Here is a 144179-nt window from a genome sequence, read left to right as displayed (position 1 = left end):
ATCATTATTTTATTTAGTGTAAGGTGCTACCTACCGTGAGATACATCATAATTCAGTATACAAATTCCAAAGAAAATATACTGGTAACTAAACTATGTAAAACCATTAATTATAAGATACAGACAAATTTCAAGGAAGCTAAGTAATAAAAAAATGCTCATCTTAAAATGTATGCATCATGTAACGTCATTCCCTTTATCAACATGATATAGATTTTATAATTATAAAAAAAATTTAAAACAATCAATATCCATAGTTCCATAACCTGATAAGTGACAACATATATTTACTTTCCATATTATTTTATACAGAGTTTGATATTTTTATATGATTGATGTAACTCCTTTATATGCTTTCTTTTGAAACACAAACTTTCACTTAAACTTGTTTTATAGCATTATATAAAATTTCTAACTTCTTTTTGATGGTTTTTAAGTGTGTATGACATTGTTTAATCCCCTTCAGTTTGGCATTTATATTGTTTACAATTCGTTAGTATAATGATGCTGTTAAAAGCATATTTTGCATTTTATTTTGTAGAATTTAGGATTATTTTCTTAGAATACATACATTGAAATGAAATTACCTAGCCAGAGGATAATATTTAAGACCCTTGAAATATACTGCCAAATTATTTTACAAACATACTAATATCCATTGTAATATAAGTGTATCATTTCATATCAATATAAAATGATAGTGGACAGGTGGGGGTACTCACCACTATACAGATGAGGAATAAAATCATAGTCATTTTAAAGTCGGAGGTCAACCAAATATTTCCTTTGTACTTTCTATGTACAGAAATAAGAATACTTTCTATGTACAGTAACAAGAATACTTTCTCTGTACAGTAATAAATAATCTGAAAGCTAGAGAACTACATGACACTTATTCTTGATTAAGGGTTTGCAATATCATGAATTGCTAAAAAGCCATATAGTATATACTGTGTGTGCTTTGAAGGGCAGTGTATCATCCAGATGTTTCTTATAGTATTCTTGACGCCATGGTACTTTATGTAATTCATGGCAGTGTACTTCAAGTGCCAAATCAATGGTGGAGCCAAATCCTATGGGGATTCACAACAGTGAACAGGCATGCTGATTTGACTTTGTTTTGTATTTGTAAAGACTTATGGTAGAAAAGAAGATTAATTTGGTTATTAATTTGGAATATTTTGCAGAAAGCATAAGGAGACTATCCAGGGAGAGAGAACATTGCATATCAAACCACAGCTGTAAAACAAAGCTAAGATTTGGGGACAGGTGGATAAATTAAAGCAGCTTTTCAAAGAATATAATTCACATAAAAAGGAGAAGGGGATAGCTTAATCCAGCCCCCATTGGATTTACTCCAAATTAAAACCCTCCTCAATTTGAGCCCGTAAGTATGCGTGAATACCCTGTTTTTTCTCTTGGAGACATGCTAGGAAAGCCCTTTTTGAAGTTGACTGGGGGTGTAAGATTTGTTTTGCACAATTTAATGTATGAGGCAATGATTTATACCACTTGTGAACAGAAGATCTGTGAATCAGAGTGCAATCCTCCTTAATTTTGTTCTTTGCCTTGCCAGGTGAAACCTCATGCAGCCCATGTTTCTGAGTGACTACTCATATTAGTTTGTAGGTTTGCCATAATAATTACCAAAGACTGGGCAGCTTAAACAACAAAAACATATTTTTTTTCTCACAGTTTTGGAGACTAAAAGTCTCACATCAAGGTGTTGGCAAAGTTGTTATATCTAACACTTCTCTGCTTGGCTTGTATATGGCTGTCTTCTCCACGTGATCTTCTTTTTGCATCTGTGTCCTAATCTTTTCTTTTTATAAGGACTACAGGCATATTGGATTAAGGCCAAGCTATGTGATCTCATTTTACCTAAATTACTTCTCTAAAGGCCCTATCTCCAATTACAGTCCCAGTTTGAGGTATTAAATACAAATATATAAATTTATATTTACATATTTATATTTATATATTGATATATATCAATATATAAAATAAATATATATTAATATATAAATATAAATTTGGTGGAATGCAATTCCACCTATCACACTACCGTTAGGTGTACTCATTGTTGACCCACCACAGACAAGTAAACAAAACTTTAACACTTTTTTTGTACACATTGAATAAGACTTGGATGTTTTACTTACTGCAGAATAATCTAGGGAATACTGAACGATAAATTTCACTCAATAATAGTATTTTATAGGTCAATCTGTGCTAAGAACAGTGAGCAAAAAAACCATAATATTTCTGCTCTAGTAGACTTACTTAAAATTTTAGTGTGTAGGCGTAACAACTGCTAACCAGAAAAAGTTTACCTCTGAAAAAACAGAAAAATCTACTTCTGATTGGTTAGATGGTGGGTTAAAAGCTTTTGTTGCTATTCCAATTTGTTAAGAAATTTGGAATTATGAACTTTTTTGAAAATTGATTTATGTATCCATATTAATTATATAATAAAACAATTTATATAAAAGTAATTGAAAACTATAAAACACTTTAAAGAGGTATTTAAATTGTTTCCCTCTGTTACATGAATCATGTATTTTATACAACTAGGGCTTTATCTATGGTGAATCTGAGGGCCAGAGAGTTTTAATAAAATTATTTAACTTCACACCGCTAGATGGGAGAAAAATATTAGGCCCATGAAAATGTGTGCTTCCAGACCTGGCATGTTTTTCTAGTTCACCATTGCTTTTTTTTTCACTTGAGTTTTCTGATTCGTTTCAATTTGAAGGCAATAAGTCCTTGCTTTAAAGTCCTGAAGGAGAGATGAACTCTTCTGCCCATGGAGAATATAATTCTCCTTCTGTCCTGCATAATTAAGCACATAACTGGGTTTCTATTTTGTATTTTGGTGTAAGCTAGAGAACCCAGTGCATCTAATCTGTACATTATTCTGACATATAGATATTAACTCTTTAAGCTGAATTTCTAAAATATCTCAATTGATAATAATCCACTTTTTACATCCTGAGAAGTTAAAGCACTGATAGACTTCAGCATTTTATAATTATAACTAACTTGATTACTTTATAAATATAAAATTAAACCAGATATTGGCCGTTTTCTTTTTGTGTCTATGGAATTGGCTGGTTATTTTTTGCCTTTATGGAAAGATACAATTATGAGATTATTAAAATCCTATTAATATATGTGGACACTCTTTATAAGATTAAGTTTCTCTCTCCATAGTAGTCAGTTATATGTTTTCCGAAGATTTTGCCTTTACCTGTGAGCAACATCTTGTATATTATACATGCCAACTGACGGTGTAATAGCATGACAGAATCCTGATTCAAAGATGGTAGTACAATAATAAAAAGCAGTCAAAAATATTCAATAAAAGATATAAAAGTAGATGAAAAATATTTGTTTCCTGTATATTTGAGCTTGCATTAGGAATTCTATAAATAATTTTGTATGACTACAGAGGTCAAGAACAGAACTCATTAATAAACATACAGAAATTCCAAATAACTAGGCTTGAGATGCCTCCCCCCATCCAAACAAAAAAAGAGAAAAGAATATTTAATTAAGACAAATTGGTATTTCCTGTGATTGAAAATTAAATGTAAGGTTGAAGAGATACAGAACTTAATAAAGACTGTACTATTTTGATTCTGGAAACAATTCATAAATTAAAGTGAAATTCCTCCTGTTTAATACATTAACTTTTACTGTTCTGAAGTAAGTTTATTCTCCTCTCCAAATTTTGTTTATGGTGAAAGAAACAAAGATATATTCATCATTACATTATCGTATTTTCTATTTTCAAGTTCTTCTAGGAAGTTTTCAGAGAAGCTTGTGGACCTCTTTAGGTATACCCAGAATTTCCTAATAAAGAAAGCATCACTAAACTTCTGAGGTCCATGAATAGTATGCTAGCTTATAGGTTGTATAGCTACATCTGAAGGCTGATTAATGAGTTCTATTATTTTTTCCATCATTTTCTTCAGCATTAAAGATCACATTTTTCATATGAGTAATTTTCCAGAAATTGGCACAATATTTTAATTTGGTAAATATTAATATTGTTCCTTAAATTAATTGAGATAGACTGAATCATCTAAAAACCAACTGATTTTGATATGTAGGTACAACATACATACATACGATTAGTTTTGTTGATGTGGGCACTTTATTTTCCCCCCAAAAATTTAGACTACAGAGAGATTCTTGAGATTTATACTATCAGATGTTCTGCAATCGTCTTGGGCCTCCCATAGTCTTAGATAAGTGGTCCTAGTAACACTGTTTAAACCTCTTTGAGATTTAGTTCCCTCGTTTTTAAAATAGAAATGGTAAATCTTATTACCTAGATACAGACAATTTATTTCATAGAATTATCTTGTGATTTTTCATCCCTTTTATCCTTTCCTAAATTAAACTAGTTTAGTTTGTGGATCCAGTTATGCATTATGGAGTCTCCAGAGCCTTTCAAAAGAGTTATATCTAACTCATGTACCTCCTTTGCGTTACTTGAACTTATCATATTCCCTTACTAATCTCTATAGCTGATCTTACCTTCCTTGTGAATCTTTATCCCATCGAGTAGATGAGAGTGTTAATTTCCCCAATCAAAGGTATCCTATTCTCTTGTAGTTTATCTAATCTCTTTTAAGTTTACATATTCAGCCTATTGAAAGTTTTCTCTCTCACACAATTATGGTAAATAGGCTTGAATGGATGATTCAGTGTATTTAGATAAATTAGTAATCTCTGAGTTCTGTTATCTCCTTTTAGTCCCCTTCATGGTATCTGAACACATGAATATATAAGAACTTAGCATACCTTGCAGTTTTGGAGAAAACAAGCTTTTATAAGGATTCAGTTTTTCTTGATTTTCACTGTTCTCTATTGCATATTGAGTAATCTGGTGTCATCCACTGGATTATTTAGTCCAAGGAATGTCTCATGATTGCTAAGCCACATCCTGGCCTACTGGACCATAATATGAGCCTCTTTCAGCAAATTCATCAAAGATGCAGGACCCTGTGGTGCACAGTATTCCACACGTAGCTGAGGAAAAGCCAGGGACAAGGCATCAGTTTCGTTTATACAAACATTTCACACTTACAGCACTGCACCTAGGCTTCTCAACCCTATTAGAAGTAGTAATTTGTACAGTTTCTCTTAAGGCTTGGGTACCTTGGTCTGCAAAGATTTCAGACATCCCATAGTCACTTGAATCTCTCTCTCTTCCTTCCCATCACCCCAAGAAAAAGGGAGGACATGTCTGCTCTTACGTGCCAGTCCCTTTCCGCTTCCTCGGATCTCTGATTTAGCAGGGGGCAGATTCTCACATACTCCACGTTTTCGCCAGGATTTTGTCTTGCCTGGTAGGTGTAAACTCCAAGACGTAATATGGCCTGATATGAATCCCATTAATTAGATTTTAAATTTAGTATTTCTTATCTTACACTTTCACGTTGACTTAAAACAAAACAAAAAAAACCACTACCAACTATCAAAAGCCGCCAACTAAGTCAATGGAGCAGTAACCTCGTTTCCTCAGGGACCCTACCTTCTCCTTCTCTTTCCTGGAGTGATAGTGTAACAGTGCGTCCAGAATTGGTGGGTTCTTGGTCTTGCTGACTTCAAGAATGAAGCCCCGGACCCTTGAGGTGAGTGTTACAGTTCTTGAAGATGGTGTGTACAGAGTCTGTTCCTTAGATGTTCAGATGTGTTCAGAGTTTCTTCCTTCTGGTGGGTTTGTGGTGTCACTGGCTTCAGGAGTGAAGCTGCAGACCTTCGTGGCGAGTGTTACAGCTCTTAAGGCGGTGTGTCTGGAGTTGTTTGTTCCTCCCGTCTGGAGTTGTTGATTCCTACCAGTGGCTTCATGGTCTCGCAGATCTCAGGACTGAAGCTGCAGACCTTCGTGGTGAGTGTCACAGCTCATAAGGGTGGTGTGGACCCAAAGAGCGAACAGCAGCAAGATTTATTGCAGAGCAAAAGAACAAAGCCTCCAGAGTGTGGAAGAAGACTCTCTAGCGGGTTGCCACTGGCTGGCTGCTGGCAACCTGCTTTTATTCCCTTATCTGACCCCACCTACATCCTGCTGATTGGTCCATTTTACAGAAAGCTGATTGGTCCACTTTGACAGAGTGCTGACTGGTGTGTTTACAATCCCTGAGCTAGACACAGAGTGCTGTTTGGTGCCTTTACAATCCTTTAGCTAGACACAGAGTGCTAGACAGAAAAGTTCTCCAAGTCCCCACTAGGTTAGCTAGATACAGAGTACTGATTGGTGTATTTACAAACCTTGAGCTAGACACAGGGTGCTGATTGGTGTATTTACAATCCCTTAGCTAGACATAAAGGTTCTCCAAGTCCCTACTAGACTCAGGAGCCCAGCTGGCTTCACCTAGTGGATTGACCATGGTGGGCTGCAGGTCCCAAGCCCAGCCCGGCAGGGAGGTGGCTGAGGCCCAGCGAGAATTTGAGCTCAAGGTTGGCGGGCGGGCACTGCTGGGGGACCCTGCACACCCTCTGCAGCTGCTGGCCCGGGTGGTAAGCCCCTTACTGCCCAGGGCTGGCTGCGCCCACTGGCCGCTCAGAGTGTGGGTCGTGGAGTTCATGCCCACCCAGACCTCACGCTGACCGGTGAGCACGGCCCAGCCCCGGTTCTGCCCACACCTCTCCCTCCACACCTCCCAGCAAGCAGAGGGAGCCGGCTCCGGCCTCAGCCAGCCCAGAGAGGGGCTCCCACAGTGCTGTGGTGGGCTGAAGGGCTCCTCAAGCGCTTCCAGAGTGGACACCAAGGTTGAGGAGGCGCAGAGAGCCAGGGCTGCTAGCACATTGTCACCTCTCAATAGTTCAGCTTTAGGAGCATAAGGTTCTGAGAAAACCGATTCAATTGTGAAATAAAGGGAGTAAACAATCTGTAGATTCGCACTGGTATTTTCATGATACTAAACAATTTTGCACATGTAAAATAATCTTGAATAATTCACATGGGTTGTTATAGAATATAATTAAATGGAGAGTAAAAAAGAGCTTGAAATTATTATACCTAATAATTATATACATTTGCATGATTTATATGATAGCATAATTTAATGGGAGAAAACTAAGAGTCATGTGATCTGCTTTCTGGGTTTGTTTCTGCTTTGCAGTTATCTTTAAAGGCAAAACTGCTAATTTAATAGTTGATAATTCTAAAACAGTGCTTTAAAAAGTTTTAACATGTGCTTATGAGAATAAACTTACTTCTCCCATTTATCAGTGAGTCTTGTCTCACTAATTCCAGGCTTGTACCAATTTTGTTGTATGTAGCATTACCTACTTGTGTCAACAAATGGGCAGCTCTGACTTGTTTATTACATGGCCATACACACACTGGAAAATGTTATTATATATTCAAAAATCAACTTGAACTTGGTATCTGTTAGCAGATGTCTTGGAAGGTCAGGTTGGAAATGAACTAAATGATGAATTCTGACTAGTTGTAATGCAGGAAGCAGAGTAATGCATGCAGATTGTATGCTGCATAGTGAGTCAGCAATTTTGTTTATTCCTACTCGTGTTCTCTGAACTTTTTTCATAAAATGATTGAACACTAGAGATATATACTTAACCAGTATGAAAGCAGATGTTAAAAAAAGTCAAAGAACATTCTGCCTACAATTGATCATTACCTAGAAAGACAGCACAGTATCTTAGCAGATTGCTGTAAGTGATTAAATTGGTATCCTTATCAATCAGCACTCCACTATCTCTGGAACAGATTTTCAGTTTCATTGGTACATGTCACATAAGAAGGACAAACACATTTCTGTGACCTCAAACTGCAGGGCATCTTTGCCTAATATAGGTGGCACCATTTCAGTATGTCAAAGCATTATATATTTATGGAACATTATTTGTCAAAAACTGTTAAAACTTAAGCAAATCACTTGATCTTGAGCTTCTGTTTTTTTGTTTTTGTTTTTGTTTTGTTTTGGTTTTTGGCCAGCACTCTTTTCCTTGAGTTCTTACTCTGTGCCAGTCACCATTACGTTTCACATGGATTATTTTCACAAGAACCCTAAACTACAGGTATGTAGTATTTTCCCGTTTTATGAAAAAGATAATGGAACTTAAAGAAAACATGTCTATTGGCTAAGAACTTAGAGTAAATAGATAAACTCAGTACAATTCTAGGGAGTCTGACTGTAGAATTTGTTTTTACTACCATTATATTAGGCTCAAAGATTTCTCCTTGTTTCAATATTTGGTTAGACCATGGATAACAATATTTTGTTTAGATATCTTGCAGTAACACCAGAACTACTCGGGTACATAGGGGAAGACTTATGTCTCAGGAAGCTAGCAAAGTTTAGACTCCGGGCCTAAATCTGGCCCACTACTATTGGAAATAAAGTTTTATTAAAGTATAGCCATGCTCTTTTGTTTACATATTATCTAGGGCTGCTTTTGTGTTACAGTCACAGAACCATGTAGTTGTAATAGAGATTGGACTACAAAATAAAATATTTACTATCTGGATTTTTGTAGAAATGTAATAACCCTTATGGACTTTACTGCTGGCTTTTGAATCACTTGAAGTATAAATCTCTTATACTTTAGGATGAAAAATCTTTCTCATTATAGCTTTCAAATGTAGTGAAAGATTTTTAGACCTAGGTGGGGTAGTGGGTTATTAGAAGTATCCAGCAGGTGATATACATAGCATAGTGATTTTGGAGATATCAGGTAGAACACCAGGGCTAGAGGGAGAAGAAACTGGGAATCAGTGAAGTTGCATTCATTTGTACATTACAACAAATTTTTAAGGAATGCCTGATTTTTGACAAGGTTGGCAGTGGGTATTTAAGGTAGCATGGTGAAGAAGACAAGAACGTTTCTTGACTTCCTGTGGCTTAGGGGAGATCACTGAAAGTGAGGGATTACCTTTTCATTATAATTCATGTGGCTGACCATTTAAAACTACTTCTATCTTTAGTTTTCCAGCTTGTGGAAGCAATGCTGTGTCCTTTATTCTCTTCTCTACACTTCACATTCCTTCATTAGTGTTGTTTTCCTTTACAGATACTGTGAATTCACCCTGTATCCCCTAGTTGCTCACCCTAATGACTCTGCTATTCTTGCCTGCTCCTATTCTTGCCAGCATTTTAGATGCTCTCTCTGTATAAACAATTATGTCCTCCATTATGACACTTTATCCCAAGTCAACTCTGTGGGCCAGATCTTTCCTTTCTTCTGAAAATCCCTGCATTTTGTTCTAGTCTCTCCTACTACTAATTCCTAGGCTCACCACTACCCTGCTGTTCTGAGCCTAGGAATTTCACAGGGAGTTGAAGTGAAGTTGGAGGAGAAAGAACATCATGACAGTCAAACTCACTGAGAATTATAGGATTAGTGCCTGAGAGTGTGCAGTGGACACTACATATCTGGAATAAAGCAAATAATTTAAGGAAGTGTATCACGAAGCTTCACATATAAAATTACTTCAAATTACTTGGGAAAAGAACACTGCCAAACTGAGAATTGGCAGGGGCCTGAGAGGCAGAAACAAAGAACTTTAGTCTGAACTGTGTGGGGCTCACAAATATCTGAACTTCTGTAAATTGATGGAGGATGGGATTCTGACATTTTTAGTAGTGATTTATGGAAGAGAATGTGTTATATTTATTGCATATCAACATTTCAAAGACTAGGTTGTCTCTACCAATTTCTCTCTAGCTCTGGTCCTTCCCTATTAAAAAAAATAAAGAAAATCAATTATTTTCATGTGGACCAATTCTGAAACCATTGAAGCTCATGGGAATCATAGATAATATTAGATCAAATCCAGGATGTAAATAAAGTTGTTTTTCTCTTTTCTCTCTGCACCCCCACTGTAGGTACTTTCTCCTGACAGATGTTCCACATTCTAATTATAATGTTTTGCTTCTACAGGTTTCTAAAACCACTTTCCTCCTCCAAATCATCCCATTGCATTATCCTTTATTCTGTATCTGCTTTTTAGGCTTTATAGACTTGATTGTCTAAACAAATTCATTATTAGCATCTCCTTCTCACCAACTGCCCACACCTGATCATTCACTTATGACCCACTTTAAATTCATCACTATTTCCAATGCTGTTACTCCTGTCCATCTTCACTGACTCTGCTGGAAGGAAAAAGCACATAATTACTTGAATAAAGGGAAAAGATTCATCTAGCAAAGATCTCAGTGTTCCAGAGAGTTTGTTCAAAAACCAATGACTGGGCCGCAGAGTTTCTGATTCAGGCTTTCTGGGATGAAAAACAAAAATGAGAATTTGAACTTCTCATTTCTCAGTCGAGTTTCCAGGTTATGCTGATACTGCTGGTCTGGGGACCACAGTTGGAGAGGTGCTGCTGTAGGCTTTCAGGCTGTGTTTGCTGCCTTCTCCCACATTCCCTTTGACTTTGCTGTCAGAAATAACTTTTAAATTCTGATAACATCAGCCCCTGATCATATTCCTAAGGCAGAATTCAGAACAGACTGCTTCCCAGGTAGGATCTCTAATAATAAATCCCAGCATTTTGTTCTAGTCTCTCCTACTACTAATAATGCCCTTGGACCCCATCTGTCATATACTGTAAATTAACACCAAACTAATTTCAAATCTCTAGAGACTCCTTGCTTGGTCTTTCTGTTGTCTCTGCACATGCTGATTTCTTTTATCTGCATGACAAACTGGCTCTCAGGCATTGGTGTACACAGACAATGTCACCGTTCCTGTAAAGCATTCACACTAACCCTGAAAATATTAGTTACCTCATTCTCTACAGTTCTTGTATTTACATATGTTAGCACAATTATGCCATTGTGTTGCAATCATTTTCTGGATATCTTTCTCTAGGAAGGGATTGCATATTCCTTTAATGTGCCAATAATGATGGTTTAATTGTCAATCTAAGTCTACATAGCCTTTTACCTGACACATTTTTAGATGCTCTCTCTGTATAAACAATTATGTCCTCCATTATGACACTTTATCCCAGGTCAGCTCTGTGGGCCAGATCTTTCCTTTCTTCTAAATGTTTCTTCTATAAATCTTAAAACTAACCGATCCATTATACTAGCACTAGGTATAGCGGGCAGAGGGCATTTTGTAGCCTTCAAAACCCCGTTAGAAGGGTCTTGGCTACACACCATGTAGAATCAACCTTAGAATAATGATATGATAATACTTTATAATAATAGCATATTTACTATTATTTCATTGAGAACTTTTTATGTGTTTGGAGATATCACAATTTATAGCTCACAAATCTTCAAAATAATGTTATCATATGAGTACTGTTGTTAATTCCATATTATAGATGGAGGAATGGAAAAACTAAGGTTTCTAGTAACATTCAGAGTGTAAAAGGCAGTGGGTGATACTGGTTGAACTGGTCTAATTTTAGTACCCTAGATGAAAGGACCGCTATCTCTCTAGACGTGTTTACATTTCACCCTTGCAGATTAACTTGTTTCAATATTTGCAAGGTTCCCAGGACAATTATGTCTCGTTGAATTTAAAGTAGATTCCCCTCAAGAAGTACTTTTTCCTACATTCTGCATACTAGGGATGCCTTGTCCCAACTGCACATTGTAAGGCTTCTCAGTCGAGTGGCAGTCCAGTGTAACACACCTGTGAGGCAAGACTATGTCCATGACCCTTGGTTCTTGAGCAGAATTTCTAGTTTGGTTGAAGCACTGAGAGAACGCAATTCCTTTTCTAGTGCCAGAACCCAAAAATAGATGATGGAGCTTCTAGAAGACCTAAAGTAGATTTTATGATTTAGAGGATCCTACAAGTCATGTAGTAGATGAAGTGAGTGCAAAGGAACATGGAATAGAATGAGAGAGTGCTAGAATACAGGATATTCAACTGAGGATGTTCTGCTGGAATGATGATCTTGATTAGACAAAGGAACTCAATTTATCTAACAGATTGTATTATTTCACAACAAAATTAGAGGTGGACCTCATTTTGTCTTTGTGATCACTGCACTGCATTATTGTATATTTATTTGTATTCTTCTCTGACACTATTTAACAAAAGGTTTGATTTTCTCATCTCACTATCAGTATTCAAAAAGCAGCAACATTAGCCTCTTTTAATTATGTAATCAAAATTATCTTTAAAATAATGTTCGCCTGTTCAGTTAAGTGTCTTCCTATAAATATCTATAGGGTGAGTACTGTGGGTATGTCCATGGACCGGGTATGTATCACAGATATGTGGATCAATAAGCCTCAGTCTTACTCTTAAAGAGCTTAAAATTGAACAAAGGAGACTTTAGAGGATTTGACGTACTAAAAAAAAGTTTCAATTCAAGACAGTCAGTTGCCACAGGCCACAGTCAAAATCACTTCTTTACCTTCCTTAGTACTTGGCAATGATCCTTGAGAAAGGGGACTGCCATGAGTGGACACACCTATCAGGAAGATTAGTCAGGAGATCAGTGTTTAAGAAAATATAGCCTAGGAGGTGTGACCTGGGAATAGATGGTATGAAGTAGAGTTCAAAAACTCAGACTTGTCTTATTTCACATCCTAACATACTTTCTTGCTGTGTAATATGGAGCAATTTGTGAAACTTTTCTGAGTTTTATTTCCTTTACTGGTAAGATGAAGATACCATCACCCTCCCTCGCAGTGTTGCTATGATGATTCATATGAATTAAAGTGATTGGCAATTACCAAGTATTCAATAGTTGCTTACTATTAATACAACAGCACTGTTATTATTTCATTGATTAGTGTTGAGGGAAGAAAGATACACATATTAGAGACATTGTATATGTAGAACAAAAAAATACACTTGCTGGGATGTGAAGAGAAGTGGAAGAAGGAGGTGTCAATGTGACTTTAAAATATTGTTTCTGGGTGAAGGGGAAAACACAGCATCATTAATAAATATAAGGACCACAATGATTCCTGCTCCTTAAGCCGTCTCCTGGCAATATAACTAACACTAATAAAATGCAAAGAAGGTGATTTGGAGTCAGCCTTTTATTAACGATTTTCAGGCCCTCCTATCCCCAAACAGGGAGCTCAGAACTCACTGACTCAGGAAGAGAGCATGACAACAGACCAACAAAATTATGCCGAGTGACCCTGTTTTAGAGTCAAAGCCACAGCCACTACAGAAGCCAAAAGCCATTTGTAATTTTTTTTTTTTTTTGCAAATTACTTGTATCCATGTTTTTACTTTTCTTATTATTCATTTCTAACCTGTTAAATTCCTAGAGTTTGCACATCCAATTCCAAAATATTCCTCCTCAAAGATGTTTTGTTGATAAATATGTCCTAAAGAATTCAAATATTATGGACTTCTGACTGTAATTTATTTTAAGTATATAGTAATTTAGACAACACTTTAAAAAATAAATGACAATGTAACACTTCATAGTCTTGAGGGGGAAAATATGAAATCTATGTTTCAGTAACTTTATGACTAATTAAAAATCAAGTGATTCTTAGCCACTTGATTAGTAGCCAAATACACTTGATTAGTTTGTACTTCCCTGGGCCTAAGGAAGGGAATCAGTGTCAGCCAAAATTATAATTGAGACCTGTTAAACCCACAGGAAGACTTAATGGCAAAGCTTAAGCTTCCTCCTATATGAGATTATACGGGGTTGATTGTAAAAGGTACAAATTAACAGATGAAGCTACAATTACTCTCATTGCACAGAGAAAAATATACTTTATAATAACACATATGTAAAGAAAATGGGTTAATAAAAATGGTGAGAAAAAAGGTCTGTGTAAAGTAGCACAAAGAGAATATAAATTCTTGCCTTGACCTAGAATCCATCTGCTTCTGTCTAATGAACACCCAAGCACCTGCAGGGTACCCTTCCACTCTAGGAACCAACAGTGATAATTAGCCCACATAGTGATCATATTTGATTAGAAAACTCTACTAGGCGGCTGAGTTGAACGTGTCAAAAAATGTATCCTGGACGTCCCTCCTGCGCATCTCTCGCTGAAGCCAGATCTTATCACCTGCTCTTTTTATATCTGCGTCTCTTAGAAACGTAGGATCTTCTGTCTGTTTCTTCCCATTCTGTAACCTAGCACTGTGGAGATGCTTGTCTATATAAAGCTAAATGACTATGTGCTGTTCTCTCGCCTTGTCTTTTCTAGTTCTTTGCTATGGATTGAGCTCCATGTTCATTATATTGTGCTTTCTTTTCAAGGAATTTTCTTGGATTGGATCTTGATATTCCCATCAACTTGGCATTTTCTTTCTTTTTTTTTTTTTTTTTTTTTTTGAGACGGAGTCCTGTTCTGTCGCCCAGGCTAGAGTGCAGTGGCCGGATCTCAGCTCACTGCAAGCTCCGCCTCCCGGGTTCACGCCATTCTCCTGCCTCAGCCTCCCAAGTAGCTGGGACTACAGGCGCCTGCCACCTCACCCGGCTAATTTTTTGTTGTTGTTGTTGTTTGTATTTTTTAGTAGAAACGGGGTTTCACAGTGTTAGCCAGCATGGTCTCGATCTCCTGACCTTGTGATCCGCCCATCTCGGCCTCCCAAAGTGCTGGGATTACAGGCTTGGGCCACCGCGCCCGGCCCCAACTTGGCATTTTCAAAGCTGTATTGTCCCTTGCCCTTAGATTGCAACGGCCATCTTTGGCTTGCTCTTTTTATTTGGCTTTTTTTTTTTTTTGGTTGGGGGGGGGGGGCTAGGTTCAAGTTGTCTAGGTTCATATTTGGACATGGCATAATGTTTAAGTATTTGAGAGCTATTTTACTCAGCCCCTAACAGTCCCCACCTACCTCCCAAGTTCACATTAGCTCCCCCTCCTGTTCAATTTGATCCCTATCACTCTTAGGATGTTCTTCTGAGGCCCATTAAGCAAAAGCTTATCCTCAGCATTTAACACTGGAAATTAGAGTCAGATGAAGAAGAATCAAAACTGTTTCACATAAATGAACATTTTTCTATACCACTGCTCTGAATTTTCTGGAAACAAAATCACATTAAATGGCAAGTCACCATGGAGTCAAAGGAATCAAATGACCCTAAATAAAGCTTTCCAGAAACATCAATATTTGAAAACAAATAATAAATCATCAATTCAGGTATAGTATGGATTCTGACATGATTCAAGTTTTTCTAGTTAACAGATCTAGATAAATGGTATGTATTGAATCTAAAGGATCCCTGAAATTTAGAAATTTAAACAGACAGTTTTGGCCCAGTTGTTATTTTTAATTCTATGGTAATTATACATTAGATATGAAGAACAGAATGCCTGTGAGAATGAAAGTGGTATGTACATGTGTGTTAGGGACCGAGTGCATAAGCATGACCTCATAAGGACAGATACAATTTCATTGTGGTTAAATTTGTTAAACATTAAAACCACATACCCATTATTAAAATGACCTAGGGTTTACTTGTGGGCTTTTGGGTTCTAATACCTCCAACTTCAATGAACAATGCCAGAAAGTTTAACATTACATTATCCTACATTCATGTGGTACTTACATCTTGGTTAAAATGCATACATTTTTAAGAAATTATTCATATATTTAATTCCAGATTATTTTATGAGCATGAGATTTACTGAAAGTAGAAGAAAAGTGAGAACAGAGCTGAGTAAAATTTTTTTTTTTTTTTTTTTTTTTTTTTGAGATGGATTTTTGCTCTGTCGCCCAGTCTAGAGTGCACTGGTGCCATCTCGGCTCACTGCAACCTCCGTCTCCCAGGTTCAAGCAATTCTCCTGCCTCAGCCTCCTGAATAGCTGAAACTACAGGTGCCCGCCACCACTCCCGGCTAATTTTTGTATTTTCAGTAGAGACAGGGTTTCACCATATTGGCCATGCTGCTCTCAAACACTTGACCTTGTGATCTGCCCGCCTGGGCCTCTCAAGGTGCTGGGATCACAAGCGTGAGCCACCGCGCCCAGCCACTGGCTATTTTAATAGTTTGGAGAAAGAAGATGGGGAGAAGACGTGCAGAAAATGGAGTTCACAGTACTATACATTATTATAAACAAGACCTAATCCTCCTACCTCTTGACCTCACCAAAAGACAAGCTCCTTCTTTGAAAATAAAATTACCAAATATTTTTTCTTCAGTTGTTTTCCATTCATCATTTTGCTCTTCTCCTTTCCAGACCCTAAGGCTAAGATTCCAGAATCAGCTTGACTTTTATTACAGACTCGTTGTCTTTTGAGTCAGTCCATATTACTGTTGAACTACTCTAGCTTTGGAATATTATTTCTTAAATTAAACTAAAATTTGACTCTTCTCTCTACTCTTTTCCTCTGAGGCAATTCAGAACAAGTCAGATCCTCATACTTGAGAGTTTTTCAAATAATTGATGGAACTGCCATGTTTTCCTATAAGTCTTACCCTCTAGATATTTATTATTAATATTTTCCTGGGTTTCATATGACACTAAAACCCATGTTGGCAGGCTCTTCACCAATATTAATCAAATCAATCTATTATTTTGGCATCATGCAGATATAACCCTATTAGTTTTTGAGATCAGTATGTTTTCTTCTTCAGAACTCCTGCCTAGAAGGAAATATCACAGGCTGAGAAGGCTTTTAAACTTTGAGTGCAATCTTGAGGTTATCAAGGGAAGTGGTAAAGTCAGTTTTTCAAAGATTTTGAAGTTTGTGGAGTCAGAAGAACATAATATAGGAACAGATAGTCGAAAGTTATAAGTTTAGTTATTGACCACTGAAAAGCTAATTTCAAAGATAAAAATAAAAACTTTTTAACTTCCTTAAATTGACTTCTCAAATTATTTGAATATATTTTGTGAGAAAATCTGGCCCAAGTGATCTCATTGTTCAATTCCCACCTATGAATGAGAACATGCAGTGTTTGGGTTTCTGTACTTGTGATAGTTTGCTGAGAATGATGGTTTCCAGCTTCATCTATGTCCCTGCAGGGGACATAAACCCATCCTTTTTTATGGCTGCATAGTATTCCATGGTGTATATGTGCCACATTTTCTTAATCTAAGTCTATAATTGATGGACATTTGGGTTGGTTCCAAGTCTTTGCTAGTGTGAATAGAGACACAATAAACATACATGTGCATGTGTCTTTATAGTAGCATGATTTATAACCTTTGGGTATATACCCAGTAATGGGATTTCTGGGTCAAATGGTATTTCTAGTTCTAGATCCTTGAGGAATTGCCACACTGTCTTCCACAATGGTTGAATTAATTTACACTCCCACCAATGGTGTAGAAGCATTCCTATTTCTCCACATCCTCTACAGCATCTGTTGTTTCCTGATTTTTTAATGATTGCCATTCTAATTGGCATGAGATGATATCTCATTGTGGTTTTGATTTGCATTTCTCTGATGACCAGTGATGAAGAGCATTTTTTCATGTGTCTGTTGGCTGCATAGATGACTTCTTTTGAGAAGTGTGTGTTCATATCCCTCACCCACTGTTTGATGGGTTTTTTTTTTTTTTTTTCTTGTAAATTTGTTTGAGTTCTTTGTGGATTCTGGATATTAGCCCTTTGTCTGATGAGTAGATTGCAAAGATTTTCTCCCGTTCTGTAGGTTGCCTGTTCACTCTGATGGTAGTTTATTTTGCTGTGCAGAAGCTCTTTAGTTTAATTAGATCCCATTTGTCTATTTTGGCTTTTGTTTCCATTGCTTTTGGTGTTATAGTTATGAAGTCCTTGACCATGCCTATGTCCTGAATGGCATTGCCTAGGTTTTCTTCTAGGGTTTTTATGGTTTTAGGTCTAACATTTAAGTCTTTAGTCCACCTTGAATTAATTTTTGTATAAGGTTTAAGGAAGGGATCCAGTTTCAGCTTTCTACATATGGCTAGCCAGTTTTCACAGCACCATTTATTAAATAGGGAATCCTTTCCCCATTTCTTGTTTTTTGTCAGGTGTGTCAAAGATCAGATAGTTATAGAAGTGTGGTGTTATTTCTGAGGGCTCTGTTCTGTTCCATTGGTCTATATCTCTGTTTCAGTACCAGTACCATGCTGTTTTGGTTACTGTAGCCTTGTAGTATAGTTTGAAGTCAGGTAGCATGATGCCTCCAGCTTTGTTCTTTTGGCTTAGGCTTGTCTTGGCAATGTGGGCTCTTTTTTGGTTCCTTATGAACTTTAAAGTAGTTTTTTTCCAATTCTGTGAAGAAAGTTATTGGTAGCTTGATGGGGATGGCATTGAATCTATAAATTACCTTGGGCAGTATGGCCATTTTCATGATATTGATTCTTTCTATCCGTGAGCATGGAATGTTCTTCCATTTATTTGTGTCCTCTTTTATTTCGTTGAACAGCTGTTTGTAGATCTCCAAGAAGAGACCACTTCACAGTAGCCTTAGCTCTTAGTCCAAGGTCTCTCCCACTTTTGGGGTCATATGCATATCTTTCCCCATTGTTATTATTTGATTTTCCTCCTTTAATTTTGAGGAGGAAGGGAAGTTATCACGGGTGATACAGCAAAACCAGATAGAAACATTTTAATAAATTAAGACATTGAAGTTATAGAAAAATAAATAATCAATATTATCTAAAAGACCAGAGTTGGTTGGTTGTTGTTTTGTTTTGTTTAAAAAAGAAAAAAAAAGAAACAACGAACATAAAACTTTATACAAGTTTTTCACTTGCCTCCAGAGTAAAGCAAGGAGTGCAGAGGGGTAGAGGTTCCAGAGGAGGTGGGCAAAGAAAGGCGGAAGATGAAGAAAGGATTCCCAAACACTATTTGCACTGACAGAAAAGAATCTCAGGGAAATAAGACACATTTTGTGTCATTTTATGGTTGGCTACTAACTTAATTGTTTCCTTTTTGTAATGGTTTATACCAGCATTTTTATGTATAAAAAATTATGAAAGAACTAAAAATCAAAGTTTTTGCTAGCCTGGAGATGCCTATCTTCAGAATCACTGTTAAGGCATCAATGAGAAAGGAAAAGTTACTGGAAGTGGCTGAAGCCATCATAAAGTCATGGTGGACAGAATGGAATGCAAATCATCTAACTTCAAGCCCAGAGCTCCTTCTCATATATTTTATCTGTATTTCTAAAAGTGATAATATATTCCATGGCATTTTGTAAACTATAAAATACTAAACAAATCCACTGAATTAGTTTGTTGATATATCAGCTCTCCAAAAATAATCCCTTAGCTCCAAACACTGCATTATGCATTCAATTTGGTCACTTGGTGGGCTATATATCAAATTCCAATTTATAATTGAATGTTTCATTTAGAAAAACACAAAAATAGTGGTAAACTGGAAAATTGTCTTGCAAAATATGTAGCCTGACTTAGTCATGTTTAATGAAATTGTACCATGCTTATCTGACAAATATTCCCCAACAGAAAACACTTAGGAAAATAGATTTATAGCTCAACTATCCTTGATCCAGCTTGTTGAAGGCAACTTTAAGCCTTCAGGGAGTAGAGTCAGATGTAGCCAAACTTTGAAAATACTCATCAGTCTCCTTATAACCTGTCACAATCCCCCTTAAACCCTGGCTGCCAAGACTGCACAACTAAATTTATGTTCAATTACAGTAACTCTATTACCCAAAGCATTTGGCATATTTACATCCCATTCCCTCTATATAATATTTGAACTTAACATTTACATTTAAGTGGTCTTATTCTAAATTTCCCTTATTGTAAGCAAGCTCAAAATCTTTTAAAGGAGATATAAATTAAAACTTCAATAAACAAAAATTAAATGAGTAAATACAGTTTTCAGGAGAGAGACAAGACCTGTCTTTATTACAGTCATATACAGTGGTAGTTAGAAAAGGTCCTCGCCTAAGAAGGTACTCAAAGAGTAGTTGTGAAAGGGAAGGAAGGGAAGAAAGAAGAAATAATAAAAACAGATGTTTTACTAAAATACAAGTATAGCTTCATACGCCCTGAACTTTTATTGAGTTTGAGGAGCTATTCCAATTGTCTCATATATTTTTATGTTATTTAATCCTCACACTAACATACCAGTAGTCATTACTTGCAATTTGTTCATAGTAACGATGATGAAATTGTGAAGTAAAGGTCCTGTTTCAGAGTCATGTATCCAGCAAATGGCAGAGTCAGGATTGACTATGGTGTTGTTTGACTGCAAAGCCCTTTTAAAATAATTGATTTCATTCATATATATATGAAGACCATTATAGGTCAGGGTACTTTGGGATGGTTTCCTGGAGAAAATGACCCAAATTGTGAGGGCAGACAGGATGTTTTAGACAGGAAAGCAGCGTGATTAAGAGAGGCAAGAGTGTGGCATGCAGGTCTGTGCAACAACAAAACAGTAGTCCCAATTTTTTGTCAGATTTGATTATATTGGTGCATGAATTAAAATATGACGAATATTTTCTGTAACTGACACTTTTTTGTACTTGAATAATTTATAAACACTGTAGCATATCCACAAACAGAAACATGTTTTAATAGTAGGAAGCTATAAAATAAACTGAAAGCAGAGCAAGGTTTTGAATTCTACCAAGGTATTAATGCCTGCCAGCCTAAGATTCTGAGTCTGGAGTTTACTATTCCTTTTAACAGAAAATAATTATGATAGCATTAATGGGTAATAGAATTTGAGAATTTATCATATGAGAGTGACTGTTTTTTGAGTGATTTATGCCTGTATAAGGCCACATTTGATCATAACAACTGCTTGAGGTTTATTATCCCTTCTTTAAGAATAAAGAAACTGTAAAATATGTAATGAGCAATATTCACAAGCAATAATGGCTTGTTTCCTCCTGGGATAACTGTTCCTTATCCTCCAAGCATAGAGCAAGTTTTGCACCTGCTGAGTCAGGTTTTATTCCTTTGTGATATGACTACAAACTTTTCTTGTTTCTATCATATCCTTAACAATTCAGCCTTATCATACAAAAAACAATAACCACAGAACAAGGCAGCCAAGTAAATGGTACAAATATGAATTGTTACAAAACTTTGGAGCAGCAGAAATTTAAATCAATATGGTGTCCGGGAAACTTCACCAAGGAGCCACTTAAACTAAGCATTGAGGAATGGACATGGGATGTAGCAGAGAGGATACACCTGACTGCATTGATGACATGACCAAATGCCCAACAGTGGAGAAAAGTAATGTCAAAAACTCCCTTTTCCTAGTTTATTTTCTTGATTAACATTCCCAAAGCACTTTTTAAAAGTCTTTTAAAGTTTTTTTTAAAACTTCACACATTAGAAAGCAGATCAAAGCAGAAGAAAAGACAAAACAATATGCATGAGTCATCTGGGCACTTGTGTTGCTAAGGCAACAGTTTCATACACAGAGGGAGGGAAGAAAATGTTACTTAGCAGCAAATTATTGAATCATATCTACCTCTAATAAAAATGTGTTAGCTTGAGCTGTTTAAACCAATAAGTGCCTACAGTGCTGTGAATGTCTTCGCAATTGTTTTGTGGATTCACCTTTCTCTAACAAAGCACAACTGATTTTATGCTAGCAACCAACAATTTGGTTTTCTTAATATACTCATATTGGCAATGAATTCTAACAGCAGCACCTTTCATTTTCTTCACTAGATAGATCTAGGCATGCATACAGGGGCATGAATATTCTAGACAGATCTATTCTTCTAACACCTGTTGAAACTGAAAGAAGGAGCATGCTTTCAAAGAGTTTTCCCAGGCCTGGACAGTCACATATCTAACCATGGTGATTAAACCCACATTCAGTACTTTCCCCAAAGGTCTGTAAATGTCGGTATAAGTTCCATAAACTGAAATACATTGCTGTAAGGTTAAGAGAATATCATTGTTAATAATGCCCCTTAGTGCACTTACAATTTCCTTTTAAGAGTTATTGGCTGAGGGACATTCCCAAGCCATATGGACATATATTCTCTAGTCATTATGGAAATTCCAATGTGAGCACTGGTATTCTCAAATCTTACGATGGGCTGCGTGAGGGACATACAATATCCTCAGTTTGCCTTTTTTTTTAAAAAAAATAATCTTCAGAGAGGACCAATGTAGCATACAAAATGAACTTCTTTTAATGCCAAAATTTCTTGGGAATGATTCTGTACTACGTTTACGTTTATTTTCCATTTAGGCTGGATCATTAGGTCTTTTAAGTTGCCGTCATTCAAGACATTTTTATAACTTGGTGCCAGGTGGCTGCTCCTAGAAAACTCTTGGTCCCACTTTACACCTTAATATGCAAATTCCAATCATCAAGATCTTCAAGCAGTAAGAAGAATCAGCTCATGAATTTGGAAAAGGAAGATACTCCAGGGGGTTTTATCACAGAACAAGTCACTTGTACTCTAATGGAACAGGTTGGAGTAGTCCAAAAACTGTTCCGGATTTCTTTTTAAGAATCCCATGAAACAAATCCTACTCATTGCTGCTCAAGTTCTGCAATGCCTGTGAACCGGCCCATGAGAATATCTATTCCACAGCACAATCTTTCTTATCTGAGCAGCTCCTAAATTTATGTTCAGTGTGCTTGAGTCTAACCGTATCTATTTCATGTTGGAAATAACCGAATCAATTTCTTTAAAGGAAAATCCATGTGTTTCTTTGGCATGCCGAACACTAAAATCCAATCCTAAAGAAACTTTTAAGAATGTAAGCATTCTGTAGGCAATTTGACAACTAGTAAATGATATATAATTGTGTGTGTGCTTGTACATCTCTTCTCCCCCTCAAATATAATTGCAAGAGAAATTTGGGTGAATTTTCAAGTTTACAGGACCAGAACTCGGCAAAGATGAGGCTTGAAGGCAGATAAATTATTTATAACTTCAGAGGGAGAAACCTAATAGTCATCTCATTAACTTTTGGAAAACCCTTGCATAACTCTGATATAAAATTGTGACAATATTTTGATACTTTACTTTGACTCCCATCTGCAACCAGTTGCCAATTTCTGTTAAATAAAGGGATTATAGTCACCATTTACTGAAGGTCTAGGTGACGGGCATTGTAATATGGATATTATATCGGTTATCATATTTGATAATTTAAAGCAGGCTTCTGATGTAGGTACTATTATTCTCATTTTGCAGCTGAGAATCTGAGGCTTGGAAGAGTTGAGATTTCTTCCTGTGTTCATATTGCCATTAAGCCAAGGATCAGAGGAATCACCTGACGTCTGTCTATCTCTAAACCCTGAGCTTATCCCACTTTGCCACACTGCCTTGAATTCTCATCTTTTCACTACCCTATTCTTTCCATCCTCCTCTCATTTTCTCAAGCATTTGTCTCCTACCATTTCTGGATGGTTATCATTACACCTTGCAGGACTCCACCTATCCAGTGATTCATTATTCCAAAGCTCACCATTGTCTGGGCAATTTCTCTAAAGCACAGCTCAGCTTCATTGCCCATTTTCCTAATAAGATTTTAAGTGGTTGGTTCACTGATATTTGGTGAATACAATCTAAAATGTTTACCTTGATATTAAAGACCAATCCTAATGTTAATTCTGGATGCAGTTTTCTACAACACCATTTCAGCTCCAAATTCCATTCAAACGATAGGGCATACCAGGTATACAACTTGTGTGTTATACTGTACATCTCCTGCCCCTTCTGATATCACATCTTCCATCTGCTTTCTTCCAAATATGCTTAATGACAAATCAATCATGCTTAAAATATCAATTTCAATCCCTCCTCACTCATTTCACTGCAACTGGCAATTTTCTACCCTCTAACTCCCCATAATACTTGTTTCATTTTTCAGTTATGAAATGTGTTATCATTTACTTTGCAACTCTTTGCACATGCATTATTCAATCCATTAGCCTCGCAGATTGTTGTATAACTGAGAACTTTGACTCTCCTGCCTACACTTATATTTCTGAATCTAGCTCATCTTACCACCTGACTTGTCTACCTTCCATCTCTAAGTTAGCATACTCACCACTTGACTTTGCTTGCCTCATCCAGTTAGGCCATTCTGAGTATTGATTGCTTAGACTATGAACTTCTAGTTCACTGTGTAGTGACAAACTATCTTGGCTTTCCTGGGACTGTACAACTTTCCTGGGATTGTCCTTGTTTTAACCCTATGTGATTATGTCTGGGATAACTTTGTTAGTCTCGGGTAAACTAGGATGGTTTGCTGCTTACTTTTATCCACTAGTTATGCCCTTTTCCCAATGTAGCTTTTAGTCAGCTGAGTGCTTACCAAATTCTACTTGATTCATAACTTCTATCTTACTTTTCTAGACTAATCATAGTATTGTATTCTGTACTCCAAACTCTGCCAATATGAACTGCTGAAATTTCCCAGAGCCTGGTCCTTTCTTTCATTTCCACAGTAATAACCTAGCTTCATATCTTTTCTGTATTTCTAGGGGTGATACTTTGATTTTTGCGTGTGTGTGTGTGTGTGTGTTGTTGGAGCTTTGTTGATTTTTTTTTCAATTCTATATAACTCCAATCAGGATATTATTTCTGACATTATGCTGATCATAAAAATCTTTCAACTATAGGCATGGTAATCTGTAGACTAATTTATATTTATTTCCAGAGTTCAGAGTCCCAACTTTAATTCATCTTATCTCTTTCATGTTCTTTTCTCTTGAGAAAGGCTGCCATATTTGAAACTTAATTCTAAGAACAGGATTTCAACAGATTGGCTAATGTCTCTCAGTTTCAGATTCATCATCTGTAGCATGTTAATAAAAACTTTCTATTCGCTCCTTAAGAAGAATTAAAACTGGTGGAGGAATAAAAATACATATTCCAATGTCCAGCATGCTATATGTACTCAATGAATCATAATTTATCATTAGAAAAGCATTAATAACAGAGGCGTCACTAACAAAAAGAGAAATGCCTAGTTTTCCAGTGATGCTGACTGCATGCCAAATACCTTGAAGAGGCCTTTGAGCACTGGACCACACAGGCCACAAGGGAGCCACGTCTATGATAATGAAATTGGAGGGAGAGCCATCAAGAAATCCCATCTCCTTGGTTGGAGTAATCTCATGCCCCCTCTGCTGCTGATTCTTTTTCACATCAATTTTCTTTTTTGTTTGACATAATACATTATGATGAAGCTCACCCTGAATTCTATTGTAAGGTGACACAAAAACAAAATTGCTCAATCAACATCTAAAAATACCTCCTACAGACCCGGGACTAGGGTAAGACAAGTAAGATACTTGCCTCAGCCACATGATTTAAAAAGGTACCCCCAAAATCAGTAATTAAATAATATTTAACACAATTTAAAAAATCAAAATTATTGGAAAAATTACAATGAACAATAAATTAAATTTTTAAATGTAGACATGGTTAGTATAATTGACTTTTTTCTTTTGCAGTTTCCAAAGTCTTCTCACATCCTTAATTCCAATGCAAATACAGAAAACGTAAGAAAATCTAGATTCATAAAGATATAATTAGAAGTTATTGCTGGGCACGGTGGCTCACGCCTGTAATTCCAGCACTTTGGGAGACCGAGGCGGGTGGATCACGAGGTCAGGAGATTGAGACCATCTGGCTAACATGGTGAAACCCTGTCTCTACTAAAAAAAATACAAAAAATTAGCCGGGCATGGTGGTGGGTGCCTGTAGTCCCAGCTTCTTGGGAGGCTGAGGAGGGAGAATGGTGTGAACCCGGGAACCAGAGCTTGCAGTGAGCCGAAATTGCACCACAGCACTCCAGCCTGGGCAACAGAGCAACACTCCGTCTCAAAAAAAAAAAAAAAAAAAAAAAAAAAGAAAAGAAGTTGTTGTATTAGGTACAAGGATGAGAAATATTCCCAGGATGACCTCAGCTCACAATTCTATATATTTGGTTTCTAGGAGATAAATGGATAGGAATCTTTTGGTAGGCTGTGTGGTGATTGTTGCCTCAGAATTAAATAACAATAGCAACCCCTCTAAATTAAGAGGGACTTAGGCAGGATTCTAACATTTCCCTGGGATCTGTTGCAGACACAGAGTTCTACATGTATCATCTTATTTGATCCTCATTACAACGTATCACTATTTTAAACACTAGAAAACTGAAATTCATGAAGGTGAAACAACTTTCTCAAATGGTAAGTGGCACAGACTTATCAAGATCTAACTTCCAACCAAGTGAAGTTTTCTGTACCACCTTTAATTGAGATTATTCATGTTTTCTAGTAGTTGGAATAGAAGATGTCTAAGTAGACTAGAAGTCTCTCATTTTCCCACCCTCTCCCCCTCATACTCTCATTAGCCTAGTGGGATTATAGGCCTTGGCAAATGTCATTGTCTCTCCGAGTATGTCTTCCGCTCTGTCTCCCATCTTATAACTTGATTCTTCCAAATACCCCATTAAGCAGATATTCAAAAATTCTGGACCATATATCCTCACTGATGCATACTTATTTTCATAGAAATTATTTTTTATTTCTTTCTAAATATTCCTCCAAATATCTCAATTAATTCTGACAAGCAATCTTATTATTAATTCATTAACCTTTTCCTTTTATAACAAATGCAGTGCTATGCCACATTATAAGTTTAGTTTGGAGCATAAATGATTTAATGAATCAATTATTCATTCAATATTTTTATGATATTCTATGGTAATTTATTTGGATATTGAACAAAATTGTTTTTTTCCTTACAGAACTTTGCAGAGAATATTTGACTATTTTAATAAATTCTACTTAATGGGACATGATATCTTTATTTTGCCAAATGAAGATTTACTTCATCACTGGAATGAATCTCACCAGGGCTAGGAATTGTGAACACACTTGCCAATGACTTCAACTAGCTAAAATGGCCTACCCTTGGCCTTCTGCCACAGTGCAATGATGACATAACCATTTCAGAGAAATGACTTATCATGTGAAAGAATCAAAGATTTTAGGTTACCAGGATGTCATTTTGCAAATTACATTCTTGAATGCTACACCTATGTGCTATAAAGTTCTGAGAGAGTTGAGTTGTCTTTGGAGAATGACAGATTGATGCCTTAGGACAATTTACTCAACAGTGATAACACTAAAACTGAGAGGGTGGACAAGCTGGAAAATAAATGATCATTGAATAAATGGCAATGATGGGAACATTGGCCTGTCTTTTGTAGGAGACATTAAGAGTCATCCCAAAGAGTTTGAATATTCCAGAAAGAGACTAGTCAGTCTCTACCAAACAAATGACAAAGAACCATACACCTTTTTTTTTTTTTTTTTTTTTGAGGCAGAGTTTCACTCTTGTTGCCCAGACTGGAATGCAATGGCACCATCTCAGCTCACTGAAACCTCCGCCTCCCAGGTTCAAGTTATTCTCCTGCCTCAGCCTGTAGAGTAGCTGGGATTACAGGCACCCGCCACTCCACCCAGCTAATTTTTATAATTTATTTTTAGTAGAACAATTCTAGACTTCAAATGTGGATCTGTGGATTTTCTGATGTAATGTACTTTGCCCATTCCTCCTAGGTTTTTGGCTTATTAGTAAGACTGGATGACTAGCTTTCTAGTATAGATCTGAAAGCAAAAATGCATCCTTACCATTATGTTTTGGGGAAAAAAAATGTAATAGATTAAGCTTGTGGTGATGACTGTAAGGGTAAAAAAAAGAAGTACAAAATCTAAAAAAAGATTAGGAGATTTATTCAGCAGTTGCTATCTTGTATTGAGAGAGCAATTGGTCGTGATGTATCTGGATCATGAGTCTTATCTACATATAAGCAAGAGAACAAACTTGATTTGGGAGCAATATAGTATGCAGAACTTAATTCCAGGGCATCAGAAGACTTCATATCTAATCTTCGGCAAAGGGTACTCAATAATTAAATGATGCTATAAAAGTTCATTTATTCATTTATTCTTTCAAGAAATATTTATTTGATTGTTTACTATGTACCAGGCTCCCAACAAACAGGATACCTAACTGAGTTCTAAATTCTATGCAATGAGAGGCTGAGGAGGCTGTATTACACTTCTTGTCTCTGTCAAGGCTGATTTCTACACAAACTTGTAGGTAAAGGTCACTAATGGACTTGGAAGAAGAGGTAAAGATGCCAACAGAGAAAGTGAATAGGGATGGGGTATGTAGGTATAGCAGGAAATAGTCCATTAGATATTCTAGCAATTACTGAGGTAAACTTCCCTTCAGTATTCTTGAAATCTCTGTTCATAATTTTCTAGAGAAGGATACATGGAATACAAATGTAATATTGCACTACTATTTTACCCTATTTTAACTTTCTAGCTGTTTCTCTTTTAAACATTGTGAGTGTATACACGTATGTATTTGTTTTTCTCTCATTATCAATAAACCTTAACATTGATTTGTCTGGAATCTGCACATTAAGTTTCCAGATTTCTTGCTTTTCATCTTTTTGTATTTCAGAAATAGATCACTTTCTACATGTTGTATTATTTAGAGCAATTATAAACTGATTTCATGTTATCTGTAAACACTTCCAGTATGAAATGAAATACTTAATATTACTCTACATAGCAAAATGAACATCAGCTCTTAAATTTCATGACACTTTGAGATTAGCTTTGTCAATATCAGGCATAAACAATCTCCTGTGGTGGTAATAATACCATGTATATCTTGAGACCAAAGGTCTCTACGCTTTAAGCAAAATCTGTTTTACAAACTTTAACATAATACCCCAGTTTGCAAGAAATAATTAGCTATTAAATAATCCTGTCAGAGTTATGAAAAAAAATCACTCACCTGGATTAGTGACTAATGTATTTTACATTTGAAATACATGAAAATATGTTTTTATGTAAAATTAATAAAATCATGCTGTATTGCTTCTCTTTTAAGTCCCTTCATGGCCTAATTATAATACAAAGAAAAACTACTCTAATTTTAAGCATTGAAGAGCTAGGTTAAATCTACTAAAGTCCTCTGAAGTGCAAAGCGAGGGCATCGATTATTCTCTGAAACATGTTTAATAATGGACATTAGACATCTCTGCCCTAATGCTCTACTAATCACAACAGTTCATTCTCATCTTACATGCGGCCATTTGTTCTTCCTTATTTTCCCCTGTCCGTTTTCCATCTATCACCATTACTAAACTATCTTCTGGATATATTGTTTCCCAATTTTCTCTTATGTAAATCCCTTAGGCAACAAACAAATGAGGTGGAGAGACTGGAAAGGGGGTCCTTCAGCGAGTATTTTGTTTTCACAATAGGGTAATCGCCTGTGGCTTTCCCACCAATAGTACATACCCTACTACAAATGTCCACCCCCGACTCCCCCACACACCACACTCCATTCCATGACAGGACATGAGGAGTAACCACCACAAATGTGATCTTTTATAGTGGTTTCTCAAAACGTGGAAGCTAAACCATACCACTGCTAACTAGACTCAAGATTATTTACAATATAAAATAGTAACCAAAACATTAATAATTCCAAATTATCAAATAACCTGTGAGATAAACAGAGAAAATACATTCATCTACTTTCTCTATTTCTCTATATGGAATCTAGTTATACAATTTGAGGCACAATTTACTAGATCCAGCGACCTGTGGCATGGATTCTATAGCTTTCTGAAAAACCCAGACCTCTTAATGCCTTCAATCTATTGTCTACACAGGATATAAACCTGTGGACTAGACTGTCTACCATCAATGCCTAAAAGCATAGCTTCCCTCCCATACCATTCACTTCATGATTCCATTCACACCACTCTGGGTTCCTTAATCCAATGCATTCTTCAAATCAATCTCCCTTAGTCTGGACAGGGAGCCAGAGACCCAATGTCATTATCTTGCCTTGTACCAGAATTAACTTTTCCTATGAGTGATTCCATGTGGACTTTTTTACCTAGGTACATGTATTTCAGCCTTTGTATTCAATGTGTGATCCACATAGCAATGGCTTCTGCATCAACTGGGAGCTTATGAGAACTCCAGATTCTCAGAACTCTCTGCACCCACCTACTGAATCAGAATCTGCATTTTAATAAGATCCCTTGGGTTTCAAATGTACATTAAAGATTGAGAAGCACTAGTCTAGGAGTCTTAGTGGTAGATAATGATTTCAGGTATAAACTTCCAAGGATGAAAATACCTACACTGGCCAGGGAGTAAAAGTAAATGTGAGAAGAAAGTTGGATATGAAACCAACCAGGAATAGTGGTGACTAACAAATATATTCTTAAAAGTGTCCTATCCAAAATTGCACAGAAGCCACATATTTCTAGTTGATTACTGTCATTCAGCAAAGTAAATTCTAGATGTGCCAGATCTTCTGAAATTCTAGAGAGAAAATAATTATTTTTTATGTGAAGTCTTCAGTTATTTACATAGTTGGCAACTACTTTTTTTTTTTTTTTAACACTGTGTAAGCTGCCCAATAAATACGTATACACAGTACATTTGGACTGTGGACCACTAATTAATAACCACTGTTCTGAAGGCTATTTATACATTAAAGCAGATGTATTTAAACAACAACAACAACAACAACAACAAAAAACTCAGACTCAAGTGGATACTTTTATCATATTTTAGATAATTTAGTAAATTTATAAGGAATCAACACCCTAGTTGTAACTGAAAAACCTGTAAGTCTAAACTAGAGGATATCATTGTGACCCTTTTTAGCATAAAGAACCACGAATGACTTTCTTAAGAAAGTAAAATGATAGCTGAGTTCTGATGAATGAGAAAAAATATATATTAAATATTTAAGCTAAGGAAAGTGATAGTAGGCAAGAAGATGAGAACTTTCCAGAACAAAGAACAGTGAGCAAAGGCCCAAGGCCAGGAAGGTGTTAGGAACAATGGAGAAATTTTAAAAAGACTACAATGACTTCAACATGGCTTGTGATAGTGGCAAACAATGAAACTTACATTCCTAGCATTTGCCTCTATTTTCTGTCTTTACTATGTTATATAGGGGGGACGGATCCATGGCATACTGCATGATTAATTACAAGATTTACATCTGTAAATACATCTTAAATGACAATATTCTATTGCTCAGCAAACTCTACTCTTCCCATTTAAAAGAACATTTAAGGAACTCAGAATAGGGATATGGAATGTTACAGTCCTAACAGGTTGATTCTAAATGTGGCCTAGCTCTGAAGTTTAAAACATGTTCCTTTTTGGGCCAGACATGGTGACTGGTAATCTCAGCACTTTGGGAGGCCGAGGCAGGTGGATCACAAGGTCAGGAGTTCAAGACCAGCCTGAACAACATGGTGAAACCCCATCTCTACTGGAAATACAAAAATTAGGCAGGCGTGGTGGCATATGCCTGTAATCCCAGCTGCTCAGGAGGCTGAGGCAGGAGAATCACTTGAATCCAGGAGGTGGAGGTTGCAGAGAGCCAAGATTGCACCATTGCACTCCAGCCTGGGCGACAGAGCAAGACTCTGTTTCGGGAAAAAAAAAAATTAAACAAATGTTTCTCTTTCCCAGATTCTCAGTTGACCTTTCATCTGCAGTGCATGCTCTGAGCAGAAACTGGTTATTGTGGACACTTGAGTATGGCATAAAAATGATGTGAGTCAAAGGGACCAGTAAGATGCTCCTGATAGATATCCCTCAGTTGCCTTTTCTGTTAGAATATTAATGACTGAGTCTCCAACTTCTTCACCATTAAAATAAGTAAACCTTCATAGGGTTGTGTATATTATGTAGGAAATAGAGTGTGTTTATGGTCACTAGTAGACTATGTTATCTATCAATATTAATTCTCCTTCTCTTTGAATAAACTGAAGGTGAATAAATATTTAAATAGATTTGCAATTACTTTTTTTGTTTGTTTTGAGGCAGAATCTTGCTCTGTGACCCAGGTTGGAGTGAAGTCGTGGGATCTTTACAGCCTCTGCCTCCCAGGTTCAAGCAATTCTCATGTCTCAGTCACCTAAGTAGCTGAGATTACAGGTGTGTGCCACCATGCCCAGCTAATTTTTGTATTTTTAGTACAGACAGAATTTGTTCATGTTGGCCAGGCTGGTCTTGTACTCCTAGCCTCAAGTGATCCACCCACCTTGGCCTCCCAAAGTGCTGTAATCACAAGCGTGAGCCACCATGCCTGGCCTTACTTTTTTTTTTTTTTAATTTTGAGAAATGATTTGATGATCTGGGCTTTGGCTGTATTTCTCACTTCTTTACTAGATTCCTGAGAAGGAAATTCATTTTCTAAAGCCTTATTACTCAATATGTAGTTCAAGGGTGTTGGCTTAAGACATTGTTAGTTATTTAGAATTTCAGGTCCTACTGACAAATAATGAATCAGAATATCCATTTTACTAAGATCTTCGAGAGATTTAACATGCACATTAAAGTTTGAGATGCACCTATTTTAAAAAGTCTTTCAACTGTTTACCTTCCTGAAGGCAACTTTAAAGCAGAAACGAAGAATGTACCCAACTCAAACCCAGAATTGTTGAGATCAAAGATCAAGTTCAATCTCATTTCCTAACACTTCTTCATGATGCCTTCCAAGAGCAGTTCTTGTGAGCTCTTTATTTTCTATTCCTATTTAGTTTATGTCCTTGTCTGACATTCAAGGCTCTGCACTGGTCTCCATTGTCTGAATAAGGTTATTTCTCACAAATATATTACAGGCATTGTTATCCCACAGGCAGGCCTGCATTCCACACTGTTTGAATGCTTCCACCTCTGGCCCTTCCGCATATTGATTAACCGCCCTGGATTCATTCTATTCCTTACCCTCCATAAGATATCTATCTTTTTATTTTGTGAGAATCAAAGAATATTTTTTAAAATGGGGTTGGGAAGACAAGTTTTTAAAGAGTCCCCCAAAATCATACTTAAACAGTGTGAAATAATGGTTTAATACAAGAGATGTGATCTGGCAAAAAATAAAATTTACATGATGTGTATTTTCTTCTGTCCATATTTTCAATGTGTATATGTAACTATAATGGAAGAGCATACCAAAATTTGAGGATACTTGTGCCATACAAATTTTCCCTTCCTGTTAGACTTTGTTATTGATTATGAAATTATCTTATATTTCAGGCAGTTAAACCAACTTATCTGTGAAATACACTATAGCATACGTATATGCAGACACATAAAACACATGCAAGCTGTAATAATTGAAAGAAATTTATCTTTACAAATAACCACCCCCTTTTTTTTTGCATTTTTTTTCTAAATGGAATTCTACCCCATAATTGTTTTTTTTAAAAAGCATTCTGCATACAGAGTATTCCCTATGGGGATGAATTCTAATATCCTGAAGTGTACTGAAAGGTCAGATTGATTATAACTTCCGTTTACCTCTTGGATCAGTAAATAAGTGATAAATTGCTCTCATTTGGCCTCCACAAGGCTGCAATGCTGGCTGCTGCATATTTACCCTGGAGGGCACTGCTGAGCCTAAGATTATTTACAATTGTTGGAAAGTTAGGCACCTCGTTTCAAAGAAGGAGCTTTTAAAAATCTTAATAATATGTATACAACATAGTTTGTAACAGCAATTTCCTCCTTTTTAATTTTCTCTTTTTCACACACTCTTTTTGAGTTCTACCCTGGCAAGCACAGAACTAAAGTGTAGATTTTTCAGTATGACTCTGCTTCTAATAACATTTAAATGACAACCCATTCCCTGATGAATAAAGCCTGAATATCAGTTACTTGACCTATTCGCTTATCTCTAATACTTTCAAAAACTACATCTGACCATGTCACCTTTATGCTCCTACTTTATGTTTAAAATTTTCCATGAAGAGATGAATGAATAAGCAATAGTAAGTAAAAACTAATGCTGTGACTTGATGAATACCTAAAGACTATTGGCATGTATTAGCTTAGCAAATTCTACTGGCATTGAGTTTCCTATATTTTTGGAAGCAGAGATGGAAAACTTGTTAGAAAAAACAGGATGTATATACAATAGCCTTATAGTGTATTTTTAGCAAAATTCATCTTAGTAGACATTTCAAACATACCTGCTTTGTTTTGCAAGTAGAATCATACTTGTCTCAAAGTGTTTCTCAGTGGGGTGCCTACATGACAGAACTAAATTTCTATACTGCTTTAACTATGCTTATCTTTAAAAAACAGGATCTCTCCTGCAAAAAGTTGTCTTGATAATCAAACAAACTGATACTGGTTACAATCATGATAGTCTGTTTCTTGTAGGGAACAGATCATTGGGTCTTGTTTTTTCAACCATTCAAACACTCTGTCTTTTGATAGAAGAGTTTTAATCTATTTACATTAAATGTTATTATTGATAAGCAGGGACTTCTGTCATTTTATTATTTGTTTTCTGATTGTTTTGTGGTCTTCTCTTCTTTCCTGTGTTTCTTTTAGTGAAGGTGATTTTTTTCTGGTGGTATGCTTCAATTTCTTGCTTTTTAGTTTTTGTGTATCTGTTATATATTTTTTTGAGGTTACACGAAGCATGCAAATACTATCTTATAACCCATTTTTTAAGCTGATGGCAACTTAACACTGATTGCATAAACAAACATGCAACAAGAAACTAATGAAAACTCTACAGTTAAACTTGGTACCCTGCTTTTTAGCATTTTGTTGTTTCTCTTTATGTATTACTGTACTATCTGTGTCTTGAAAAATTGTTGTCATTATTACTTTTGGTTGGTTCATCATTTAGTCTATTTAAGATTAGTTTACACATAACACTCACAGTGTAATATAATTCTGTGTGCTTACTATTACCAGTGAGTTTTGTACCTTCAGATTGTTTTTTATTGCTCATTAACATCCCTTTCTTTCAGATTGAAGAACTGCTTTTAGCATTTCTTGAAGAACATGACTGGAATTGATGAAATCCCTTTTTCATCAATCTTTTGCTTGTCTGAAAAGGCCTTTAATTCTCTTTCATGCTTAAAGGATATTTTCACTGGATATACTATTCTAGGGTAGAGGTTTTTCCTTCAGCACTTTAAATATGTCATGCCACTCCCTCCTGGCCTATAAGATTTCCTCTGAAAAGTCTGCTGCCACATGTATTGGAGCTCTATTGAATGTTATTTGTTTCTTCCCTCTTGCTGCTTTCTTTCTTTATCCTTAATTTGTGGAGTTTAATTATTAAATGCCTTGAGGTAGTGTTCTTTGGGTTAAATCTGCTTGGTGTTCTCTAACCTTCTCGTACTAAAATATTGATATCTTCCTCTAGGTTTGGGAAATTCTGATATTATCTCTTTGAATAAACTTTCTACCCCTATCTCTTTCTCTAACCAATCTTTAAAGCTAATAACTTAGATTTGCCCTTTTGAAGCTATTTTCTTGGTCTTATAGGAGGGGTGCTTTATTGTTTTTGTTTTGTTTTGTTTTGTTTTTTCTTTTGTCTCTTCTGACTGTATATTTTCAAATAGCCTGTCTTCAGGCTCACTAATTCCACTTGACCAATTCTGCTATTAAAAGACTGATGCATTCTTCAGCATGTCAATTTCATTTTTCAACTTTAGAATTTCTGCTTAGTTCTTTTTAATTATTTTAATATCTTTGTTAAATTTATCTGACAGAATTCTGATTTCCTCTCTGTTATCTTGAATTTCTTGAGTTTCCTCCAAACAGTTTATCTGAAAGGTCATGTATCTCTGTTTCTCCAGGATTGGTTCCTGGTATCTCATTTAGTTCATCTGGTGAGGTCATATTTTCCTGGATGGTGGTGATGTAGATATTTATTGGCGTCTGAGCATTAGGAGTTAGGTATTTATTGTACTCTCCACAGTATGGACTTTTTTGTGCCTGTCCTTTTGGGGAATCCTTTCTAGGTAATCAAAGGGACTGAGATTCCAAGCCTGATAACACTGTGGTTTTTGCAGACTCATAGAGATATAAACTTGGTGGTCTTAGGTAAGATACAGAACAGTTCTCTAGATTATCAGACAGAGACCTTTGTTCTTTTCCCTTACTTTATCTCAAAGAAGTACATTCTCTGTCTCTGCACTTAGCCACCTGGAACTCGAGGTGTGGTGATGTAAGCACCCTTGTAGCCACCACCACTGGGACTGTGCTGGGTCAGACCTAAAGCCAGCATAGCACTAAGGCTTGCTCAAGGCCCTTGCCTTCAGAGCAGTGAGTTCTTCCAGGACCCAAGAGTTTTCAGGGATGCTATCTGGGAACCAGGGATTAGGAAGAAAACTTTAGCAATTTGCCTGATGTTCCATTGTACTCCAGCTAAGCTGGCACTCAAACCACATTACAAAATTCTTTCTGCTCTTCCTTCCTCTTTCCATGGGAACAGGAGCTTCTTCCTGTGACCACCAACACCACCACCAGTCCATGGGAGGTTCTGCCAGGCCATTGTGGATGTTTGCTTACAGCCCAAGTCCTCTTCCATCAGCTTGTGGTGAATGCTGCCAAGCCAGAGATCACCCATCAGGAGAGTGGGCTCCCTATGATAGGTCCAGAAATGATGTCCAGGAGCCTAGGCCTGGACATAGGGACCCCAAGAGCCTGCCTGTTGCTCTACCCCACTGTATACAAACTGGCATCTAAGGGGCAAGACAAAGTCTTTTTTTTTTTTAAGAAAAATCACTTTTTCTGCTGATTTTCTCAAATGGAAGGAGTCTCTTACTGCAGTCACCACAGCTGGGAGTGTGCTGAGTCACCCCTGGTGCCAACATGTCTCAGAGCCCAAGATTCATGGCATATTCCCTGAGTATCACTGCTGGTTATACAGAGCCCAAGGGCTCTAGTCAGCAAGTGGTGAATCCTGCCAAGAGTGGGTCCTTCCCTTCAAGGCAGCAGGTTTCCTTTAGGCCCAGGGTATGTCTAGAAATCTCATCTAGGAGCTAGGGCTTGGAACGGGGGCTTCACAATTCTGCCTAGTGCACTGCCCTATGGTGGCTAAGCTATTAAAGATGCAAAACATAGTCTTTACTTTTTGTTCTCCTCAAGCAGAAGAAAAGATTCATTGTTGCCAGCTGTGCTGCCTGAGGTTGCTGGTGAGGTGGTGCAAGCACTTCTTTAGCCGCACCAGCTGGTGTCTCCCTAGGTCACGTGTCACCCAAGTCCAGTGGCTCTAAGTCCAGTCTAGCACTAGGAGTTGTCTAGGAATTGCAGTTCTTGTGTCCTAAACTGACTTTCAAGTTTATCTAGCATCACAGAGCCCTTTAGCCAGTGATGATGAGGCTTGCCTAGAAATTCAAGTTCCAGCCACTGGGAGATCCCCCTCTGGCTAGGGCTAGTCCAAATGTTTCCACCATGCATGGACACTGACAGAGCCCAGTAGAGCTTTATTCTCCACTGTGATAGGGCAGCACGAATTTTAATGTAAAGTCCTCAAGTTGCTGTGCTCTTCTTCCCCAAAGTGTCCAGATTCCCTCTCCATGCTGCATGGCCACAGCTGTGGGATGAAGGAGAGGTGGTGTTCAGGATTTCAGACTGTCTCTCCTGCCTTCCTCAATGCCTCTTTCAGCAATATAAAGTTAAAATCTGGTATTGTGATTGCTCACCCGATTTTTTGGTTCTTGTGATGGTGCTTTTCTGTGTGCCGATAGTTAAAATTTGGTGTTCCTGCAGAGCTGGAGTACAGTGTAGGTTTCTCTTCCACCATCTTGCTCTGCCCCTCTCTTGTATACTTTCTTATCCAATTCACATATACTCTATCCCTAACGTCCCCCTTTAAAAAAAAAAAAAAAGATTACATTATGTGGTATATGTTTTACAGTTGTTGTTACAATTAGTGGACCAACATTAATACATTGTTTTTCAGTAAAGATTGTATTTTTTATTTTACATAATGCCTTTTTGTTATTTTGTTCCAAGGTCTCAACTAGGATACCACATTCCATTTAATTGCCGCTTATCCTTAGGATCCTCTTGGCTGTGACAGTTTCTCAGATTTTGGTTTTGATGAGTTTGGAATGGGACTGATCAGGTAGTTTGTAGAATTACCCTCTGTTGGAATTTGGTGTTTTTCTCATGGTTTGATAGGAGATACGGGATTTGGGAGGAAGAACAAAGAAGCAAAGTGCCATTTTATCACATTATATATATTCAAGGCTATGTACTATCAATATGATTTGTCACTGTTAATGTTGTCCTTGACCAGCTGGCTGCGGGAGTATCAGGTTTTCCCACAGGTTTTCTTTTTTCCTCCCTTTTTCTATCGTACTTGTTAGAAGGAAGTCACTACACACAGCCCATGCTAAAGTGTGGGAAATTATGATCTCCCTTATTGAGAGTATCTATTTAAGTTATTTGGAATAACTTCTGCACAGGATATTTGCCTCCTCTCCACTTATTTATTTGATCATGTATTTATATCAGTATAAATTTATGGCTATTTTGTACCCTGGGGTTTAATCTAATACTATTTATTTTTTGCAGAAATCATTTTAGTTTTGGCTATTGGGAGCACTTTCAATTGGCTGTTGTATCCCTTTGATATACCCCATCAACACTGAGTTTCTGGGATTTTTTGTTTTTGTTTTTGAGCACTTCCTTACTTTCTAGTACTACAAATGCTCCAGGTCCACCTTGTGTATGCCCTGTCTTAATCTAGAATAAGACCTTTCTCCAAGGGTCATAGTTACACTTTCACTGGAAAATGTTATTAAAAACCCAAATCTGAGCGCTAGGGTGCTCATTACTACTGGGGTGTTTTAGTTCGTAGGCCTTATATCTGGTGATATAAGGTGACACAGTAAGAAAACATTTGATGTATGTATATTAATCTATGTTGGTACAAACATGTACAAATATTTCCATATGTAACCAACTATATTAAACTAAACATGAGTATATACTATTTCCAATTCTAATCCATCACCATATGGATCATTCCAGTCTCCTTTCATTGTTTGCTTATCTGTAAAATTCTACTTCAAAGAGTGAGAAACCTGGCTCCCACCATTTGCCATTCATTTAATTTTCCAGTTCCAGTAGGCATGCATAATGGTTACAGAATTGTTACCCCATATCCCCATGGAAAATAATTTTATCAACTAAACTACATTGTTCACATATCATTCCATCTACTTTAATCTTACAGACTTCATCTATCTCTATAGTTACTTAGATGAGTCTTTTATTCCTATCACCCTTTGGTGTAGTTTTTCCTTTCATTTGTAACGTATTTGGATTCTTTAACTGCATTATACATTATGTTGTATGGTCATCCAGTCTCTTACATATTTTTTAAGAATTGTGTATGTTAAGTTTTACTCTGTGCCATAAAGTTCTACAAGTTTTGACAAATGTTTAATATGTTGTATTTACCACTGTGTTATAATACAACAGAGTTTCATGATTATACAAAATATTTTTGTGCTTTGTTATTTAACTCTCTAACTCCTACCTCCACTGAACCTCTGGCAACTATTGATGGGTTTACTAGGTATGAGATTTATGCACACTTTTTATAGGTTGCTGGGGTTTTTTTAATTGCAGAATAATAATTTATTCAATGAATGTACCACAGTGTGCCCACTCACCTACTAAGTTACATTTTGGTTTGCTTCTAGTATTTTAATTATAAATACCTTGTGAATTTAAATAAATATAATTTAATATATAATTATGAATAAAGGTGTCATAAACATTCATGTGAAATTTTTCGTGTGTGTGGATATGAGTTTTGAAATCAGATAAAATATAGTATGATTGCTAGATCATATTAAGACAAGGCATAATTCTGTTAAAACACATACCAAGTTCTGGCCTACAATGGCTGCATTATTTAGCAATTCCTACCAAAAGATAATGAGAGATCAATGAGGTAGTATATTCTGGCAGAAGTTGATATTGTCAGTTTTTGGATTTGAATATTATAGTAGATGTGTAGTGATGTGTCATACAGTCTCTTTTCATAAGCTTAATTGCTACCTGTAAATCTTCTTTACTGAGATGTCTGTAAAGAAGATCTTTTACTTATTCCTTTTTAAATTTGGTTGGTTGTTGCTGAGGTTTGAGCATTTTTTGTATGTTTTGCATGCAATACATTTTAAATATGTGTTTTGCAAACATTTTCTCCCAGCCTGTGGCCTATATTTTTATTCTCTTAACAGTATCTTTTGCAAAGAGGAAGTTTTTACTTCTAATAATTGTTAACACACTTTTTTTTCAAGGATTGTTCATTTGGCATTATATTTTAAAACTCATTTCAAAAGCAAAAAAAAACAACCAAAAAACAAAAAACAACAACAAAAAAAACCATACATTTTTCTCCCTTTACTAGAGGTTTTATAGTTTTCAGTTTTAGGTGTATGATACATTTTAGTTAATTTTTATGATAAGTGCTCTCTGTTCTTTTCCATTGATCTATGTGTCTATTCTTTCACCAATTTCATTCTGTATTGATTATGGGGCATTAGAGTAAGTCTTGAAGTAAGATAGTGTTTTTTTTCGAAGTATTTTTTTCTTCCTTTTTTATTGTGTGGCCTATTCTGGGCCTTTTGCCTTTCTATGTAAACTAGACAATCAGTTTGTCAATATATACAAAATAGTTTGCTGTGATTTTAATTGGGGCTATGTTGAATCTACAAATCAGTTTGGACAAAACTGTCTCAAATTTTGAGACTTCCAGTCTGTGAATATGGAAAATCTCTCCATTTACTACATTATCTTTGATTTATCTCATCTGTTTTATAGTTTTTTTGATATACATCCTGTACAGGCTTTGTATTTAAGATACAGTTTTGGTGTAAATGGTAATATATGATTTTTTTAAATATAATTGTATTTATTGTTGGTATATAGAAAAGCATTTAATTTTTATATGTTAACTTTTTATCCTGATAATTCATTATAGTCATTTACAAATTCCAGGAGGCTATCTTATTATTGTTACTTTTTACATAGACAATCATGTCTTCCACAAAGACAACTGTATTTTTTTTCTTCACAAGACTTATAGCTTTTATTTTTTTTTCTTATCTCATTGCAATAGCTAGTATTTCCTATATGAACTTAAATTGAGTTGGTAAAAAAAGATAGCCTTGCCTTTTCTGCAATCTCGGGGAAAGACCCCAGTTTCTCGGCATTTAGTGTGATGCTAATTGTAGGTATTTTAGATGTCCCTTATGAAGTTGAAGAAGTTCTCCTCTATTTCTAGGTTGATGATTTTTATCATGAAAGGTGTTGAATTTTATCAAATGATTTTTCTGTATCAATTGGTATAATAACATGATTTTTCTTCTTTAACCTGATAATGGGATAGATTATATTAATTGATTGACTCCCAAAACTAAAACCATTCTTGTATAACCCTCTTGGTTGTGACATATAATTTTTAAAATTATTTTAATTTTTAAAAAATTTGAGACAAGCTGGTCTCTAAGCCCTGGGTTCAAGCAATCCTCCCACCTCTGCCTCCTCAGTAGCTGGCATTGCAGGACTACACCAGTGCATTACAGGAATATACAACTGCATCCAGCCTATAATTCTTTTTACACATACTTGGATTTGATTTGCTAACCCCATGTTAGAATATTTGGTTTGTATCCATGGACGATATTGGCCTGTAGTTTTTATTTCTTCTAATGTATTTATCTGGTTTAAATGTTAGAGTAGTGTTGGCCTTATTTAAGATATTTAAACGTATTTTCCTTCTATTATCTTGAGGTAATTGTAAAAAAAAAAAAAAAAGGATTTAATATCTTCCTTTAATGTTTATCTCAATTTACCAGTATAACTATCTAGACCTACTGCTTTCTGATTTGGAAGATTATTAACTATTGAATCAATTTTTTAATAGATATGGGAAAATATTTATATTGTCTGTTTCTCCTTGTATGACTTGAGTTTATTGTGTACAGTTCATATATGTTATAAAATTTGTGCACAAAAGTACTTCATGATATTTTTTATTCATTCTTTCTTCGTAAGGTCAGTAGAGATGAACCCTCCTTAATGTATAATATTAATAAGTTGTGTTCTCTATTTTTTGAGGAATATGTAAAGAGGTTTATTAACTTAGTTAATATATTTGAAAAAACAGCTTTTAGTTTTGTTGATTTCCTCTACTGTTTTTCCTTTCATTGATTTCTGTTCTAGTTTGTATTATTTTTTCCTGCTGCTTGATTATGTTTAAATTTCTCTTTAGTTTACAAAGTTGAATCCTTAGAATATTGTGTTTTTATCTATCCTATTTTCCAACATAGGCATTTGATGTTGTAAATTTCCCTTCAAGCACTAAATTTGCTGTTTCTTACAAATTTTGATATGTTCCCATTTTATATTCACACAGTTTTAAATTTCTGTTGTGACTCCCTATTTGACTTTATTATTCAGAAATATGCTGTTCAATCATGAAAAGTTTTGAATTTTTCTAGTTATTTTCATATTATCGTGTCTAACTTAATTCCATTGTGGTCTGAAAATATACTTTTTATAATTTCTATTGTTTTAAATCTATTAAATTATGTTTTATGGTGTAGAAGGTTGTTTATCTTACTGAATGTTTCATGTAAGTTTGAGAATATACATTTTTATATTGTTGGATGAAGGACTCTATAAATGTCAATTAGAATAGGTTGATTAATAGTGTTATTCAAGTCAACTATATTTATATTAATTTTTTTCTGCCTTACTGATCTACCAGTTATTGAAAGACAAGTCTTAAAGTTTCTAACCATAATAGTTGACTTGTATAATTTTACTTGCAGCACTATCAGTTTTTCATCTCATGTATTTTGACATTGTGTTTTTAGGTACAAATATGTTAAATATTGGTATTTTTAAAAAGAACTTACTCTTTTATTATTATTGATTTCTCTCTATGGTAATTTTCCTTGTTTTGAATCATACTTTGTTTTTAGTATAGCAACTCAATCTCTCTTTTGATTATTGTTAGCATGTTATCTATTTTGCCATCTTTTTACATTAATCTATTTATATTTATGGACTGTTTCTTGTAAATATAATATCGTGGCATCTATTTTAAAAATTCACACAAATTCTTTTTATTGATACATTTAGATAATTCACATGAAAAGTGATTATTCATATATTTGGACCATATCTACCATGTTTGCAACCGTTTTTCCCTTTCTTAGGAAGAAACATTCCTTTTTTTCTCCTTTCCCTCTTTTATTTCTGCCTTCCCTATTTTTAGTTAAGAATTTTATTTTATTTTCTCTCATATATCAGCATATCAATTATATTTCTTTCTTTAGTTGTGTGATTGCCCTGAACTTTGCAACACACATTTACAACTAACCTAAATCTACAGTCAAATAACACTTCCACTTTAAAGGCAGTGCCTGCATGCATTTTGGGGGCCTAATAAGCAGGTACTGCCGAAGGCAAAGACAGATATCCAAAATTAAGGGTGCCGTTTTATACTGAATTGTGGATCCTCAACGAGAGGGAGATAGATTGAAAGAACACAGGGTAGTGCTTCACCCATGCATTACATTGCAAGGCAACCCAAAAACAATTGGCTTCTTTTGTAATCAGCCCATCCCCTATGGGAGTCTCATCTCTTTCAATGGGGGGTGGGTGGTGGGGGGGATTTTTCTATATCTTTCAGGTGACTGAGAGCATGCTTCTCTGATTTAAATGCACAAAGAGTTAATTATCACTCATAACTACTATTAGCCACCCCTTAAAGTCTATTTCCTACCCTAGTTATTACACGACAAAGCACTCTCATAATGTGAAATAATTTGATACCCACAAAACTCACAATGCAAAACAGAGCAGACCCTTTGATTTTGAGAGGGAACTATTGCCTTTTAATCCCTGGGGTTTCATGAGGAAAACAGAGTTTTTTTGTTGGTTTGTTTGTTTTTCCCCTCTCCTAAACAAGGTCTGTGGCATCTCCTCTGTTTTTCTCAAGGATACCCAGGTTACCAGAAGTTACCTTAGGGCCTCTCATGTGTGCATTAAGAGTGGCAGGATAAAACAATGAAGAGAAATCATTCAGTTTACTGAAAAGAAAAAAAACAGTTTTCCAGAAAACAAGCTGCAAGAAGAGAAAATCATAGAGGCCTTTTAAATATACCTATAACTTGGATATTCACTTTTAATTAAGCTGCACTCTCTTTAAGAAAATCCCTTTAAGTCCCTTTTTACTCAACCTTAGTCACTCCAGGATTTTCAGCTTTTGAATGCCACAAAAAGTAACCTCACAGGTAAGATCAACAAGTTTTAATTAGGTTATGACTTAACCACAAGTATATGAGGTATTTTCAAAGAGATGATTAGCAGCTTTTGAAATCATCACTGCAAAACTGTGACTGTGATAATCACTAAACCGACCCCATTTAGATCTGACTAAACCGACCCCATTTTGTTTCCAGCCCTCAAGCTATCCTTGCCCATCCTTCGCTATAGGACAAACCAACTTTGGGAGGAACCTGGTTTACAGTTTATAGTCCAAAACAAATATGATAACAGCGCCTTCCTAAGATATACTTCCCTCTTGCCTGGGGATCAGACCAAGAAACTAGTCACAAGATTAGAAAACGTGGCTTAGTAGTTCTCAGCTGGATGCCACAAGATTTTGACCCTCTTTAAACTACTCTCAAGATTAGTGATTAAGATATTTTGTAAACACTGCCCTTGATGGATCAGCTGGCACCACCCAGATTAATAAACTGATTTATCTGATTTTGTCATCCTCACCCAGGAACTGACAGCACAAGAAGACAGCCATCATTGTAAAATGGTAGAGACTAAAAAAAGTATTGCTATGTGGTTATAGGTCATGTTCCCAATGACATGAAACAAGATGAACACCTGTAGCCAAGTTTGTTACTGACCATTTTGTTGGGCTAGCTTAAACAGCAGGCTTGTGTGGTCCTGAGTCTGCCTCCTAACTTAACGTACCTTTTCTTTTGACAGAACCATACAGAAAGACACAAAAGCACACCAGATTGGTTACAACTTAAAACCAACCTTGCAAATGCTTTTTCATTAATTAAAACTTTACAGAGAATAAAAACAATGATTCTTATTAACCCTTTTACCAGTTTGTACAGGGGGAGAGAGAGGCCAAAAGCCTGACTGGTAAAAATTGTTTACCCTTTTGCTGGCATGTCAAACTTCTTCCTAGATCAACTCTATGCCAAGCATTTTAAGATTTGGAAAATTAACTTTTCCCAGGTTGGAAGAACATTATGAAAGAAGGTAAGAGCCACTTTACACCATGAAAGAAGGAACAATACCATAGAAAAGTCTGGGCTTTCCAATTAGAGTTGTCAAGAAGTACTGCTTCCCTTCTTATTGACAGTGGTGTTTCTCCTATTTCTTCATCTTCCCTATTTTCTGTTTTCCCTTTTTCTCTATTATAGGAGACATATTGTTCATCTCCAAATATCTCTACTGCCTACAGAACTGCCTGTTTTTCACCTGCAGTTACAGTTTGGCTTAGAAGCAGCAAACATCCCTTCATGAAGTCAAACACCTGAGTTAAATTTTAGAAAGCTTCTATATTCCTTCCAGTGTCATTAGAAAATTGGCCTAAGTCTCCCTTTAATTACCCTAAGGTTCTGTAATAAGAAAGGAACACAGGGGGCCGTGAATATGGCAGATCCTCAGATTGTTCCCCTGGAAGTTGCTTTTCTAACTTTGAAGAATCATTCTCTATAGGCCTACCTGATATGACTACTAAAAGCACTGGGTTGATTTTGTAACACCTACAAAGGTCTAATAAGAAGGCCAGGCCCTTGTGCAGAAGAAAATGAGCCACTTTGTGTTTTAAATCCTTAGGGTCAAGGGAGTCTGTGCCTCAGAATGCACTCCAGAGGACTGCAAGCTGAAGATGATCTGTTACACATCTAGAAAGACAAGTGAGAAAAAGACATCCCTTTTGTCTCCTTCCTTTGGGTGTGACCCAGGGTGAAGAGGAAGACAGTGAGTGTATCTCCCCTGCTGTTTTCCTTCTGTGGTTCCTGGGTCCTGGCACCTTGCTGAACACGCTGCCCATGGTTGCAGTGTGAACCCCAGACATGGAACCAGAAGAACTAAGTGATTGGGAGTAGTCACACTCACCCACACAGCTACAGTCCTCTGTTTTTGATTCCCCTTTGATTCCAATAACTGTGGAATACTTTTAGTAAGAAAAATGCAAGTGTAACTGAAATATTAGAAGAAAGACTAAAATAGAAGCAATATTTGAAGTAATAATGATCAAGAATTTTCTAATTAATGAAAAAAAAAAAAAAAACCATAAATCTTTGAAGCACTGAGAACACCAAACGGGGTAAACATACACAAAAAGTTAACCTTATTTAGTTCACACTCAGACTGCATGATACCAAAGGCAAAGAACTAGTCTTTAAAGAAGCTGAGAAAGTGGGTAACCTTACCTAGAGATAAACAAGGGTAAGAATTAGAGCTCCTGCTCGGCAGAAACCATCCAAGCAAAAAGAACAGGGTAAAATATTTAAAGTGTTGAAAGAAAAAAGAAGCCAACCAACATAGAATTCTATATTCAATGAAATGATTATTCAATAATGAAGAATAAATTATATTTGTCAGATGAATCAAAATGGAAAGTATTTTTTGGCAGAAAACCTATCCTGTAAGAAATGTTTAAAGTTATTTAGAAAGAAAAGGGAATCAGAATAATTAAATAACCATGATTTTTAAAAAATTTCTTATTCTAAATTGACTGAATGAATAATAATTCACAGTGTAAGAAATAATGTATTAGGTTGACTGTAGCATATGGGTAAATGAAATGAATGGCAGTGACGATGTTCAGGGCATGCTGATACAAGAGTTAAGAAGAAATTACTTAGGCAGATAGTGAGGGTATGAAAGTCCTTAGCAAGGTTTTTCTTTTAATGAAAGGTAGCCCCAAATCATTTTTCTAACAAAGAGTAGCCTGTAAAATCAAGCTGCATACATAGATGCCAGCAGTTGCACCAATCATGTTCAAAATGGCACCTCCATCTTCCCTTCTTTGCCAACTGTGTGTATAGTAAGGACTAGACAAGATGGGCTGGCCAAGGGAAAAGTTTATTTGCATAATAAGATTAGGGTGGGGTGGCCAGCCTTCCCCTCATGCTATGTAAACATCATACCTGATCAAAGCAATCTGTGAGCCCTGTGTAAATCAGACACACACCTCCTCAAGCCTGACTATAAAATCAGGTGTCTTTGCCAGTGGCCAGTCTTTTCCTTTCAGAAGCCCCTCTTTCAACCTGTCTCATTCATTCTCAGGGAAATGCCAAGGAGAAAGACAATGAAGGTATAATACACCCAAAGACATATAAAATGAAACAAAAAATGTGTTGGTAAGGATATGAAATGACTAGAACTTCTATAAATTTTCATAGTATATCTTAGTGTAACCCATTTTGAAAATTATTTGGCAATATATACTAAAATCATAGTTATATACTTCTTATGGTCTAGCATTTCAACTTCTAGGTAAATACCAAATAGGATGGTGTATTTATGTACACTAATAGAAAATTTACAAGAGTGTTCAAAACTCAAACAATGTGAATTTCCAACAGAAATACAGTGCTACATTGTAATATACTCATCCAATAAAACGCCATATAGCAATGAAAATCAGTGAGATGCTGCAAGTCAAAACATTAATAAATCTCAAAAACTAATACTGAGCAAAAGAATCTAGACACAAAAGATTACCCATTGTAAAATGTGATTTATAAAATTCAAAAACAGGTCAGTTTGTGGAGGCAGACACGAGTCAAGTTTTTCCTTTGGGAATGAGGAAAAACCTTAGTTTAGTTACTAGTTTAGTGAGTGTATGTATGTGACTTTTGAATCTATTTCTGATCTCAGTAGTGATTACAGCCATAGTTTTACTTTATGATCATTCATCAAGCTATACAATGTATTTGTGTATTTCCTAATTATATAATATCTAATTATGTCCTTCAATTTCAAGTTATTTAAAATATTAAATTTAAAATATTATTAAAAATTAATATTTTATATTTATAACATATATTTGTAATTTATATATAAATTTATAATTTATATATTTAAATTAAATTTAAAATATTCAGTAAAACCTATGGGTATAATTACTGAATATATTCAGTAAAACCTTCATGATGCATATAAAGATCCCAACTTATAAGTGTTTGTATTATAACTTACAAATATACGTATTTATAATATAAAGATTCATAATTTGGAATCATATTATATATGCAAAATTTTGTTCCTTAATTTTTCTATTAACATTACAATCTAAATATTTTTGTTATAAATAGACAAAATAGACTTATTCAATGTTTAGACAATGTTCCATTCGTTTACCTACAGCTAATTTATTAACTCATCCTCTATGCAATTTCAAATTTTAATTATTTAATTATGGTTGAAAATATTTATGATTTTGGGGGAGTAGCTTTATGAAGTATGATTATAAAGTAGAAAATTTCTCAGCATTTTAAATAATTCTGATATGTATAATTATTTTGCATCTCAGAGAAGTTATTTTAGTTTACATTCTCTCCATCAATTTATATGTGAACATGACTCACTGTGTGCTACTAACATTGAGTAATGGCCTTTTAAAATCCGTGCTAATCTGAGAGGTAAAAATGATAGTATTTTTACTATGATTTACATTTTTTCGTTAGTGATAGAGAAAAATCAATTTTTTTCAGACTTTTTTTTTAGTTAATGTTGACTATCTTGACTGTGCCAGATATGACTGTAGACCCTGGGGAGTTGAAGATGAATAAAAGATACCTCTGTTGGCAGGAACTCAGAGCCTACTTGGGAAGACAACAGACAATCTCAAAGCAATTTTAGTATGCATGACAGAGGAAGCATGTAGGCAGAATAGTAGTCCTCCAAAGAAGATTACTATTTGTCCATGTGCTAATTCTTTGAACCTGCCAATATTTTACATCCTTTGGGAAAAGCAATTTTGTAAATGTGATTAAAAATTCAGAAAAGGAGAGGTTGTCCTGGATTATTCTGGTGGGCTCAATGTAATCACAACTGTCCTTATAAGTGAAAAAGGAAAGCAGGAATGTGAGAGAATGAGATTTGAAGATGTGACTATTAACTCTGTAGATCAATGAAGAGAGCCCCAAGTCAAAGAATGAAGATGGGCTCTAGAATCTGGAATAGACCAGGAAATGGATTATCCCCTAGAGTCTTTCAAATAATTGCAACCCCACTGACACCTTGATTTTAGCCCAGCAAGTTTCATTTTGGAATTCTGACATACAAAACTGTAAGATAATAAATTTGTGTTGCTTATGTCTCAGAATTTTTGGTAATTTATTACAGCAGCAATAGAGAACTAATATTGCAAAGGAGAGAATACAAAGAATTTACCAGAAGACATCTGAGAATATTTGGAGTTGACAGGATGAAAGCTCCCTAGAAGCTTGAAACAGGAGTGGAGTGTTGCTGCTAAGGGTATCCAGGCAAGATTGGAAGCCTCCAAAGCCCAGATGGTTCATTTCCAGGGGAGAAATCTGTCTTAATTCCTGCATCTCTAATATGGGGATACAGGAATTTTCTCAAAGAGTAGAAATAGGGATTACAGAAATGTTACATTTAAATTGCTTAGCCCCTTTGCTTAGAGTTCCAAAAAAAAAAAAAATGTTGCTACTTTTGAAAATGCTTAATGGAGGAGGTGGCAATAGATCTCAGTAATCTTGCTTACTCCTTCACCAGCACTGTCAAACACAGAGACGTTTATGCTACAATTCCCTTTCCTTCCTCTAGTACAACCTACTTTTGTTTCCACACTTCTTTTTGAATTTTAATCTTTGGGCTACTTGAATTTCTAGTCTTCTCTTTCAGAATATAAAGGAAGTCTTGTGGTTCCAGTAAAAGAATTTTGAGTATCAGTAATGAAGTCTCTTGGCAAGTAATTAATCTGATTAATTACTATGTTAGTTTGTTCTCATGCTGCTGTGAAGAAATACCTGAGACTGCGTAATTTATAAAGGAAAGACGTTTAATTGACGCACAGTTCTACAGGGCTGGGGAAGTGTGATGGTTAATACTGAGTGTGGAATTGATTGGAATGAAAGATGCAATATTAATCCTGGGTATGTCTGTGAGGGTGTTGCCAAAGGAGATGAACATTTGAGTCAGTTGGCTGGGGAAGGCAGACCCACCCTTAATTGTGTGGGTACCATCTAATCAGCCACCAGTGAATATAAATGTGAAGAAGCAAGACAGGCCTAGCCTCCCAGCCTACATCTTTCTCCTGTGCTGGATGCTTCCTGCCTTCAAACATCGGACTCCAAGTTCTTTAGTTTTGGTGCTTGGACTGGCTCTCTTTGCTCCTCAGCTTGCAGACAGCCTATTGCAGGACCTTGTGCTAGTGTAAGTTAATACTTAATAAACTCCCCTTTCTAGATATCCTATTAGTTCTGTCTTTCTAAGAGAACCCTGACTAATAAAGATTTCGGTACCAGGAGTGTTTCTAGAGTAATAGAATATTAAGTATGGAGTTCTTTCATTGATTTTGGGGTTTCTGGAGTTGGCTGCTTAATATGATTAGGCCCCAGAATGCAAAGGACTCTACTTCTAATAGTATGGAGAACACTGGTAGTCCTTGGCATGAACTGTTTAGAGTGTTATGCAAAATAAATGCATTTGATAGTCCTGATTCACCACTTGTGAGAAGCAAGGAGATTAGTGACTCTATACATAATACCTTTGACCATATATGGAGAAACAAGGAACATCATGAAGCTGGTTGTTTGCTCCTAAGTTCAGCAGACAAATTGATGTAAGAAAATGATGAACTCAGGGATTCTGTCTCCTGATTTCAGAGCAGATACTCAGCCTCAAATCTGCTAAGATTGCCCTGAGTGAGAGTCTTATCTCCTGTTGAGAAAGAGTTGAAATTGTGGAAAAACAGACACAAGCTCTTATTATGCGAGTGGCTGACCTGCAATGAAAGATGCATGCGCAGCCTCACCAGGTGTCTACTGTTAAAGTGAGGACATTGTTTGGAAAAGAATAGGAATCTGCAACTTGAAATGGGGATGTGTGGGAGGACCCTGATAAAGCTGGGGACACTGAGTTTGTAAACTCCGATGAAACTTTTTTGCCAGAAAGAACAGCTTCCTCATCTCCAGTAGTGGCACCATCCCCTCCCCGACTCATGCTGCCATCAGTCTTTCCACCTTTGTCTGAGGAGATAAACCCTGTGCTGCCTGAGGCAACAGTGATGGCCTCCCTTAAGGCAGTTGCCAGGGAAAAGAATGTTAATTCTCCTCAGAAGCTACTCCCAAAACCTCTATTTGCTTCTAGACCTATAACTAGACTAAAGTCACAGGGGGTCCCTAGAGGTGAGGTTGAGCATGTGATGCATGAGGAGGTGCACAACACTCAAAAAGAAATGTCTGAGTTCTCTAATTTATATAAACACCAATCTGAAGAACAGGCACGGGAATAGATATTAAGGGTGTGGAATAATGGCAGAAGGAACAGAGTTGGATTAGGCTGAATTTATTGATTTAGGTTCACTAAGTAGGGACTCTGCATTTAATGTTGCAACGTGGGAGTTAAAAAAGGTTCTAATAGTTTATTTGCTTGGTTAGCTGAAATATGGATTAAAATGGCCCACTGTGAGCAAGCTGGAAATGCCTGATTTCCCTTGGTTTGATGTAGAGGAAGGGAACCAAAGCCTTAGGGAGAATGGGATGGTGGAGTGGATTAGTCACTTTAGACCTATTCATCCCAGCTGGGAGGGTCCAGAAGATATACCCTTGACCAATGCCTTGTGAAATATATTTGTGATGCCAGCACCTGCATCTTTGAAGAGCCCTGTAATTGCTCCTCTCTGTATGTCAGATCTAACTGTGGGAACCACAGTCACTCACCTACAAAATTTAAATACAATGGTTATAAGTGGATCCCGAGGTGGCAGGGGCCAAGTGACAGCACTCAGCCATCAAAGCCAAAGTGGTCATAGCTACCGTAATGGACAGCAGAAGCAAAGTAGCAATCAGAATAGTCTGACTCATGTAGATATCTGGCACGGGCTAATTAATTATGGTGTTCTAGAAGTGAAATAGGAAGTCTACTGTATTCATACTTAAAATAGAAAACCTCCACGTTAAATGAACCAAAGACCAATTTGAATTACAAAAACAGAGAATCACAGCCCCTCAATCAACTTCCAGAGTTGAGCCAGTTTACAGACCCAGAACCCCTTGAATAAAGAGGGGGCTGAGTCCCTTTGAGGAAAGAGCCCACTACATTACTGACAATTTATGCAGTAAATCTTTCCCCTGTCCTTCCCCAGGGAGATCTCCAGCCTTCTACCAGGGTAACTGTGCACTGGGGAAAGGGAAATTATCAGACATATTGGGGACTACTGGACACTGGCTCTGAGCTGACCTTGATTCCAGGGGACCGAAAATATCATTGTGGTCCTCCAGTTAAAGAAGGGGCTTATGGAGGTCAGGTAATTAATGGAGTTTTAGATCAGGTCCGACTTATACTGAGTCCGGTGGGTCACTGGACTCATCCTGTGGTCATTTCTCCAGTCCCAGAATGCATAATTGACATAGACATACTTAGCAGCTGGAAGACACCCCACATTGGCTCCCTGACTGGTAGGGTGAGGGCTATTATGGTGGAAAAGGCCAAATGGAAGCCATTAGAGCTGCCTCTACCTAGAAAAATAGTGTATCAAAAACAATATCTCATCCCTGGAGGGACTGAGATTAGCGCCACCATCAAGGACTTGAAAGATGCAAGGGTGACGATTCCCACTGTATCCCCAATCAACTCCCCATTTGACTGGTGCAGAAGACAGATGGATCTTGGAGAATGACAGTGGATTATTGTAAGCTTAACCAAGTGGTGATTCCAGTTGCAGCTACTGTACCAGATTTGGGTTCATTGCTTGAGGAAATTAACACATCTCCTGGTACCTAGTATGCAGCCATTGACTTGGCAATTTCTCCATTCCTGTACATAAAGCCCACCAGAAGCAATTTGCCTTCAGCTGGAAAGGCCAGCAATATACCTTTACTGTCTTACCTCAGGGATATATCAACTCTCTGGCTTTGGGTCATAATCTTATTCAGACAGACCTTGATCGTTTTTTGCTTCTGCAAGATATTACACTGGTCCATTCCATTTATGATATTATGCTGATTGGATTTGGTGGGCAAGAAGTAGCAAACACATTGGACTTATTGGTGAGACATTTGTGTGCCAGAGGATGAGAAATAAATCTGATTAAAATTCAAGGACCTTCTACTTCAGTAAAATTTCTAGGTGTCTAGTGCTGTGGGGCCTGTCAAGATATTGCTTCCAAGGTGAAGGATAAGTTGTTGCATTTGGCGCCTCCTGCAACCAAGAAAGAGGCACAAGGCCTAGTGGGCCTATTTGGAATTTGGAGGCAACACATTCCTCATTTGGGTGTTTTATTCAGGCCCATTTATCAAGTGACCTGAAAGGCTGCCAGTTTTGACTGGGCTCTGGAACAGGAGAAGGCTCTGCAACAGATCCAGGTTGCTGTGCAAGCTGCTCCGACACTTGGGCCATATGACCCAGCCGAGCCAATGGTGCTTGAGGTGCCAGTGGCCTATAGGGATGCTATTTGGAGCCTTCGGAAGGCCCTCATAGTTGAATCACAGCAGAGGCCTCTAGGATTTTGGAGCAAGGTCCTGCCATCTTCTGCAGATAACTACTCTCCTTTTGAGAGATAACTCTTGACCTGTCACTGGACTTTCATGAAAACTGAACGTTTGACTATGGGTCATCAAGTCACCATGTGACCTGAACTGCCTATCATGAACTGGGTGCTTTCTGATCCATATAGCCATAAAGTAGGTCATGCACAGCAGTGTTTCAGCATCAAATGGAAGGGGTATATGTCATCAGGCTCCAGCAGTTCCTGAAGGCGCAAGTAAGTTACATAAGGAAGTGGCTCAAATGTCCATGGTCTCTCACTTCTGCCACCCTGCCTTCTCTCACTCAGCCTGCACTGATGGCCTCATGGGGAGTTCCTTATGATCAGTTGACAGTGGAAGAGAAAACTAGGGCCTGGTTCACAGACAGTTCTGCACTATATGCAGACACCACCCGAAAGTGGAGAGCTGCAGCACAACAGCCCCTTTCTAGGACATCCCTGAAGCATAGTAGTGAAGGGAAATCTTCCTATTGGGGAGAATTTCAAGGGGTGCACCTGGTTGTGCACTTTGCATGAAAGGAGAAATGACCAGATGTGTGATTACATAATGATTCATGAGCTGTAGCCAATGATTTGCCTGGATGGTCAGGGAGTTGGAATAAGTGTGATTGGAAAATTGGTGACAGAAATTTGGGGAAGAGGTATGTGGATGGACCTCTCTGAGAGGTCAAAAACTGTGAAGATATTTGTATACTCTGTGAGTGTTCACCAACATGTGACTTCAGTAGAGGAGGATTTTAATAATCAAGTGGATAGGATGACCCGTTCTGTGGACACCACTCAGCATCTTTCCCCAGCCACCCCTGTCATTGCCCAATGGGCCCATAAACAAAGTGGCTATGGTGGCAGGGATGGAGGTTAAGCATGGGTTCAGCAATGTAGACTTCCACTCACCAAGGCTGACCTAGCTATGGCCACTGCTGAGTGCCCAGCTTCCTAGCAGCAGAGACCAACACTGAGCCCTCAATATGGCACCATTCCTCGGGATGATGAGCCAGCTACCTGGTGGCAGGTTGATTACATCGGACCTCTTACATCATGGAAAGGGCAGAGTTTTGTCCTCACTGGAATAGAAACTTACTCCAAATAGGGGTTTGCCTATACTTCATGCAATGCTTCTGCCAAGAACACCATCCATGGACTCACGGAATGCCGTATCTACCATCATGGTATTCCACACAGCATTGCCTCTGACCAAAGCACTCACTTTGCAGCTGAAGAAGTGCAGCAGTGGGCTCATGCTCATGGAATTCACTGTTACCATGTTTCCCATCATCCTGAACTAGATTGATAGAATGGTGGAATGGCCTTTTGAAGTCACAATTACAATGCCAACTAAGTGACAATACTTTACAAGCCTGGGGCAAAGTTCTCCAGAAGGCCATGCATGCTTTGAATCAGCATTCAGTATATGGTACTCTTTCTCCCATACCCAGGATTCACCAGTCCAGGAATCAAGGGGCGGAAATTGAAGTGGCACCACTCACCATCACATCTAGTGATCCACTAGCAAACTTTTTGCTTCCTGTTCCCATGATATTATGTTCTGCTGGCCTAGAGGTCTTAGTTCCAGAGGGAGGAATGCTGCCCCCAAGAGACACAACAAGAATTCCATAAAACTGGAGGTTAAGATTGCTACCTGGAGACTTTGGGCTCCTCCTACCTTTAAGTCAATAAGCTGAAAAGGGAGTTACAGAGTTGGTTGGGGTGATTGATCTGGACTATCAAGATGAAATAAGCCTACTACTCTACAATGGAGGTACAGAAGAGTATGCATGGAATACAGGAGATCTACTAGGGCTTCTCTTAGTATTACCATGCCCTGTGATTAAAGTCAATGGGAAACTACAACAGCCCAATCCAGGTAGGATGACCAATGGTCCAGACCCCTCAGGAATGAAGGTTTGGGTCACTCCACAAGGGGAAAAAAAAAAAGCAAAACAAAAAAACACACATACAACCTGCTCAAGTGCTTGCTGAAAGCAAAGGGAATACAGAATGGGTAGTAGAAGGTAGTCATCAATACCACATGAATCGACGCAGAAATGACCATAACCGTCATTAGTATTCCCTCCTTCTTTTGTTAAAAACATGTTTGTGAACGTGCATACTTGTACAAAGACAGTATCTTCATTTTATTTCCTTGTTATCAGGTGACATATGATTTATTGCCTTCATATCAGCATTTAAGTATTAACTTTATGTAATAGTATTTGTGTTAGGGATTGGTGCATTTCTGTTTGTACAAAAGATAGTTGTATTATGTTAGGCATAATTATGAACTTATTGTCGATTATGTATGATCTCAGGAGATATGTACGGGTTCAACTTGACAAAGGTGGACTTGTGATGGTTAATACTGAGTTTCAAGTTGATTAGATTGAAGGATGAAATATTGATCCTGGATGAGGGTATTGCCAAAGATTAACATTTGAGTCAGTGGGCTGGGGAAGGCAGACCCTCTCTTAATCGGGTGGGCACCATCTAATCAGCCACCAGCAAATATAAAGCAGGCAGAAAAATGTGAAGAAGCAAGACGGGCCTAGCCTCCCAGCCTACATCTTTCTCCTGTGTTGGTTGCTTCCTGTCTTCGAACATCGGACTCCAAGTTCTTCAGTTTTTGGACTTAGACTGGCTCTCCTTGCTGCCCAGCAAGTAGATAGCCTATTGTGAAACTTTGTGATCATGTAAGTTAATACTTAATAAAGTCTCCTTTGCATATATATGTTGCATATATATATATATGTAGTGCATATATATATTGCACATATATATATATATATATATATATATATCTCCTATTGATTCTGTCCCTCTAAGAGAACTCTTATAATACAGGAGGCCTCAGGAAACTAACAATCATGGCAGAGGGGAAGCAAACACATCCTTCTTCACATGGTGGCAGTAAGAAGTACAGAGCAAAGGGGTGGAGGAAGCCCCTTAGAAAACCATCAGATCTCGTGAGAACTCACTCACTATCACAAGAATAGCATGGAGGTAACTGCTCCCATGTTTCAATTACCTTGCACAGGGTCCCTCCCATGACACGTGGGAATTATGGGAACTACAACTCAAGATGAGATTTGGGTGGGGACACAGCCAAACTGTATCAATCGCAAAGGTAAAGATGAGATTTAGGAGACTGTTTTTGCTGGGATAAATGACTGCAATAGTTAAAAAGCCTGTGAAAGGTTTTCAAGTGTTTTGAATGCAAAAATATTTACTGAAAAAAACTCTTTTTAGGAGCCCACTATATACATAGTGCCCTGTTGCTTACGATTTGTAGAATGCCTACTTTTTGTCCCAAATCCCGACTGGCTTTTAAGTATTCTCATTGGTTTCTCCAAATCCAAATATAACTATTGTAAAAACAGCATATATCTATAATGTCTTAACTAATTTCAAATAGGATACTTATACTTTTGATATCTAATGTTGCCACCTGCCTGTCTAGTGTTACCTTCCAGGGCAGTGTCCACATACTCTATTTTGTTTTTATAGTGAGTCTGAGTTTGCTTTCTATGTTTCAATATCTGGATTGTCAAGTGGGGCTAACTCAGTAGTGCTCACCATGGTTTTTTGTTTGTTTGTTTGTTTGTTTGTTTTTCAAATCAACTGATCAGGCAGCTAAAGGCACTCTAAGTGAATGGAATATTAGGTCCATCAGTTTTTAGTAAAACAAAAGCAAAAGCAAGAAAACAAGCACAACACACCAGGTGAGAATTGAGACACCATACAAGAAATGTACATCTACACTGGGGAATAAAATTGACTAACTCTAAGCAACCACTGAACTGTGTATCTTGGATTTGTGAAAACAGACATTAAAATTGAATAAGAAAAAAACTGTGCCCCTAAAAACTCACAAAGTATATTTTTTTGTAATACTATATAACAATAATGTTAATTATAGAGAGACATGTAAATGTATCTTTGTTCTACCTGCATATCTTCTCTTAAGAACCAATGCATTCTTAGATTATATAGTGCTTTATAGATTACTAAATATATTTATTTCTAATAAAACCTTGCAGTAATAAGTCTTATTGTTACTACATGATGGATGCGGAAATCAAAATTAGAGAAATAAATTTGGTAACTAAACCACAAAATTGATAAATAGTCAATCTGGGAACTAGACTGTAAACTTTAATTGTACAGACCTTTTCAGAATTATTTTGATTCTTGGAAGAAACAGAGGGTAACATCAAAGGAGAAAGAGCAGGAAGGCTTTGAAATATAGAACCCATATTTTTAATCATAAATTTACATGCCAACCATCATAATAAACACATTTGCAAGAGATAGAAACATAAAGGTCAATATTTTTACTAATAGAGTATTTAAAATCAACTAGAAAAGCAAGCAAAAACACGCACAGGAGGTAAATTCACCTATTTTTCCCACAATATCTACAGGTGATAAATACAGCTATGTGCTTGTTTCTTTTCTTTTTAACAGGAAACCAAATAGATGCTGATGGAGATTTTTAAAAACTCTCAAGATCTGTCAGTGGGCAAGTGGTGGAACCAGTCTAATTCTAAGCATTGAACTTCCAAAAGCTATGCTGTGATATCTCTGCTGTAATACAATTCCTCTCTACTTAGTTCCCTGAATGGTAAAATGAGGGATAATATGGGTGAAGGTTTTTGTATAATGTGTGACTGGGGCATGCCACTGACATTTATTTCACAGAGGCCAGAGAAATGCTGACCCCAATGACTTCAAAGGTCCCTTCTTGACTCTAGCTTTCTATGAGTGAATTGATTTTTAATATAATATGTATAAATGGTAGACATTCAAAATGCATTTGCAAAATGGAAAGTGTAAAGTTCAGTGAATTATCTTGTTTACTAATATATTTGAATCCATATTTGACAAAATTTCTTAGATTTTAATTTTTAAGGGGGTTTTAGTAGGTTTCTGATTTTTATTTAAATTATTCTCTACTATAGACATATTAGCATTGCTTATTGTCTCACCAAGCCTCATTACACTATCATTTAAAAAGCTAATAACAGTTTTTTCTTTTTCTTTTTTCCTTTTAACCAGCTGGTCATCTGTGAAAAAGGCCCTTGTGAATCCAGAGATTGCAACCCTCCTCAAGCTTTCTAGAAGTTAACAGGAGGTTTACAAATGACCCTTAGCTTCCTTCAACTAGGCTAGCAGATGACACAGCAGCTAATGTCTCCCACTCCGCTTCCTGTGATTGGATCCTTGTTTACATCTAACAGGATAATTGGCCTCCCGAGTTTGAAAGGGTCAAGGAAGTCTGAGAAATTCTGAATGTGTAAAACTGCCAAAAGGTAGGAATTGTCTCCTTAACCTCTTCAAGTAACTGGTACTGAGCATCATATAGCATTTCCCAAAAGACTTTGAAGTGATTCCCAGGGAATTTTCTTCTGTTTTACAGGTAACCAGATGATGTCCTTTATATCTAGTAAACCCATTTTCACACTACATTAGGAATGTATCAAAGCAAGCCAAATAGCTTCTCAAGCCAAATGAAGGAATCTAGGGAAGATTTCATGGCTGTACCTTGCTTTCTGTCTCACATAATGATTTATAATAACATGTCAGTATTTGTCAGAGCTCCTGTTGAGTTTATGCTATTTTTTTGCTCATTTTCTATTCCAGAAAATAACAAAATCCTTTCATCTCCACAAAGCAATAACTACCACCTAGCTGGGTTAGCACTGAATCAAATTTTATCACTAAATTGTGGAATTTTCAGTGTTGGGTACCCAACTCCAGAGAAAAGTATTGAAAATGCCAAACTGTCACAGAAGTACATGGAATATTATATGGAGTAGTATGTTTTCTGCTAAAGAAATCTCATCTCCATTTCAGAGAAAAATTAACATAATTTCAGTTATCAATCAACTCTATTGCAAAGTTTCTCATTTACTTATGTCAGTGTCTTTACAAATGGCATCAATTTAACTTGACTAATTCTTTTAAGGAGAAAGACAGGGGGAAAAAAATCTATGGAACAAGTGACTTGGCTGCTTCCTTTCACAAGAGGAGCATCTTTGTGGTAGGTCTTCCCTTCTGGAAAATCCATTCTCTTTGATTGATTTTGGTGTCAGTGGTACTTTGGGCAGGTGCTAATGCAGAAAGGTCACTATGGAGGCTTATTACCGCAAGTGAAATCACCAGGAGCAGGGAAAGTGAGATATCCCTCATGTCCACAGTTTTTCCCTCCCTGCCAGAGAGCTGAACACTTACTTCCTCTTACCTTTCACTTGGCTGACTCACACCCCAGTGCCTGATGGCTTCATTTGCATTCGCACCTTTACCTAGGGGAAACCTGGAGAAATTACACATGTCCAGTTGTAACCATTTTGATGAAAGCATTGGGGCTTTATAAGAGGGGTAAGCAAATAGCCTGCAGACCAAATCTATTCCACTGCCTGTTTATGTGCAGCTCATGAGCCAAGAATTGATTTTACAGATGAACCTCTGTAATCTGTTTGATAGTAAAGAACACTAACATTGAAGCCCAATGAAGCAAAATGTTATCCACTCAAAAAGAATTCAATTCTCCTCACTTACAGATGTGTATTACCAAAAAAAATACTCAATTCTTGTTATATTCTGAATTTGTTAATAAAAATTCAGTAAAAATATGGTTTAACTGTTGTTGTTATAAACACCTACATAATAGCCTCATTTTTTTTCTTGGCCCCCAAAGCCTAAAACATTAATTTACTATCTGGCCTTATGCAGTAAAAGTTAGTGGACACCTGCTCTAGATGTCAAACAGAAATGTCTCATACCTTACAAATGTACTAAATCTGCCCTTTACTCCTCATCATTTAGCATAATGGATCTTGGGCAGGTGGCAGAATATCTCCAGTTATTCATATAATAAAAAGTATTTTGGCTACTTTTATCCAAGAATGGACTCAATCAGTATTTGAAATATTTATTTCTGTAGAATAGTGAGAAGCTCGGTGTTGCACCTGAAGGTCCCCTGATCTATTGGGCCTATATCAGGTAGTAACTTACTTTGGTGATGAGCTGTGATTACATTATTTTCTATTTCACTACCTATGACATCCTCGTTTCACCTTCTCCCATTCACTAAGTGGTCCTCTTTCTGCAGGTTTGAGAGAGGAAATACTCAGAGGTAAGTCCAGAAAATGTCTGGCGAGACTGATAGTCTTTGAGCTGGCTTTCCCCTTGGCCATTACTTAATGCTTTATCTGCCTTTCCTAGTGCTTTCCTGGATGACTCAGAGTTCTGCTTTTGAACACCTCTGGCTGGACCCACCTAGAAAACGGCCAAAGTCTCTTTTTTCAGTTGTCTACCTGCTACCTCCCCTCAGCCTCTAATGAACTAATGAACCTCTAATGAATTCACCCTTTGCAGAAAAACCTCTCAAGCTTTTAAAACTTCCTCTGGCTAATACACCTACCACATCTGATTCCCTAGAAACATGAAACTGTATCCTGCTTTCAGTCAAAGAGCATTTATTTTCCCCAAATAATCTTACAACCTGCTTCCACAGACCACTTTAGCCAGCCTCACAATGGTAGTCTTTTTCTTTCTACTTTATTTATTTTGTAATGCTCATGTCTCATGAAAGTCTACTCCAAGAGAACACATTATGCTCTCTAAAAAATCTGCAATCTTTTCACTAAGGCTGAAATGAGAGAAAGCAAATCCCCACCTTTTCCATGGGAGAAAGACTTACTGCATACTTAGAACTATCCCCACAAAAATATTCTCTTCCCCAGATACTTGAGCTTTATAATCTTATGCTCTGAACATGGGGATTAGACTAATTGTTACTGAACTGATTTTAGGCTGTTTTACTAAACCTACATAGATGATGATCACCATACATCTGTATAAATACTCACTCTGTTTTGGCATCTGTGGAACTTAGCTGAAATCGACACAAAAGAGAATTTCATTTTTAACATTCAGTTGCACCAGGAATTCATTAACTGCTAGCCACCATAGTTTACATTTAGAAAGGAATCTTGATAAAAGCAAGAAAGAAAGGAATCTTGATAAAAGCAAGAAAGAAATGAACTATTATTGGTAGAACTTGAAACATCAGATCATACTATATTATGGTTTTAATGAGTATGACATTTCATATGTTTCTTCTATACAGCTCCAACCAATATATTCAAAAAGCAATTTATGCTTTGCTTCTTACTGATATAGTTGGTTCCACTTGTAGATAAATCTTCAATGAAAAAAAAAGTTTGATGACAAGGGATATCTTGCATGTAAAATTGGTAGATAAAATAAAAGACATCCAGTTAAATTGAAGTTTCAAATAAAGAAAATCTAATTTGAGGATATAAATGCATTCCAGGCAATATTTGTGACATGTTGATTCTTTAAAAAAAAAAAAAAAAAAATTCTGGAACTTGAATTTAACTAGGCATTCTACATTTTTATTTGCTAAATCTGGCAATGTTAGTTACATGCCAAACACTCTCCTTTTTTCTTTGGGATTTACAGAAGGTAATAAATGACAAGCCCATCATTAGCATCTGGCCAAACCTGGGCAGAATCCTCATTTTGCAGTTCATCAGCCGGACAATTCCATTGTTTACATCAGTGTAAGTATAACCAGTTAAGGCAGTTCTTGCCATAGTATTATATAACTAAGGAAGTTGTGTGTAGATTCTATATTTCAGATGTGAAATGACCTCATAAACAAGAGTAAGTTATAGGGGTGATGAAGTTAAATATTTGGCTCATTGTTAATTGGACAGATCTATTACTGATTTATTGTGCAGTTTCAAGTCAGTGCAGTCTGACTACGGAATTTATTAATTATTATTTTGTAATCACTGTCTTTGATGATGCTCTGTGGCAGGGCTCTCGCAGCGCAGGGGGAGAAGACAGGTTACATTTAGAGTTGATTTTTGAAGTGAAGCAATTTACATTTGACTGTGGGCCCTGACATGAATTCTAGGCATAAGACCTATCTACTCAACTTGTTAATTTATGTTATTTGTTTTACTTTTTCTCAATATTCCATATATATTCTCTTATTTTCCCACATTCACATAGGGACTATGCCTAATTACCTTACGGAAAGGCTGAAAGCACAAATAACAGGATAGTGTTCGAGCTTTCATTTTCAGCAGTCTTTAGCAATGAAGGGAAAGGCATGACAAAAGTCAGAAAGAGAATAACTTGAGAAAAAGAGAATCGGGAGAGCAGAGTTGTCCCAGGATTATAGCAGATTCTTCCAGGCTGAGGTCATAGTCCACCTAGCCCAGAGCCTTGAGGTGCTGACAGATCTTCCATCTACCCTGCTAGTCTTCTGAGTCTCACCCTGAGGTAGGACAGCAGGTTTTGCCCACAAGGAAACAATGTGTACTGGGAATGCTAAAAACCAGGTCCTCCTTACTCCTGACTTTGCTTGGCCACCAAGTTCACTAATATCCATGACTCATCCACCCACACCAAAAACACCCTCAGAATCTCAATTTCGTTTTGCTGCTAGATTTCCCAGATGAAACAAAACAAAACAAAACAAAACAAAACAAAAAAACAGGTTGAGTCAAGAACATGAGACTCAGTTTTTCAAGGAATGTTACCTCACATTCATCATCTCTGAGTACAAGGACAGTATCATGTTTCTTGACTCATAAAGTTGAGAGGCAGCCTTGTGCTTCACCACCTGGGAAGAATTAGCCCATGAATCCCAGCTTTTTTTAGTTTGAGTGTCATAGCCAGGGACTTCATATAACTAAGAGTAAGCAATTAGTAGAGAAAAAAGTTTAACTCCATTTTTAAAAGCATTATATCTTGACCTTTAAAAACAGTTATTTAATTTTTTTTCTTTTTTTAGAGACAAGGTCTTACTCTGTTGCCCAGGTTGGAGTGCAGTGTCATGATCATAATTCACTGCAGCCTTGAACTCCTGGGTTCAAACAATCCTCTTGATTCAGCCTCCCAAGTAGCTAAGACTACAGGCTTATGTCAGGATGTCTTGACCTTTTAATTACTTCATCAGACTGTTTCCCTGTATAACCTCAATATATATTGCAATGAAAGGAGGAGCTGCTCTGAGTTTTGGATTAATAGAGGAGCCAGGGGGTCGCAACTTGTCTTCCTCCTATAAACATCCACCCATCTTGTTATCCTGTCCCCTGCGGGATTTACAATGCCTTGTCTAAAAGGCCCTCCTGAAATTTTTAAGGAAATTGTCATAGTATATTTTTCATAGGGGAATATACATCTAACAATGGGTAATTAAGTGTTCATTCATCCTGATAACTCTTTTAGTGTGCTGTTAATCATATGATCTCCTAACCATCTGCTTGCCTTTATCAACATAAACCTGATCGTAGATGACAATTCTGGAGCTGGTAAAGATATTTAAAAACTTGATAGTATAAAACATTGAAAGCAAACTTTTTTTGTTCATAGCTTTACAGGGAGGGAGATTGTAAACAACACTCCTGCGTTTTTCCTCTGTTTCTATACTGTGTTTTTATATTGTAAATAGTACTTCTTTGTGGAAGAAAATGTAAAGCCTGTATTCTCTGTTCTGTTGTCATCCGTTCTCTTTTCCAAAAGTAAATTCATTGTCGAGGCCCATATTGACAGATAGCCACATAGTCAACTACGATTCCTCAGTATTTCTTTCATCCAGTATTTCTTACACTGTTTTAAGAACTCTTCTCACCCAAACTTTGTATGTGTATTAGAACAAAGGGAGGGAATCCAAAATTGGGATTCGAGGCTATAAAATACCTCCTAAATGTGATCAATGGCCCTTTTAAGTCCATTTTCTTTACCTTGCTGAAACCCATATTTTTTCAATTTGCTTCCACTGTATCATCTCAGTATCTAATATCCAAGAGGTATTTAGTGTTTGAAGTTTAACTATTCATCTTCAAAAAAGTGGTTCTGTTATTCTGGATGCAGAAAGATTAGTTTAATATTTGATTGTTACAAGCATTCCTGTTTTAGAATCACAGAGAGGGAAATTCTAAATGAAAAGGCAACTGGTAGAATTTTCGTCACTGGCATGTAACTGTTGGGGATAGAGAAACATACTGAGTCCAAATGACCTGCCTAATATCCCAAGTATGGACTTCCTTGCATCAAAAAGTCCTTAAATTTTTTCAGAGTCAAGTATACTCTTTTAATACTAGACTTCAAAAACAATTCCTTGAAATACTTTTGCCATAGTTATAATTTTCTTTGTGTTTGTTACATTATGTGCAAACACAAAGAACTGTATATGCCATAATTTAAAAAATCACTATGCTGATTTTTGTGTATATCATTTCCTTGCTTTAGTTCATAGGGATGCTATATAAACACCCCCAAAAACATAGCTTGGTTTTGTGTGTTTTTTAACTTTATGCAAATTGATTCATATATATATATATATATATATATATATATATATATAAAATGTCTTTTTTACCTAACATTGTAAGATTACCCACACTTTTTTTTGTAGATAAAATTTATTTACTTTCAGTCTAGAAGTATTGCATTGAATGAATATATGGGTTTATATGAATATATAGATATGGCTTTTTTTCTGTATTTAGATATTAGAACAGTGTCATTCATGTATGTACATATATATTTTTATATATATACACACACACACATATACTATATGAGTACAATTATTTTCATGCTCAGAAATTTCTTTTTGGTATATACTTAGAGGTGGGGAGCCTGGTATATTAATTTTCTATTTCTATGTCAAAAATTATCAGAAACTTAGTGGTTTAAATAAAAAAAAAAAATCTTATCCCACAATTCTACAGGTCAGAAGCCTGCATTCACTCACCTGGGTTTGCTACTCAGGATATTATAAAGCCATAATCAAGGTATTCATTGAGCTTGACTTTTTATCTGGAAGCTCTGAGGAAGATTTTGCTTTAGTTCTTGGCTGTGGTAGGACTGAGGTTCCTAATGTTCTTAGGAGCCTCTCTCAGGCCCTGGAGACCAGTCACAGTACCATGTCATGATGTGTATGTATTTTTACAGCAAAGAACTTCCCTGTTTTAAACCTTTGTCAGGCTCTGAATCCCTGATTTCTTCTTCTGCCACCTGCTGGAGACTTTAATGGGGTCACTTGTGATTTCACCACCCACCTAGATAATTCCTCCGTCCTAAGAACACTGATTAGTAAATCGGAATGCATCTGTAAAATCCCTTTTGCCACGTAAGTTAACGTAATCATGGGAGTAATAGTAGGGACCAAAGGTCATGAGTTCTAGGTCATGAATTCTACATCTAGAATTCTGCCTACCATAGTAGGGCAATAGAGTTTGCGTATCTTCAAATTTACCACATAATTCCAACGTTTTTTTTTTTTTTTGAGACGGAGTCTTGCTCTGTCGCCCTGGCTGGAGTGCAGTTGCGCGATCTTGGCTCACTGCAAGCTCTGCCTCCCGAGCTCACGCCATTCTCCTGCCTCAGCCTCCCGAGTAGCTGGGATTACAGGCGCCTGCCACCACGCCTGATTAATTTTTTGTATTTTTAGTAGAGACAGGGTTTCATCATGTTAGCCAGGATGGTCTCGATCTCCTGACCTTGTGATCCGCCCGCCTCGGCCTCCCAAAGTGCTGGGATTACAGGCCTGAGCCACCGCGCCTGGCCAATTTCAACTTATTTCCAACATGATTTTACCAATGTACACATCCAAAGACAACATATGAAACTTTCTATGTTCTATAGCATCATTAGTACTTGGTATTATTAAACTTTTTAATTATTGCCAGCCAAACTGACAGACATATCTTGTTAAATTTGGGGGACTATTTGACCACTATTTATTTTTATTTAAAATGTTTTCAAACTCCCAGAAAGGTTGGGAGACTAGTATAAAGACCTTTTTTAGTCCTGAACCATTAAGAAGTACCTCATTGACATGATATCCCGTTATCCTCAAGTACTTCAGTTTTTTTTCTATAACCAAGAACATTCTCCTATATAACTGTAATATCACCATCTAAATGAAGAAGCTGACAATGGTTCATTACTGGTATGTAATCTATAGACTGTATAAAAATTTTGCCAGTTTTCACATTAATGTCATTTATGTAAAAAGATCCAACCCAGGATCAAAAGCTACACTGAACTGTTGTACTTATTTCAGCTCCTTTGATTTGGAAGAATTCTTCAATCTTTATTTGACTTTCATGATACTGACACTTTTGAAGATGACAGGCAAGTAGTTTTGAATGTTCCTCATGTTTTCTTATGATTACCATTCAGATAATACATTTTTGAAAGAACATACAAGAAGTGTTGTTATACTTTCTCATTGCATCCCATTGTGTGGTCTACAATTTTGATTTGCCCATTACCTTCTGAAGTTAATAGGTGACTTGATTAAGGAGATATTTGCCAAGTTTTCAAGTTAAAAAAAAAATTGCCCTTCTTTTCCCTTTGTAATTAAAATGCATTTTTGTGAGGAAGTACTTTGAGACTAGGAAAATATTGTTCTTCACGTAACTTTCACCTACTATTTTTTGCATCTACAGTTATCTCTTGGTACTCCTGGAAGATTGGTTCCAGCACTGGAACCATTTTACTATGATGTAAAATGTCATAGTATATGTATATAACCTACATGTATCTTCTTATATATTTTAAATCATCTCTAGGTGACTTAAAATGTCTAATACAATGTAAATGCTATATAGTTATTACACTGTATGCTTTTTTAAAATTGTATTTTCTTTGTTTATAATTTTACTTGTTTTTATTTTAAATATTTTCCACCCATGGTTAGATGAATATCTCCAGATATGAAAGCAGTGGCTAAGGGAGGATGAATTGTATTGATAATTTTTTGACTGAAATAAGCTTTTACTATGTTGGCTGATAAAAGCTGAATTTTAAATTTTATTATTTCTTCTTGATTTACTATTTAATATTCACCTAAAACCAAACAAAACTTCATTGTTTTACATTGTTGATGTTAATCGAATCTTTCAATGTTTCACTATTAATTAGGATGGTTGTGAAAACTCTATCAAATAAAGGATATCTCCTAACTCCAAGTTCCTCAAAATTTTTTGTGTTCTCAAAATTGTTTGCTTTAAAATTATGTTGAATTTTTTCAATAGGCATTTTTTCTACATAATTTGATATCGTCATGTTATATGTATGATTTTATATATTACACTGACTAATTTTTAATAATAAATCAAACTATGGTAAACCCATACTTACACAATAAATTATGCTCTTTATGTATTACTTGATTCATAGTTAATATTTTGCTTAAGAATTTTATAGCTATGTTTATGAGATTAAACAGATATTTTCCATTATTCTACTGTCATTTTTGACAATGTTTTATAGAATATCCTGGCTTCATAAAATGAATTCTGAAATGTACACTCATATGTAGTCACCTGGAAATTTATGGCAAATGCTGAATTTATTTTTATATGAATGTTTATATAAATGTTAAAACTCAGTGATGATGTCAATTAAACATAGGTTTTCAAATTCTGCCTGTGTCAATTTTTGAAAAGTTTTATTTTCTAGAAATTTTTTCAAAGTTTCAATTATTGACAGTTATTCAAAATAATATTTTAACATCTTCAGGATATGTAAGATTCTTTTCATTCATATATTTTCTTAATCAAATGTGAAGATCAATTTTAATAATCTTGTCAAAGAGTCAGTTTTTGATTTTGTTATTAATTTCCATTATATTAGGAATATTTTTTTTATTAACTTAGACTCTTTAAATTTTCTATGTTCTACTTATTTTTCATTATGTTTCTATTGTGTTAGATGCTTAACTCATTGAGTTTCAGCTTTTCTTCTGTTCTTATTCATAAAACAAGGTAATTATATCCTTACTGTGGCAGAAACAGTACTTCCATAAGTTTCATTCTTAATATTTTTCCTGTTCATCCAAAGATATTGGTTGACTTATTTTTATCACTTAAAACATTTTTAACTTTTATTTTAAGTGCATGGGTAAAAGTACAGGTTTGTTACATATGTTAGCTCGTGTCATTGGAATTTATTGCACAGATTATTTTATCACCTAGGTATTAAACCTAGCATGCATTAGTTATTTTTCCTGACCCTCTCCCTTCCCTCACCCTCTACCATCCAAAAGCCCCAGTGTGTGTTCTCATCGTTTAGCTCCCACTTGTAAGTGATAACATGTGGTATTTGATTTTCTGTTCCTGTGTTACTCTTTTAAGGATAATGGCCTCCAGTTCCATCCACATGCCTGCAAAGGACATGAACTCATTCTTTTTTATGACTTCATGGTATTCCATCGTGTAGATGTACCACACTTTCTTTATCCATTCTATCATTGATGGGCATTTAGGTTGATTCCATGTCTTTAATATTGTGAATAGTGTTGCAATAAACGTATGTGTGCATGTGTATTTATAATAGAACAATTTGTATTCCTTTGGGTATATACCCAGTAATGGGATTTCTGTGTTGAATGTAATTTTGCCTGTAGGTCTTTGAGGAATCACCACACTGTCTTCCACAATAGTTGAACTAATTGACACTCCAACCAACAGGGGATAGTTTCTTTTGCTTTGCAGAAGCTCTTTAATTAGATTTCTATTTGTCAATTTTTGCTTTTGTTGCAATTGCTTTTGGCATTTTTGTCAAGAAATTTTTGCCTGTTTCTCGGTCCTGAATGGTATTTCCTAGGTTGTCTTTCAGGGTTTTCATAGTTTTGAGTTTTAAAGCCTTTAATCCATTTTGAATTAATTTTGTATATGGTATAAGAAAGGGGTCCTGTTTCAATCTTCCACATATGGCTAACCAGTTATTCCAGCACCATTTATTGAATAGGGAATCCTTTCCCTATTTCTTGTTTTTGTCAGGATTTTTGAAGCTCAGATAGTTTTAGGTGTGTGGTCCTCTTTTGGGTTCTCTATTATGTTACATTACTCTATGTGTCTTTTTTGTACCAGTACCATTCTGTTTTGGTTACTGTAGCCCTGTAACATAAAGTCAGATAACATGATGTCATCAGTTTTGTTCTTTTTGCTTAGGATTACCTTTACTATTTGGGCATTTTTTTGGTTCCATATAAATTTTACAATAGTTTTTTCTCTAGTTGTGAGGAGAATTTCAATGATAGTTTAATAGGAATGGCACTGAATCTATAACTTGCCTTGGGTCAGATGACCATTTTAACATATTGATTCTCAAGTTAACAACCTAACACAATAATGGAAAGAATTAGAGAATCAAAAGAAAACAAATAATGGGATTGTTAGGTTGAATGGCATTTCCATCTCTAGATCCTAGAGGAATCGCCACACTGTCTTCCACAATGGTTGAACTAATTTATAATCCCACCAATAGTGTATAAACATTCCCTTTTCTCTACAACCACACTAGCCCTTGTTATTTTTTGACTTTTTAATAGTAGTCATTCTGATTGGTATGAGATGGTATCTCATTGTGGTTTTGATTTGCATTTCTCTAATGTTCAGTGATGTTGAGCTTTCTTTCATATGATTGTTGGCCTCATGTATGTCTTCTTTTGAAAAGTGTCTGTTCATGTCCATTGCTCACATTTTTATGGGGTTGCTTTTTTCTTGTAAATTTGTTTAAGTTCCTTATAGCTGGTATATATTGTCTTTTGTCAGATGCATAGTTTGCAAAACTTTTCTTCCATTTTGTAGGTTGTTTATTGACAGTTTCTTTGAGTGAAGAAGCTCTTTAGTTTAGTTAGACCCCACATGTCAATTTTTGCTTTTGCTGCAGTTGTGAACCAGCTTGGAAAACACACTTCAGGATATCATCCATGAGATCCCTAACAGAGCTAGAGAGGCCAACATTCTAATTCAGGAAACGCAGACAACTCCAGTAAGATACTTCGATAGAAGATTATCACCAAGACACGTAACCATCATATTCTTCAAGATTGAAATGAAAGAAAAAATGTAATAGGCACATAGAGAGAAAAGGCAAGTCACCTACAAAGGGAAGCCCATTAGACTAACAGTGGACTTCTCAGCTGAAATCCTATAAGCCAGAACGCATTGAGAGCTAATATTTGACATTCTTAAAGAAATTTAAATTTGACAAATTTAAAGAAATTGGCTAAACTGTGCTTCATAAGTGAAGAAGAATTGAGACCCTATTTAGACAAGAAAATGCTGAGGAAATGTGTTATCACCAGACATACCTTACAAGAGATCCTGAAGGAAACACTAAATATGGAAAGGAAAGACCATTACCAGCCCCTACAAAAACACACTGAAGTACACAGACCAGTGGACACTGTAAAGCAACCACATAAGTCTGCAAAATAACCAGCTAACATTATGATGACAGTATCAAATTCACACATATCAATACTAATATTAAATGTAAATGGGCTCAATGTCCTAATTAAAAAGACACAGAGTGGCAAGCTGAATAAAGAAGGTACACTGTCTTCAAAAGACCGGATACCGCAAACTTTTGGTGTATAAATTAAAATAGAGGTGCTTATAAGATACCCTATTGAGAGGTTCAGTAGGTTTACCAAAACTTGACTCAAAATACTGGGTATCTATAAGGTCTGATAAAGTATAGCAGAGGAAACTTTTAGCAACTGCAAACCACTGGTATCTTCAACTTAGTTATCTATTACCATGTCTAGAAGATGAGGCTATAACATTGGAATATTTGAACTGATTACAAAGTTGGAGAAGTGAATATTCCAAAAAAGAGTGTCAATTAATTAGTGGCAAGTCCATGAAGCTAAAACTTTATACTATTAACTTATTAATATAGCCTAATTCATTATATTATTATATAGCATAAAGATAAGTTATTTTAATTTTATCATGGAAGCTTTGATAAATTAAACATTTATGTTTTGGGATTTATTGTAGTAGCCACATATATGCTACCATTCTACAGATATCGTGCTGGAGAGATTTGAGTATCAATTTAAGACTTATAACCAACAATGTACGATTATTCAAAGTCTTGCTGATCAAGCCTGAATATCAGCACAGAAGTATGGAGGATCTAAAAAAGCATGAGGTTTGAATTCATACAGTCAAGGTGTGGCTTATGTATTTAACCATTATATTTTTTAACTTATCTGAGTATAAATTTTCTAATGTGTGAGAACTGATAAAAACATTTAATTATACAGTTGTGTGAAACTGTTAAACCATACTGTTTCTATGCAGTGTCTGATGCATTATAGGCTCTCAATGTATACTTATGTTTGATTTCGGTTATACTCCAGATAGTAGATAATATTTGTTCTCAAATGTTTTGAAATATAAAGGGAATGCTTCTAGATCCACAGCTTATCAAACTTGGAATGAGCTAATACAACTTTTCTAATTTTGTCACACTCAGAGAGGTTAATTGAGGAAAATCGTCCTCAAGCAGTATTTTTTGCTATTCACTATGCTGCCTATTTTAATAGGGCAGGACCAGGCAAAAAGAAGAATTATTGTTAGTAATGGTCTGAAATCCAAGATAGCATGAGATTACACTGAATATTTTTTCAGTAAATAATCTGGAAAGTTCAGACCACAACCGCAAAGTACCAAATATTTATGAAATGCAGTAAGCAAGTGCTTGCACTTGCTGTATGATTATTGGGAAATGCAAAGCAACAGGACTTGGGCTGGTAGTAAGAAATTAAGGATAAAGTGTTAAATAAAGTATAGAAATAAAGAAGCAGAGGAGCTAATACACTGTTGTTCTTTTGAATACAATATTCGATCTGACAATAAAAAGGAGTGCTAATTGGCGTAACCAAACTCTTCATTAGGAATGCATCATTTTCGTATATTTGATCAATAAGGATGGGATGCTGCTAGCAAAACTCTGATGGCTGGTTGAATGCACATATTTAGGGCAGTGCTGTTGAAAATGGATGCAGTATAGTTATAGAAAACAACTGTGAGGGAGGCAATAAATAGTTGAAGAGGCAAGAGAAAACAAAGCTGCATGGAAATATTTAGCTCATGGTGGGGGGATCATGAAACATGGCTTGGTCAGCATTCATACTGAGAAAGGCAAAAAATGATCAGGAAGTTAGAGATGAATGAGTATCTTAGTTCACTAGGATTAAAAAAAAATGAAAGGACAGTGAGATAGGAAAGTTTGAAGAGCATTATCATAAAAGAGGTGACTCTAGAAGGCATGGGGAATCAATGGTTGTTAAACATGAAAGAGTTTACAACCTTCACCAAATTAATATGCTACATAACTGACATTGATCTCATAGGTGCAAAAATCAGCATGAGTAGATTTTTATTATTTGGAATTGTAATACAGAATTCAAAAGGCTTTTATATGTTTTTATCTTAGGATTTTGGTGGGTAAAACGCTGGCATTGAGTCACCCAATTCAGGAAAAAGGCACCAAGAGGCTTGTGAGGACAGCTTGGGATGAAAACACAAATTTTAGTGAGCAGTCTAAATTCTCTGTTTAAAAGTTATAGCAGTCTTCAATCAAAGTATGCAAGACTAAGAACCTAGCATCTTAGATAAAGTAATGAAAAATCCCCTCGTGGGCCTAATGACAGTGAAGGATCTGTAGTTGGAGTTCTGGCAGGATTAGAAATATTAGATATAATGGCAAAAGGGTAGTGCATGTTTTATGTTCTACCAGAGGGCAATGTGACACAGAGAGAAATAGGACCAGCGAGAAACAGGGACATAATGCAGTTAAGCAGAGCAACTATGAGAATCAGAAGCATCACCAGAAATTCAAGGTTTGAGATTTGGAATCTGGAACTCTGGCACAAGTAACCTTATGTCAGTATGGAGAAATCACTGAGCTTTGATTTCAGCATTAGGATAACTCTTTCTGGGAATATTTAACATTAGGTCCTATCATATCGCAGTCAAAAATATTATATATCCTCTTTAAGAAAGTAATCTGGATGCTTTATCAATTAGTGTTTTCAATTCTTGGTACATGTTTTGCTTTCCTAAATTTTACTCTTTTCTTCTCAGTGACTTTCCTATATAATTTGATATTGCATCAGTTATCCCTGTTGTAACAACTGACCCCAACACTTTTCTCCTCTGTTCTCTTACTTGGGAACTTGTTGCATAATTATAAATGCCCAACAGATTTTCTGCAAGTCTAAATATGACAAGAGGAAACCGCTGACTTCTTCCACATACAGTTGATCCTCATTATTCATGAATTCTATATTTGTGAACTTGCCTACTCTCTAAAATTTATTTAAATCCCCCAAGTCAATTCTCCTGGCACTTTCATCATTCGTGGGCATGCACAGAGTGCCAAAAATTTGAGTCACCTAGTGTACGTGTTCTTAGCTGGTGTCAAAAAGGCAACATTCTTATTTCAGCTTTCATAATATAAATGTATCCTTTATTATGGTCTATTTAGCCTTACAGTTTTCACATTTTCATGCTGTTTGTTGATGTTGTTGTTTAAATTGGCCCCCAGTTGTAGTGCTGAAGCACTGTCTAGTATGCCCAGCAGAAGACAACTGTGATGTGCCTAACAGAAAAGAATTATGTTAGATAAGCTATGCTGAGGCATGAGTTCCAGTGCTGTTGCCTTTGAGTTCAATGTTAGTGAATCAATACTATATATTAAACTATATATATTCTTCACTGTCATTTGTATGTCAGTAGTATATAATCTGTTGTCTCCAGCTTTCATTCCTACCAAGGCTTGTCCCCTCTAAATGTGTTTCTAGTAAAATGTTTCACATTGCCAAATATTTGCAGTTTCACCCTTGAGCTGTCCCTATAAGAAGCCAACATTGTTGAGCCATGACCATCATTTTCTCTGTTCATATGTAAAGATAATACCAATAGCAGCTGCCTATATGTAGCAGAGGATGGTTATGACAATGTTAGGCGTGCGTCAGAAAATATTTCTGCCAATCTGTGGATTCTCATAGCTTTCATGCCTAGCCCCTTAGGGCTTCCAGATTGCCTGTATATATCACGTTTCCAGAGAATAGGTAGAAGTCAAAGCTGATTATTGATGATCTCCAATCAAAGGTATCTTGTCTACAATCCCTAACCCTGTGGGGCGAATTTTATTTTCTACTCAAAGGAAATATCTAGGGAAAGTCTAGATTGCCCTGTGAATTCCAAAATGTGTTCTGCAAAGCTGAAACCATGTGAGGCAAAAGCTGTTATGCAGCAAAAGCTAAAGGATCAGTGTTTGTAAAGATCTTTTAAATTGTATATCCTGGTACTAAGCCATTTCTTTTTCTCTACCTACTGACAATATTACAAACAAATACAATTCATTTTAGAGATGGAAATAAATGTGAGATTCCATTTTAGTTGTTCCGCATAATAACAAGTGCACTTGGATTTTTTCAGTGCTAAATTGTGATAATTTGTTAGTACTGTACAATGGGATTTCAGCATCAGAACACTCACGCATATGAGTAGTAGGAGGTGATTTCATAGACTTGATAGGGCTGCAGCTTCAGCCCAAGTAAGTAGAGATTAGAAGTGTAAATGCCAAGGAACAGATAATGCTGGGTGTGCAATCAGCATGGACATATGCATGATGTGGGACTAAAAATATTTTCTGAATGCTACATTTTGGCTTCCTGGGAAAAAGATGGGATTTATGTGTAGGGCCAGATATATAAGGTAATTACAGAAATTTTTACTTGATTTAAGAGACAGTCATTCTGTTTTCTTAAGTAGATAAAAATATGTCTCAGGTAAAGTAAGAACAAATTGGAAAGGTATAGGAGGAAGATTAATAACAGAGCAACAAGCTGAGATGGTTTAACCATTTCAGATGTCCAGTCTGAAAACAATGGTACTCTGGTCCAATAGTTCTCATTGTTTGAAGCTCCTAGGAACTTAGCTAAAATGTTTGGTATGAACTGGCATAGACATTTGCTTGTTTCTAGGTTCCATGGCCAATAATAGCACCTTGAAAGTATTTATATCATGGCTTCTAATCCCTCTTACTAAAATAAGCTCCTTAATGGTTTCCTATTCTTACCTGTTCATCAATTTATCTTCTGAAACCCCAAATCAGATTATGTTACTTCCCGAATTAGGTAGATATATTATTTGTCCTGCAGCTTCGTTGCCTGTTGAATGAAATTCATCACCCTTGGCATGACCTGTGAGATTTACTAATTCAGAAAAATTCTCTGTCATCACTTCTTGTTAAGAGCTGTATGCTAAATACACACTAAATTAGTATATTTCCTGATTATGTCATTCTTATCATGAATGTTTGCCTTTCCAATTTTCATTTCTTTGGTCTGTAATAACCTCCCCTCCCCTACCCCTTAGACATCTTGGAACATTCAGATCTAATGAATTTTCTAATGTTTTAATGTTTTTATTCATGATTTTTTTTTTTTTTTTTTTTTTTTTTTTTTTGAGACAGTCTCGCTCTGCTGCAAGGCTATAGTGCAGTGGTGCCATCTTGACTCATTGCAACCTCTACCTTCTGGGTTCAAGTGATTATCTTGCCTCAGCCTCCCAAGTAGCTGGGACTACAGGTGTGTGCCACAACACCCAGCTAATTTTTATATTTTTTGTAGAGGCAGGGTTTCATCATGTTGGCCAGGATGGTCTTGGTCTCTTGACCTCGTGATCTGCCTGCCTCAACCTCCCAAAGTGCTGGGATTACAGGCATGAGCCACTGTGCCAGGCCATGAAATCTTAATTCACTTAAGTTGAACTAGTTTCTCCTCTGTGTCCTCAGAAGCGTACATGGTTAAGAAAACTGACTTTATATTTGGACAGAACCACATTTAAATATATTCTACTTATCAACTGTGAGATTTGGCTTTATTATTATCCTGGTTCTGTATCTCATCTATAATAACATCGATATATCATGTGGTTTGTGAACATTAAATGAGATAAAACATGACATGTGGGATATTAGATATACTTTAATAAATGAGTTATCATTAATTATAACATAACAGTTGTCTATTATAATCAGTTTTTAATAACTTCCCCTATTTCTGTATTACAGAATTATAAAAAGAATTATTTTTCCATGTCTCCTAGTTTATATCACAGCCTCTGTCACACAATAGGCATTCAACAATGTTTTTTACATCAATATGTAAAGTTCATAGAATTACACAACATAACAAGAATAATCTTATTTATAAAGTTAGAAAAAAAAAACAGAAAAAGGCTTCAGAAGACTAGTTTTCTATTCTTTCTTCTTTAGTAGAATGTTCTAAGATGTGGTTTAGATAATCTGAGTCTTAAGACTAAGAAAAAGAGGTCTCTGACCAAATAACATTAGACATAGCACATTAAGTATTGTTTTTAATAATTTATAGTTACACATTAAACTCAAAGATTCATTTAGTAAGTGTTTCACACAGCATTTTCTAATATTACATGACCCTTATCCTTATGTTTGTGTGCATGAGTTGTGCCTAATCCCATCCACAGAAATAGTTTTCAAAGTCACATTCATTGAGAATTTGTCACTGTAAGGTCAACTCTTTTCCATATCAAATTCTTAGTTGAATCAGCTTTATTTTTCATCTAGATTTTAGTAAGTTTTTCGTGAGTTAAAAAGCCCTTCTTATATCTGGATTTGGGTATTGCTAGCCTATGTTACAGTGATATCCTGAAGAACTTTTTCCAATAATCATTTCTACCTCTTTACTTCTCACAATTTTTTTGTATTTATTAGTTCCAAGGAAATTCTGTAAAGAACTATGGTTTAAAATAAATTAGCATCAAAATAAAACAGATGATTATTTGAAGAGATCTAACAAAGTTTTATGTGTCTTGAACACAAAACTAAAGACTATGAGTGATGCATTAACTAATATCATTGCTAAGATTCTATATAAAAGTTTTTTCTTCAGGAAAAAACAAAAACTGTCTTCCTACCTTTCGTGTGTTACTGTGAGACGTTTGTCTTATAGAAGTTACATGTAAGGGATGGCACTGAACTAACATGATGACGTTGGAAAAAGAATTTTACATTCTCAACATGTTCCTTTTCCTTTTGATGTCTTTTCAAGAAAGCTAGACACTATCTACCTATTTTGTTTTCCCACAGAAAAACAGTGAAAACTTGATTGAAACTCAAGTTCTTCATAATCCTAAGGAGGCGCTTTGCATGAGAAGCATACCTGGAACCAACAAAAGCCACAGATAGAGAGATTGCTTATTCTTCAGAGGTAGATTCATGAAGATTATCCTTCCAGATGATAAAGAACTTTGTCAACTTTTTCTGTTCATGCTATGAGTGACAGGATTATTGGAGGAGATGAATTGGTAATGGGGGAAGCAATTTCCATTTGAGAAGGTATAAGAGAATTTGAGATTAAATGATCTGAACCTTGGCAATCCTCTACTTTTGTCCCTACAACTAGAGCAGAACCAGACTGACCAACATGCATGATCTACATGGCAGTGTTAGAAATGCATTCTCTGAGATTGTGAACTGTAATTTAGATGTGTTATTAGAAATATGATATTACCAAAACTAAAGGTAATTATGGCAATGTACATTCATTACTGTTTACCAGTCTTGTTACACAACAGGTGAGTTTGGTAGCTTGGCAGGTGTCAACCCAATGACCACAACTAAGGAAAATTTAGCAAGGGAATTTTATTATAACAAGTAAGGGGAATATCCCAGGGGTGGTGTCCAAAGGAGCGTCTCCTGGACCTGTGGACTAGATCAGGTTTTATAGGGTAATGAGGCATGATCTGATTTAATCTTGCAATGAGATAATGTCAGGTCACATGATCTGACTGGATTCTGCCATGGAGTGAGGCCAGAGCTGCTCCTCATCAGATCCTGAATCCTGCCATGTGATGTCTGCTCTTAATTCAGTCTCCAATCCTTAGACTGAGCATTTAGGCTCCCACTGGGGTTGCACCCTTGGTTTATCTGGGCGTGCTCAGGTTACATGATCTTGGGGTTCATGGCAACTAAAAAAAACAACTGAAAACTTTGTTACATAAAAGTTGAACCACATTGGTTTTATGTGGCTAGCCTGCTTCGTATTTGATTATCTATAGCATTTTGTTGATGAGCAGCAAATGCTTACTAAAGTATTAGACTAGACAGCAAAATAATTCCATTTACACATTTTTTATTTGAATTATTTCCTATGTCCCCAACATAGGAATCCTATTTACTTACATATAAAAAAATCGAATTTCAAAAATGTGGATAAAAATAAAACCATGTGTTTTTTTGTTTGCTTAAAACACACACACACACACACACACATACACACACACTGATTCACTTTTTGTCCTCAGGTAAGTCCCTTCAGCTTAATGAGAACTGCTGTTTTCACCTGTATTACTAATCAGTTGGAATGCAGTTTTTATAGCATACACATTCAATAAACTATGTTGAGAATGAGTTTTTTTAGTGCTTTAAAAATCTGAAAAAAAGAGCCAATAAATGTAAAAGATAAATGTTTGCAAGCTGCATAAAAGTGTACTTATACAAAATGTATACAATTCCCCACCATTAGCCTAGCACTCCTATTACATTTTTTTTTCTTCACAGTAATGTCATAAATATTTTTCCTTCAAAAATCTATAATTAATTTTATGAATGCCATTATAGCAAATGGTATATTTACTAATTAGAGTTGTGGGCAACCATTTAAAAAGCCATTAAGAGTTAGTCATTGTCTTTAATTTGATTTGTTAGCTAGAAAATTATTAGAACTTTTTCCCAGAGGCAAAATTAGGGGGTAAAAAATGTGTATTGTAGTATCTATTTTCATCTTCTGAATAAAAATAATTTTAAGGCAATTTCTTCAAGGCAGAGATTTCCCATTCTATTCTTTTAAACCTGAAATGACTTAGTACTCACAAACCCATGAAGGCTCTTGCATAGTATGAACTATGTACTATTATTAGAATTCCTCCAGAACTTAATCACAGCTTTATACAATGAGAGGCAACAGAATATATTATAGATTAAGTTTAAACTTCCTTGTAACACATGTAAAGAAATAGAGGGACAGTGAATGCCTTGGAAAATTATTCATTTACCAAGATGTTCTTCACATCCCTCTCAACTCTAGAAGTAACTGCCTTACTCCTATTCCTCAACTTGAATATTTCCTATAATTCCTATAAATAAACCAGATTGGTCCCAGTCTTTCTTTTCACAATGCTATTCTGGAAATTAATGTTATATAACAATCTATACACTCCCTCTACCCCCACGCACACATCTTATATTCCTAAACTATCCACATTACAGACTGTGCATTCCTAATGTGAAAATCTGAAATTCAAAGTGCTCCAAAATTTGAAACTTTTTGAGTGCTAACGTGATCCCCGCAGTGGAAAATTCTGCATCTGACCTTATGTGTTGGGTTGCAGTTAAAATGCAGTCAAAATTTTGTTTTATTCCTACAATTATTTAAAACATTATATAAAATTACCTTCAAGCTATGTGTATAAGATATATGTAAAACATAAATGAATTTCATGTTGAGGCTTGAGTCCTCTCTCCAAGATATCTCATTATATGTAGTCAAATATTCCAAAATTTGAAGAGAAAGAAACCCTGAAATGCAAAGTACATCTGGTCCCCAAGCATTTTGGATGAGGAATACTCTACTTGCATATTCATTTTTCCAGGTCCAACACATGCCCTACCTTTCTATGGTGCCTTCTCTAATCATTCCAAATACTGATCTCTTCCTTTCTTTCAATATTTGTCATCTTGTATGTTTTCCTAATAGGAAAGAAAGAAAACATGCAAGACTACAAATATTGAAGAAATACTCATTTATTGTGTATTTATTCTGTTTGCATAAGAGGCTTATTATGCTTGACACCATGTATCATTTCTAGCATCATTATTTTGTACTGTTATTTAATCTTTTGTTTTATAATATTTGAAGGGACTATGCCAAAAATAAATCTATATTGTAAACTTCTTGAGGGAAAGGACTGTGGTCCATGTAATACAATGTTGCCTGGATGTAGCATAGTCTTGTCTACATAGTAGGTAGTTAATACCACACTGTTGGCTGACTGGCAGTCAAATAAGTATATACCCCTATCTTGATTGGTTTTACCAAATGTCTGTCTAGTAACATTTTGGTTTTCTATTTTGTTAACTGGGTTAAATGAACCTCTTAACATATTGATAAAAATATCAGAGGGGAAACTGCAGCGACAGTGGGTCTTGCTGATTCTTTCCTTAATCCTGTTGGCTCACCTGCCATACAGTCTATTTTCAAATTTTTTACCTTTCCATCTCTTTATTCCTCAGAGGATAGTTTTAGTAAATATACACACATAGAAAATTTATGTCTTAGTGATATTATCTATCATTGTAGAATTTTTTTGTCTTTATTGCTATAAATTATTCTCATTTATTTTGACATGTTCTCATACCTTTTTTATATAAAAGACTAAATAATATTATCTGCTTACAATAAATCTAAATGCTATTAATATTTCTCTACCTGCTCACTTCAGGAAGAGTTTTACAAAACATATATAACTCAATCAGAAAAATTAGCACGTTCTACTTTACCAAACACATAGAGAAGCATGCAAAATAGGGTAGAAATACACAAGAACATATAGGTCAAATCTTAAATATCAGATGAACCACTAACCAACTAAAAATAATAAAAGAACATTTTCTTATCATTTCCTAATCATTTTATGTTAATGTATACCAATATTCACTTGTAATCCACAAATTATTATTTTTTCAAATGGTTTCCTTATGCCAAAGAGAAATTCTTGTCTGTAAAGTGGGGAGATTAAAATTTTAACACTAAAGAATCCTACTGGGAAAAAGAGAGAGGAGTGTGGGATGAAAGCAAATGGAACCAGCTGTACACCTATAGGTAACCAGTGTAGGTCATTAGAACACAGGCTTCACACTGCATGCTGATCTGCAAAGGGAGGACATACCAGTGACAACTTGGGAATCTGCATCAGCCACAGGTAACAGATCTATTGCACCAGACTCAGGTCCAGATTTTGTGATAACTATATAATGAAGTTCAAATTAGAGAAAGAAACAATTCGAAATCAGAAGAAAGGTGAAAGCAAGTGACCACATGATCACATTAAAAAAGAAAAAGGCAAATTACCCAATAAGTAGATCTGGCACACATAGTCAGAAGAAACCAAGAAACTTGAAGTTTAATTTGAAATGAGATATTTGTTAGCAAGAAGGATCATATCAGCAAGCCAAGGAGATATTTAAAAATATTTGTTTTGTTCTCATGAAAGAAAAAAAATATATATGATATTAAAAATCTGGAATGTTCTTTCATCTATAGCAATTTTTATTTTTTTTTAATCCAGCAAAGCACAGCTTTGTTCCTTGTGGGTAGTGTTCTTTATTGTTCTTTTATAAAAATGTAAAGTCCAGGCATGGTGGCTCACGCTTGTGAATCAAGCCTTTTGGGAAGCCAAAGCAGGCAGATTGCTTGAGCCTAGGCATTTAAGGTCACCCTAGGCAACATGACAAAACCTCTTCTCTACAAAAAATGCAACAATAACAAAAATTATCTGGGTAGGTGTGGTAGTGTGTGCCTGCAGTCCTAGCTACTCAGGAGGCTGAGGTGGGAGGATGGCTTGAGCTCGGGAGGTTGAGCCTGCAGTGATCTGTGATCACACCACTGAACTGCAGACTAAGTGACAGAGTGAGACCCTGTCTCAAAATAAATGAATGAATAAATAAATAAATAAATAAGCATGTACTTTAGTTCTTTCAAGTCTGATGGTGAAGAATGTCTTATTCAGTTTTGTATTTGCGATTACACTACTGGTATATGTATCTAAGCTTTAACTATTTGTAATTTCTTCACTGTATATTTTATTTGTCAGATATTTTTTGGCACTGCACCCAAAGTCCCAGCTACTTGGAAAGCTGAGGCAGGAGGATCACTTGAGCCTAGGAGTTCAAGACCAGGCTGGGCAACATACAAGATTCTGTATCTTAAAAAATTATTTTTTTTTCTTAGTTTCATAAATCTCTGCTGTATTTATGCATAGATAGATAACAGCATAGGGTAATCAGTTACAATCTGGGACACTTCATAGGAACTAAAAGCTGATTAATTTACTCATTAGTTATTTCACAATTTACAAATTTATTAATACTTCTACAAAATTATCTCTCCTCAATGTAAACAACCAAAGTTACGTTTTAGAGCAAATGGCCTTTATTATTTGTTTTCAAAAATGTTAAAAATTAAAAACATTCTGTTCTCTTGTAAATTCAAGTTTTATTTATATAGTCAACATTTTAATTCACTGTATCATGTCTGTAATTTGTTACTATTAATATGAATACCTATAGTTTTGTGTCTTCATTTTATTGTTTTTCTTTATATATTGCTTGAAAAATTATTTGTTTTCCAGTACACTGTTTTGAGAGATATTTGATAACTTTTTTTCAGTAATGTGCTTATAAACATTTATAAAACACTTCAAAGAGAGTTTTAGATGATTTATAGAGTTTCCCATGTTAGTATAAATGTTATACCATAGCTGATTTCAATCTACCAATGTGACATAACTAAATGCACAGCTTGGTACAGATGTGCAAATTGGCTCTAGTGCATCATTCAATTGAACATTTTCGTATAAGGATGCTCTTTGTTGTAGAATGCAAATATCTATGACTACCTCTGATAGTTTACTTAAGGTATATCATAAAAGAAGAAACACTATGTCAACTAGTTTGTCATTTTTAAAGCTCTTTATCAATACTTTTGGAAGTGTACTAAAATACATTCTCATCATTTTTTTTTGTTTGTTTGTTTTTTTGTTTTTGTTTTTTTTTTTTTGGTGACAGATTCTCGCTCTTTCACCCAGGCTGGAGTGCAGTGGCTGGATCTCAGCTCACTGCAAGCTCCGCCTCCCGGGTTCATGCCATTCTCCTGCCTCAGCCTCCCAAGTAGCTGGGATTACAGATGCCGGCCACCGTGCCCGACTAATTCTGTTTTTGTATTTTTAGTAGAGACGGGGTTTCACTGTGTTAGCCAGGATGGTCTCGATCTCCTGACCTCGTGATCCGCCCACCTCAGCCTCCCAAAGTGCTGGGATTACAGGCGTGAGCCACCACGCCCGGCCTCATCGTTGTTTTATGATATGAACTATTTCGTAGTTCCTTACCCTGATAAATCACTTAAAATTTAAACAAAAAGTATTTCCTATCTAATGGATATACATGGACCTCATTCCTTTTGTTTTTTTAAACTTGGGGATGAGAGGGAAGTCAATCTTTATGTTTCATATCAAGGATTAGGCAGAAAAGACAGAGGTCTGATGATGGAAGTGATGAGAGAGAAAGAAAGAGATTCAAAGATGCTATCCAGATGCTTTAAAACTGGAGGAAAGCCCTCACAAGCCAAGGAAGGTAGTAAGCCTCTAATAACTGGAAAAATAAAAATAAAAAAGAGAGAGAGAGAATATATTCTTCTGTAAAGCTTCAAGAAGAAACACAACCCTGCTGACTCATTTTACACTACTGCCTCCTTGAATTCTATGATACTAGAACTGTATTCATTATACCACTGAGTTTGTGATAATTTGTTATAGCAGTTATAAGAAACTAATGCATGTTGTCTATAAGAAATCAACTTCAAAATATTGATAGAGAGGTTGAAAGTAAATGGAAAGTAACCATACAATAATTATTCAAAATAAAGGACAAGCTATTTTAATATCAGAAAAAGTACACATTAGAGCAAAAAAAAAAAAAAAAAAAAAAAAAGGAAAAAATATTAAAATATCAAAAAAAAAACACAAAAAAAAAAAAAAAAAAAAAAAAAAAAAAAATGCCAGAGTCAGTTACATTATGTGATGTAAAATGTTCCACCAAGAACACAGGTCAATAAAAACAGATATCCAAACAACAGCGCTACAAAATATATAAAGAAAAAATGATAGAACTGAAAGAAGAAATAGATGAATCCACAATTATAGTTGGAGACTCCAACACCCTCTCTCTCCCAATAACTGATAAAACAAATAGAAAATCAGCAAGGATGTAAAAGAATGAAACAAAAACACTATGATGTCAGGGGTTCACAAAGACAACTCTCAGGTGTGATGATTCTCTAGGACTTAACAGACTAAAAAAGCTGTTACACTCATGTTTATATTTCTAGTGAAATAATACATATTAAATATGCAACAAAGTTTTTTCACATCTTGACAACTGTGAATAGTGCTGCAAAGAACATCGAAGTGCTAACATCTCTTTGAGATCCTGATGTCAATTTTTTGGGATAAATACCCAAATTTATCCAAAATACTAATAAATTCATTGCTGTATTATATGGAAGTTCTATTTCAATTTTTAAAATAAACCTCCATACTGTTTTCCATACTGGCTGCAACATTTTGCACTGATCACCAATATTATATAAGGATTCCAATTCTTCCACATCCCTACCAACACTTGTTGTCTTTGGCTTTGTTTTATTCTTCTTTTCTTTGGTAACGGTCTTTCTAACAGGTATGATGATTAGTGACATTAAATGTATTTTCATACGCCTATTGGAAATTTGTATGTCTTCTTTGGAGATATGCTTGTTGAAATCTTTAGCCCATTTTAAAATTAGATTATAAGGTTTTATTTTAATGTTTTGGGTTTTCTATTTTAGTATTGAGGGTTTGAGTTTCTGTATATTTTAGAACCATTTATCACATATATGGCTTGCAAATATTTTATCTTACTCTGTAGGTTTTGTTTTCACTGTGATTTTTTTCCATTGCTATGCAGAAGCTTTTTAAATCTGTGGTAGCCTGACTTGTCTATTTTTGCTTCTGTTCCCTGTGCTTTCAGTGTCATATTCAGGAAAACACTGTCAAGAACGGTGTCATGAGTCTTTCCCTCTATGTTGTCTTCCGGAAGTTTTATATGGTCTCAGGTCTTACATTTAAGTCTTCACTCAATTTTGAGTTAATTTTTTGAATGATATAAGAGAGAATCCAATTTCATTCTTTTGCATGTGGATATCCAGTTTTCTCATAAACATTTCTGGAAGAGTATCCTTTCTCTATTGTGTATTCCTGGCTCTCTTGTTGAAGATCAGTTGATCATATATTCCTGATCTATTTCTGGGCTCTATTCTGTTTGATTGTTCTACATATCTATCTTTATGCCAGTACTATACTGTTTTCATTACTGTAGTTTTATAATATATTTTGAAATCAGGATGTATGATGCCTACATATTAGTTCTTTTTAAAGATTGATTTGGTTATTTGGGGTTCTTTTGGGATACATATAAACTTTAGAATTTTTTTTTTCTATTTGTTAAAAAAATATCACTGGAATTTCAACAGGTATCATATTGAATCTGTAGATTAATTTTGGTAGTATGGGCGTTATAAATTATTAGACAGTGGTTGCCAGAGGATGGAAGGAGGGGAAAAAGAATCAATAAGAATAAAGTTTCAGTTAAATAAGATGAATAAGTTTTAGAGATGTTCCACACAACATTGGGCTCATAGTTAATAATATTGTGTTGTACACTCAAAAATTTGTTAAGAGGGTAGATCTCAAATATTCTTACCACTAAAACAAAACAAAAACAAATCCTCATCAAAAGGCATTGCAAATTATTTCATCATTAGTTATGTAAAAATAGTGAACAGCTGCAAAATTGTTTTTATGTATAACTATGAAAATTATATTTTTAATATCTATAATACCTTTAAGAAGCATGTTTTATAGCATTTTTCAGATTGTTTTCCATATATTAACTCATGTTTATGGTGTAATTTATATAGAAAGCTACTTTTTTGTTGGGTAATTTTTTTTAAGTTCTATGTTTTAACTATTTTTTGGTTTTATGTTTATCATAATTAGAAACTCTTCTGCCAAGTATCTGATTTTTTAAGTTTGCTAGTTTTTCAGCTTTTCTTTAGAGAGAAAAAGTAAAATCCTTTCCTGTTGTGAGAATAGATATTATTAAATATGTAATTGTAAAGAAAAAAAATCTTAATGCTTACAAAGAGATAAGGAAAAAGATGTCCAAGATAAAGCCCATGAGAGACCAGGTACAAGTTTCTAGGTGTCTCTCTTAGAAGAATCACAGTTTTGCCTAACTGTGGTAGGCAAAAACGCTAGCAGATGTTATCAATCAGGGAAGCTCAGTGAGTCGTGGTATTTGGGGTTTTTATTGGGAGATTAGTCACCCCAGAGCAAAATAGGCATTCACTACAAACTTTATTGTTAGGAGAATGTATCTGTTCAAAAACATACCTCATGGCCCAATGTTTCAGAAATATAAAAACCGGCTTGTCAGGCAGAATATTCCAAGAACTCAGAGCTCATTCCCAGGAGATAGACAAAGCCAGTCCTGAACACAGGCCTTAATTAGAAATGTGCATTGTTTGAGCAACCTAGACCTGCTAAGTTATACTTTCTCCATAACCATAAACAAAAATAAATTTGTGGAACACCCAACAAGAGCAGAATACACACTTTTTTCAAGTGCCCACTGAACATCTACCAAGATGGACTACATCCTGGGCCTCAAAGCAAATCTTTGACCAGAAAAGAATCGCATGAGATCAATAATGAAAAGATAACAGGAAAGCCTCCAAATGCTTGGAAACAAAACAACACACTAATAAATAATTCATAAGTCAAAGAGAAAACCTCAAAGGAAATAAAAATATACGTACAGATATGTTTATGTGTCAAACTGAATGAAAATAAACCAAAAGGAAATGTATAAGCCACCCAGTCCATGGCATTTTGTTATAGTAAGCAGAGCTAAGACAACACTCAAAACTCAATAGTAAAAAAAAATCAAGCAATACAATTATGGGTAAGAGACATAAAGAGACATTTCAATGAGGATGAATAATTATATGAAAATATTTTCAATATCAGTCATTAGGAAAATGCAAATTAAAATCACAATGAAATGCCACCATACACATAATGTCTAAAATTGTAAAAAAAAGCGACAACACCAAATTCTGACAAGGGTGTGGCAAAACTGGATAACTTATATTGTTGCTCATAAAAATGCCAAATGGTGTAGCACCTACAGAAATTAGTATTTTTTAAATAAAACAATAACAAAAACTAAACACAAAACTACCATGCGACCCAGGATTACACTTATGAGCATTTATTCCATGAAATACTACTGATACGTGAAATGGAACTACAATGCAGATGAATGTTTAAAGACTTGACAATGCAGATGAATGTTTAAAGAATTATGTGAAGTTCAGGAAATATCTATCCAAAGATATTTTGTTATTCTATTTATACAACATTCTTGAAATGACAAAATTATAGAAATGTTCAACTGATTAGCAGCTGATGAGTGTTAAGGAGAGGGTAGGTACAGGAAAACAATGTTTCTTACTAGGCGTATCTATACAAAGGTAAAAGGAGGAATCCTTATGGTGATGGAAATGCTATCTTGACTGTATTGATGTCAATGTCCTGGTTGTAACATTGTACTGTATCTTTGCAAGATGTTACCATTGTGAGAATCTGAGTACAGGGTACATAGGATCCTTTCTATTTCTTATTTTTTTTTTTTTTTTTTTTGAGACGGAGTCTTGCTCTGTCGCCCAGGCTGGAGTGCAGTGGCGCAAACTCGGCTCACTGCAAGCTCCGCCTCCCGGGTTCACGCCATTCTCCTGCCTCAGCCTCCCGAGTAGCTGGGACTACAGGCGCCCGCCACTGCGCCCGGCTAATTTTTTCTATTTTTAGTAGAGACGGGGTTTCACCATGGTCTCGATCTCCTGACCTTGTGATCCACCCGCCTCGGCCTCCCAAAGTGCTGGGATTACAGGCGTGAGCCACCGCGCCCGGCCGATCCTTTCTATTTCTTACAACTGCATGTGATTCTACAATTGTCTCAAAATAAAAGTTTAATTAAAAAACAAAATTCTTATATAACAGAAACTAACACTCATCAAAATATCTACAAAGTTTATACAAAATGAGAAAATTAATCTATTTTTAAAAAGAACTTTGTGGGGCATATTTCAAAATATTATCAAAGCCCACAGCAGAAAAACTGCATGCTATTTCTCCATGAATATCTAATGGAAAGACAATGTCAATATCATTAAGAAATCAAGTATTTCCACATTAATTTCTAATTTAGAGTAATAAAATCACATCACCAATTGGAATTCAATAAACTTGATAATGTAATTTTAAAATTCATGTGGAAGATCACTAGGTCAATAAGAAGAGCTGTCTGATATATTAAGAGTTAAAATGTTTATAGTAATTAAAGCAATATTATATTCACAAAAGGAGGGACTAATCTTATGAAATAGAATAGAAGCCCAAGGAACTATGAATTGTTTGGCATATTACAGAGACTGCATAAAAGGACATGGGAAAAGGATGGACTAGCCATTTAATTGTCCTTATTCAGTACGTACATATATATATATTTATATATGCATATATATGAAGCAATTAATGAATCAGATAATATATCAGATAAAGACATAAATGTACATCCCCTCTACTCCCAATTTTAGAATTAACATCTGCATGTAAAAAATGAAACTTAAAAGCCTTTAGAAGAAAATGTGCAACAAATTTTCACTTTGAATAATGAATTCTTTTTTAAGAGGTAGTACTTATTAAATAAAATGCTTTGAAGAATTCTGGATAGGGCTAAAATCTTATCCAAGGAGTACAATTTTAAAAATTTTCAGAGTTATTATTCTAGTTTAAGGCAAGCATCAAGGCTACCCTGTTAATTATGTACAAAAGTTAATGTAAAAACAAGCTGTGGATATCTTTAGATAATTAAATTATTGTATTATATTCAGTTTCCTTTTGGAGCTATTCAGAAAGCAGGTTTTTGAGGCTGGGATGAAAATAAGCAGTGGATAAAAATAGGTAGGTAAAAGCAATCCTGTGAATAACTGAACTGAAATCAGTCAATTATTTTGATTTCCCCAATAACATAATAAAAATACATTATTAATTGCAAGTTTTCATTCTTCAATACAACTTCAGGAGACTCTTTTAAACTTTATGCCTTATTTTCTCTCAGTTCACTAAGGTTTAGCTTAGTTACAAAAGGGCTGAAATAAGAGACAAAATGCCCACCATCTAGCTGTGGCTGTGTTCTTAATATTTTCCCTGTGATAAGAGGCCAGTCATTTGTTTTTTGGAACTTCAGTTTCTTCATTTATAGGGAAAAAGTTTGGGATACTTCATTGGTTCTAACCTAATAAGTCCCAACACTCTCTTTTTGCCTCAAATTTACGGGGAAATTGCTTTATCATTAAATCAAAATAAGAATGTAATTTATGCATATATTTTTAAACCATCAGTATAACAATGTGATAAAGATAAGATGAAAAGAAACATTTATAACGACAATAATACATAATTTCTAAAGCTTGTGTACATTTAAAAGTTCCCTTTAAGGGAAAGTACTGAAAGGATTTCCAAGATGCTTTCCAGTCCAAAATCTTATAATATGCATTTACCCTTGATATCACAATTATGTTGCATATGTATATATATGTGCACTTACTTAAATTTCACTAAGAACTTTTAATAACCCTGGTGTATTTTTTCTATTCTCCAATTAATATTAATTACAGTTTTGTTCTATGCATTTGTTGATGTGTACTCAGAGAATGCAAACTAAAAAACAAGGGAAAATATCTGTATGATAAATTTGCTGAAAATGTCTTACTCCATGAAATTAAAGCTTTTCAGAACTATAGATTCTCCCAAATGGCAAGGGTCTTCAAAGCTTATCTCTTGATAAACCCACGCTATCCTAGACCATACATATATTCAACTTCCTCTTGAATGCATTCACAAGTGCCAAGCTTTCAAGAGACAACAAATCACCCTGATCTCCAGAAATACGATCATTTTTTTCAAACTCAACACTTCCATGTGATTTTTGAAACCCTTCGGCAGAGAATGCTCCCTCAGTCCTCGTGGACATGTGGTCAGTTAGAAGGCTAATAACCACAGTTAAGCTGCCTTGAGGAACTGAAAATGACAGTCTATACCTAAATGTTCCCTCTTTTCTCCTGAATACTTTTCCCCTCTTCATGTTTAGCAACAGAGACTTGTATAATAAATTACTCTATGATATATGTCAGCTCCTGAGCATTAAATTATGGCTTTTACCACAGGACTTATCATTCATAGAACATATAAAGTACCCAGAAGGTACTTCCTGTGAGCAATACTGCTTGCTAGTGCTGAACCAAATTTAAATCTCCCTAGACTCAAAATGAAATTGCTTGTTCACCTGATGATTTTATTCCACTAATGATTTTGCAATATCACATTCAACTGAATAATTATACAAGGAGAGATGCTGAATGCCTATCTTTTCTAGATTAGAATAATTTATAAATGTGGTTTTTCTGTTCCGGTAAGCAATACTACCTTTTAATGAGACATAAGCACAACAGGGCAACATAATGACATGGAGCAAACAAGAGAAAGACAATGGATTTGGGGCAGGCGGAAATATTAGTGAAATATCTGCTAGGAAAAGGATTTTCATTTATTATCAGAGAAAAATATAACCAGAAACAGTCTTAGGACAACGCTCACACACACGTATTTATATTTATATATTTAACAATAAATAAACGGAAGTCTAGGAAATTGACATGTTTCTCATTTTGTATGGATGATTAGTAGCCGAGCCAAATCTAAAAATTTTTACATCAGGGCTTGTTTTCCTCATGAAATAGGCTGAGACCTGTTCTCAGAGCATGGATAATATGGGCATTTATGTCCCACTTGAGAATTTATGGAAGAAGTTATCTTTTCTGCCTTGTTTCCCATTATACCCAAGCCCCCAGCATGTTCTCCTGTTTTTGCCATGCTGTCCCTCTTTAAACTCAGTTTAAATCTGACAGTCCAGTGCTATTTATGAAGGCCCCCCTGGGATGCCAGATGGCGGAACTCTTCATCTTTCCTATGGGTGCTTGGCCATGGGCCATAGGTTATTCATTTCTGGTCTTTAGCTCAACTGTGGAATGAGAATTGGTTAAAACATGCTACATTTGAAATAGCAGCACCTATTTTTAAAATGGCCTTAATATAAGTGTACCAGTATAATTAATTAGGACAAAGTGGAAATATTTTTACATTGTTTAACTAAATGTTTATGGTGTTTAAAATATCTTATTCACAAGATATCTAGGTGCTTTTTTAGAAAAAAATGATTTAAGTTTTGTATATGTATGAAAACTATAAATAGGAAGTTATTTCAGAACCATACTAATCATACATTTAAATCAGATAATCAACTGCATATTGTTTCTTTGTGTGTACAGTGCTTCATATCATGAGCCCATAACACATGATCTTTGATTATATAAGAATGCCATTTAATTGCATATAGAAAAAAACATATTTTTAAAAACTAAGTAATTGGTATTATAGATTAGTGGTTTATAACCGGTGATTTATGTGTGTGGCTGTTACTGCAGAGATCAAGATTGGTGGGGGGGTTACTTATGGCTAGGTTTTTCCAATCTCCACTTCACCCAGAGCAGATTTTGTTGTTGTTGTTGTTGTTGTTTTTATCTAGTTTGTGTATAAAACAGGGTCTGATTATTAGAGGTGGGAAATAGTCTTTCCTAAAGCCTACCAGTTATTATTGAAACTTTATAATCCAGTCATTCGGGGGGTATCTGTGTTTCCTACAGGAAAAAGGATTATGTATACATAACACTAAAATATTTTATTAATCTCAGGACCCATATGTCTCTGCTATGAGATATAGCTAAAATGGCCCCAAAGGAAGGAATTAGCAATTACACATTGGATCAGAGATCTGAATTGTGGGCATTTCCCCAATTTCAACAATGCCAAGATGCAGAGCACAGCAATGAAGAAGTGGGCCTGAGAAAGCATTTCACAGATGCACAGCCCACAGAGATTTAAAGCAAGGCAGTACTGTGCTGTGGTCAGTGGCTGAAGAGAATGACCACCAGCAGGAGAGTCAGTCTGAAGACGGGGCAGACGTGTTCAGAGAATATTTACCAAGCAATGGGGGTGCTTCTATGTGAGAAATGAAACACTAATTAATGCCATCTTATTTTTTCCACTACAGGCTAATGAGACCTAAGAATGTTCTGGTTGAATGTAATGATCAAAAGGGCTGTATTGCTCTGTGACTTGGTATAAGTTTTGAAGACTAGAAAAAGTGGTTTCCTTCAAAAATGATGACGATTATTTGCTTCTAACAATGATAAGAACATTTGGAAAATGGGAATTTTTTAAAACAGTTTTGTCAATGCTGTTATTTTCTTGGGTAACTGTTGCTTCTCTCTAGTCATAAACTACAATATATCATGAGTGGTATTGCTTTGAAGGTGACATTTTTACCCCAAATCCCCAAACAGCAAGACTGAATAAAATTCTAAAATTTTTGCCTGTGGTTGATCTGTATTCTACCCCCAGGCACATAGTTTATTAAGTATGTTTTTTGGAACATAAGTTTTAATCCCTCTTTGTCTTATCTATATAATGGAGACAACTGTTATGAGGCAAAAATTCAAAAAAGCACTTACTTCTGTGATTATTAATTCAATAACCATAAAATAAGTCACAGCAATTGCTATTTTGTACTGAAAAAGAAAATCAAGTCTTCACTGAGGCTGTTTGGATGGGACAACTTTAAAAAGGCATCTTCATAGACACTTTGAAATCTTACCACAGAGACAGATGTCAACTTTTCATAAGAGACACTCAGTTTTGTTTTGGGATTTTTTTTTTTTTTTTTTTTTTTGCAATTAGCAGAACATGGAAGGATTAATTTTCTAATGAGTCCTCATGCTATAACCATTGTCTTCCACACATGTATATTTTAGGGTATTTCTTAGGATATTTTTATCATTGAAATAGGATAATTCCTGATATTTAGAGTCTATGCAGGTAGCTTAATGAATTTCTATAGGATTCATTTCCAAAACATGAAATTCGTGAAATGTTAAAGCACGTCTCATTTATTTCAGAAAATGAACCACCCTGGTGTTGAAATTGCATAGTCACATCAGAAATGTCACAAAACAGACCATTTTCCTGTAATACATCACTTTTCTGTTTAGATTGAAAGTGATAAAGAGGGCAAGGCAAAATAATAGATGATATGCTTCATCCTTACTGCTTTTTTACTCTAAAAATTCCCCACAGCCATCTGTTATCTACACATCAGGTTGTTGCAAGTGACATTTTTCTTTTTTATTTGAGAAAAAAATTATGAAGTGCCAAGCAAAGTTAATTTAAAAACATATGGTAATATTAATAAAACACTTATTTAAATACTAAATCCTGATTATCTTTTGCATTTATGGACTTGGATTAGGTTTCTAGCTCTATAGTGTAAGCTTCAGAATAAGCCTTACTGCTCAAAGTAAAGTGGAAACTTAGACTGTGCTAGCAAGGTGAGATCAAAATTGTACCAATTAAAAAAATTATTGCTAGAACATTAAGTATATTCTCCCTTGAAAGCAGATTGAGGTTAACATGTAACTTTTTCTAATTTTAGTAATGTATTTGCCTCTTGTCTCTTTCTTGTGTTTATATATATTCTTGAGCACTCTAAAAACTGACATTGATGCATAAACATTTTGAGTAAGGGAATGTGCCGTTCGAGATAAAGAAGAGTTTCTTTCTATTTAAGTTAGACCTGAAGTATTCTAGGGGTGGTTGATTTGACAGGTGAATGTTTTAGAGATTAAGGAAGATGATTCTTTTACAACATCTCAGAATGTGAATGTAGAGTATTTTTTTTTTGTATTTCCTTATCAGAGAGACATGGTTGGTTAGACTTAACTAAACATAATTTATTTCAATTACATATAATTTAGTTCCTTTCCAACTACAGATTGGACTCCAATCAAAGCTGACTTATATGTAACCAGAATAGGTGGCCCCTCTGTGAGGTATTATTTTAGAATTTCTAAGAAGGAATTATATACACAAACTTAGTGATGCCAGAAATTTGTAAAATAGGGACAATTATTTTTGTACCAAAATTTGAGTTAATGTTTTAAATGGATAGAACTAGAAAATTAATGACTCATCTGAAGTAAAATATTATATATAAATATAATACTACTAATATTGCTATGATTGCATTCACGTGAAGAGATAAATTACTATTAAATTAGGTCATATCTAAGATCAAATTTTGTAGAAGGTATGGAAAGGAGGCCTAGGGGCTTATCAGATATTGAAAGAGGGGATGGGGAGGATAGGCATCTAGGAGGAAATAGGCAGAGAACAAGAGCATCCATGGGATAGTAGCAGATAGTGTTTAATTTGATTCCGGGTGCCAGATTTTTACGTAAATAGCAAACAAAAAATGTGAACTTGAATTATTTTATCTGTGAAATCCCAAATATTAATTCATCTCAGTCCTTTATATCACAATTGTCAGTAATATTGTGTCCTATGAGAGGTTCTCAAAGAATTGCTTGTGAATTACACCCCACCAGCTCTACATATCCCAGCCCCACTGGTTAGTGTTTCCACTAAGATAAGTGTTTCCACTAAGATAGTGTTTCCACTTTGTCAAATTGGACACTTCATACAAATACAATTGTTTCCTTGGAGAATAAAGTTGTAATAATAATAATACTATTAAACCATTATCAGGAGAAGTAAAATGCCATATAGGGAACAAGAGGGCACATAGCAAAAGGAAGAAAATTAGAAGCACCTAAAGGTGAAAGAGAGCTTCCACATAGTGAGCACTCTTCTGAATTTGCTTTATCCATTATTTATCTAAACATACTCAGGGCAGAATTTTGCCTTTTAACTGTAACATTCAAGTAAAACAGCATGTACACACATTCCACAATTCCAACGTTGAATGTCTACTTTATCTTTTATTTATCAGTTTATCTTATATGTGATGACAGAAATACTTTCAAACTGGGCTCTTGAAAGGATTAATCTTATAGATACTAGCTCAGTGCCTGTCAATTAATACATATCCAAGTGCTATTTCCTTCCATACTTTAAATTTATTTCTCAGGCAAATTTTGTTCGCCATTTTCCACTCATTATTTTTTGCCAAGGGCAGACAGAAAAAAAGGTATCCATGATACCATGGTTTCTCACTAAAACTGGCAACTCTTCAGGACAAGAGTCAAGCACTGAGCAGTGACTCAGGTGCACTCAATTTGGAGATATAAGTAGTATAGGTTTTGAGCCAGAAAGAGTCAGCTTTAATTCCTACTTCTGTTTCCTTGGGTAAAGAATGTGTTTCCTCTGAGTTTCTGAATCATCGTCTTTAAACTGAGGAAGATGATTCCTACCTTATAGAGATATTCAATTAATAAAAGCTGATAATGATTCTAAACATTTAGCATGCTGCCTAACATGAAGCACTTTCCTTACAGTCCCTCAGAAAAATGGTAAATCAGAGTTATGGAGCTGGCTTTTAAAAACAAGTTTGATTTTCCCCAACTCATTTAATGTTTTTATATTTAATTTTCTTTATTATTGTAAACACTGACAATACAATAGTTCATTCTCTTCCCTAATCCATCATGGCATTAGAGTTGAATCAATCAGACAGTAGATGTACATGACTTTAGAAAAGCACAATGTTGTACTCATATAGAAAGTGATTGGTAATATTTTTTTTCTCTGAGTTTTGGTTCAAACTTAATCATAAAAGCTACCAACTTTATAAAAATAATTATCACTTTAAAAACTTAAATGTTTCCTAAGAGATGCATGTTAAAATATTTAGATTTGAAATCTCAAGTCTACAACTTATTTTCAAATAGTTCAACAAAAATCATCTACCTACCTATCTAGCCAGTCATCTGTCAATAAATGAAGCCCATGTAGCAAAATACTGATGATAAAATATTTAAAAGGTATACAAATATTTACTGAGACAATTTCCACTTTTTTATAGGTTAGAAATTTTGCAAAATCATAGTGTTAACGAAGCATTAATAAAAGTTATCTGTCTTTATTGTCTTTATTTGGTTGATAATTAGAACATTTTTGATGACTAGCTATTTAATCTTCTATTATGTTTGTACCTACTATGTGTGTCGCATAGAGCTAAGCCTCTACATGTATCATCTTATTTAACCCCTACAGTCCTGAAAGGAAGACATTATCACATTTTTCAAATGCAAAAACTGAAATCTCAGGAGGATTAGTGACTTGTCTCCTAAGCAGCAGGGCCACATTCTACTGAGAGAGAGAGAACTTAGTAAGGAGAAAATCTATGTCAAACATCTTAAATTTTTGAAAATAGTTACTAAAGTTTTTAAATATAATTTCAGACTCAATGTTACCTCTCAAAGAACACTATTGCAAAAAATAAAGGTCTATATAACACATGAAGGCCTATAAAATACGTTTACTAAATCATTGTGTTAATAGTCATGTCTTCTTGTTCATGTTGTTTTTTACTAAACATCCAAGTGTGATTCTCAGGAGATGTAGAGAATAGGGTAGGTGGACTGAGTTGTAGCTGAGGGTTGTATCAGGCCTCTGAGCCAAAGCTAAGCCATCATATCCCCTGTGACCTGCACATACACATCCAGATGGCTGGTTCCTGCCTTAACTGATGACATTCCACCACAAAATGAGTGAAAATGGCCTGTTCCTGCCTTCACTGATGACATTACCTTGTGAAATTCCTTTTTCTGGCTCATCCTGGCTCAAAAGCTCCCCGACTGAGCACCTTGTGACCCCCACCCCTGCCCGCCAGAGAACAACCCCCTTTGACTGTAATTTTCCTTTACCTACCCAAATCCTATAAAACGGCCCCACCCCATCTCCTTTCGCTGACTCTCTTTTCAGACTCAGCCCACCTGTACCCAGGTGATTAAAAAGCTTTATTCCTCACACAAAGCCTGTTTGGTGGTCTCTTCACACAGACGCACATGACAGGTTGTTTTTGTTTTAAAAAATGTTGTTTTATCACCTACCAGTGAGGACTTACATCTTTCTTTCTTTGCTCAGTCATCTTTATTGAAAGTAAAGCAGAAGGAAATTAGGGCTATGGTGTAGATATAACATCCTAGACCACCATAAGTGCTTCTGCTCACCCTTGCCCTCTATCTCTCTCTCTCTCTCTCTCTCTGTCTCTCACACACACACACACACACACACACACACACAGACAGAGGGAGGGGGAGAGAGAGAGATTTACCTCCTGATCTGGGTGGTAAACATTTTATTTCTACAGAATTTTCTTTCCAATTATAGAAGACTAGGAATATACTCTCAGAAATGACAAATTTTAATGTACCTATTCATGATACCGTGAAAGATTTATACAGTAATCCTGCCTAACTTGAGATTCCTTTTTACCAACTCATTCTTTATTTTATTTTGTTTACTTTGGCAAGCTATTCCAGAATTTTAGAAGGTCAAAAAACCAAAGTCTTTTAAAGAAAAACCAGGCAGTGGTAGAATTAAGACATTTAGAAGCTATAGAAAATTAAAAAGTACAGTAATGGTGAAGGGATATATGAAGAGATTAAGGGAATAGGATTCAGAGTTCCCAAATGGTGTAACAGAACTTCTACTGATCAGCTGAGTAAGAAGGAACTATTCAGTAATGTTTAGATAATAATAGTATGTGTGCAAAAATAAATCTAACTTCTGTATTTCTTATAAAGCCGAGAAGAAAAATGTGAAAAGTGAAAGATTAGTAAAATATCTCTAAGTATTATTAACTTTTTCATATTTGTCATTTCTTTATGAATTGCCACCATATTTAGATTAATGAGAAATGTAAACACTTTTAACTCAAATTAAGTCATTAAGCTACACTTGATTTTTAATATGACTTGCTATTTGTATTCCCACTTCGTTTGTTAAAAATGAAAAATTTAACTTGTGCTAGTAATTAAGAGTGTTGTTAGGATAGAAACAACTTAAATTATGTGACTAAAATAATTAACATGGATTATATGCAGATGTGTTTAGTATGATTTCTGAAATTACACAATAGAGGAGTCATTTTATATTCCACAGTGGAAACAATTAGTGAACTGTGTCAGGCCTCTGAGCCCAAGCCAAGCCATCGCATCCCCTGTGACTTGTATGTATACGCCCAGATGGCCTGAAGTAACTGAAGAATCAAAAAAGAAGTGCAAATGCCCTGCCTCACCTTAACTGATGACATTCCACCACAAAATAAGTGAAAATGGCCGGTCCTTGCCTTAAGTGATGATATTATCTTGTGAAATTCCTTTTCCTGGCTCATCTTGGCTCAAAAAGCTCCCCCACTGAGCATCTTGTGACCCCCACTCCTGCCCGCCAGAGAACCCCCCCTTTGACTGTAATTTTCCTATATCTACCCAAATCCTATAAAACGGCCCCACCCTTATCTCCCTTCACTGACTCTCTTTTGGGACTCAGCCTGCCTGCACCCAGGTGAAATAAACAGCCATGTTGCTCACACAAAGCCTGTTTGGTGGTCTCTTCACATGGATGCGCATGATAAACTGTTTTTGAAATCTATTGCCTTTGAAAACTGCTTTATTCTAACTAAAATACCCCCATATCAAACCTTCTCAGTCTTTTGTCCACGCTGAATATTATTTACCCAGAAATTTCTAAATCAGCCTGAAATCTCAGTAAGACAGACATCTCAGCTCACATGCTACCTTATACTTCAATCCAGTTTCTCTGTCACTGAGATATACATGCAGAGAGACAGGAGATAGAGAAATACATCCACACATACACATATATATAATTAACACTTTTCACATCTTATAATGTAAGTTTCTTAAGCATGTATTAGCTTCAGTGCACTAATGTTACTAAAAAGTGTGTATTGAAACCAGCCTCACAAGGCAGAACTCATAATCAGGTCCATATTTGCAGCATGAAGATCAAGAAAAGCTGAGGCTGAGGGAGGCTACTACAATCCTAAAAAACAAAGAATTTTTGCAATGAGGTGCCTAATCTAGATGTACTGATGAATCACATAAAATACCAGCAGGACAGCGTAAGTAGCTGAAAGTATAGCAGGCAAGGGTACTTAAGATACAACCAGCAATAAACTTTAAGTACACTAGATTTCAGCTATAATGTACCTTACGTCTGTGGTTCAGAGTGAAATTGTCAATTGAATTTATGCTAAGGTCACAGAAAACTATCCTTATATAAAGAACCCAGATGGAACACACAATTTCATGACTCTGAAGATATTATGTTATATCTATACTGTTCACTAAATAAGGTCACTTTGGCAATGATTGGATTTTTGTATACTTTCAGTAATTGCATTCAAGCTGATAATAGTCACTTGTCTAAGTAAGGATAGTCTGCAAGTTAAAATATCTTCCCCCTTATACGATATTGCCTAATTGAGCCTGAGTAACAAAACTAATCATCAGGATGATGCTGATATAAAGATGATGGTGGGATGATGGTGTTCACAGTGATAAACTTGGGACTTTCCTGTATTCAAGGTATTATGTACTATACACACTTGGTCTCATTTAATTATTACAAAATTCTAATAAGATAATCACACCTCTAATTTAGATGAAGGAACTTAAGGCTCTGAAAACTGAAATAACTTGTGCAAGATTTAGCTGCTGATAAATGTCAAAGGTAAGATTCACACTTTAATCTGTTGGCTTTCAAAAGTCGTGCTCTTTTACTACACTGTACTTAGTGTGCTGTCTAAAGCTGGCATTAGTCACAATAAAACCCAGTTGTCACTTTTTCCCTTAAAACAAATAAGTGAAAGGAAGGTAAGTATTTGCTGCACAGGTACTAAGACTCTTCCTTTTGCACCAAAAGTAGCAGGGATCCCATATTTTGTTTCAAGGGTGAGTGTCTATGTGTATTCTGAATCATTGTCAGGAGGAGGAACCACACAAATGTAGATGGGGCTTAATAACTCTCAAGGAATAAGCAGGCCACACTTCTATAAATTAACCTATTATTAACAGGTTATAACCTATTGTTATTAAGATCTGTATTAACACATATTGATGGAGAGGCTACTCAGTGGATATAGCTCCTTCATGGAGATGGCATATGATGAATCCTTGAAAGATGAGGGACAAGTGATATTAAGTGTTGGCTCAGCCTCAAGCAGTTTCTGTACCTAACCCTCTGTAGCTGGTTGCATCCAAAACCATTAGTCACCAAGTTTTTCCCAAGTAAACCATCACCTTTCCCCATCTTAACCCAGGCGACTTTCGTGGATGTCCCAGGTACTGGTTTCTCCAGGCCTTTGGTTTTCTTTTCATTCTGTGGTTCATCACAGAGTCTAAAATATACGTTTTTCATGTTTTAACATTTTTAAAATCAATAGGCACCTTTCATTCTGTAGAGTCTTAAAATCAGCTACATAGTGGTGATGATTTAGTTATCTGTATGCATGTGAACTTTTTCATAGTTGTGCATATTGTGATATAGAGTTAAGGTATAAATTAAAAGCATGTTTTAAATGAATTTAAATAACATGGTAAGAAAATATTGTCATAATTAATTTGCAGAATGTTTTTCTTGATATACTTCAAAACAATGGCATGACATAGTCTATAAGATCTCAGTATACAAAGAACAGTACTACTAAGGTACAAACCCTACAATTTGCTTCTTTCAGCACTTTTCTTACTTCTATTTGCAATAGTCTCGCCTTTCAGTTAACAGCTTCATTGAGGCATACTTTACACAAAATTTCTCCTTTCCAAATTTGCAATTTGAAAATTTATAGTAAATTTTAAAAATTGTATATCAAAATTTACTTAAAAGATATTTTCACCACCCCAAGAAAGTTTCTTGTGTTCATTTGTAGCTGATTCCTAGTCCCGTACCCAAACTTAGGCAGCTACTTTTATAGACTTGTCTTTTCTGTTAATTTCATATAAATGGAGTAATAAAATAAATGGTCTTTCATGTCCAAACTCTTTCACTTAGCATAATATTGAGGTTTCCTTTGTAGCTTCTGTCAGGATCAATGGGTAGCTTCACAACTGAGATAATTAGCACCACATCATTCTGTGACAGACTGTCATGCTTCTATGCCCTAAGAGCAGGTGGAAAGAGCATAGACTTCATAATTAGAAGTAAATTGCGTTTGAAGTTTGGCCCCTGGAAAATGCTTTTTTTTTTTTTTTTTTCTTGATGGAGTCTTGCTCTCTCCCAGGCTGGAGTGCAGTGGCACAATCTCAGCTCCCTTCAACTTCTGCCTCCCAGGTTCAAGCTATTCTCCTCCCTAAACCTCCTGAGTAGCTGGGATTACAGGTGTGCACCACCATGTCTGGATAATTTTTGTATTTTTAGTAGAGACAGGGTTTCATCATGTTGGCCAGGCTGGTCTCAAACTTTTGACCTTGTGATCCACCATCCCCAGTCTCCCAAAGTGCTGGGATTACAGGCATGAGCCACCGTGCCCAGCTGTGTTATACTTAAAGCACAGAGTTTCTTCATTAACAAAAGAGAGAAAAATATACCTGACTTTCAGGGTTGTTGTGACAATTAAGCAAAACTAAACCTTAGTCTGATCTTAAGTAATGAAAATTTTAACGATATTTTTGAATAGGATTTGTGATGAAGAGACCTTTGTACCAGAATTATCTTATCCAAGAGGACCAAAAACAAACAAAATGCAGTAAGTAATTTAGACAGCAATTTCCCTCCTTCTATCCCTGTTTATATCTTCCCTAGTTTCTTTCACTTTCTTTCGCTCTTTGAAGAAAATTCAAAATTCTGCCATTGCCATAATCTCTATTGTTTACCAAAAAAGGTATTCATGCTTTTTTCCTCTTAAGTCTTAGAAGTTCTTAAAAATTGAAATTATTTTTGAACAGGAATGAGTTACACTTGTATAAATGAGAAAAAGCTGAGGAAGTTAGCAATATTTGCCTTGAAGGAGAAGTGATGAATAAGAAGCATGCAGCTGGTTCTAAAGGTATGTGAAGGGCTGTCTCAGGAAAGGAAAATTATACTTGCTTTGACTCCAACCTAAACGAAAAGATTGCAGAATGGTAGCCTTCATCCCAATATTAGAAAAAATACTTTGTATTATTTAAAAAGTATTTATTATTTGACTCTTTTCATCATGTATTCAGATTTCTCTCCAATAATCAGAAATGTTCAACATCAGAATGGGCTGTCTTAGGACATACCGGATTCTTCATCATTGAAGGTCAGTTGTAAACAGTGGTTAATCATTTCAAAAGCAGTATTTCTTGAATGGCTGGAAGGCAGACTTACTTAATGGTCACACAGTTCTTCTAATCATAAAATCTCAAATCAATGGGTTTTTTTGTAGAAGATTTTAATGATCTATACAATGGAGTTACAGATGGTGGAATCTCAGGATGGCAAGAAAAATATTTTGGAGCGTGAGTGGTTCCAACAAACTGCTCCTTTTTTTTTTTTCCTGCCAAAACTATTAAAACATAAAACCTACACCCCCGGTGATATGTTTATGTTATAGTTAACAAAAGGGAAGGCAATTGTTTCTGAAAGTGACTGTTTCGCTTCAAGAATCTGAAACTAAATGTATGTATCTCAAGGGCAATAGAGAAAACCTATACAGTGTGGACATCTGTTCTATTTTATTATATTTTTCTGCTAATCATACCAATCTCTTCTCAAAGCAAAACACTTATTCCTTTGGGGGATTCACTTTCCTCATTTCCATGTAGGTCTCAGGAGGCTATCATTTGAGTGTCTTGTCTATAGAAATAGGAATGCAAACTAATAATTGCTAATCATTATATCCTTCCGCCTTGTTTCTGCTTTCACAGCGATGGATCAAGGGATGGTTTCATTATTCACTGACTCCCTGAAAGTCTCCCTTTTCTCCTGGTTTATAAAACTCAGGTAACATAACCCTTTATTCCTTGGTAGCCAAGTTTCCCTTTATAAAACCAGGAAAAAATAAGGGCAAAGTCAAGATGATCTTGGAGAGCAAATGAATAACAGAATTAGAAAAATTTTAAAAAATTGTGTATTTTGTATTTCGGATGTTTCAGAGGCCAACTCAACCCCTTTTCTCCTCAGGTGAGTTAATGCATTTCCAACTCTTTTTCACTTAGTTTCCTTGGAATAGGTCTCTTTCATATGCAGTTTGCACTCTAATACAATGCTACCAGTGATGAAGAGTAGTAACTGTGTTTAGATGGGATGGCAGGAAATGAAAATTTCTTTATTCCTAAGGAACTGAATGATAATAATGATGCTTGTTATTGAATCATGTTTGAACTATCAACCCCTGAGCTTTCAAAGACCTCGTTAGAGATGCTTGAGTTTTAATAGCCAGAAATTTGGAGTATGTAGGCTGCTTCTCACATCTTTTCAAAATATCCAGCAGAAAACAGAAAGATTCCAAGTGAACACATTTGGGAGCAACAGGGAGGACCAGAGTTTTGATAAAGATACGGACATTTGAGGACAAAGAGAAAAACAGGAACCTGATCTCCTTGGGTCCTCCCAAATATCTCCTGCTGAGCACCAAATTATGTAAAAGGTAGAGATTCAACTGAAAGTGCCTTTCCCTGGAGGCACGGCAGCAGAATAGCAGACACAATTTACCAATGCCTTGCTGCTCTAGCCAAATACTTTCTTCACTTTATGTCTGAGCAAACTACAAACACAGAGACATTTGGTTGATATCTAAGCCACCCACAAGAGACCAAAATTGCAAAAAAATAGAATATATGTTTAAGGACCATTACTCAATAGGATTTCTGGCTATGAACCAATGGAGTACACTAGAATTGACACATAAGGCAGCTACAGTGCTTTCAGTGTTGGGTTGACCAATAAAACCCACGCTTGTCAATAGTAACATCACCAAAGTAAGAGAAAGATGAGCTATCTGTACTATATGATATAAACATGGCAATAGGGAAGACTTAGTTAAGTTATCCTCTTTTCCCTCCATTATTACTTACTTAGAATTGTGTTGTGATTTCAATGATCATTGATCCATTGATATCAAAATCAGATAGAATAAATCTGGATTATAGATCCAGGATTTGGTGCTGGATGTGGTAACTGAATATCCCTCTGTACGTTTTGTCTTGGGTTAAGTGCATATTTTTGTTATATTCAGAACAGATGTATTACAGGAGATTTTTAAAAATATATTTATATGAAAACTAGAAAATCCATTCTAAGTACAGATTTTATTTAATGTATCTCACAAAAAAAGACATTTATATTGCTGGAGAAATTTACACTAAATGCCACTAATTCTCTAATGAGAGGATTTCAAGCATTCATCTGAAAAGTATTCTGGTGCTAAAAGAAAAAAATGGTTAATTACCCTTAAAAGTCAAACAATTTGGCAAGTATTACTCCACTGACAAAACTCAAGTTATGTTTCCCTTCCCAAAAAAAAAAAAAAAAAAAAAAAAAAAAACACACAAAGAGGTTGTATCTTTTAACGAGTGAATTTAAGTGTTTGGCAACACTATTACGGAAAATGTACACAGTTACTAAGAAATATATGATTAAAGAGTGTGAAAACAATAAAACCTGTGAGAGAAGGCCAAAAGACTCTGGATGGGAAAAAAAAAAATGAATAATTTGTGTATGGGAAAAGAGAAAACTTCCTGAAAACCAACTGAGATGGGACAATTGCATGCTAATTGCCTACCAATTACAAACAGTAAAATGATGTCAATGAGCTCCCTAAATTGCTGTTATTTTCTGTTTTCATTAAGGTTTTAAAATTATCCTTTTATTCCATTCACAATTCTTTGCTGGCTACAGAATTTTATTACCCTCTTCATCCCCAAACACACTTTTTTTTTTTTTTGAAATTATAGTTCAAATTTAAAAGCTTAGTTAGAAAAGAAGAATTTGAAGAAATCTGACAACTTCTTTTCAATAGAAAATTTTCTCACTGAGCAATTTAGTCCATTCAAGATCAACCACAGCAAAGCTTTCCCTTAATGATCAATATTGTTCTCCACTGAGGCCCTGACCTCATCAGAGTATTTAGTCCTGCTTGATTGGAAACTGTCTTCCAAACAATTGTTTGAATTTTAATTATTTGCTGTCTAAAGGTGTAACATCTCTGCCAGTAAATATCACTACTTACATAGATAGTGGGTGAGATTCAAGCTAAACCTAAAAATTTTTTAATGAAATCAGAGGCAGTTAATTTCCTTACAAATGAATTCCAGGAGATCATCCTACTTGGCATTTGCTTCTATCACTATCACCATTTCCTCCCGCTCCCTGGTTTCATACTGAGACTCTCTCCTGACTCAAGTTTAGCCAGGCTCCTGTGAGCTCTCTTTTCTACCAAGCCCTGCATTTTGGGCTTCCTTATTTCTTTCTTGTTGTTTTATTGTTTGAACGCAAGAAACCTGCTAACTCAGTTTAGGGAGAAGGGAATCCCCCATTCTTGATATCTCATTCCCCTAGATATCTAATAAAATTCCTCAGCTCCCACCCTTAATATCTAATCACTCTGGGCTGTCTTCAGCGAGAATCCCCCCTTACTTCCATTGTTGCTTTGGTGATTGTCCACCTGCTGACATCCACTCTGAGAGCTGGCTATAAATCCTTGTTCATTCTTACAGTATTTAGAATTGAGCCCAGTCCTATATCGAAGATTCTTCTAGCATATTGCAATAGTCCCTGAATAAAATCTGTTTGTACTGTCTAACTAAAATACTTCTCTGAATTTCTTTAACAATCTACTGTATCCTTGTTTTTCCCCTGGTCAGTAAAACTAAACAGCCCCCAGCATGTACTACCCATGTATAATCTTCCCCTCTACTTCCAAATTCAATTTAAAAGTCTCTATTCTTAAAGATAGCAAAGGGGCCCAGAAAAAGCCACTGTGGCATAAAAATTATTGGAGCTGAAGGCATTTGAGTTTCTGAAAATTCCTATCTGCCTAAAAATCAACTGTCATAAATCTCCTCCCGTGCAGCAACTATAATCTTCTCAAGATAAGAATTCATTCAGCACCACTCTCAAAGAGACACTGTCACAAAATTATCATATCCCTCATCTATTCTCCTAAGGGCCCATGTACTTTTACAAAATGTCATTTGTTATTCCATAGGTTGCCTTTCTTCTCTCTTCCAACTCATGTGTTTTTCTAGCAGTGCCCCTTCACCCTCTCCATCCCTTATTAAGATATAAGCCCCCAATTCTAATCACTTTGAATCACATTTCTTCATGAACTTCCATACAAACATAATTACATCTTGTTTTTTTCTCTTGTGAATCTGTCTTTTGTAATTTACTGCCTAATGTCTACACTTACTAAATTTAAAAGGGTAAAGGGAAAGCATTTTCTCCCCTAAATAGTATTTCAGGGTCAAACTCTCCCCATAACATCCCACATAGCCATAGCTAGGATCCCATCATATGATAGAGATAGATAGATAGATAGATAGATAGATAGATCTTATTTTATTATATTTATGTTACTAGGAAGTGTGGGGCGCTGAGTTCTTAGTCTTCTTAGAAGAATTTGGCCAAGAGACCAATTAGTAAAGTAACCAAAAGGTTTATTAAGTAAATAAGAGTATGCTCCAAGAGAGGAGCAGGCTAACCTGGCTGGGAACTATAAGAAGAGTTCTGCATTGTGGTTTTTTTAATGTCAGACTGCTTATTTAAGTTCCTACCTCTGCCATAAGTCTCTGCTTTGTCTTTGTCTAGTTTCTCTGTCTTAAGACAGCTTAATGTCAGTTGATGCGTGTGCATGGGGCCTGGTGATCAATATGAATTCTACCCAATGGCAGCATTGCTCATGACCACCACCCCGGGAAGGTCGTATAGCCATTGAATCTGTACTTATTGTGCCTGCATACCTCTTAGGAATGTCTACTTTGCCGTTCTTCCTTTCTTATTAGTATGCAGCTACATTCAGATAGGTTAACTGCAGAAGGAGTGATTTGGGGGCATCTTAAGTGCACTTCAGAGCATTCCCTTCTGCATAGGAATTTCCCTTCCTCTCTGCTCATATTTAGCAGCATGTTTGAGGTGGTCTCTTCGGTGTGAGATTTTTCAGAGCTTTCTCCACCAGGGAGCTCCCTTTCCTGCTCATGTCTAACTATCTGCCTACTCTAATGTTGATAATATATAAACTGTGTTTTTCTTCTTCAAATAAACTCTGAGTTTAAACATAAAAATTGGCCAGATTTACAGGCTCACGCTGTAATCTCAGCACTTTAGGAAGCCGAGACGGGTGAATCACAAGGTCAGGAGATCAAGACCATCCTGGCTAACACAGTGAAACCCCGTCCTACTAAAAATACAAAAAAAATTAGCTGGATGTGGTGGCGGGCGCCTGTAGTCCCAGCTACTCGGGAGGCTGAGGCAGGAGAATGGCGTGAACCTGGGAGGCAGAGTTTGCAGTGAGCTGAGATCCCTCACTGCACTCCAGCCTGGGCGACAGAGCAAGACTCCATCTCAAAAAAGAAAAAAACAAAAAAAATACAAATTGTGTCATATTTATTGTTAAAACTGCTTTATTTCTTATAAAGTATATGAAACAAAGCATGCTTAATATCTGTTGAATGAAATACACAAATAAATGCATTTATTGTCTCATAAAGGGACTGTCAGGATGGTCAAAACACTGCCCTATCTTCTAAGTTCCTTGATTTTAACACTGAGATTTGATAACTGTCAGTATGTGATCAATGCAACATGGTATCTAAAACTTGCAACAATCCCAAAATCCTCTGAAGGATTTGTAGATTTTGTAGATTAAAGATACATGTGAACTATGTTATTTCATTTTATTATCTAGAGGATGGAACTATGAATTAACACGTTTAATAAAATCATCTTTGACCAGTTGCTGTGACTTTTAACATAATAATCCAAACCTTGTTTTCTTCGTTACACCTAAGATAAACTGTTTTTTTGTTTGTTTGTTTACTTACAACCACCTTTTCAAAAATTATAACAGTGAGAAAATTATTACAGTGAAAGGGATCTGACCTTACCAACTCCATCTTGCTTCTAACCTCTAGAATGTCCTTGTTCTAAATTCTAGGGTGTCCTTATTCATTCTTGGGCATACGCCAAACTAACTTTGAGAGAAATTTATAGCTTAACTTTGAAACAAAGATAATGTTAAATATGAATTCTAAATTTCTCTTGAAAGAATATGTCAGTACATACAATTCTTTGCCTTCAACTTTTAAACTTAACTTCCTCCTAAAGCAACCTTTTCTGATTACCTGCTCCACCCTGACTCATTCTCCACCTTGACTCATTCCGATTACCTACTCCACCCTGACTCATTCTCCACCCTGACTCATTTCATAACCATTTTCCCTGCCAAACCACTCACTTTCTTTAAATTAGTCAATCAGAATTAGTTTAGCCTGTGCGGTCTAACCCTAGCTAATAGAGGAATGACACAGCAGTAAGGACCATGTGCATCAGGAATAAGAACCCCTTTCCCTCCCTTGTTCAAGTATGCACTTACCATTGCTCCATCTGTAAGGGCACACCCTTCTATAGTACCTTGCCTTGCTGAGAATTAAAAAGAAAATTTTATATTCGAGTGCTATTTCTTTTGCAGCACTGAAACTTTATATATAACAATTTGGGGGCTCACCCATGATCATATGCCCCTCCAGGGATGGTCTCTGTTTCTCTCTCATGAGGATGTGGTGCACCGCATCCTTTGTGGTGGCCTCAGGTGGCAGAAATCAGAAACCACCCAGTGCAAGGAATAACCCGAGCACTCAGCAATGCAAAAAAAAAAAAAAAAAAAAAAAAAAAACTGGCCAGCAACCTAGTTTAAAGGATCCTCACAAACCACAAACTGCGGCGACAACTCTGTGCACAGACCAAGGAAGGAGAAACTGCTAAAGCTGGTAAAGTATTTCATTGGTGGTCGGGACCAGGGTAAGAAAGCCACAGTGGCTGGAGTAGGGGGGCAGTCATGAAGTACTCCTTGGTTGGGGTGGCTTAGAGGTTAAAAAGAAGTGAGGCATCCCCATTGAGGGGGGACTGAACCTCACGTGAACCTCCAGTAGTAGAAAAAGTGAGAAATTTCCAGTGGGGGAAATTGAGCCTCACCCCAAAAGATAAGAAATTTCCAGTAAGGGAAATTGAACCTTCAGCTTTACCCCAAAACCATCAAGATGGGTAATACTCCAAGCAATACAGGAAGCAAGGGAGATAAAGATGGTAACAAAGATATCCCCCCCACATAGCCCCCTAGGTCTCACGTTAAAACAGTGGAAAGATAATGAAAGGACTAAACGTAGGAAAAAGCAACAAATGATAAAATATTGCTGTTTTATTTGGACTCAGGGACCCATCCTCAAACCCGCAATATTCTGGCCAAAGTTTGGGTTGAATGAGGATGTAATGTGTCAGCTTCTAATCCGGTATGTTGAAAGTCCAGTGTCTCAAGAAGAACTAGGCTATCCCCTCTGTTGGAGGCAAGGACCTGCCGTCCTTTTTCCCTTAAAAATAAATAGGGAGAACCCAATCTGGCACCTCAAAATGAAAAGTCAGAGGAGCCAGCTGTCATGCCTAAAGACTCCAGAGCATGCAATCCCCTAAACTATCTTCCCCAGCTCAGTTTTCCCAATCTTTCCCCACAGACAGCCACTGCTGCCTCAGATCCCATTGCAAATTCTCCCTCTACTCACGTTATCCCTCCTCCTCATAACCCTGACTCTTGGGAATTATTGTCCCACTAGCCTGTTCCCTCCCAACCTAAAGACCTCTCTCTAAAAGGACTCCAGTGTGAGGTAGAACCATGTAAAAATGGTATTCAGAATTTCCCATTTCCCTCTGTACCTGACAGGTTAGCCCCAACCCTCTTCCCTTTGAAAGAGGTACCACAAGGTGGGGGTGGGGGTGGGGGGGCGGGTGGTGGCATTGGCTTTGTAAATGCTCCTTAACCAGCTCAGAAGTCCAGAATTTTAAAAAGGAGCTTAAACTGCTACTAGATGACACTTACAGAGTGGCAGACCAAATTGATCAATTCTTAGGACCTCAGTTATATACTTGAGTCGAGTTAACATCCTCTTTTCAGGAGAAGAAAGGAGTATAACTCCTTTGGCTGCTATGGTAGTTTGGGAATGTGAACACCCTCCTGGTGAAAATGTTCCTACCACAGAATAGAAATTCCCCCGCCCTGAGACCCCCGGTGGGACAATAACAATGCAGATCACCAGGAAAATTTGCAGGACCTAAGGGAGACAATAAAAGGAATTCGGGAATCAGTACCCCAAACCCAAAATCTTTCTAAAGCATTTGATATACAACAGGAAAAAGATGAAGGGCCTATGAGATTCCTAGACAGTTTGAAGGAACAAATGAGGCAATATGCAGGCCTCAGTTTGGATGATCACCTTGGGCAAGGAATGTTGAAGCTCCAACTTGTCGCTAAAAATTGGCCAGACATTTCAAAAAAGTTACAAAAGATAGACAATTTGGAAGACCATCCACTAAGTGAGCTTCTCAGGGAAGCTCAGAAAGCATACGTGAAAAGGGATGAAGAAAAACAGAAACAAAAGATAAAACTTTTGTTTTCTACCTTTCAACAGGCGGCTCCAAACCCAGGTACTTCTAGACAGAGCTTCCAGGGATCCAGAATCTATAAAGGGTCCGAACCCTGGAGGACCAAGGTCCTCGTCTACCAGACCCCCTAAAGACTATAGGGAGCAAGGTAAAAGAATCTCAGAACTAAGAGGGAGGAAAGACAAGAGAGGTGCTATAGATGTAGAAGAACAGGGCACTTCAAGCGTAGATGTCCGGAACTAAAAAAGGAGAAAGAAGCCCTTCCACTCATGACTTTTGAGGAAGAATAGGGGGGTCAGGGGCTCTGTCTCTTTTATCTTGAGTCCCACCAGGAGCCCTTGCTAAATTTAGAGATGGGACCTAAACATAAGCTTATCACCTTTTTCGTCAATTCGGGGGCTGCTCGCTTCTCTGTTTGTTTTTCCACGTCTAATATTACCTCCTCCTCAGAGGAACTTTTAGTCTCTGGGGTAAAAAGGGAAGGATTTAGAGCAAAAAATTTAAAAGGCACAGAAGTTAGATACCAGGATCGCTCAGCTTATATTCAGTTCTTGTTAATCCCACAAGCAGGAACTAATTTACTGGGTAAGGATTTAATGTTAAAGTTGGGCATAGGTCTACAAGTCAGCCTAAGAGGATTCCTCACCTCATTAAACCTACTCACCACTACAAATGAAAAATATATTAATCCTAATGTCTGGTCCAAAGAAGGAAACCAAGGGAAACTCCAAGTCCCTCCTATCCACATCAAGCTAAACACTCTGGGAGAAGTAGTAAGAAGAAAGCAATACCCCTATTCCCCTAGAAGGTAGTATAGGGTTAAAACCTATAATCGAAGGCCTATTTTAAGGAAGGGCTTCTCAAGCCCTGTATATCCCTTTTAACACCCCAATACTGCCAGTCAAGAAATCAGATGGGGCATACCAGCTAGTACAGGACCTTAGGGTAATCAATCAAATAGTCCAGACTACCCACCTCGTTATCCCCAATCCTTATACCACTCTTAGCAAGATTCCATATAATCCTCAATGGTTCATTGTAATAGATTTGAAGGATGCTTTTTGGGTATGTCTCCTGGATGAAGATAGCTGAGATATATTTCCTTTTGAGTGGGAGGATCCCCACTCGGGGCAGAAACAACAATATCAATGAACAGTTGTACCCCAAGGGTTCATAGACTCCCCTAATATTTTTGGCCAAATTTTAGAACAGTACTAGATAAAGTTGTCATCCCAGAACAAATATGTCTTCTTCAGTATGTGGATGACATTCTTTTATCTGGTGAAGATATACAGAAAGTAATTGACTTCTCTACACATATTCTTAACCATCTGCAGTTTGAGGGGCTATGAGTATCAAAAAGAAAGCTTCAGTATGTAGAGCCTGAAGTTAAATATTTAGGCCACTTAATAAGTGCAGGCAAGTGAAAAATAGGGCTTGAACAAATTGAGGGAATTTTGTCCCTACCCTTGCCTCAAACTAAACAAGAACTCAGGAAATTTTTAGGGTTTTTCAGATATTGCTATTTATGGATTGACTCATATGCACTGCACAGTAAGCTGTTATATCAAAAACTTGCCCAGGAGAGGCCTAACCATCTCCTGCAGGCTTCTGAGGAAGTTGATCAAGTTGAGAAGCTCAAGGAAAGGCTCATAACTGCCCCCATTTTAGACTTACCCTCCCGTAGAAAAGTCATTCCACCTTTTTGTTAATGTGGACAGTGGGGTAGCTTTAGGAGTGCTGACTCAAGAACACAGAGGCTGCTGGCAGCCTGTAGTCTTCCTATCAAAGGACTTAGACCCAGCCACTTGTGGATGGCCTCAGTGCATCCACTCCATCACAGCTATGGCAAGACTAGTCAAGGAAAGCGGAAAGTTAATCTTTGGAGGAAAATTGACAGTAAGCATGCCTCAACAAGTTAGAACTATCTTAAACCAAAGAGCAGGGAGATGGCTTACTAACTTGAGAATCTTAAAGTATGATCATTCTGTAAGAAAAGGATGATTTAACATTGACCACTGATAATTCACTCAACCCAGCAGGTTTCTTAACAGGGAATCCAAATCTAAGAAGGGAACACACATGGTTAGATTTAATTGATTATCATACAAAGGTTTAACCAGACCTAGGAGAAACTCCCTTCCGGACTGGATGGCACTTATTCATAGATGGATCCTCCCGGGTGACTGAGGGAAAAAGACACAACGGGTATTCAATGATTGATGGAGAAACTCACAGAAAGAGAGTCAGGAAAAATGCTCAACAGTTGGTCTGCTCAAATGTGTGAGGTGTTTGCACTCAGCCAAGCCTTAAAGTACTTACAGAACCAGGAAGCAACCATCTATAGAGATTCCAGGTATGTCTTTGGAGTGTCCCATATGTTGGTGAAAATTTGGACTGAAAATTTAGACTGAGGTCTTATTAATAGTAAAGGTCAAGACCTTGTTCACAAGGAGCTGATCACCCAGGTATTGAATAATCTTCAGTTGCAGGAAGAAATAGCTATTGTCCATGTTCCTGGATACCAGAAAAGCCTTTCTTTTGAAAGTTGAGGAAATAACCTGGCAGATCGGGTAGCCAAGCAGGCTGCTATGTCTTCTGAAATGCATATTTTTTATTTAACTCCCTACCTCCCTCCTCCTATCATAATCCCCATTTTCTCTTCCACCAAAAAAAAAGAGCAACTAATAAAAACAGGTACTAAAGAGAATTCAGAAGGAAAGTGGATACTGTCAGACCAGAGAGAAATGTCTAAACCCCTATGAGGGAAGTCTTATCCCAACTATATTAGGGGACCCACTGGGGGCCCCAGGTCATGTGTGACACAGTTCTCAGAGTTTATGGTTGTATAGGAATTTATGCCCTGGCCGAACAGTTTAGAGATAGTTGCTTAGTATGTAAGAAAACTAATAGACATACTATAAAAAGATTACCTCTCAGGTGAAGGAATCTGGGCTTAACGCCATTCCAAAGTATCCAAGTTGATTACACAGAAATGCTCCAATAGGTCGTCTAAAATATTTACTAGTGATAGTAGACCACCGCACTCACTGGGTCGAAGCTATCTCCTTTTCAAATGCAACAGCCAGTAATGTAGTTAAGGCCCTAATTGAAAATATAGTACCCAGGTTTGGACTAATAGAAAATATTGATTCAGACAATGGAACTCATTTCACCATACACATTATTAAAAAGCTATCCTAAACATTAGACATTAGATGGTAACACCATACTCCCTGGCACCCACCCTCATCAGGGAGAGTAGAAAGAATGAATCAGACTCCAAAGAACCACTTAACCAAATTAGTCTTAGAAACTCAACTGCCATGGACCAAGTGTATTCCTATCACCCTGCTGAGAATTCGAACTGCACCACAGAAAGACATTGGTCTTTCTCCTTATGAGATGCTCTATGGATTACCTTATTTGCACTCCACTGCTGATATTCCTACCTTTGAAACAAAAGATCAATTCCTTAAAAATTATATACTTGGTCTATCTTCTACTTTCTCTTCTCTTAAAACTAAAGGTCTATTAGCACAGGCACTGCCCTTGGAGTTCCTGGTATATCAACATCAGGCTGGGGATCACGTCCTCATCAAAAGCTGGACATATGAGAAGCTTGAGCCAGCCTGGGAAGGTCCTTATGTAGTGCTCCTAACTACTGAAACCACAGTCTTCACGGCAGTGAGAGGATGGACTCACCACACTCAAGTCAAGAAAACACCACCCCCTCCAGAGTCGTGGGCCACAATCCCAGGGGAAAACCCTACCAAACTAAAGCTAAGAAGAATTTAACTCTCTTTCATCTATTCTATTACTCTTCCTTCTTTCCTCACTCTATCACTGACCATCTAGTTATTAACATAACCAACTCAATTTCACTTCAAACTATTACATTTGATGCTTGCCTTGTCATACCCTGTGGGAATTGGTCAAGTCCAAGGCAGCTCTCTACTTCAGAAAACACTTCTACCCCTCCTGGCTCTCCTCAGACTGGGCACTAGTGAATTGGGACCATTTAATCTGGGGAGATTTCGGTAAAGACCCTAGTGGTAACCAAGAGTCTTGCCCCCCGATGTAGAGCTTTTATGCTGTAGTTGGTCCAATGTTCTGTGGACCATCAAAGAGCAAGGATAGACTGCCCCAACCAGTTTTTGTAATTTCTTAAAACCATACATTCATTTTACTAAAAGGACAGTCCCCCTCTGTCAACTAAACCAATGCAATCCTATATAGGTTATTTCCAGTCCCCAAAGTTCTTCCCCTTTTCTAGCCAGTTTCCCTCTTTAAGCCGGTTTTATGGTATGGGGGCTGAGGTTTCAGGAACAGACCCTATTGGATTATTTGAAATGCATTTTTTTGATCCCCCACCGCCTGCACCTGCCTCTAAGCCTTTTTCCAAAATCTCTCACAGCGGAACCATTGTGCCTCCTCCATCTAACGACAAGGCTGAGATAGCGATGGTCGAAGTTAAAGACTTAAGGCAAACTTTGGCAATTGAGATGGGATACCAAGCTGTAAATGCCGGGTTGGAATGGATCAAATATTTCATCCACACATTAAACAAAAGCAATTGTTATGCTTATGCACACAGCAGGCCAGAGGCCCAGATTGTCCCCTTTCCACTAGGGTTGTCCTCCAGTCCACTGGGCATGGATTGCATAGTAGCTCTTTTCCAGGATTCTACAGCCTGGGGTAACAAGGCGTGCCAAGCTCTCTCTCTGCTATATCCCAAAGTCACACCCTGTGAATCAGCCCCCGAGGGCAATCCAGCTTCCATCTCGCAACACTAGGTTCACTTCATGTCTCTCACGATGGAGAGGAAACTTAGCATTCCTTGGAGACCTGAAGGGATGCAGTGAGCTTAAGAATTTTCAAGAGCTTACCAATCAGTCAGCCCTTGTTCATCTCCAAGAGGATGTGTGGTGGTATTGTGGTGGACCTTTACTGGGTACTCTACTGAATAACTGGAGTGGCACTTGTGTTTTAGTCCAATTGGCTATCCCTTTCACCCTGGCATTTCATCAACCAAAGGAAAGAAAAATAAGACATCATAAAGCAAGAGAAGTCCCTTATGGGTCTTTTGACTCTCACATCTATTTAGACGCAACTGGAGTCCCATAGGGAATACCAGATCAATTTAAAGCCCGAAATCAAATAGCTGCAGGATTTGAGTCAATATTTTGGTGGGCAACAATTAATAAAAATGTAGATTGGATAAACTACATCTATTACAACCAACAGCAATTTATTAACTACACTAGAGATGCTGCTAAAGGAATAGTTGAATAGTTAGGGGCTATTAGCCAGATGGCTTGGGAAAATAGGATAGCCTTAGACACGGTATTAGCAGATAGAGGAGGAGTTTGCGTCATGATTAAAACTCAATGTTGCACCTTCATCCCAAACAACACTGCTCCTAGTGGAAATATAACAAAGGCATTGCAAGGTCTGACTGCTTTATCCAATGAGTTAGCCAGCAACTCAGGGGTAAATGACCCCTTTACAGGATGGCTAGAAACGTGGTTAGTAAATGGAAAGGAATAATAGCCTCAATTCTTACCTCCCTCATAGCTGTAATAGGTGTACTTATTCTTGTCGGGTGCTGTGTCATACCATACATTGGTAGGTTGGTGCAGAGGCTCAAAGAAATGGCACTTACTAAAACCTCCCTTAATTATCCTCCAGCTTATCCAGAGAAGCTTCTTTTGGAAAATCAAGGAGAACAACTAAGTCGAGACATGTTAAATAAGTTTGAAGAGAAAGATGGAAGAAAAATGCAAGAGGAGGAAGTTGTTAAATTTTAAATTTCTCTTCAAAGAATTAATATGTCAGTATGTTCAATTCTTTGCCTTCTACTTTTAAACTTAACTTCCCTTGTAAAGTAACCTTTTCTGATGACCTACTCCACCCTAACTCATTCCATAACCATTTTTCCTGCCAAACCACTCACCCTGTCACTCTCTTTAAATTAGTCAATCAGAATTAGTTTAGCCTGTGCAGTCTAACTCTAGCCAATAGGGGAACGACACAGCAGTAAGGACCATGTGCATCAGATGTAAGAACCCCTTTCCCTCCCTTGTCCAGGTGTGTGTTCACCATTGCTCCATCTATAAGGATGCACTTCTATAAGGGTGCACCCTTCTATAGAAGTACCTTGCCTTGCTGAGAATTAAAAAGAAAATGTTATATCCGAGTGCTATTTCTTTTGTGGCACTGAAACTTTATATGTATCAATTATAACTGCCCTTTTTCAAAAATAACCCCTTTCTTATCTGAGGCCAGATTACCTTTTTAGGACTAACAAATTAGTGACAAAATTAGAAATTACGGTTTAGGAGTCATGCAGCTAGAGACTCCAAGATTCTAATCCTCCTCCCCCAATTGCTCCTAGGGATAACATCCCTATTATAAAACCTCAGATTGGTGCTCAAAATATTTTTCAGCCCCTGCATGTTTTTCAGGGTCTGAAATTTTTCACCAACTTATTCTCAAAAAACTCCAGTTGCAAAATATTTGTGGAGACTGATTTGAGTAATAATAAAACTCTGCTCTCCTGTTCAGTTGGCTCTGGGTGATTCAACTTTCTCTATCACAATTTCCCTGTCTTGATAAATCAGCTATATGTGGGCAGTGGGCAAAATGAACCTGTTGAGAGGTTACATCTTTATGTTTCTTTCACTTGCTCTACTCTCCCTAGAATGCAAAATTCACTAAGGCAGTAACAAATATGTCTTGTATAACATCATACTGTAATTATTTAGCACTGTGTTTAGAAGCTGTGATACATACAGCTTTAACAAAAAGAGTGAATAACAAATAATTATTAATAGTGATTATGAGTTATCCTGCATGAAATGTAACACTCTCACAAGACTGCTTTTCTCCATTATTTCTCATGCATCTTCCTACAGTCTTACTGACTTACTGGACTTATGCTTACAACTTGAAGATGTTGGGGCTCAGAAAATGATACCCCAAAACTACGGCATTTGGCATGCTGAGCACTTTGAACGAAAATGGGAAGGCCTCAGAAACTATCTTATAATCGAGAACTTTCTGACCTCTTGTATCTCCCCACACCAGCACAGGGTGAATTTTACTTTGATATTCTCTTATCCGTCTTATGATCAAACCCTCCAAAAATAAGACAACTGCCTTCTATCCCCTCCCTGAAGTTTTATTATCTATCCCAGGAAAACAGACTAAGGAATGTAACCACACCTAGATGGACCTTGTTATAAGCTATTTCTGCCTCTAGGACTCATTCACATTTCAAAGAAAGTCATTTATAAGTTAATGTTCTGTTTCTCAGGTCTATTTATCTTCCCTAAAGTCATTTTCTACACCTCTAAAAATTGTCACATTTCTCTAATCTCCCCTTCCCCTGCAGAGAAGGGTCTCATTGAATAATTGGGTAATCATTTTTTTTTTTTTTTTTTTTTTTTTTTTTGCAATTCCCTTCTGTTTATACATAATACATTTATATGCCTTTTCCTATTAATCTGCTTATTGTCAGTTAATTTTTAGTGAACCCTCAGAGGGTGGAAGAAAAACCTGCACTTCACCCCTATAAAGAATTCTTATGCCACAGAATCTTTTTAACAGGACCATCTATTTCATAGTATTATGCATCAAAAATATAATTTTAAGGACCCCTAACCAATTGAATGAACTCCTCTCTTGACCAAAGGCATTTCAAGGTAAACTTGAAAAACTAGTTCAGGCCATGATGGGAAGATGAGGAGTCCAGACTGCCCCATTACACCCTCCTCCCTTTGGAATTCAGGCACAACTGACCAGCATTAATATTAAAACAGAATCTTAGTCGGGCATGTAGTTGCTCATGCCTGTAATGCCAGAACTTTGGGAGGCCCAGGTGGGTGGATCACTTGAGGTCAGGAATTTGAGACCAACCTGGCCAACATGGTGAAGCCCCATCTCTTCTAAAAATACAAAAATTAGCCAGATGTGGTGGCAGGAGCCTGTAATCCCAGCTACTACAGAGGCTGAGGCAGTAGAACTGCTTGAACCTGAGAGGCAAAGGTTGCCATCAGCCGAAATCACACCACTGCATTCCAGCCTGGGCCACAGAGTGAGACTCCATCTCAAAAAAAAAAAAAAAAAAAAAAAAAAAAAGCAAACAAAAAAATCAAACATATCTTAAGACTGACCAAACAGACTCTTTATAGCAATAAGATACATCATATGACAGACAGCAGGCCCTGAAAAAAATCAAAGTATTTTACCCTGAAATATATTTCTTTGATGTATTTTAAAGTGCCCTTGCAAAGCTGTCTTACAGGAAAAAAATCTACATTCTGTAGATAATTCCATTCCCTTTCCATGTATTTTCCTGATCTAGGAGAGATTAACTAAGAGTCTGGAACCTTTTTAAATCTCACAAGAAACATTAAACATCTATTCTCTCTGAAGCCTGATTCCTGGCAGCTTCATCTGCATAAGAAGCAGCTTGGTCTCCATAACTCCTTATCTTAAATCTTTGAATCCAGCTATGATCTGGAAGCTCCCCACTTTGAGGTGTCCCCCCTTTCCTAACCAAACCAATATATGCCTTATCTGTGTTGATTGACATCTACCTGTAACTTCTGTCTCCTTAAAATGTAAAAGATCAAGCTGTAAGCCAACAACCTTGGGCACATATTCTCGGGACCTCCTGAGTCTGTGTCATGGACAACCACACAAAATAAACCTCTAAATTGATTAAGATCTGTGTCAGATACTGTTTTGTTTATAGTATCTAACACATATTAGGAAAATCATTGTAATTATCTACACATTTTCAGTCATATTGCCTGAATTAGTTTATTTTGCAAGAATGCAGTGGGGTAGGGATTCTTAATTTCATAGTAGAAAACTGAAGGCTACTGTTAGGCAGGAATCTAGACCCAACATGGCTGCATTACCCGGCGTAGCAGGCCTTTTGTTAAAGATTCCCTTCACCCTTGTACACACCCGCAGACTTGCATACGTCACAGGTTCCGGCTGGGCAACCACACTCCCCTATGACCTGCAGCTCACCTGCATTCCACAAGTTCGTAAACAGCAGTTTTGTTTAACAGTTTCCAAAGACCCCTTCCTCATGACCCTTACTCAACTCCTGCCCTAGTAGTTTCAAGACCCCCAGGCCCTATTTGCACAACCAGCTTCCCTACCTCTCAGGCTATAAGAAGCCCCTACCCTCCTCCCTCAGTGCAACTTCCTCGGCCCGCACCTTTGGACTGAGGAACCATGCCTGCGAGTTCTATTAAAGGCTATTCTCACTGCCATTTGCCTTGTGTCTTCTTTCCTGGTTCGGCTCCAGCCTCAGTTTACCTTTACATTTGGTGCCGAAACCTGGGAGGAGACCCCTCCCCAGACCCCTGCTAGATCGGGCAGGCTCTCCTCTGCCTGAGCTGGGATCCCCTCCTCAAGCCTGGAGCTGTCTCACCACATTTAAGACTCAATTCGATCACTGCTGGGTAAGTTTTCCCACCGTCCTGAAGGATCCCTCCAGGAGTCCCTGTCCAAAACATGCGGCCATGTCAGGGGCTCTCTCCTGTCAACTGTGACCTTGGCACTGGGGACTAGGAGACGTCCAACCTCCTCGGAAGCCACCGTACCCCGCACTCCGCATGGCAGTGAGAAGACGCTCCCATTGCCGCCGGACTGCCCGCCTTAGGACCATGGGAACTACCCAGTCCAAACCAAACCAAAAATCCCCTCTGAGGTGCCTCTTGGCTAATTTCCAGACTTTAAGTCTCAGCCAAGACCTAAAACAAAAGCAGCTTATTTTCTTCTGCACAGTAGCATGACCGCAGTATAAATTGGATAATCAGTCTCAGTGGCCTGCAGAAGGCACTCTAGACTTTAACATCCTCATGGATCTGATCAACTTCTGCAAGAGACTAGGCAAATGGCATGAGATACCCTATGTTCAAGCCTTTTGGGACTTGCGTTCTCGCCCAGATCTCTGTGCCCAGTGTTCGTTAGCTCAGGTCCTACTTGCAAAGTCTCTTCCTTCGAGCAAGGAGAGGGATTATTCCTCCTCTTTTTCTGAGCCTTCTGACACCCTATCCTGGCCACCCCTCTGGTCTCCCACCCAACCTCCTCCTTACCCTAACCCACCATTATCCCCGTCCTCATCAACGCCTCTCCTCCCTTCCACCCCTCCTGTGCCCTTACCAAACCCGACAGATTCTGTCTCCCCTACCTCCACCTCCTCCCATTCCTAGCCTGTCTCAGTCCATACTCAGTCCAGGACCAACCTCCTGTGTCCCTTACGAGAGGTGGCAGGCGCCGAAGGAGTAGTTCGGGTTCATGTGCCATTTTCATTGGCAGACTTGTATAAGGTTGAGGAGCATGCAGGCTCCTTTTAGGCCAATCCTACTCGTTACATCAAATAGTTCAGGTATCTATGCCAGGCATATGATCTCACCTGGCACGACCTCCATGTGGTTATGACCTCAACTCTGTCTCCTGAGGAGCAGGAACGCATCCTAGCGGCAGCCAGGCAGCATGCTAATCAGGTTCATTTAACTGACCCTGCCATGCCAGTCAGCACTGAGGCAGTGCCCTCGGCTGAGCCCGACTGGGACTACCAGGTGGGGCCGACAGGCCGCTGCCACCAAGACATGATGGTTCACTGCCTTCTTGCCAGCATGCAGGCAGCCTCTAACAAATCAGTCAACTTTGACAAACTAAAGGAGGTAGTCCAAGGCACAGATGAAAATCCAGCTGTTTTTCTTAACCGACTGACAGTCACTTATTCAGTACACCCACCTTGACCATGCCTCCCCTGCAGGAGGAACCATCTTGGCCTCATATTTCATTTCTCAGTCGGCCCCTGACATCCAAAAAAAATTTTAAAAAGCGGAGGAAGGCCCTCAAACTCCCATCCAGGACTTAGTCAAACTGGCCTTCAAGGTCTACAACTCCAGGGAGGAAGCAGCTGAGGCCCAACGACAGGTCAGGCTAAAATAGAAGGTACAACTCCAAACCCAGGCCTTGGTAGCAGCCATGAGGCCGGCCGGCTCCAGGAGCTCCCAGAAAGGAGGTACTATCCGAGCGCCATCTGGTGCCTGCTTCAAGTGCAGCAATGATGGCCACTGGGCCAGGCAGTGCCCTAACCCAAAGGAGCCAACTCGCCCCTGTCCGAACTGTCAGCAGATGGGCCACTGGAAGTCGGACTGCCCCAACCTGAGGACAGTCGCTACATCTCCACGTGATGACCCCCTTCCAGGTACTGGAGGTGCCTTCCAACTCCTCGACACCAACAAAGATTGAAGAGGCCCAGACTCGGGAACCCCTCTTACTTTCGCCGAGCCCAGGGTTATGCTCCAGGTAGCGGGTAAGTCCATATCTTTCCTCATGGACACGGAGGCTACCTACTCTGTTTTGCCTTCCTTTAGTGGCCACAGCCACCCCTCCACTGTCACGATCATGGGAATTGATGGCACTCCCTCCACCTACAGCCAGACTCCTCCTCTGTCTTGCCGCTTGGATGACTCCCTCTTCTCGCACTCATTTCTTATCATTGCTTCGTGCCCAGTCCCCTTGTTAGGACGAGATCTCCTCTCCAAGTTAAGGGCCTCAGTTCACTTCCCATCCAACCGTCCCCACACCTTGCGTTCCTCTTCCCCCTTCTCTCACCTGACAAACTCTGCCAGGCTGACCACCCCCGCCCGACTCCTGGTTTCCAGTCCCCACATTAACCTAAGGTGCGGGACACCTCCACCCGATCATTGCCCAGCACCACACTCGGTCCATCGGATAAAGACCCTTCAAGTTCCTTCTAGACCCCAGTTCCCTATCTCCTTGAACATCGACAAGAACTAAAACCCATTGTACACATCTGCTCCAGCCAGCACATTCCTAGTTCTGCAACTCACCATGTAATGTGCCTATCCCTGCCAATGCGAAGAAGCTCTGGGACCTGTCGTCTCATGAGGGGACCTACAGCTTCATCAATGAGGCAGCAGTCCCTACCTTTCCAGTTGTTCCTAATCCATTTACACTCCTCTTGCGCATTCCCCCTGACACCACCCATTTTACTGTCCTTGACCTCAAGGATGCCTTCTTTACCATCCCTCTACACCCAGACCGCCACTTTCTGTTTGCTTTTACATTGGAAGATCCAGACACTCATATTTTTTCCCAGCGGACTTGGACTGTTTTGCCTCAAAGGTTCCATGATAGCCCCCATTTTTTCGGACAGGCACTGGCACAGGACATCCTCCTCTGCCCCCTAACCCATAGCACCCTTCTACAATACATAGATGATCTATTACTATATAGTCCTTCCTGGGAGTGCTCCCTTGCAGACACTGCTACACTTTTAAATTTTCTAGGTGACCAAGGTTATCGGGTTACCCCAGCTAACTCTCAACTTTGCACCCCTACTGTCACCTACCTAGGTATACTCCTCACACCCACTAGGAAAAGTCTCACGGCAGATAGAATGAGCCTCATCAAAACTCTCCAGCCTCCTCAGGATGCGGAAGAGATCTTGTCCTTCCTAGGACTGCTCCCTGTATCCTCCACTTCATCCAGGACCGCATGAAAGAAGTCTCCCAGGTCACTTTCAATCAGATGCTGCTCCACCCCTATACCGGAGTTCTGACCTCCAAAGAACCCCACGACGACCCATACCAGCAGGAAGCAGCCAGATGAACACATCGCCCCATTTTCTTATTAGAAAGAGGTTAGAATGTTAGGCAGGAATCTAGACCCAACACGGCGACGTTACCCGGCATAGCAGGCCTTTTGTTAAAGACTCCCTTCACCCTTGTACACACCCGCAGACTTGCATACGTCACAGGTTCCGGCTGGGCAACCACACTCCCCCAAGACCCGCAGCTCACCTGCATTCCACAGGTTCGTAAACAGCAGTTTCGTTTAACAGTTTCCAAAGACCCCTTCCTCGTGACCCTTACTCAACTCCTGCCCTAGTAGTTTCAAGAACCCCCAGGCCCTATTTGCACAACCAGCTTCCCTACCTCTCAGGCTATAAGAAGCCCCTACGCTCCTCCCTCAGCTCTACTTCCTCGGCCTGCACCTTTGGACTGAGGAACCATGCCTGCGAGTCCTATTAAAGGCTATTCTCACTGCCATTTGCCTTGTGTCTTCTTTCCCGGTTCAGCTCCAGCCTCAGTTTACCTTTACAGCTACAAAGTGTAAATAATTTAAGACCATAAATCCTGTGAATCTTACTACTGGAATTCAAAAATTTTAATTCTAGTTTGCTTTTAAAGCAGTTTAATGAGTTTCCTCCTTCTTGTAGAACATAAATTTTGATTCTGTAATAAAACAATAGGAAAGTTAAGAGATTTTTTTCTTCATCTAGGAATTGGGGAGTTGAAGGAAAAAAAAAAAAAAAAAACCTGCTAGGTTGCAGCTTAAACAAGTTGTTTTACCAGCTGCATTTCCTACCGAGAGTCCAATTCAGCAAAATAAGTGAATTTTGTTTCAAGATAAGAGCTTTCCAGTGTGATTAAACTTGAAAAAACTATTTCAGGAAAATAACTATTTTACATGAGTATATCTTCCAAAGGAAGTATCAATCAGGCCTGTTGCAGTCTAAGCAGTTCTATCCTCTTGAGCAAATATAAATCATTGATGAAGGAAACAGAGTAAACAAGGCTACAATGAATTAAGTAGCTATTTGGGAGCTGTCCTAGTTTGTTATCCTTGCTAAAGTACAATGAAAGGACACAGCGAGGAATTAGAGTGAAAACAAGTAGAAGTACTACTAAGAAATTATACGAGAAAATTCCAGGCAGATTAGAAAAGACTCTAAAATATGAGGAGTCCAGGAAATGTTCTTGCCGTAGGAAATAGATGTGTAACTGGGATGAGGGGCTACTGGTCAACAAGGATATCATGCCACTCAAAAGTAGGGCAAGACATGGCACCATGAACTAGCCTACAAATAATATCAAGTTGAGAAAAAAAGAAGACATACTGCAAAGAGCATTTTTAAAGACTTAAAGAAAATGAGTTTTCTAGTTATGTCCTGATTTAACATCTATTTCTCCAATGGCCCATAAGGAATTAAAAAAAAACCAAATTTTACTAAACCCACAGAAATGAGGTGTTAATACTTTTTAGACGTGACCTTTATATGTTTTTCTTAAATGTTAAAGCAGTGAGAACCAAGGGCAGGGAGAAATAATACTACCAGTTAGAGATGAGTGTCTTTTTTCATGTATAATTTTTATGTTTAAACATTTGCCTATATATGTCTGTTTGAAGGAGAGTATATTGTCTGTCAGCATATCATATCTTCCCTTGACAACATGTAATTATAATTCTATCAAATTATTAATATTTTTACTTATACAAACTGTTAAAAGACCAAATGACATCTGCAGAGGCCAAAACACAACTTTAATTTCTAATAACAATCTGCAGATTAGGGGACGCAGTCTTTGGTGCAAAACAAAAGCGTGCTCCATGGGGAGTCCAGGAGTGGGAAATCATAAAGGAATAAACCACAGGGGAAGAGAGAAAACCCACGGGAGTCTCAAATCACCAGTTTCTAATTGAATCGTTTCAGGTGGTCAGTTGGTTGACATCACATGGTCTGTTGGTCAGTTGGGGAATTTCCACCTGCAGTCTATCTCAGCACCAACAACAAGAACTGCTTTGGGTTGATTGCAGAAAGGGTGGTCTTGTGACACTTTTACAACATCTTTCAGAGAACACTAAATCATTCTGCCAGCATACAGGGCATGTGACCACTCTTCCACCCAGATACAGCTGCCTGGTTCTGTTTTTTAACTTTTGAGTCACTGAGGCATAAGTTGACATAACTTTCTAAATTATTTCAACTTATGAATGAATTTGTTTCATAAATATTTCTATTAAGTATGTCAGATTTTCCCCTATGACAAAAATACTTTTGTATAAATCTGCATAGACATCAATGATTTTTTTATCTGGTTAATTTTTCAAAATTCTTGGGTTCAAATAATGCATATTTGGACATGTTACACATATTGCCTATTGCCCTTTTAGTGTACCTCATCTCTATCCACGCTGCATCAATGGCTGGCCTGAACTCTCTTTAAGCTGATCCATGCAGGTTACGCTATTACTTTGCCCTCATTTGATAGCATCTAAGACAAATAAAAAACCCTCAGACCACTGGTCTTGGAACACAGACAATAACAACCATTTCTACTCTCCTCCCCACCCCTCCAACCTCTGACTCATGTATTTAAAGGACCAGAATTCACAGTTGTGGTCATTCCCTGAATTATACAATTCTCTTTCGAAGTTCAGGAAGAGAGTATGCTGAGAAAGAAGTTAAGGCCTGAAGAGAGACTGGGATAATTTAGAATTGGAAGCAAAGACAGATGGTTAAGATCTTCTCCAGTATCTGAAGAGATCCTTAGCCACAGAGTGAGTCAAGTCAATGCAGAAGTTGTTGGAAAAGTTTCAAAGCCAAGGTTCAGATGGGACATGAGTTAGCTAGTGACAGCTTCTGTAGCACTAGTCTTCATGCCAAAAATTTGGTAGAGTAAGATAATCCCTGTCAGTGAGTTAAATTATTTTATAGGACTTTCCAGGAACTCTCATATGTTCACTGTCATCCCTTTTTCTGCTCTCCTCTACCTGTATAGGAAATTATGGAATATTAGGCTTTTGGATTTAGTGTTAGTTTCTTGGTACTTTGGAAGTTCCAGAAAAGAGGAAAAGAATAAATTTGGGGCAGGTAACCAATGAAACCCACTTTGCACAGCACTCAGGACAGTTAATATGTGTGAATAGTTTTAGGTATCACATCAAAGCTCTATATATAGCATTTTAGAGAAAAAATGAGTAAAATTGTGACACTTTTGTATTTTCTCTTGAGTGTTCTGGTTAGTGAGTCCCTTACCTACCTTGAGACATGACAATGTCCCAGGTTCCCACTTGGAAAACATATTCAGATTTAAGAATTCCATCTCAACTTCTGGTTCACCAATGCCTTCTGCCTCTGACAGTGAACACCTTCATGCTAAATACTTTCAATGATGTAAGTATTTAGTGGAAACAAACCATCATCCAGGTACAGTGCTATCTGAGCCTCCCTTGAGGAACTGAGATAGGTATACAACCCTCCCCCAAACATCCCCTGGTGTGAAAGTTAATGGCTAGAAATTCCCATCGGAGGACTGGCTGTGCATTAAAAGATGAGTCAATATATCCTGAGTCACTCCCTCAAGTCCACATGTTATTTGTGGATAGAAATCATCTTCCCTGTATTTACAACACCCACCACAACACCACTCACAGACAATCAGATGAATAAATGTGAATTGGGTTCCCATTAGAAGGAATTAGCTATTTATGTTAGAAAAAAAAGGAGTCTAATCAATTTTGAAAAAAGAGTAAGAAATTAAGTTGTTTGTTTATTGAGATTTCAAGCACAGTTTAGCAGTTTTACATGTCTAGATTTTCACACTTTGACTTTGCTAATGAAGAGTAAACCTTATGTTATTACATGATTTTACATAATATTCTTTCTTTTTAACTTATATGGCTATGTAGTAGGTATATATATTTATGGGGTACAGGAAAAGTTTTAATACAGACCCGCAATGCATAATAATCACATAGAGAATGCAGTATCTATCTCCTCAAGCATTTGTCTTTTGTGTTACCAATTCAATTATACTCTTATTTTCAAATATACGTTTCAGATATTGACTATAGTCACTCTGTTGTGCAATCAAGTAGTAGGTATTCATTCTTTCTATTTTTTTGTACCGGTTAACCATCACCAGCTATCCCCAACCCCCTTCCCAGACTCCACTAACCATCCTTATACTCTGTCTCCATGAGTTCAATTGTTTTGATTTTTAGATCCCACAAATGAGAACATATAATGTTTGTCTGTGTTTGGCTTATTTCACTTAACGTAGTGAACTCCAGTTCCACCCATGTTATTGAAAATTACAGAATATCTTTTTTTATAGGTGAATATTACCCAATTTTCTATATGTGACATATTTTCTTTTTCCATTGATCTATGAATGGACACATAGGTTGCTTTCAAATATTGGCTATGGTGAACAGTGCTGCAACAAACCTGGGAATGCAGATCTTCCTTCAATATATTACTTCCTTCAATATATTACTTTCCTATATATATACCCAGCAGTGAGGTTGCTGGATCATATGGTAGCTCTATTTTTCATTTTTTGAGGAAGTTGAAAGCTGTTATCCAAAGTGGTCGTGCTTATTTACATTCCCACCAACAGTGTAAAGGGTTCCCTTTCTCCTCATCCTTGTCAGCATTTGTTATTGCCTGTCTTTTGGATAACTGAGGTGAGATGATACCTTATTGTAGTTTTGACTTACATTTCTCTGATGATCAATGATCTCAAGCACCTTTTCATATGCCTGTTTGCCCTTTGTATGTTTTCTTTTGAGAAATGGCTACTGAAATCTTTTGCCCGTTTTTTAATTGGGTTATTAGATTTTTTTCCCATAGAGCTGTTTCAGCTCCTAATTCGTTCTGGTTATTAATCCCTTGTCAGATGGGTAGCTTGCAAATGCTCCCCCGTTATGTGGGTTGCCTCTTTACTTTGTTGTCTGTTTCTTTTGTTGTACAAATGCTTTATAACTTGATGTGATCCTATTTATCCATTTTTGCCTTGATTGACTGTGCTTGCGGGATATTACTCACAAAATTTTTGCCCAGACTGATATCCTGGAGATTTCCCCCAGTGGTTTTTTTTGTAGTAGTTTCATAATCTGAGGTCTTAGATTTAAGTCATTCTTCTATTTTATTATGCTTTTTTACATAGTGAGAGATAGGATGTAGTTTCATTCTGCGTATGGATATCCAGTTTTCCCAGGACCATTTATTGAACAGGCTGTCTTTCCCCCAATGTATGGATCTTGGCAGCCTTGTTGAAAATGCATTCACTTTAGGTATGTGGATTTGGTTTTGGGTTCTATATTCTGTTCCATGGTTTATGTATCTGTTTTTATGCCAGTACCATTCTGTTTTGGTTACTATAGCTCTGTAGTATAATTTGAAGTCAGGTAATGTGATTCCTCCAGTTTTGTTCTTTTACTTCAAATTGATTTGAATATTCTGAGTCTTTTGTGGTTCCACATAAATTTTAAGGATGGTTTTTTTCTGTTTCTTTGAAAAATTTCATTGGTGTTTACATAGGGACAGCATTGAATCTGTAGATTGTTTTAGGTAGTGTGAACATTTTAACAATAGTGATTCTTCCAAAACCTGAACATGAGATATATATTTTTTGGTGTTCTCTTCAACTTCTTTAATCAGGGTTTTATACTGTTAATTATAGATATATTTTACTTCTTTAATATCTAGGCATTTCATTTTATTTCTAGCCATCCTAAATGGGATTACTTTTTTGATTTTCTTTTCACTGTTGGCATGTAGAAATGCTACCGATTTTTGTACGTTGAAATTGGATCCTGCAAATTCAGTGAATTTGTTAATTAGTTCTAATAAATTTTGGGTGGAGTTTTGGGTGGAGAAATATATCATTTTATCTGCAAACAAGGATAATTTGACTTCTTTCCAATTTGGATGCCCTTTATTTCTTCCACTTGCCTGATTGCTCTGGTGAGAATTTCCAGTGCTATTTTGAATAACAGTGGTAACAGTAGACAACCTTGTCATGTTCCAGATCTTACAGGAAAGGCTTTCAGTTTTTCCTCATTTGGTATGATGCTAGCTGTGCATCTATCATACATTGCATTGATTATATTTTAGGGTATGTTCTTTCTATACTTTTTTTTTTTTTTGCTTTTTATCATGAAGGGATGTTGAGTATTATGAAGTGCTTTTTCAGTATCAATTGAAATGATCATATGATTTTTGTCCTTCATTCTACTGATATGATGTATCACACATTGATGGGTTTGCATATGTTGAACCCTCCATGCACCCCTGGCATAAATCTCAGGGTCATGGTTGTGATAAGTGATCTTTTTCATGTATTGTTGAATTCAGTTAGCAAGTATTTTGTCAAGGTTTTTAGCATCAATATTCAGAGACAGTGGGCTGTAGTTTAAGGTGTCTTTGGTTTTGGTGTCAGGGGAAATACTGGCCTCATATAATAAGTTTGGTAGGATTCTCTCCTCCTTTATTTGGCATCGGATTGGTATTAGTTCTTTCAATATTTGGAATAATTCAGCAGTGAAGTCATTGGGTCCTGGACTTTTCTTTACTGGGAAACAATTTATTACAGCTTTGATCTTGTTATTTGTTACTGCTCAGTTTAGGTTTTAGATTTCTTTCTGGTTCAATCTTGGTAGACTGTATATTTCCAGGAATTTGTACATTTCTTGTAGATTTTCAAATTTATTGACACATAGTTGCTCATAGTAGCCACTAATGATCCTTTGAATTTCTGCAGTATCAGTTGTAATGATTCCTTTTTCATTTCTAATTTTATTCATTTGGATCTTTTTTTCCTTAGTCTGGCTAAGGTTAAACCAAATTGGTTTAACTTCTCAAAACATGAAATTTTTATTTCATTGACCTTTTGTACTGTTTTATTTCATATTCACTTATTTATTCTCTGATCTTTATTTCCACTAATTTTGGGTTTGATTTGCTCTTGTTTTTCTAGCTCTTTAAGATGCATTGTTAGTTTATTTGATGTTTTTTATCTTTATGTAGACACTTGTAGCTAGAAAATTCCCTCTTTGTACTGCTTTTGCTGTATCCCATAGGTTTTGGTATGTTGTGTGTATTATTTGTTTCAAGACATAAAATTTCTGCCTTAATGTCTCCATTGACCCACCAGTCATTCAGGAGCATGCTTAATTTCCATGTATATAAATAGTTTTCAGAATTCCTCCTGTTTTTCATTTCTAGCTTTATTCTTTTATGGTCAGAGAAGATGCTTTATATTATTTCAGATTTTATGAGTGTTTTAAGGCTTGCTTTGTGACTTAACATATCCTTGAGAATGATCCATGAGCTGAGAAGAATGTGTATTCTGCAGCCTTTGGAACAAATTTTCTGTAAATATCTAGTAGGTCCATTTGGCCTATAGCACAGATTAGATCTGATTTTTTTTTTTTTAATTGATTTGCTGTCTGGAAGATCTGTCCAATGCAGAAAGTAGAATGTTGAAGTCACCAGATATTATTGTATTGGGGCCTCTCTATCTCTTATATATTTGTTTTATATATCTGGGTATTCCAGTGTTAGGTGTATATATATTTAAAGTTGTTATATTCTCTGGCTGAATTAACTCATTTATCATTACATAGTGACTTTTTTATATACTTTAAGCTCTGGGACACATGCAGAATGTGCAGGTTTGTTACATAGATATACACGTGCCATGGTGGTTTGCTGCACCCATCAACTTGTCATCTACGTTAGGTATTTCTTCTAATGCTATGCCTCCCCCAGTCTCCCACTCCCCAACAGGCCCTGGGGTGTGATGTTCCCCGCCCTGTGTCTGTGTGTTCTCATTGTTCAACTCCCACTTATAAGTGAGAACATGTGGTGTTTGATTTTCTGTTCTTGTGTTAGTTTGCTGAGAGTGATGGTTTCCAGCTTCATCCATGTCACTGCAAAGGACATGAACTCTTCCTTTTTTATAGCTGCATAGTATTTCATGGTATATATGTGCCACATTTTCTTCATCCAGTCTATCATTGAGGGACATTTGGGTTGGTTCCAAGACTTTGCTATTGCAAACAGTGCTGTAATAAACATACAGGTGCATGTGTCTTTATAGAATGATTTATAATCCTTTGGGTACATACCCAGTAATGAGATTGCTAGATCAAATGGTATTTCTGGTTCTAGATCCTTGAGGAATTGCCACACTGTCTTCCACATGGTTGAACTAATTGACACTCCCACCAACAATGTAAAAGCATTCTTATTTCTCTACATCCTTTCCAGCACCTGTTGTTTCCTGACTTTTTAATGATCGCCATTCTAACTGGCATGAAATGGTATCTCACTGTGGTTTTGGTTAGAATTTCTCTAATGACCAGTGATGAGCATTTTTTCATACGTTTGGTTTTATGGTTTTAGGTCTTATGTTTAAGTCTTTAGTCCATCTTGAGATAATTTTTTATTTTTTCTTTTATCTCTTCTGACCCCATATTTTCAAATAGCCTGTGTTTAGGCTCATTAATTCTTTCTTCTGCTTAATCAATTCTGATATGAAAAGACTCTGATGCATTCCTTCAGCATGTCAATTGTGTTTTTTCAACTCAAGAACTTCTACTTGTTAAATTATTTCAATCTCTTTGATAGAATTCTGAACATCTTCTCTGTGTTATCTTGAATTTGAGTTTCCTCAAAATAGTTTGAATTATCTGTCCAAAAGGTCACATATCTGTTTCTCTAGAACTGGTCTGTGGTGCCTTAATTAGTTCATTTGGTGAGATCTTATTGTCCCAGAATGTTTGATACTTGTAGATATTTGTCTGTGTCCAAGCATTGAAGAGTTAATTATTTATTTTAGTCTTTGCTGTCTGGGCTTGTTTGTACTCATCTTTCAAGAATTTCCAAATATTCAAAGAGAGAAAAAAAAGCTTGAATGTTGTGATCAAAGCTGTATCTGGGCACCCCAAGCCCTGCAATGCTATGGTTCTTGTAGACTCATACAGGTACTATTTTGATAGTCATAGTCATAATCCAGGAGAATTCTCTAGCTTACCAGGCAAAGATGCTTGTATTCTTCCCTTATTTTCTTTCAAACAAACAGAGTCTCTCCCTCTGTTCTAAACCACCTGAAGCTAGGGGTGGAGTGACACAAGCAACCTTGTGGCCATCATTACTATGCCTGCACTGGGTCAGACCTGAAGTGAGTACATTGCTGGGTCTTACCCAAGTCCTGCTATAAACACTCCCTGGCTATTGCTTATTTTTGCTCACGGCTCTGTGGCTCTACACTCAGCAGGTAGCAAAGTCAGTCAGACTTGTGTCCTTACTTTTCACGCAATGAGTACCCCCAGGTCCTGGTTGGGTCTAGAAGTGCTACCTAGGAGCCAGAGACTAGAATCAAAAGGCTTAGAAGTCTATCTGGTATTCTATTGTTCTGTGGTTGAGCTGGCACTCACTCCACAAGAAACAGTCCTTCCTACTTTTCCTTATCCTTTCCAAAGGCAGAGGAGCTCAGTGTATGGTCACCACCACTACAGACCCACACGGAGTATTGCCAGCCTATCGCCAATGTTCCCTTAAGTCCCAAGGGTTCTTCAGTCAACTTGTAGTGAATACTGTCTGGCCTGGGACTCACCCTCCTGGGTAGTGGGCTCCTCTCTGTTCGACAGTATGTCCAGAAATGCCATCCAAGAACCATGTTTTAAAATCAGGGAACCCAAGAGCCTGCTTGGTGCTCTATCCTCTTGTGGCCATTCTGGTCCTGAGGTGCAAGACAAAGTCTCCTTTAGTCTTCTTTCTGCTTTTCTCAAGTGGAACAAGTCTTGCCCCATAGCCACTAAATCTGGGAATGAGCTGAATCTCACCTAAAGCCAGCAAGTCTCAGAGTCTCACCCATGGCCCTCAACACAGTACCTGGGTATCACTGCTGGTTATTGCAGAACCAAAGGCTCCTCAATTAGCAGATAATGAATGCTACCAGGACTTGGTCCTTTTCTTCAAAGCAGCAGGTTCTCTTCTGGCCCAGGGCATGCCTAAGAAAGGCCATCCAGGAGCTAGGGCCTGGAAAGAGGGCCTCACAACTCTGACCAATACCCTATCTTCTGGCCAAACTGGGGAGTGGTCAGTAGTTCCAGACTATTTTCTTCTACCTCTTCAGCATCTCTTTCAGTGATATAAAGTTAAAAAACCAAGTACTATGAATGCTTACCTGATTTTTGTTCTTATGAAGGAGATTTTCTTATGTAGATACTTGTTAAATTGGCGTCCTTGTGAGAAGGAAGATTGGTGAATTCTTCTATTCTGCCATCTTGCTCTGCCTATCTTAGATAATTTGTATTTTATTTTTGTTGACAATGGAATTAAAGATTTGGGTTAGGTTGTTTCAAGTTATCTTATTGAAATACTGGGCAAGTCATCTGAGTCATATAAAAAGTGCATTGAAATTGCGAGAAAATGACCCTAGATATTCCAAGATTCAAGGCTTAAATTTAAATATGTCATGATTTTAATAAGTTTTTTATTTTGTTGCATACCAATGCCCACTCTATATTGCATCTCAATTAAGAGGATGTTCTTGAAGTAGGAAGCACATTTCATCCAGGTATCTTTACATTATACCTTCATTATTATACACATTATAAAGTGGTCACTAATTCAGACCAGTGGAGTTTATACAGTTCTGCTTATTCTTGCTAAAGTGGCCGTTTTATCTGTCTTGAGTTTATACACATCTGCTTATTCTCACTAAGGCAGTTGTTTTATCTGCCTTTGACATGACAAACATGAATACATAAGAGAACATAAAAAGCATTAGATGTTCTGTTCTACCCTTCATCTGAAAGCTTAAAAGCATTTTTATAGCAATAAAAATCCTGACCATAAGAAATAAGAGAACTAAGCATTGCTTTGCAATTCTTTTATTAAAAGTAATACTACTAGCGTTTTATTAAACGGTTACATTTCTTATGTATTTAAACTAGCCAGGTAGATTTAATTATTTGTCATCTTAAATGAGCTTTAACATATAAAGTAGAGAAGAGATTTGGAAAGCACCCTGGACCCCTTCTTTTCCCCTTCTCTGTCCCATATTTAGTTCGTTCCATGTGCCAAACTGATGCCACTACTGCCATCAATGCATTTCACCTAAACTATACATTGTTCTCATATTTGATTTCTTCAACCTTGCAAAAGTTGTTTCATACTTGGATATTTTGCACTAGTTGTGTCCTAGACCTGAACACTTTGAATGGAGAACTTTATGAGGCCCTTTTTTGTCATCAAGTCTCAAAGTAATTATCACTCCTCACTGATGCCTTTCCCAATCAACTAATCTTCATGAAAGTTGCCCACCTGAGTCACTATCATATCACCCCACTTTTATGTTTATAGAAAGAGATTTTACCAAAATTATCTTGTTCAGCTATTTGTATTGAGAGTTTGAAAAGAATTGTAGAACAAGATCATACCAAGATAGTAAAGAATTTTTATTTAATGAAGCTCATAAAATCCTTTTTCTAAATGAACTTCCAGACCTTCCCTACTGGATAGCACTGCAACTTAGACTGGCCACTTAACATTCCTTTTCATCAAGAATGCATTCTTACTGGATTCAATATTCTGTCTATTCATATCAGACATCAGGCAAACAGAGAGGCTTGGGTGATCTCGTTTGCTTTTAAATGCTCATTCACTATTCTGCACCCTGTCAACTTTCAAGATGGAGTCGAAATGTGCAAGGGAAGTTTACTGTGTCATTGTGGTATTAGAGAAAAGTATCAGTACCTGGGGGTGACATAGATAATATTTGTTCCCAGACACACACAGATGTAGTTGATCTTTCTGGATGTTTAAAATATGGTTTGGAAACAATCACCGAAATCTGTGATTCTTACTATGGTCTTAAACACATCTGTACATATCTGTAGCATCTTCGTTGTCTTGTCAGGCATATTACGGTCTGTGTTTTCCATCACAATTGTCACAAATCAATGCCAGGTATGCAAGATTTTCATGCATGGTTGTGTGCTGCATAGCACATACAAAGGTGGCCCCTTAAGATTATGATACCTTATTTTTACTGTACTTTTTATACATTTAGATATGCTTGGATACAAAAATATTTACCATTGTATTAACATTGCCTATAGTATTCAGTACAATAACATGCTGTACAGCTTTGTGGCCTAACAGCAACAGGCTATACCATCTAGGTTTGTACAAGTACAGTCTATGATGTCCATGCAATGATTAAACTGCCTAATGACAAATGTTTTTATAATATATCCTTGTCATTAAGAGATGCTGACTATCTATTTTCATGGAGAACCAACTACACTAAATTATATTCATCCACCTGACTTCTTTCAGCTGCCACCTCTTCTGTGCTATATTAAGTGTGGACAGCAACTTCCTCATGGTTCTTGAGTTTTAGGTCACTATGACTGATGCGTTCATGTTCTCGCTTTTCTACACATCTTATTCAGATATAGGACTCAGAGAGTGTACAGAAAACAGTTAACAAAGCAAACCTGAGATAGCTATTCTTAGAATTATCTCCTTGAAAGGTGGACATTTGACTTCTGAGAACACTTGGAATGTTCCCGGTCAACAGCTGGCTCACTTGTGCTTAGACTATTCATGCAAACAATGTAATTTCTTCTGGATTCTTGTTTTTCTTCTGAGAGTCTGAAACTTTGGTACACATAAGTTAGAAGGTGCCTACATGACCAAGTTCCAATACATATTTTGGACAGTAATTGGAAAGAAAGTCAGTAATTGGTTTCCCCAGGTAGAAAGATCACACCCATGTTGTTGCATTTGTTGCTTGGAGGAGTATGCTTCCTGTAAATCCTCATGGCAGAGAGGGACCACAAGGAAGCCAGCATGATCCAGACTCAACCTGTATCTTTTCCCTTATTATATGGCTGTATATTCTTGTGTCACTGTAATAAATCTTATCCATAAGATGACTATAAGCTGAGCCCTGGACATCCTTCGAGTAACTATCCAAATATGAAGATGGTCCTAAGAACCCCCTTCCCCAAGACTAGTTAGGTAAGAAATGACAGTAAGAACAAAACAATGTCTTAGCTCCTTGCTTTCAATTCCAAAATCTTCTGGGATTTTTAGCCTAAAGGATATATCTTTTATTTGCCTTTCTTTGGGGAAAAATAATTTTCTTAGAAAAGCACTTAACAATTAGACAGGAATTTGTGGATCATTTTTGAAGGGCTGTATGCCCATTAAAAGTTATTTGCTTTTTATTCCAGTAGAAAGTATGTCAGTGAAAGATTCCAGTAAAGGGACCACATGAAAATCTGAGAGAAAAATGCATAGTAAGTTGCATAGGTAGGTAGATATTTAGGTTACTGATCTGATACAACAGTTTAGGATAAAAGTAACCTGAACTAAGGTAGTCAGAGTAAATATCAAAGAAATGTTTAAGAGGTACAATTTACACGCCTGCACAAGGAACAACACCTGTCAGTTGCACATTGAGTGGTCTCTCCTAATTATCACTTTACCTAACTGCCTTATATTAGGGATAATAAAGTTTGTGTGCCTGGAAGAAAAAAGAAAGTTAGACTTACTGTATAGCTTTATATCATAGAATATGACATAAAGCCAGTGATTTGTGTTTTCTTTAGATTTTACCATTAGATTCTGCTAGAACCCTGTCCATTTTTATCCTATCACTCTCTTAAGCTTTATTATGTTCCATAAATGCAATTCTGAAGTTCTGAATACCACTGAGAATAAAGAATTGCACAAATGAAGTGTCCTCATTTCTAAGACATGGGGAGAAGAGAATTCTGAAGCGACTTAACTTCGCCAGTCTCTAAGGTTTACTTTTCCATTCCTTTCTTAAAATTTCTTCCAGCCATGCACTTTGGTAAATGTTGGTTGTTAAAATAGGTAGAGATGAGGGAAACATTTGCTGATTATACAGGAGCAGGGATTTGAATAAGGACATGGATCAAGGATCCCGTTCAATCCTTACCAAATACACATTTTAAGCTTTTATCTTGAAACAGGCCACATGTCAGGTGGTGCAGGATTTTCGAAAGTAAATAAGGTATGAGCCTCACCTTAAAGGAGTGTACAGTCTTTTGTGATTAGAGGACATGAGAAATATGCCCGTGGAAATCATTTGTTTGCTTCTAATCAAATAGATGTTAAGGCACCCTCTCCATGGCTTTTCTTAAAATGTATTTTTCAAAACATCTATCTATCTTGTCAGAAGGATGTTCTGACAGAACTTCTCTGGGCATGTATATTTAATAGGAGGCCATAATAATATTTTCTGTGAATATATGATGAAAAATAATGAAAAGGGTTGGGGAGGAATAAGGTCCAGGTTGTAACGTGGGAAAAAGTAAATAGGACTTGAGAGTTGGGGAGCTGTGATTGGAAGAGGACACGATTCTTGTATTACAAGAACCCTAGTGCTCTTAGAAAAATTCAAAATTATAAGGTGAAATAAAATGAGACATGCAGTTGAGAGAATTGGGAATGTTTGAGATTGCGTACCTTTGTAAATGGATCCAGTTTGATGCACTAAAGGGTCATCATAGTAAAAATAGAAAGTCAATATTTATTTTGGAGTTTGGCTATGAAACAGTAAATTCAGTGTCAGACAAGACCACTGACATAGTTCCAGTGTTGGCCTGTAAAAAGAGCCTATTTTATCTGTGTGTGCTTATGTGTATATATATGCTACCTTTGTGTAAAACTGAACTAATGACCTCTGCTGATCTGGAAGAGATGTAGAGGTTTGTCTTACCATTTTTGGTAGAAATGATTAGACTCCCAATTTGACCAAAGACCCAGAAGGCTATAACAAAACTACATATAACAAAACTACATGTAGCCTAGATTGTAAAAAGGTGTGGGGGTGAAATTGAGGTATAAGCTTTATATTTTTAAAGAAAGTAAAATTCAAAGACTGTATCTTAATGACAGTCAGTATAAAAAGTGAAGGAATATTTGAGAGCTTCTGGAAGAGGGCTTAAGTACTTTAAATAGTCACTTTAAAAATAGTACATAGCATTGAAGCCCATGTGATGTCAGAGAGCAAAAATGTCTAACTCAACACCCTTTTATGATTGTCTGCAGCTGTCATTCACAGGTAGAAAATGGCAGAAGAGGAAACATTGGTAAGTTACTAAAGGATCAGGGTTAGCCATATGAGTACAAATGAAAACCAAGACTTTTAGGGTATATGATCTAGTAAGACACTCTTGACATCACAAATCAGGCAATGTTTTTGTTTAGAAGAAATTGAAAGTAACGTCAAATTGGGATTGGTAGAGCATGTGGAAGAATTGGAGACCAAAATATGGGTTAAGAGCAGTTTAAGTAGGAGCAGGAATAGCAAACCTAATGACACTGTTATAGAAAGAACTTCAGAATCATTCTGAACATCTGCGGGTCATAAAGTGAAGTGAATACCAAATTAAAGGAGTAGATGTGCTTAAAGAACTAAGATCATAATTATGCTTAGAAAATGAATAATAGGAAAAGCATTGATAACATATCAAAGTGGAAAGGTTGTTGTAAATGTTGGTAGGCAATTCTAAAACAGAAGTTTTAGTCTTTGTTCCTCATAACCCTAACTTCTTATTCATTTCAGCTTTAATTGGATATGTATTTTTTCCCTATCAGAAGGCGAGATCTGCAGGGGCAGAAAATACATTTTATCTTCCTTCACGTCTGACATGTAAATAATACACATTTGTGGTAATGAATAATATGTTTGGATGGATAAAATAATGAATGAATACATTAGTAAGAGTATATGTCACAGGTATAGATTCTACAGGAAAAAATGTTACTGATATTTAGGGAATTACAATGATGTAAAATTGTCATTGGAAAACCCGTTGTAGAGTAAAATATTCTTCAAAGAGTTTGAAAAATAAAAATAATTGTCTACTATTGAGAAGAAATTTTAGGGAAGGAGTGCTGAAGAAAGGCATTTTTGAAGTTGTATAAAATAATTTCTACTCTTCTGATTTTTTAAAATGTTAATTTTGCTGATACACAGAAGAGGTACATATACTAGGGGTACATGTGATAATTTCATACATTAATATAATTTCTAAAGTACATATCAGTATAATTGGAATATCCACTACCTTAAATATTTATCTTTTCTTTATGCTACAATCAGATTATTCTCTTTTGGCCATTTTGAAATATATAATAGATTGTTATAAACTAAAGCCATACTAATCTATCAAACACTAGTTTTTATTCCCCCTATCAAATTATATATTTATACCCATTAATCAACCTCTCTTCATCCCTTCCCTCAACCATACCTTTCCTGGTCTCTGATAAGCATTAACCTAATATATTCTCTATCTTCATGAGATCTATTTTTGCAGTTCCCATGTGTGAGCAAGAATGTGATATTTTTCTGTGCTTGGCTTATTTCACTTAATATAATAAACTCCAGATCCAATCATGTTGCTGCAATTTATTTTTCATGGCTGAATAATATTCCACTGTGTATATACACCACATTTTATGTATCCATTCATCCATTGATGTGCACTTAGGTTGAGTCCATATTTAGGCTGTGAATAATGTTGTAATAAACATAGGAGTGCAAATACCTGTTTGCTATATCAGTTTATTTTCTTTTGGATGTATACTCAATTGTGGAATTGCTCGTAGGTCTACTTTTAGTTTTTTGAAAAGCCTCCAAAGTGTTCTCCATGATTGTTGTACTAATTTATATTCCCACCAACAGTGTATGAGTGCTCCCTTTACTCCACATCCTCGCCGGCATCTGTTATTGCCTATCTTTTTGATAAAAGCCATTTTAACTGGGGTGAAGTGATCTTTTGTTGTGATTTTGATTTGTATTTCTCTGTAATCACTAATGCGATGTTGAAATTTTTTTCTTATGCCTGTTAGCCATTTGTATGTCTTTCAGAAATATCTGTTGAGATGTTTTTGTCCCTTTTTAAATCAAATTATTGTATTTTGCTATTGAGTTGTCTGAATGCCTTATATATTCTAGTTATTAAGCCCTCATCAGGTGGACAGATTACAAATATTTTCTCCCATTTGTGAGCTGTGTCTTCATTTTGTTGACTATTTCCTTTGCTAGGAGGAAAGGTAAATGTTGAGAATAGTGTTCATATAAAAGATAGGAGTAATGACCATCATTGAGTAGTTTACTGAAAGAAAGTGAATGGGATAAAGAGTGTAGTTGAACTGGAATTAAAATAGCATGAAAGGAGATAGAGAGATGTAACTCATGCACAAGACTGTGGGTGTGGGTTACTGGGACGAAAGAGGCAGAAACCTAAATAGTGGGCAATAGGGAACAGAAGTACAGCCAAACAAGCAATGAATAGCTACAATTAACATTTGTTTTTAATATCAGATATTGGCAAAACTTCTTATAAAGGTTCAAATGAGCATATTAGATGAGACGTGAGACATGTTCAACTTTGTCATAACAAAAGTGGTAATAAACAATTGATAAGTAAAAGCATGGCAATGTTCTAATAAAATTTTATGGATACTAAAACTTGAATTATATGGAATTTTAATGTGTAAGGCACCATTATTTTGATGTTTTTAACAATTTAGAAATGTAAAAATCTTAACTTGTATGAAATAAAATAAGAATGGATATATCAAATTTGATTGATGTGCCAGAGTAGGTATATGCATACGTATGTTTCTCTACAATTTATCTAGTATATATGGATATCACTATTATATCTAATATATATGTAGTATATTATTACACACATCTATACCTTTTTAAAGGTTTTATTCCATAAGTGTAATGAAATTTAAATGCTTAAGTTTACTCAGTTTCATTAAAAAGGAGAAATTCCACTCTAATGGTTATGGCACCTACCCAGGGTTTTCTTCTTAAGTGGCTGAATGGAATATGATCTTTCAGTGATGCCAGTGCTCTTTCAGCTGACCAATCATAACAGGAGAAATAAAATGCTCAAACTTAAGTATACTAAAGCACTAATTAAATAATTTCAATCTCAGGCTCGGGTTTTTGGGTGGTGGTGGTGGTGGTGTTGAGATGAAGTCTCGCTGTTGCCCAGGCTGGAGCGCAGTGGTGATCTCGGCTCACTGCACCCTCCACCTCCTGGGTTCAAGTGATTCTCTTGCTTTAGCATCCTGAGTAGCTAGGATTAGAGATATGTGCCAACATGCCTGGCTTATTTTTTGTATTTTTAGTAGAGACTGGGTTTTGCCATGTTGGCCAAGCTGGTTGTGAACTCCTGACCTCAAGTGATCTGCCCTCCTCGGCCTCCCCAGTTGTTGGGATTACAGGTGTGAGACACTGCGTCTGACTCAAGGTATTTTTCTTAATCCTCAAAAAAGTAATATCAATACTTAACAAGTATAACTTTTTCTTTTTTTGCAGTGGACTGGAATAAAATGCTTCCATTAACTCTATTAACAAACACAACTTCTATAAATAGTGCTTATAAATATCTATATAAGTTTAAATGTTGAAATTGTTCTATTCCTAACATCTTCCCACCCAAGCAGAGATGTAGTTAATAATTTTATGATTTGTACATTCTAAGTGTCTGGGCTCCGAGCTTATGAACTTTATCCCCACAAAAGGCCCTTGGGAGACACTTTTCAATGCACCATGGGAATAAAACACACACACACACACACACTCTAGAGCCTAGAAGAGCTGCCCAAACTATCCCTGGTGAGACAGCAGGGTGACATCAGACAAATTTAGGGAATACACCAGGAAAAGGTTGTGATGCCAAGTTATTTAATATCAAACAAAAATCACCACCACCACCATTAATGGAAAAGCTACAATATGCTAGACACTGAGGAAGAGTCACACATATATTTCTTTTCATTTGCAATGATCCTCAAGATGAATATTATCATTCTGTATGAGTAGTGAGTAGTAGAGCTGGGATTTAAACCCAAGTTTGAATCTACATGATGTGTATCCAAAGTTCCTAAACTTCAGAAAATCAGGAGTACTAATTACTGAAGGAGAGAAATCCAGGTGGTTTAAGAGACAAGACTAGATGGAGTTCAGATTATGGATTTAGATTTTTAAGTCAGCCAAACTAAGCTCCTAACAGTGGTTAAATACCTTGTGCGAAGTTGTTTAACTTAGTTGTTTCCTAAATGAGGATAAAAGTACCTGAAATGAAGAGTGGTTATGAGTATTTGTTTTAAATCTTAATATAAATTACATAAAAACACATCCTAATGATTTACAGGTTCTCAATATGTGGAAGCTGTCATACAGCTCCAGGTTGAAAGAAACTAGAGTCACAGACTGAACCTTTGGGGCCAGGAGAAGAGAGCTCTGCAAAATTCTAGTCTGGTTACACAAGAAGAGTTTGCCTTTACCTACTTTGGTTTATTCTAGGTACTTCCCTTGGAAATCCAAATACTAGCATACCTCATTTTATTATGATTTGCTGTATTGTATTTCACGGACAGTGGGTTTTTCAGAAATTGAAGTTTTGTTGCAACCATGTGTTTAACAAGTCTATTGGTGCCATTTTTCCAACAAAATGTGCTCACTTTGTATCTGTTTCATACTTCAGTAATTCTTGCAATATTTGAAATTATCACCAATTGTTATGGTGATCTGTAATCTTACTATTATAATTGTTTGGGAGTGCAATAAAACACACCCATATAAGATGGAAAAATTAATCTATAAACACTGTATGTTCTGACTGCTCCATTAACTCGCTGTTCCCTGATTCACTCTTCCTAGGGCCTCTCCTGCCTGAGAAAAAACCTTATTAAAATTAGGCCATTTCATAACTCTACGATGGCTTCTGAATGTTCAGCTGAAGATTCCTATGTTTCTCCCGTTACATCAAAAGCTAAACACAATTAAGGTGAGTGAGGAAGGCATTTCAAATGCTGAGATAGGCTGAAAACTTGGACTCTTGTACGAGTTAGACAAGTTGTGAACACAAAGGAAAAGTCTTTGAAGCAAATTAAAAGTACTACTCCAGGTAACACAAGAATCATAAGAAAACGTAATGGTCTTACATTTGATGGAGAAATTGTGTGGTTTAGATTGAAAAACATTGAGAAAAAAAAAAAGCACACAAAAACACCAACTACAACATTCCCTTAAGACAAAGCCTAATCCAGAGCAAGGACCTATCTCTCTTCAATGCTATGAGGGCTGAGAGAGGTAAAGGAAGCTGCAGAAGAAGAGTTTGAAGCTAGAAGAGGTTGATTCATGAGGTCTGAGAAAAGAAGCTATTTCTATAACATAGAAGGGCAAGGCAAAGCAGCAAGTGCTGATGCAGACGCTGTAGCAAGTCATCCAGAAGATTTAGCTAAGATAATTGATGAAGGTGGCTGCATGAAACAGATTCATTACAGACAGAATAGGCTTTTATTGGGAAAAGATGCCATCTGGGACTTTTATACCTAAACAGAAGTTAATGCCTAGCTTCAAAGAACAGGCCGACTCTTGGTAGGGGCTAATGTTGCTGGTGACTGAGTTGAAGCTAGTGCTAAGTTACCATTCTGAAAATCCTAGGGCCCTTGAGAATTATGCTAGATCTACTCTCCCTGTGCTCTATAAACAGAAGAAAGCCTAAATGACAGTACATCAGTTTACTGCATGGTTTACTAACCACCGCCCTGATTATTCAAGCAGTGATCAACATCAAAAGATCCTGCACACACACACACACACACACAC

The 144179-nt window shown here is 36.7% G+C and overlaps 2 long non-coding RNA genes across 4 annotated transcripts; one reads left to right on the top strand and one right to left on the bottom strand.

Moving 5' to 3' along the window:
- Positions 1–25716: 25716 nt before the first annotated feature.
- On the top strand, positions 25717–62037 carry LOC103877095. Its single transcript, XR_002516760.1, has 6 exons — positions 25717–25998; positions 45544–45623; positions 57914–58070; positions 58505–58758; positions 59415–59489; positions 61937–62037. It is a non-coding gene; the product is annotated as an uncharacterized LOC103877095 (long non-coding RNA).
- On the bottom strand, positions 36348–65772 carry LOC103877094. Of its 3 annotated transcripts, none has more exons than XR_004178320.1 (4): positions 65250–65772; positions 61321–61346; positions 59691–59762; positions 36348–37507 (listed from the first exon to the last, which is right to left on the bottom strand). It is a non-coding gene; the product is annotated as an uncharacterized LOC103877094 (long non-coding RNA). The 3 variants fall into 3 exon arrangements; XR_636660.4 differs by lacking the exon at positions 61321–61346 and having other exon boundaries at positions 36348–37231; positions 37341–37507; positions 65250–65771; XR_002516761.2 differs by lacking the exon at positions 61321–61346 and having other exon boundaries at positions 65250–65770.
- Between the last annotated feature and the right edge of the window lie 78407 nt (positions 65773–144179).

Source organism: Papio anubis, chromosome 14 (genome assembly GCF_008728515.1).
Source record: "Papio anubis isolate 15944 chromosome 14, Panubis1.0, whole genome shotgun sequence".
NCBI classification, from domain to species: Eukaryota; Metazoa; Chordata; class Mammalia; order Primates; family Cercopithecidae; genus Papio; species Papio anubis.
This window is presented reverse-complemented; position numbering and strand designations above follow the sequence as displayed.